Raw genomic sequence first — 144,179 nt, 5'->3', positions numbered from 1 at the left:
CGCTGAGGGTTTTCCTCTTTTTTGCTGACCCTCTACTTTACCAAGCATGATGTCCTTCTTCAGGGACTGGTCCCTTCTGATAAAATGTCCAAAACAGGTGAGATGTAGTCTTGCTATCCTTGCTTCTAAGGAGCATTCTGGATGTGCTTCTTCACGATAGATTTGTTCGTTCTTCTGGCAGTCCATGGTATATTCAGTATTCTTTGTCGTTACCATAATTCAAAGCTGCCGATTCTTCTTTGGTCTTCCTTATTCATTGTCCGATTTTCGCATGCATATGAGGTGCTTGAAAATACCGCGACTTGGGCCAGGTGCACCTTAGTCCTCAAAGTGACATCTTTGGTTTTTAACATTTTGATGAAGTCTATTTAATTAGTACTTTTCCTTTAGGTATGAAGTCTAATTAATTTTTTTACAGCGATGATATTTGCTAAGATTTAACAAAAACTAGCACTTCACTAAAAAGGAATTAAGAAAATGTCCCAGAGCTGGTATGTTTAGATTTTAAAAAGATACATGACAGATCTCTCATATTGGTATAAACGCAACAGAGAAATGTTTATTTTTATAGTGTGTTATTTGTGTTTTTATTTGAAAGGAGTCCTGGTGGTCCAGTGGTTAAGCACTCAGCTGCTAACCAAAAAGTCTTAGGTTTGAACCCACCAGCGGATCCACAGAAGAAAAGACTTGGCAATCTGCTCCTGTAAAGATTACAGCCTAGGAAACCCTATGGGGCAGTTCTACTCTGTACTGTAGGGTTGCTGACTCAGAACTGACTTGCCAACGGTGGGTTTGGTTTTTTATGTATTATGTATGTGTGTTTGTGTGTGTTTCTTTACAGATTAAAAAAATGTAGCATATAAGACTGTACTAAGCCTTAATTTTGTTTAACCTAACAAAATATACCAGGATAATTAGAGATGTTCTCATTTCTTTTCTTAATGCTGTGAGTACTACATATATGTGTATATTCCTAGTTTATTAAAATAGTCCCTATTAAGGACGATTTGCATTGGGATCAGCCTTTTGATTGTACAAGTTGTACTTCAATGAATATTCCTGTGCATGAGTCAGGACCGAATCTTCATGATCATCTGGTGTGGGGAAACATGTTTTAAGCACTGTGAATTATGAGCATGAGGATGGCTATACAATTTTGCTTTCTCTTCAGATTTCCCTGACAATTAAAGTCCACATCCCCTAGAAATTAATGTCATCCCCATGAGGAAATGTTCTGTGGCAGATCATTTGAAGAGAACTTTTAGAAACTGACCCACCTAGAGTCTGACTTTACATCTGCGAATTTATCCAAGAGAGACACAGTGGTTATTGTGCACTTAGGAAAACCTTCAGCCACATCTTTCTCCTTAATTTACAATGCAGAATTATCTCAGGAATATTTTTAAAAAGAAGGAGGAGGTGTAGAAGAGCAAAGAAACAGGGTAACAAATGTCATTCCTTGTCTGGGGAGAGGGGAATGTGGTTTCAGAGGTAAAAGCATCTCATCCTTTATTTGTCTTGTGCTGTCCATTGTCAGGAGAGTTGGACAGTTGAGGACAGAGCTGGAAACATTTATTGAACGCCTCCTTTGTTCCACAACATCATGTTTACCCTGGAGGAGTGTAAGTCTTTATGATTAATATGAGTCGTGAAATACTTTGTCATATTTAAGGATCTAAGGATATATGTGCAAAATGGTAGGATTTACTGTACCACTTAAGTTCTTGAAGTCTTTGATTTTTAAAAAAACAAACCATTTCCTCATGTGTATTTAACCTCCCAATATGCACACGTTTTCTTGATCCCACTCTAATTTTTTTTTTCTCCTTTATTTTCTCTGGAATATGAATATGGTAGGATAGCTATGTGACCTTCCCAGGTGAGTCTTAATTCTTTCCTCTCAGTGGGGTTACTCAGCTTTATTAATCCTGGGTAGAGAGGCTTCTCCATGTCCACCTCAACAGTTTTCACGGTATCGAATTACCACTAAAACAAAATAAAACACAGCTAAATTAAGTTAAAGGATCATGATAAACTCAGGGGAAAAGAAAAAAAACATGGTGAAAGAAGCTTTTTTTTCCCCATTGTGCTTTAGCTGAAAGCTTACAGCTCAAGTTAATTTCTCATACACAAATGTATACACGTTATTATGTGACTCTAGTTGCTATCCCTGTAGTGTGACAGCACACTCCCCCTTTCCACCCCAGGTTTCCCATGTACATTGAACCAGCTCCCATCCCTTCCTGCCTTCTCATCCAGCCTCCTGACAGGAGCTGCCCATTTAGTCTCCTGTATCTACTTTTTTTTTACTAAGATGCACACTCTTCATGAGTATTATTTTATGTTTTATAATCCAGCCTTATCTTTGTCTGAAGAGTTGGCTTCAGGAAAGGTTTTAGTTCTGGGTTAACAGAGAGCCTGGGAGCCATGTCTTTTGGGGTTGCTCTAGTCTCAGTCAAACCATTATGTCTGGTCTTTTTACCTGAATTTGAGTTCTGCACCCCACTTTTTTCCTGCTCCATCAGGGACTCTCTGTTGTGTTCCCTGTCAGGGCGGTCGTTGGTGGTACCCAGGCATCAGCTGGTTCTTCTGATCTCAGGCCGATGGAATCTCTGGTTTATGTGGCCCTTTTGTCTCTTGTAGCGTAGTGGTTAAGAGTTCAGCTGCCAACAAAAAGGTCGGCAGTTCAGATCTACCAGGCGCTCCTTGGAAACCCTGTGGGGCAGTTCTACTCTGTCCTGTAGGGTCGCAATGAGTCGGAATCAACTCGAAGGCAGTGGGTTTGGTTTTTTTTTTTGTCTCTTGGGTTAATATTTTCCTTGTGTCTTTGGTGTTCTTCATTCTCCTTTGCTCCAAATGGGTTGGGACCAATTGACGCATTTTAGATGGCTGCTCATAAGCTTTTAAGACCCCAGATGCCACTAACCAAAGTGGTATGTAGAATATTTTCTTAATAAACTTTGTTATGCCAATTGACCTAGGTGTTCCCTGAAACCATGGCCCCCATACCCCCGCCCCTGCTACTGTGGTCCCTCGAAGTGTTTGGTCATGTTCAGGAAACTTCTTAGCTTTTGGTTTAGTCCAGTTGTGCTGGCTTCCCCTGTATTGTGTGTTGTCCTTCCCTTCACCTAAGATAATTCTTGTTTACTATCTAGCAGTGGTTGGGTTTTTATCCAGTTAGTGAATTCCACTCTCCCTCCCTCCTCACCCTCGTAACCATCAAAGAATGTTTTCTTGTGTGTTTCAACCTTTTCTTGAGTTCTTATAATAGTGGTCTCATACAATATTTGTCCTTTTTTGACTGACTAATTTCACTCAGCATAATGCCTTCCAGATTCCTCCATGTTGAGATGTTCTGCAGATTCATCATTGTTCTATATCTTTGCATAGTATTCCATTGTGTGGATATACCATCATTTGTTTATCCATTCATCTGTCGAAGGGCATCTATTTTGTTTCCACTTTTTGCTATTGTGAACAGTGCTGCAGTGAACATGGGCATGCATGTGTCTATTCGTGTGACGGCTCTTATTTCTCTAGGATATATTCCTAGGAGTGGAATTGCTGGATCATATGGTACTTCTGTTTGTAGAGTGGAATTGCTGGATCATATGGTACTTCTGTTTCTAGCTTTTTAAGGAAGTGCTAAATCGATTTCCAAAGTGGTTGTGCCATTTTTCATTCCCATGAGCAGTGTATAAGTGTTCTAGTCTCTCCACAACCTCTGCAACATCTATTATTTTGTGTTTTTTGGGTTAATGCTAGACTTGTTGGGGTGAGATGGTATCTTATTGTAGTTTTGAGTTACATTTCTCTAATGGCTAATGATAGTGAGCATTTCTTCATGTATCTGTTAGCTGCCTGAATGTCTTCTTTGGGGAATTGCCTGTTCATATCCTTTGCCCATTTTTTAATTTGGTTATTTGTCTTTTCATTGTTGAGGCTTTGCAGTATCTTATAGATTATAGAGATTAAACCCTTATCAGATGTGTCATAGCCAAAATTTTTTCCCAGTCCGTATGTTGTCTTTTTACTCTTTTGATGAAGTCTTTGGATGAGCATAGGTTTAATTTTTAGGAGCTCCCACTTATCTAGTTTCTCTCCTGGTGTTCATGTATTCTTAGTTATGTTTTGTATTTCGCTTATGCCATGTATTAGGGCTCTTTGCATTGTCCCTATTTTTTCTTCCATGATCTTTATCATTTTAGATTTTATATTTAGGTCTTTGAAACATTTTGAGTCCGTTTTTGTACATGGTGTGAACTATGGGTCTTGTTTCATTTTTCTGCAGATGAATATCCAGGTATGCCAGCACCAGTTGTTAAATAGACTGTGTTTTCCCCATTTAACAGACTTTAGGCCTTTGTCAAATATTAGCTGCTCATAGGTGGATCCTGGATTCTCAATTCTCTTCCATTAGTCTATGTATCTGTTGTTGTACCACTACCAGACTGTTTTGACTACTGTGGCTGTAAAATAGGTTCTAAAATCAGGTAGTATAAGGCCTCCCACTTTGTTCTTCTTCTTCGGTAATGCTTTACTTATCTGGAGCCTCTTCCCTTCCCATATGAAGCTGGTAATTTGTTTCTCCATCTCGTTAAAAAATGTCATTGGAATTTGGATCGAGATTGCATTGCATCTTCAGATCACTTTGGGTAGAACTGACATTTTCACAATGTTGAGTCTTCCTATCCATGAGCATGGTATGTTTTTCCACTTAAGTAGGTCTCTTTTGGTTTCATGCAATAGTGTCTTGTAGTTTTCTTCATATAGGCCTTTTATGTCTTTGGTTAGATGTATTCCTAATTTATCTTCTTGCGGGCTGTTGTAAATGGTATTGATTTGGTGATTTCCTCTTTGATGTTCTTTTTGTTGGTGTAGAGGAATCCAACTGATTTTTATATGTTTATCTTGTATCCTGATTCTTTGTTGAAATCTTCTGTTAGTTCCAGTAATTTTCTTGTGGATTCTTTGGGGTTTTCTGTGTAGAAGATCATATCATCTGCAAATAGGGATAATTTACCTTCTTCCTTACCAATCTGGATACCCTTTTTTTCTTTTTCTACCCTGACTGCTCTGGCTAGGACCTCCAGCACAATGTTGAATAAGAGTGGTGATAAAGGGCATCCTTGTCTGGTTCCAGTTCTCAAGGGGAATTCTTTTAGACTCTCTCCATTAAGATGATGTTGGCTCTTGGCTTTGTATAAAAAAAAAAAAATTTTTTTTTCTTTTCTTTTAACACCCTTTATTATGTTGAGGAATTTCTCTTCTATTCCTATTTTGCTGAGTTTTTATCATGAATAAGTGTTGAACTTTGTCAAATGCCTTTTCTGCATCAATTAATAAGATCATGTGGTTCTTTTGTTTTATTTATGTGATGGATTACATTGATTGGTTTTCTAATGTTGAACTATCCTTGCTCACCTGGTATGAATCCCACTTGGTCATGGTGAGTTATTTTTTTTGACATTTTTGAATTCTAAAGGCTGGATTTTGTTGAGGGATATTGTTCATGAGAGATATTGGTGTGTAATTTTCTTTTTTAGTGGTATCTTTACCTGGTTTTAGCATCAGGGGTATGTTGGCTTCATAGAATGAGTTTGGGAGTATTCTATCCCATCCTTTTATATGCTCTGAAATACTTTTAGTAGTAATGGTGTTAACTGCTCTCTGAAAGAATGGTAGAATTCTCCAGTGAAGTCCTAATGGCCAGGGTTTTTTTTTGTTGTTGTCATTGGGAATTTTTTAATTACCTCTTCAATCTCTTCTTTTGCTTTAGGGTTAGTTTTTCTACCTCAGTTTGTGTTAGTTTAGGTAGGTAGTGTATTTCTAGAAATTTGACCATTTCCTCTAGGGTTTCAAATTTGTTGGAGTACAGTTTTTCATAGTCTTCCGTTATGATTCTTTTAATTTTCCTTGGATCTGTTGTGATATCACCCATCTCATTTCTTATTCTGGTTATTTTCTTCCTCTTGAGGTTTTCTTTTGTCAGTTTGGCCAGTGGTTTATCAATTTTTTTCGTCTTTTCAAAGAACCAGCTTTTGGTCTGGTTACCTCGTTCAGTTGTTTTTCTATTCTCTACTTTATTGATTTCTGCTGTAATTTTAGTTTTTCCTTTCTTATGGTGCCCGTGGGCTTCTTTTGCTGCTTGTTTTCTCTTCGAGTTGTAGGGTTAGTGTTTTGAATTTGGCAGTTTCTTCTTTTTGGATATGTGCGTTTATTGCTATAAATTGACTTCTGAGCAGTGGTTTTGCTGTGTCCCAAAGGTTCCAGTAGGATGTGTTTTCATTCTCATTTGATTCTGTGAACTTCTTTATTCCATCCTTGATTTCTTCTATAACTCAGTAGCTTTTCAGCGAGGTGTTGTTCAGTTTCCATGTATTTGATTTTTTTTTTTTCCTTGCTGTTTCTGTTATTGATTTTCTGTTCTTATGGGTTTATTGTTTGGACAAGATGCTTTGTAATATTTTGATATTTTAGATTCTGTTAAGGCTTGCTTTGTGGGCTAATATGTGGTCTATTCTGGAGAATGTTTCATGTGCCTTGGAAAAGAAAGTATACTTGGCTGCTGTGGGTGTTCTGTATATGTCTATGAGACCAAGTTGGTTGATTATAAAATTTAGATCTTCTGCATCTTTATTGACCTTTTTCTGGATGTTCTGTTCTTCACTGAAAGTGATGTGATGAAGTCTCCTACTATTTTAGTGGAGCTATTTTTCTTTTCAGTGCTGTTAGAGTGTTTTATGTATTCTGGATCCCTGTTGTTGGGTGCATATTTATTATGGTTATGTCCTCCGAGTGTACTGACTCTTTAATCATTATATAGTGTCCTTCCTTATTCTTTGTGGTGGATTTTGCTTTAAAGTCTATTTTGTCAGAGATTAATACTGCCACTTGTGCTCATTTTTTTTTTATTGTTGTTTGCTTGATACATTTTTTCCATCTTTTGAGTTTTAGCTTGTTTTTGTCTTTCGGTCTAAGGTGTGTCTCTTGTAGGCATTGTGTAGATGAAGCATTTTTTTTTTAATCCATTCTGCCACTGTCTGTCTCTTTATTGGTCTATTTAGTCCATTTACATTCAGCATAATTATTGATAGGTATGAGTTTAGTGCTGTCGTTTTGATATATTTTTGTGTGTATGTTATTGACCGTTTCTTTGTTCCTCTTAATTTTCTGTTCTGAGTTGTTTTACTTTATGTGCTTTCCATCTTTTTCATTGTTGTTGATTTTGTATTTGCTGAGTCTTTATGGAAGCTTATATTTAATCTTATGAAAGATCGTTGAAGATTTGCTGTAAGTGATGTAAGTTTCCACAGGCAAACCAGCATGTGTACATGCAGGTATGTGTGAGTTTCACAATTATCACCATGCTGTGATCAGTCATTGATCACATTATTTTGCTATTCCTCCTTTCGCATTTTCTTTGAACCTGGGTTTTGAGCTATATGTCATAGTATTACCTTACGTTAAAAAAATATGTTGTACAGATGGATATAAAAATAATCATTTACCCACCGTGAAGCCCCTCAGAGCCTTTTTAAATAACTACATGTGTAGTCTTGCATTAGGATTGTGGTGAGAATCCATATTGTGTTGGCTTTAATGCTTGTCATTTTGTGAATGGAAGTTTTATGTCTTTTTCGTGTAATGTGTGATAATCCTTCACCATGCCCCAGGCCACAAAGTTTGCTTTCTTCTAAATGTTTTATGTTTTACATTTAAATCTCTGATGGTTTTTAATTTTTGCCATTATGCTGCGAGGTTGAAGTTGAATTTGCTTCTTTCTCTCTCTGTTTTTCCTTCTTTCTTTTGTCTAGGGATATTCAGTTGTTCTGACACCATTTGTTGAAAAGACTATCCTGCCTCCATTGTATTGCTGTTGCCCCTTTGTCAGAAATCAGTTGGGCATATTCATGTTGGTGTATTTCTTAGGTCTCTGTACTCTTCCATTGATATATGTGTCTGAACCTCTGTCAGTACCACAGTGTCTTCATTACCTAGTAAATCTTAAAATGGGTAATGTGATTCTCCCCTCTTTATTCTTCTTTTAAGATTGATTTAACTTTCCTAGTTTCCTGGAGAAGGACATCATGCTTGGTAAAGCACAGGGTCAGCAAAAGAGAGTAAGACCCCCAGTGAGATGGATTGACACAGTAGGTGCAATAATGGGCTAAGACATAGCAACAATCGTGAGGATGGCACAGGACAAGGCAGTGTTTCCTTCTGTTGTACGCAGGGTCGTTATGAGTAAGAACTGACTTGACGGCACCCAACAACGACAGGCCCTTTGGCTTTCCATGTATATTCTAGGACATGCTTATCTATATACAAAACGTTTTGGTGGGATTTTGATACAAATTGCATTAAGCCTACCAGAGAGTTGGTGTCTTGCTCATGTAGATACAGTTGACCGTCCTGCTTGGTTATGTTAGTCTCCAGCCCCTCTAGAGGTTCAGCTGATACTGCATGGCCCAAGTCTCGCACCATAAATCACATTGTTAGTATAGGCTGTCTGGCATGGCTAAGGCTTCCAGGTAAACAGAGACACTCTTAACAGGCAGGGGATTCCAAGAGCTTATAGATTACCTCCCAGGAGCTGGGGAGAAAAGCTCAAACTTTTCCTTGGGCAAGGGTAATGCTTTATTGCATAAGCCAGCCCCAGCCCTTTGGCCAAAGCTCATGTAAAGCAAAGCAATCATATTTATGTGAGCATCCACACTTAGTACAGCATTCATATGAGATACAGCAATAGTATCAGTATGAATATGCCTAATATTTGGAGAAGCCAATGTGGGATAGAGTTAGGTGTAAAGAAATTAATTTTTCCTGTGCATTCATCCTAAAGCCATTACATTTCATATTTTTGTACTGATACAATTGTGTGCTTCCTCCACTATTTGTAGCTTATGATAAACCTTTGTAGAGCTATATAGCATAGAAATTAGCTAATGGTTAGCTAAACCCACTTCTTCCTCAGGACAGTCATTTTCCTATGGTATTGTATCCTGACAAGGCTTTAGCTCAGTCTCCCAATACATTTGATCATCAGAATCAGTATTATCATGTGACTTATTTACCTAAGGTAGCTGAATCTTCTGAACAAGGCAAGTGTCGCACCACATTGCAGTATGTAATCTGAAGAAGAGTTAAAAGATACTGGCACATTACTAATTCCAACTCCATCATTAATAATTGGTCCAGTGATCAAATTGATAGATGGTGCTAGGTGCTAACCAAAACTATTTTATTTTTCTGGACACTCAGGAGGACAGCATGGCCCAGCTTTCCTTACATTTCATTTTGGATCATGCAAATGAGTTTTGCCTATGGAATATGGGCAGACATGATTGTGAAAATGTTTCTTCTTTATACCTACTCATTTGGTTCCTTCTGGGATTGTCTGCTTGGAGCTCAGTGGCTCGATTTTCCCCATCTCCCCAGCATTTGGTGCTCCCTTGAAGCTGCAGGATCAGACGATGGGAAGATAGTGGCTTGATGAAGACGGGACCTAGTGATCCTATCTGTCACTAGATGGATATCAGGCTGAGTTGAGCCATCTCCTAATCACATATTTGTACCTGGATCTGCCTGCTTTGAGGGCCAGAGGGGAAGACATGATGGTGTTAAGGCCCTGGTTCCTGTGAATTAGACATGAATTAGTGCTGTGTCATCCTATGTAATAAAGGATGACACGAGACCATGTTAAGTTCACTGTCCATTTAGGCCTGAAGGCAGTTAGTCCTGATACTCCCAAGTTTTGAAGTATGTGGCCTGTAAGACTGCATCCCTTGGGCAATAGAATTACCACTGATTTATGATATCCTGCTGCGTGTGATATTTTTTAAAATACTGAAGAGTATAAAGGTGTGCTTTTAGGCAAAAAAATTAACAACTATGATGCTACTGGCTGAGTCAGGGAGTTATGGTATTTTACGTTTTAAAAAATATCACCAGCAACCTGGCTAAAAGGTGTCTTCTGTGACTTACCCTCCACTGTATGTGAGAATCTTGTGATAAACATGATAATAACAACAATGGCTCTTATGTGTTTTGCAGTATCTATATATATATATTTTTTTATACGCCAGGCCCTGTGCTAAGCACTTTTCATCTCACCTCCCATCAAGTAAGTTACGGTATTTTCCCATTTTAGTTACAGGACCTTTTTTTTTATTTTTTCAGTACTAAACTTTGAAAGAGAGCTCAGTGCCCAAACTTGAGCTAGGGTCCTACCCCTAGGGTGTCTGTGCCACTTGGACTAGGTTGGATCCCAGAACTTGCATTTTCAAGTTCATAGAAGATGCTGATACTGCCAAACCAGGGACCAACATTTGGGAACCACTGAATTAGAAGAACTTACATTACTAGGAGTCCCTGAGTGGCACAAAGGATAAGCACCTACTAGCCAATAGATTTGTGATTCAACCCATCCAGAGGCCCTTGGGAAGACAGCCCTGGCAATCTTCTTCTGATAGGTCATATCCTTGAAAATCCAATGGATCAGGTCTACTCTGCACACATGGGGTCGCTGTGAGTCGGTATCGGTGAGAACATTAAAAAATATGTTGCTGTTGAGCCGATTCCGACTTATAGCTTTCCTATAGGACAGAGTAAAACTGCCCCATAGGGTTTCCAAGGCTGTTATCTTTACCGAAGCAGATTGCCACATCCTCTCGCGGAGCGGATGATGGGTTTTAACCGGCAACCTTTCCGTTAGCAGCTGAGCACCATGCACCACAAGGGCGTCTGAAAACATTGCTACACAAAAAACCCACGGGCAAGGTATACTCACTTTCAATTTGGATCCCGGTCCTCAAAGCTCAGAGAGGTGAAGCAGCTCTCCCAGAGTGTCAGAAGCAGAAGGATTAAAAAAAATGGGGCATCTGCTGGACACCTCTGAGTTCCTGGCCTTGTCCCTGGTGACCATGGAAATCTTGGTGCGTCCCCTGTAAGAGAACTTCGGCGCTTCAGGACATAGTTTCTTGATCCTTTTTCTCCTGCCCCTGGCGCCGTGCCGCTTTGCTGTTGACACGGAGAACGAAAAAGGAGCCAAACGTCTGGTTGGATACAGGATTAAAACTACATTACCCAGAAGTCTGTGCCTAGCAAGTTGGACCAATGACAGTCCAATATGGCGTTTCTGGCTGGCAGGGGCCATAGTTCCGGCGTCACTATCGTTGATGTCATTTGCCTGCGCCTTTCAGTACCCGCGGTGTGGTCAGGGCCAGCGTCGGGTTGTCGAAACCGGGCCAGGAAAGAGGGCTCAAGAGGATAGAGCCTTCCTCTGTGCCTTTGTTAGAAGCCGTGTCCCCGGTCTATGGGACGAGCAGTCTCACGCGGGGTGTCAGTCGGGGCCGCGAGCTTACCAGTTCTCTGCGCGTGTTCTCCGTCTTTACGGCACCCAGAGAGTGGCTGCTTAGTTTGCGACCGTTTTACACGGGGAAGGCGTGGGTTACCTAGCCCAGTGGAGGTGTTGGGGTTCGCCGGATCCAGAGAAAGACGCCCAGTTCGCCCCCCACTCACACCCTATTCTGCCCACAGGATCCGATGGCTGCAGCTAAGTTGACGGACCGGGCTCAGGTGAGTGGAGGGTCTCTCATGTAGAGGACCTTGTATCCTGGGACGCTTCGTTTTCATTTCTTCTTCGCCTGAGTATAAAGGCCATGGAGGGCGGTCACTCTTTTGGAAATTGTATGGAGCCTTTCCAGTTCCCTGAGATCAGTGGGATGAGGTGTGGAAACCTTATCAAAGCAGAGGAACCAGCTTGTACAAATACTTGGAGATGAGAATGAGTTAGTAGTGTGTCTTGGTTATTTAGTACTGTTATAACAGAAATACCACAAGTGGAGGCTTTAACAAAGAGAAATTTGTTTTCTCACAGTCTAGTAGGTTACAAGTCCAAATTCAGGGAGTCGGCTCTAGGGGAAGGCTTTCTCTATCTCTGGGCTCTGGAGGATGGTCTTTGTCCTCAATCTTTCCCTGGTGGAGGAGGTTCTCAGGCACAGGGACCTCATGTCCAAAGGATGCGCTGTGCTCCTGGTGCTGCTATTTTGGTAGTATGTGGTCCCCAACTCTCTGCTTCCTTCCTTTTCCTTTTATCTCTTGAGAGATAAAAGGTGGTGCAGTGCACACCCCAGGGAAACCGCCTTTTCCTTGGATCACAGAGGCAATCTGAGTAAAGGTTGTATTACAGTCCAACCCTAATCTTCTCAACATAAAATTACAATCACAAAATGGAGGACAACCACACAATCCTGGGGCATGGCCTAACCAAGTTGATACACACATTTTGGGGGAACATAATTCAATCCGTGACAGAGTGTTTCAGGAGCCACGGGTCTTAATTCTGTCTCTCGGGAACATAGAGCAGAGGACAGGAGTAAGGCAGAAATGTTGGCCTGAGGAGCTGGGCCTCTGTTTTGAGGGTGGTGGGAGCCAGGGAAGGTTTGGATCAGAGAAGGTGTTCTGTTCCAGTCTTAACAGATACAATCTGATTGCAGAGTGGAGACAAGATTGGGATGAGGGATGTTGTCAGGGAGGCCAGGATGGAGTCTGCTTCAATAGTCCAGGTGAATGCTGATGGTGGATGAACCAGAGTGGTGGTGGTGGTGGTGGTGGTGGTGGTGGTGGTGGTGGTTAGAGGAGTGGCTGGTTTTTATATATGTTTTTTAAGTAGGGGTGACCGGTTTTCTAATGAGAAGTAGTGCTGTAATGGGGCTCTTCATCTGTCCCTATCTCTGCACTTGAGTTTGGGGTCCCTGGCTCCTGAATCTAGGCTACAGGTATAAGCGGAGAGGTTCCCATTTCTGTAAACCAATAGGATGAAGACCAGAGGGTGTGTTAGACCCAGAAACAGGCATGTGCAAATACTTCAAGGTGAGAATTAATTGGGAAGGTTCAAGGAACAGCCGGTCTTAATTATGTTTCTTAGAATAGAGAGCAGGGGACTGGAATCAGGCAGCAATGGCAACCTGAGAAGGCAGGCCTCTGTTCTGAGGGTAGTGAAAGCCAAGGAAGATATGGAGCAGAGGAGGCAGCACATCTGACTCAGCTCTTAAGGAGGAGGCTACTGCAGTAGTCTCCATGAGTGCTAGTAGTGACTGGGTCCAAGGGGTGACTGTGGAAGTGGAAAAAGTGGTTGGCTTTGGGATCTGATTTTTAAATAGGGGGGCTGGATTTTCTAATGTGAAGGGTGAGCAAGAGAAAGGGAGGAATCAGGGAAGGCCCCAAAGTTTTTTTGGTTTTACCTGGTAGAATGATGGATATGCCCTCAATTGAGAAGAGGAAGTTGGTGGTTGGAGTGATTTTCAGTGACTGTATCAGGAGTTAGGTTTACGCCATATTGAGTTTAAAAAGTTCCATAGACCCCTCGGTTCAGGCATCAAGCTGAACATACAGGTTTTGAGTTCTGAGAAGGTGTTCATTTTGAAGAAGTCCAGAGGTGGCCGGTACATGGAGTAGGGTGAAGCCATGAGTGGAATTTAGGAGGGGTAACAGGTCAGTAATCTCTGAGTTTTAAAAATGGTTAAGTGCTTGATTACTAACTGAAAGGTTGGAGATTCACATCCACCCAGAAGAGCCCCGGAAGAAAGGCCTTGTGATCTACTTCTGAAATATCATGCTGTTATTGTTAGGTGCCATCGAGTCACTTCCAACTCATATTGTGTACAACAGAACGAAACACTGCCAGTTCCTGTGCCATCCTCACCATCGTTGCTATATTTGAGCCCATTCCATTGTTGCAGCCACTGTGTCAGTCCACCTCATTGAGGGTCTTCCTTTTTTTCACTGACCCTCTGCTTCACCAAGCATGATGTTCTTCTCCAGGGACTGGTCCCTGCTGATAACATGTCTGAAGTTTGTGAGACAAAGTCTCTCCATCTTCACTTCTAAGGAGCATTCTGACTATTCTTCTTCCAAAACAGATTTGTTTATTCTTCTGGCAGTCTGTGGTATATTCATTACCATTGAAAACCCTATGGAGTACAGTTCTATCTGACACACATGGGGTCACCATCAGTTGGAATCAACAACTGGTTTATCTTCAGGTTGTGGTGGCAATGCCATTAGTGAACAAAAAAGATGAAAGCAGGGACAGGGCCCCTTTCCTGGGCACCTGGGTTGGGCTGGTGAGTGTTAGAGAGACAGATGAGCACTCCCTGGATGCCATGTGTAGAGTGGCATAGGGAATGTCGTGCTGATGCAAATAGTGTGGGCCGGGGGTTGTCAGCGGTGGGGTTCCCAGATGTGAGAAAGGTATATTCCAAATATTGATGTGTATGTTGCGAATGTGAACTGATGGCCTTAAGACCATAGTAATGGAGGCTTCAGAGCTGTGGTGGCACAATGATTAAGCACTCAGCTGCTAACCGAAAGTCAGTTGTTAAAACCCACCAGCCACTCTGTGGGAGAAAAAACCTGATGATCTGCTCCTGTGACGATTACAGCCTAGGAAACCCTACAGGGAGCTTCTCCTGTGTCATAGAGGGTCAGTATGAGTCAGAATCGATTCAGTGGCACACAACAACAACATTGGAGGCTTATGGGAGAACGCTGAGCCCATGCGTGATCGTGTGTGGAAAGCATGATCTGAAGCATGATCAGGATGACACCAGAATTGCCTCGTGGGAGAGTGTTTGGGACCCTGCATTCCAGAGCTTAGATGGTATCAATCTGCACACCTACCTGGTCCTGCTCTGGGCTGGATTCAGTCATCAGTTGAACATGAGGAAGGAGACAATAGTGATGCCAGAGCCTGGTACCTGCTCTGAGTTAGGAGCTGGAGAGGAAAGTGAGCAGGAGGTGGATGTGTGAGTGGATAGACCAGGAGTGCTGGAAGAGATAACTGCCTGTGGGCTCAATTGTCCCTATTATCTCAGGGCTCTGTGACCTTCGAGGACGTGTTTGTGTACTTCTCCTGGGATGAGTGGGGACTCCTTGATGAAGCTCAGAGACTCCTGTACCACAATGTGATATTGGAGAACTTTGCCTTGGTGGCCTCCCTGGGTAAGTCCCTGTTATTTATTGTTATGTGGCAGATTACTCCAAAATTCAGTGGTTAATAACAAGAGAAAATTATTATCTCCCTTCGTTCAGTGAGTCAGGAATCTGGTCACAGCTTACCTGAAAGCTTTTGACTCGGGGTTTCTGATGAGATTGCAGTCAAGCTATTAGACAGAGCTGCAGTCTTCATGTGAAGGCCTGTGTAGGGAAGAATCCACTAATAAGCTCACTCATGTGGTTGCTTGCAAGATTTAGTTTCTTGTGGCCTTTTGGGCTATGAGCATAAGTCCGTTACTGGCTGTTAACCAGAGGCCTCCTGCAGTTCCTTGTCATGTCGGCCTTCTCATAGTGTACCTTATAACATGGAGGCTGGCTTCTCTCTGAGCAAGTGAGCAAGAATGAGTGTCCAGGATAGAAGCCAGTCTTTCTGTAACCTAATCTCAAAAGTGACATCCCATCATTTTTGCCATATTTTGTTCCTAGAAATGAGTTAGGCCACAAGTGAAGAGGTTTACACAAGGCAAAGAATACCAGGAGCTGGCAATCATTGGGACATGTCAGAGGGTACCTTCCCCGGGCACTCACATATACTCCAGCATCTTGGGAGGGTTTTGTTCTTCTTTTCCCTAGGGGCAGCTCTATCTATTCCACAGCCAGATCAGAGACATTTCTCCTTGCCTTCTTAGGCGCTCAAAGTAGGTTCTGTGAGTACCAGGACTGGGCTGTATGTGGCATCCCAAACCTCGCTGAGTGGTTCCAACACCTGCTGCCCCAGAGCATTATGGGAAGGAGTTAGGGGCCCTGGAGTTTTGCAGTCGGCTCAACAAATCCTACACGGCGGATCCTACATAGCAGAACCGCAGTGTCCCAGGGTCTGCCTCCCGTCTCTAGCTGGCATGGCCTGGGGCCCAACCGTGCCAGCAATTGCAGAGACTGACATGGTCACTGCTGGCAGAGGCCTCAGGACTATTCTGCCAGATCCTCCTTGGAGGTTTTCTTTTCTTTTTCCTATTAGGTAATTTATTTTGTTGTTGTTGTTGAGAATATACACAGCAATACGTACACCAGTTCAACCATTTCTGCTTATTACACTTCAGTGATGTTATTTACACTCTTTGAGTTGTGCCGCTGTTCTCACCCTCCTTTTCTGAGTTTGTGTCGCACTGGTAGAACTCACTGCCCCCTGAGATTCTTATGGAGGTTCTTTTGTTTTTTTTAACATTTAGTTTTCTTCTCTGTGGGGTCAGTCGCCCTGGGCCAGTGCTTGCCGCTCATCTGTCATCTTTCCTTTAGGACGTTCACCTTCCAGGTCTCATGTAGTTGCCCGTTTGGAAAGGGGCAGAAAGACCCAGGTGCCTGAAAGGGTGAACAGGACTCCAGGCACACCAGGATCAGCCCCGCGCGGGTTTGGCCCTGCTGTGGGGGTGGCGGGTGTGATGTCAAGCCTGGGCTCACATTGTACTTTCAACCTGTTCTGTGTGCACTGATGTTTTGTTGCCCAGGCCAGTAGTGATACATCATTTCTACCTTCTCCTCCTCCTCTTTTTTATTATTTTTTTTTGATTGTTGTAAAGATATGTATGAGCAACATTTGGTAGTTGAACATTTTTTACGTGTATATTTTGGTGACACCAGTTACATTAATCATATTGCGCGACCATCACCAGTATCTGTTGCCAGATTTTCCATCACCATAAATAGCTACTCAGTGTTTCCTTAGGAGTGACTTCCCCCTTTCCCTCTCCCTCCTGCCCCTGGTTGTTGTTGTTGTTAGGTGCCTCTGAGTTTATTTTAAGACTCACAGTGACCCCATATGGCAGAGAACTGCCCCGTAGGGTTTTCTAGGCTGTATCTGTTGCCAGATTTTCCGTCACCATAAATAGCTACTCAGTGTTTCCTAAGGAGTGAATTCCCCCTTTCCCTCTCCCTCCTGCCCCTGGTTGTTGTTGTTAGGTGCCTTCAAGTTGATTTTAAGACTCATAGTGACCCCATATGATAGGGAAGTGCCCCATAGGGTTTTCTAGGCTGTAATTTTTACAGGAGCAGCTTGCCAGGTCTTTCTCCCACTGAACTACTTTGTGGGATCAAACCAACAACTCTTTGTTTAGTAACCGAGCACTTAACCATTGTGCCACCAGGGCTCCTCCACCTCTGGTAACCACTAATAAACTTTGTTCTCTATGTGCAGTTGTCTATTCTAGGTATTTTCTTAGATCATACAATATTTGTCTTTTTACGATTTACTGACCTCAGCATGATGTTTTCAAGCTTCATCCATGTTCTGTCATGGATCAGCACTTCATTTCTCTTTATGGCTCAATAGCATTCCATTTGGATCCCTAGTGGTGCAGTGCTTAAGAGCTTGGCTGCTAACCAAAAGGTTGGCAGTTCGAATTCACCAGCCATTATATGTCTGTGCCATATTTTGTTTATCCTTTCATCTATTGGTGGACATTTGGGTTGTTTCCGCCTTTGGCTATTGTGAAAAGTGCTTTTAATTCTTTTGAGTATGTCCCTAGGATTGGAATTGCTGAGTCACATGGTAGTTCTGTAAAAGGAACCCTGGTGGCACAATGCTTAAGTGCCCTGCTGCTAACTGGAAGGTCAGCAATTTGAATCCACACAGCAGCTCCATGGGAGAAAAGACCTGGTGATCTGCTTCTTTACAGATTAAAGTCTAGTAAACCCTATTGGGCAGTTCTGCTCTCTCACATGGTATCACTGTGAGTCAAAAATCAACTTGATGGCATCTGATGACAACAACAATATAGTAGTTCTCTATTTTCTTCTTCTTGGTACTCTTAAAAATGTAGGTCTTTTTCATTTAATGGTTGGTAGTAGGAGTAGTAGTGATAGTATTGGGAGAACCTATCTAAGTTCAGGAGGATTAATACAAATCAAGATCAGCTCAAGGTTGATCTGTATGAAGTGAAGGTCAGACTTTTCAAACTTTTTACCAATTCTGACACCACCCCTTCTCCCCATAGCACCCTCTGCTTTTCTACTAGCTACAGGAATCCTTTGAAGTGGTCATAGAGAACTCACAGACCATACTTAGAGTTAAGGGGTTTATTAAGGAAGCAACAAGGAACAACTTTAAATCAGGAGCAACAAGCTATTACTCAGGATCAGAATCAGGAAGCATGTAGGCAAAACTTCCCTTTTTCAGTACTAGGCAGCTCTCTCAGCTCCTCTGGGCCCATGCAGGGCTCCTCCTGGCCTCCTTAGTACAGGTTTCCCTTGGCCCCCATCATCTGTCACCACTGACTCTTCTGCCAGCCCCTTTCGGGGCCTGTTATCACCACCTCTGCCACTGGGCCCCTTCTGGGCCTCTCGCTGTCTTTCACGTTGCAGCCCTTAGCCCGTGTTACAGCTCACTTAGGGGGTTCCTTGCCTACTCTCTTCTGTCTTTCTCTTCCCTCTTCTTCTCTCTTTTTTTCTTTTGCTTCTTCCTACTGTTATTTTTCCTGCTTTTTTCTGTCTGACAAACCTCTGTGGGGTTGGTTGCTTATATACACAACTTCTTATCAATTTTAAGCATGGCCCCTCCCAGTGGGACCAAAAACTGACCAATCCCTTCTTGGTAGGCCACAAAGACTTCATCTGCATAGTAGGGTAAAACTAACTTCATTTGCACAGTCTGTTGACCAATCCCTGCCATGTGCACCATAACAATCACAGGGCAGGCTGAAAACAGGACGAGGACCAGATAAAAAGTATCAAACCAAGTTGTTTACAGCTACCCAGGAAATGTAGGAAACCCTTTGGGGTAGAAAACTAGGACAAAGGTAATTCCTCGGGGCTTCGGGGAAAAATCTCTCAAGCTGTTTTTCCAAAGAGCCAATGCAAAAGGCCAGAAAAAGAAACTCATTTCACCATACTTGTCATTTCTTCTCTGTCTTCCATCTCTTGGCTGTTTCCCCATTTCTCTAGCCTCGATGTCTCATCCATTGTCCTCTGTGTGCTCTGCAACATTGTCTGTGTTTAGTGTGTTTTGAGGTGTGCCCATAACCTTATTCATCCTTAAACACTAGCTATTTCCTTGCAGTCAGATTTCCTGGGCCTGGAAACACACTTCTGGACAGGGCCCACCTGATACCTGTAGCCAAAGCCCTGCTGATACCTGTCTGCAGCGGATTTGGAGAACTTCCTTCTTCTCCACGTACTGTACACTGCCTTATGTTTACCCAGTGTTAGTATTGCCCCATTCTGTGACCTCTAGAGGCCCAGCACGGACAACAGGCTCGTAATCGCCCTGACCCTAGCTCCCCCATCTCACCAACAATCCCATGAACTCATTCCTAGTTATGTCACATATACATTTATGATGGGGCTGCAGCTCTCCACCAGTGTCAGCTTACACTTCACCAACATGTCTCTGCTTTCAGGTTGTTGGCGTGAAACACCTTCTGAGCAGGATGTTTCTCTGGAAAGAGTTTCACAGGTCAGGACTCTGTCCACCCAGAAAGCCTACCCCTGTGAGAGGTGTGACCCAATCTTGGAAAACGTTGTACACCTGGCTCAGCACCAGGGATCACACCCTACCCAGAAACCATGCACATGTGGGCCAAGTGGGAGAGACTTCTTGTCTGGTGCAAACTTTGACCAGCAACAGGAGCCACACAGTGCAGAGAATCCATTCAGAAAAAATGACCATCAAGCTTCATTTGCCAAAAGCTATGCAGTCCACATGCCAGGGTGGCCCTTCATGTACAGAGAGGAAGGAACGGACCTCCTGGACAGCCCTGGCCTCTTCCAGCAACAGGCCATTCACACTGGGGTGAGCCCATCCAAAAAGATTGAGTGCATGGAGTCCTTTCTGCACAGCTCCACTCTTGGCAAGCACCAGGGTGCCCACACTGGACAGGCGGTGTTCAGTTATAACAACTGTGGGGAAGCCTTCCTGAAGACCTTCACTCTCCTCAACAACTGGATCACTCAGACTGAAGACAGACTCTTCAGATGCTTCACATGTGGAAATGCCTTCAAGGAGAAATCAGGTCTTATTAAACACAGAAAAGCTCACAGTGGAGAAACGGCCCATGTGGGTAAGGAGTGTGGAAAGACCTTTACTGACCTGTCCCACCTCAGGACGCACCAGAAATTTCATTCTGGAAAAAGGCATTACACATGCAGTGAATGTGGGAAGGCCTTCAGTTGCAAAGACACCCTTGTTCAGCACCAGAGAGTTCACACTGGAGAAAGATCTTATGACTGCAGCGAATGTGGAAAAGCTTACAGCAGAAACTCCCACCTTGTTCAGCACCAGAGAACTCACACTGGAGAAAGGCCGTATAAGTGTGGTGAATGTGGCAAAGCCTTCAGCCGCAAAGACACCCTTGTTCAGCACCAGAAAATCCACACTGGAGAAAGGCCTTATGAGTGTGGCGAATGTGGGAAATTCTTCACCCATAGCTCCAATCTTATTGTTCACCAAAGAATTCATACTGGAGCAAAGCCTTACGAGTGTAGCGAATGTGGGAAATGCTTTAGCCGCAACTCCAGCCTCAGTCTACACCGGAGAGTCCACACAGGAGCAAGGCCTTTTGTGTGCAGTGAATGTGGGAAAACCTACATCAGTAGCTCCCGCCTTGTCCAACACATAAAAGTCCACACTGGAGCAAGGCCTTATGAGTGCAATGAATGTGGGAAATTCTTTAGCCGCAACTCCAGCCTTATTTTACACCGGAGAGCACACACTGGAGAAAAGCCGTATGTGTGTGGCAAATGTGGGAAAGCCTATAGGAGAAGGTCCCATCTTGTTCGGCACAAGCAAGTGCACTCTAGGGAAAGGTCTCATGAGTACAATAATTTTGGTAACTCTCTAGTTGCATCTCTTTAACTTGTCAACACCAGGGTATTCACAGAGAAAGATTTTATGAGTGCATAAAATATGCTATTTCCTTGTTCAAGCCAGTAGGACTCACACCAGTGAGTACCCATTGTGGGAGAGCCGTCAGCCAGCAGGTGAGCCTTGTCCATTCAGATGCCCATACTGAGGGGATTCCCACTGAGTGCCACATGTATTGGAAGTTGGCACACATTGCATTGCACTTTCTAAAATGTCCTGGGTTCTTGTCCTGGGTTATGTCACTGCCAGTGTGTGTCAGTCACCACAATACATTCAGGGAAGACAGACTTTGTGTTGTCTCTCCTGTTCCCTGGAGAGAATTACGAGTGTTTTGAGCCCTCTTGAGAGTCTTCGTTTCCTCCCGTATGACTGGTTTCTGAGAGGACATGATCTAGCTGTGGCCAGAAGGCTTTGAGCTGGCATCTACTAGAGGCTTTCAAAGAAGTCGCCCCTTTTTCATTGATGCTGTACATGTGATAGCTCTGATGAATTTGTCCTGCTTCCAAGTCACGCAGCCTTGTAACTGCCTGTCTCATGCTGTTCTGGTTCTTGGAGCGATAAAGGTGTTATTGTGTAAGCCTTTACTCTTGGGAGACCTGTTTACCGTGTGCAGTGAATTGAGAAAAGAATAGGGTCTGCCAGCATGAAGGTGGGAACACCTTTTGTGGGTGCCCCCAACTTTGTGTGCCTAGAGGGGACAAGAGGATGGCAGAAAAAAGGTCCGAGTGGAGTTTGCCCATGACCTTTCAGGTAGAACTGAAGACTTTGTGAACCTAATCCTGTGGCCTGGTTATGAGGATTTCCTGTAAGCCCAGAAAACATCCTGAGGAGGAGAATGTTGATAGCACCCTCCAGTGCACTTCATAGCATGCATGAGTTGGGTCTCTTGTACCCAGGAATTGTCCCACATTTCCCACCACTGTGGAGAAATTGCTGTCTCCCAGACTTGTACAGGAGCCAGCCCACTGACATTCAGAGTCCTGTAGGTAGGAGTCACTGACTGTACGAGCCACAGGTCAGGTGGGAATCAACTGGTACAGAGACACTCAGTACAGAAATACTGAGATAGTTGGGAAGACTGTGGCAAATGAGAAGGGGTGTGTTTATTATAAAGTGACATCCACAGATGGCCATGTGATTATGGCTGTGTGGGATGAGGGTGTATGGAAATTTGCAAGACCTGTAGACCTCTATCTCCTTTGGCATGACTGACAATCTAAAGGGTTCTGGAGGCCCGGAGCCTCCCTTGAGTGTGGAACCTTATGGCCATTGCTGCATAGGCAGGAAGTCCAGGCCTGAGAGAATACAAGTCCTTCAGTCCAGGGGTGGGGCTTCTCTGACCTAGCCAGCATTTCCGGTGACTGAAGTGGACATGGTCTTCATTGTGCTCCAGTTTCTGCTGCCATTGACACCAGTTTCACGTGTTGGGAAGAGTGGTATGGTAGAGTCAAAATAGTTGGCAGATCTGATTTTCCAAGAGGCATAGTGGTTGTTGCTGGGTGCTATGTAGTTCAGTTCAACTCATAGCGGCCCCATGTGACAGAGCAGAACTTGCCCATAGGTTTTTCTAGCCCATAATTTTTATGGAAGCAGATCACCAGGTCTTTCCCACAGAGCAGCTGAGTGCTAACCCAGAGGCATGGTAGATAAAGGCGTTTTATGCAGAACATTTTGTTAACAGCTTTATTGAGGTAGGATTTACATGCAATAAACTGCATGTATTTAAAGTGTAAAATTTGTTATGTTTTAGCATGTGCATACACTTTTGAAACCATTATCACAGTCATGATAATAAACACATCGAACACACTCAGAAGATTCCCCACGTCCCTTCCTAATCCGTTCCTCTCAATTGTGTCTAATCTCCTTCCCTGCAGTTCCGAGCAAGTCATTGATTTGCTTTTTGTCACCATCCTTTTTTTAGAATTTTATTTAAATGGAATCATACAGTATATACTCTTTTTTTATCCTTGTGATATACCACTTTTTTTTTTTTAATCCATTCAACTGTTAATAGGTGGTTTCGTTCTTTCCAGTTTTTGGCTATCATGAATAAAGCTGCTGTGAAGACTTGTGTACAAGCTTTTAGGTGTATATATGTTTTATTTCTCTTGGGTAAATATCTAGGAATGGAATGGTGGGGTCATAGGGTTGATGAGTGTATTATTTTTTTAAAAGAAACTACCACAAACTGTGCTGGAAAGTGATTGTACCATTTTACATTCACAGCAGCAGGGTATGACTATTCCAGTTGCCTCACAACCCCTCTGACAGTTGGTATTTTTCTGTTTAGTTATAGTAATCTCAGTTTGTGTTCTAGATTTAAAAACAAAACCCAGTGGCTGTTGACCCTGCTCTGACTCATGGCAACCCCATGAGTGTCAGAATAGAATATGCACCATAGGGTTTTCAGTGGCTCAGTATTTGGGAGTAGATTGCCAGATCTTTCCTGTGAGGCACCTCTGGGTGGGCTCAAGCACCAACTTTTTGGTTAGCATCCAAGCATGTAAAGTTTGCACCACCCAGGGTCTACTGTATATAGCACAAAACCAAACCTGTTGTTGTGAAGTCAATTCTGACTCATGGCAACCCCATATGTTACACAGTAGGACTGTTCCGTAGTGTTTTCTTGGCTATAATCTATGGAAGCAGATCTCTAGGCCTTCCTCGCATGTGCTTCTGGATGGTTTTAAACTGTCAACCTTCAGGTTGGTAGTCAAGCACAAATCATTTGTGCCATCTAGAGACCTTCTATGTAGCATGTTGTTGTTAGGTGCTGCTGAGTCTATTTCAACTCATAGTGACCCCATGCAACAGAGTAGAACTGCCCTAAAGGAGTTTCTAGGCTATAATTTTTATGCCTGTGATCTTTATGCAGATCGTCAGGTCTTTCTCCCATAGAGCCACTGGGTGGGTTCAAACTGCCAACCTTTTGGTCATCAGCTGAGCACTTTTACTGTTTATACCACCAGGTCCCCTCCTGTGTAGCATACCTGTTGCTGATGACATTAATTCCGACTCATAGCAACCATATAGAACAGAGTAGAACTGCCCCATAGGGTTTCCATGGATGCAGTCTTTACTAAAGCAGACTGCCAACTCTTTCTTCCACGGAGTAGCTGGTGGGTTCAAACTGCCAACCTTTCAGTTAGCCGCTGAGTGCTTAACCGATGTGCCACCAGGGTCCTTCATATATAACAAACCCATTGTCATTGAGTTGATTCCGACTCATAGCAACCATATAATATAGTACTCCTCTAATATGTAATAGAAAAAGAATTAGGAAAACATGTACAGATGTGATTTTTGCAATCTCAGTTCAAAAATACCATCACTTTAGGCAGTTCCTTTTTGTCTTAAGAGGTGCATGTACCCAATCCACAGGAATCACAGAAGGATGGAACATTCTTGAACGTGCATCATAATCACCTGGAGATCTTATAAAAACATAGATTCTTTGGCCTGAACTCCAGAGTGTCTGACTCAGTAGGTCTGGGGTTGCAAGTGAGAAATGCACTCCTAATGAGTCTCCAGATGGTGCTTGCAATGTCACTATATTCACAAGTTCTTAGAGAAGGACTGTTTGGAGCAGAGCATGGACCAGACATCGCTAATGGTGTGATCCACAGGCGTTTATAACAGAATAAACAGGACAGGGATGAGAACAGGACACGTCATCATCAGCCTAGGTTCCCCAAAGTTAGGCTCTCGTCTACAAGATGATGTTAGACTGCACTCAAGCATATCCCAGTTCATGTTTTGAGAGAAGAACCCCTAAATTCCTCCCTGGATTAAATACTAATCAGACAGCCAAATTTACATGCCAAATAGCATATATAGAGAACAGGTAGGGAAAGGGGCAGTGAAAGAGGGCAATAAAAGTAGAAGGTCACCTGTAGGCAATGGGCATCAATTATTGCCCCGGTTCAGAGTGGGCTAGATCTACTGGTGCCGGAGAACAGCCCTTCCTCCAGAGGGCAATCATCTCCCCCTGAGGCCACGTACTTTATGTCCATTAGTAGCTATTAATGTGCATTGGCAGATAGGAAGATGGTTACGGGACGGTAATACTATGGCACACCTGCGCACCCAGCACCATTGCTGCATCTTGTGCTGGGATCCAACTCCGATAACCAGTGTTCTGAGAAAGGCAATGCTTCCAAGCCCCAGCTTGTGGGGCTGGAGATTTGCAAACACTGAGGGATGGTGCCAGAGTTGTCACCAACATCCCTTGAAGTGACCAAAGCAGGTGGATGGCCAACTGGGCTAGTGTTCCAGGTTTGCAATTGCAGAGGGACCCCACGAGGTCCTGAGCTGATGTCCACCACTGAAGCTGTTTCTTGATCTCTGCCAGGTTCTTACAGGGAGAGGCTAGAGAAGAGGGGGACCGTTTGTAGGACCTCCGGAGGCCTCCATTGTGTCCAGATCTTTTTAGGAGAACCTCTCCAGACAGTCCTCACTCCTGGCCAGAGGCTAAGTCTGAGCTTCTTGGTGGAGAAACTGAGGCCACGGAGGTCATTTATTCTCCCCACGGAGGTCCCTAAGTGGCACACATGGTTGGCAGTGTGAACTACTAACCCAAAGGTTTGCAGTGTGAACCCACCCAGAGGCTCCACAGAATAAAGACCTGGCAATCTGTTCCGAGAAAGATTTACAGCCTATGAATAGCTATGGGGACAGTTCTACTCTGTAACACGTAGGGTCACCATGAGTCAGAATCAACTCGACACCGAACAACAACATATCTGAATCAGCTCGAGAAATACTGTTTTGTTATGACCCTGAAGGGGCTTTTCAAGCCCCAGATAGAGAAGGAAAGCTCTGCAGGAAAGCTGAAATCCAGACCCTTTGACAGTAAGGACTCTAAAAGAACTGTTTCTAAATGTCCTATTTACCTCTTTATTTTAATGGGTATCACTCAGTGTTTTTAAGGATGAAAAACGCATTTTGGAGGCAAAACCCTCATTATGATCAAGGTTCCAGCACAGCCACCTGCTCAGTTTCATTCTCTTCATTCTCTGACTTTTCAGACATCAGTGCTTCATGCCCAAACTTCATTGAGATCTTAACTTTTGTCACATGTCGCAGATAGGTTTTCCTTGAGCTATTTCCACTACTTTTTTTTCCAGTAATATGGTATTGTGTTTTCGATGAAAGTTTACACAGCAAATTAGGTTCCCGTTTGACAATTTGTGTACCAATTGTTCAGTGACAATTGTTAACATTTTTCACAATGGGATAACATTCTCTTTAATCGCATCTGGTTGTTCTAGTTTCTAGTGCTCTAGTTTCCCTGTCCCCTTCTCATCTTTGCTTTAGAGAAATTGTTGACCTTTTGGTCTCATACAGACGGTTTTTTTTAATGGAGCACGGTACTCAAGGGTAATATCCTTTATTTTGTGTGCCAGTCTGTTATTTCGCTGAAAGGTGACCTCAGAGAATAGCTTCAGTTTGAGGTTTAAAGAATATCTCAAGGCAGTAGTCTGAACGAGTCCTCTAGCCTCAGGCAGTCCAGTGAGCCTGAACTTTTTAAGAATTTGAGGTTCTGTTCTGTGTTTTTCTTCTGTTCTATCTGGGTCCACCTACTGTGGCCCTGATAAGAATGGTCAGTAGTGGAGCCAGGCACAATGTTTCTTCTGGTCTGTTACTAATTTTTAATAATGATGTAATCATTCTTAGTAGCTCTCAGCTACTAAAATTTCCACATTTCACTTAACATTTTCTGAGATCATCGCAGCTCTCTATGGAGACATTGTTACTGCAGCCACATGTCAAACAGTGAATGTTTCTCAGCGAGAAGATGAGATCATGGTGTCCTAGACCCTTACCTTAGGGATAAGATGCCTTCTTTCCACATACTCTCTGACTGGGACTCCCGCGGCCATTTTATTTGCAGAAAATGACATTTGTTAAGTGTTACGGATTGAATTGTGTCCCCCCAAAATACGTGTTGTAAATCCTAACCTTTCGTCTTACTTATCTAGTGCTGCTATAACAGAAATACCCCTTGTGGATGGCTTTAACAAAGAAATACTTATTCTCACAGTCTAGGAGGCTAGAGGTCCAAATTCAGGGTGTCAGCTCCAGGGGAAGGCTTTGTATCTTTGTTGGTTCTGGAGGAGGGTCCTTGTCAGCAATCTTCACCTGGTCCAGGAGCTTGTCCAAGCAGTAACCCTGGGTCCAAAGGACGTGCTCTGCTGCTGGTGCTGCTTTCTTGGTAATATGAGGTTCCCATGTCTCTCTGCACACTTCTCTCTTTCATATCTCAAAAGAGATTGGCTCAAGACACAACCCAGTCTTGTAGATTGAGGCCTGCCTCGTTAACATAACTGCCATTAATCCCATCTCCTCATCAAGATAGTATTTATAACACATAGGAAAATCACATCCGATGACAGGATGGTAGACAATCACACAATACTGAGAATCATGGCCTAACCAAATGGATACACATTTTTGGGGGACACAATTCAATCCATGACACCCCTGTACCCCAGTGAGCAGGGGACACTGCATGGTTTAAAGTCAGGAAAATTGTGCATCAGGGTTGTATCCTTTCACCATACCTTTTCAATCTGTATGCTGAGCAAATGATCCAAGAAGCTGGACTACATGAAGAACAGGGCATCAGGATTGGAGGAAGACTCATTAACATCCTGCGTTATGCAGATGGTGTAACCCTGCTGGCTGAAAGTGAAGAGGACTTGAAGCACTTCCTGATGAAGATCAAGGACCACAGCCTTCAGTATGGATTACACCTCAGCATAAAGAAAACGAACATCCTCACAACTGGACCAATAATAACATCAGTATCAATGAAGAAAAAATTTAAGTTGTCAAGGATTTCATTTTACTTGGATCCACAACCAATACCTATGGAAGCAGCAGTCAAGAAATCAAAAGACGCATTGCATTGGGGAAATCTGCAAAAGACCTCTTTAAAGTGTTAAAAAGCAAAGATGTCACCTTGAAGACTGAGGTGCTCCTGACCCAAGCCATGGTGTTTTTAATTGCCTCATATGCATGCAAAAGCTGGACGATGAATAACGAAGACCAAAGAAGAATTGATGTCTTTGAATTGTGGTGTTGGCAAGGAATATGGAATATACCATGGCCTGGCAAAAAAATGAACAAATCTGTCTTGGAAGAAGTACAACCAGAATGGTCCTCAGAAGCAAAGATGGTAAGATTACGTCTCACATACTTTGAGCATATTATCAGGAGGGATCAGTTCCTCGCCCAGCCCATTGCCTTTGACCCTAGAGAAGGACATTATGCTTGGTAGAGAGCGAAAAAGAGGAAGACCCTCAAGGAGATGGGTTGACACAGTGGCTGCAACAACGGGCTCAAGCATAACAGTGATTGTGAGGATGATGCAGGACCTAGCAGTGTTTAGTTCTGTTGTACATAGGGTCACTATGAGTCAGAATCGACTCGATGACACCTAACAACAACAACAAAATACCTGTGGTTATAATCCCATTTGGGAATGAGTTTTATTTGTTATGTTAATGAGACAGTATTAATGTAGGGTGTATCTTAAATCAATCTCTTTTGATGTACATAAAAGCAAATTAAGCAAGCAAGCAGAGGTGGAGAAAGATATAATCCATGCCATATGAAGATCACCATGGAGCCAAGAAACAGAAGTTGAAAAGAGACAAGGAGCTTCCCTCAGTGTGCACAGGGAGAGAAAGCCTTCCTGTAGAGCTGGGGCCCTGAGTTCAGACTTCTAGCCTCCTAAACTGTGAGAAAATAAATTTCTGTTTGTTAAAACCACTCACTTGTGGTATTTCTATTATAGCAGCCTTAGATAATTAAGACAGTATCTTTTTTTTTTTAATAACTTTTATTAAGCTTCAAGTGAACGTTTACAAATCCAATCAGTCTGTCACATATAAGTTTACATACATCTCACTCCCTACTCCCACTTGCTCTCCCCCTCTTGAGTCAGCCCTTTCAGTCTCTCCTTTCTTGACAATTTTGCCAGCTTCCCGCTCTCTCTATCCTCCCATCCCCCCTCCAGACAAGAGTTGCCAACACAATCTCAAGTGTCCACCTGGTATAATTAGCTCACTCTTCATCAGCGTCTCTCTCCCACCCGCTGACCAGTCCCTTTCATTTCTGATGAGTTGTCTTCGGGGATGGTTCCTGTCCTGTGCCAACAGAAGGTCTGGGGAGCATGGCCGCCTGGATTCCTCCAGTCTCAGTCAGACCATTAAGTTTGGTCTTTTTATGAGAATTTGGGGTCTGTATCCCACTGATCTCCTGCTCCCTCAGGGGTCCTCTGCTGTGCTCCCTGTCAGGGCAGTCATCGATTGTGGCCGGGCACCAACTAGTTCTTCTGGTCTCAGGATAATGTAGGTCTCTGGTTCATGTGGCCCTTTCTGTCTCTTGGGCTCTTAGTTGTCGTGTGGCCTTGGTGTTCTTCATTTTCCTTTGCTCCAGGTGGGTTGAGACCAATTGCTGCATCTTAGATGGCCGCTTGTTAGCATTTAAGACCCCAGACGCCACATTTCAAAGTGGGATGCAGAATGATTTCATAATAGAATTATTTTGCCAATTGACTTAGAAGTCCCCTCAAACCATGTTCCCCAGACCCCCGCCCTTGCTCCGCTGACCTTTGAAGCATTCGTTTTATCCCGGAAACTTCTTTGCTTTTGGTCCAGTCCAACTGAGCTGACCTTCCATGTATTGAGTGTTGTCTTTCCTTTCACCTAAAGCAGTTCTTATCTACTGATTAATCAATAAAAAACCCTCTCCCACCCTCCCTCCCTCCCCGCCTCGTAACCACAAAAGTATGTGTTCTTCTCAGGTTTACTATTTCTCAAGATCTTATAATAGTGGTCTTATACAATATTTGTCCTTTTGCCTCTGACTAATTTCGCTCAGCATAATGCCTTCCAGGTTCCTCCATGTTATGAAATGTTTCAGAGATTTGTCACTGTTCTTTATCGATGCGTAGTATTCCATTGTGTGAATATACCACAATTTATTTACCCATTCATCCGTTGATGGACACCTTGGTTGCTTCCAGCTTTTTGCTATTGTAAACAGAGCTGCAATAAACATGGGTGTGCATATATCTGTTTGTATGAAGGCTCTTGTATCTCTAGGGTATATTCCTATGAGTGGGATTTCTGGGTTGTATGGTAGTTCTATTTCTAACTGTTTAAGATAACGCCAGATAGATTTCCAAAGTGGTTGTACCATTTTACATTCCCACCGGCAGTGTATGAGAGTTCCAATCTCTCCGCAGCCTCTCCAACATTTATTATTTTGTGTTTTTTGGATTAATGCCAGCCTTGCTGGTGTGAGGACAGTAAGTATCTTGTCTTAGTCTGGGTTCATTAGAGGAGCAAAACCTGTGAAGCATATATAGATATATAGAGAAAATTTTAGTTCAAGGAAATAGCTCATGAAATTGTGGTGGCTGGCAGGTCCCAAATCTGTGGATCAGATGGCCAGCTGAAGGCTTCTGTTGGGCTGGTAAATTCAAAATCTGCAGGTCAGGTGACAGGCTGAAGGCATCTTGAATCCCAAGAACCAGAAATCTAGCTACAGTAAGAGTACAGGATCAAAAGAGAGCAAGCTTTACCAGAACATCCATTTATATACTGGTGGCAGGCCCCATCCCCTAGAAAACCCCTCTTTCAACTAATTGGCTGCTCACATCAGATCACAAAATGAAAGATGATTACATAGTGTCTGCCAAACCACTGAGAATCATGCCTAGCCAAGTTGACTCATAGCATTAACCGTCACATACGTCTTATTTTCAGATGGGTCTAAGATTTTAAAATGGATAGTAGGCTGGGTTCTCTAGAGAAACAAAACCAGTAAAGCATGTAAATATATATAGAGAGAGATTTATATCAAGGAAATGGCTCACACGGTTGTAGAGGCTGGAATGTCCCAAGTCCGTGAGTCAGGATAGAGGCTTCAGATTCATGTAGCCACAAAGGCCAGTGAACTCACAGTCAGCTGGTCAGAGAGCAGGGCTCTTGCTCACAGGCTTCAAAGATTGACAAATCCCCCAAGATTGGCAGGCGAGACCACAGGTAAGCTGCTAGCTCAAGCCCCAAGAAGCAGAGGTCAGATGAGCAGGAGCCAGTTGCCAGGTCCAGAACAAGCAAACACCCTTACCAGAATGTCCAGTTATATTTGATGCAGGCCACACGCCCAAGGAAACTCCCTTTGAACTGGTTCGCTACTCACAGCAGATCCCATCATGGAGGTAATCACATTACATCAAATCTCATCATGGAAGTGATCATGACATCATACAACTGCCAACCACAGAGAATCATGGTCCACCCAAGTTGAGACACAACCATACCTACTGAATTGGGGAATTGAGTTAGAAACATATGGAGAAAACAGTGGGCTTGTTGAGGTTTAAAACACTGAGATATATGAGGGTAAGTCAAAGTATTGCTACAAAATCATGCAAACCTTTATTACACAAAAATATCAAAATGTGAAGTGAAGCTATTGTTTCTCGACATGTATCCATCTAGGTCTATACACTTTTGAAGGCAGTAACATCACCAGCTCTATTATAAACCATTTAGTACGTATTCAAATAAAACATGTTTAATAAAAGTCGACACAATACCAAATTTTAATTTTAAATAAAAATAGATTTCTTGCTCCACAAATAATTTCTATTGTGAAATGATCATCTTTTTAAAAAATTTTTATTGTGCTTTAACTGAAAGTTTACAAATCAAGTCAGTCTCTCACACAAAAACTTACATACAGCTTGCTGCGTATTCCCAATTTCTCTCCCCCTAATGAGACAGCCTGCTCCCTCCCTCCACTGTCTCTTTTCGTGTGCATTTTGCCAGCTTCTAACCCCCTCTGCCCTCTCACCTCCCCTCCAGGCAGGAGATGCCAACATAGTCTCAAGTCCACCTGATCTAAGAAGCTCACTCCTCACCAGTATCCCTCTCCAACCCATTGCCCAGTCCAATCCATGCCTGAAGAGTTGGCTTTGGGAATGGCTCCTGTCCTGAGCCAACAGAAGGTCTGGGGGCCATGACCACAGGGGTCCTTCTAATCCCAGTCAGACCATTAAGTCTGGTCCTTATACGAGAATTTGGGGTCTGCGTCCCACCGCCCTCCTGCTCCCTCAGGGGTTCTCTGTTGTGTTCCCTGTCAGGGCAGTCATCGGTTGTAGCCAGACACCATCTAGTTCTTCTGGTCTCAGGCTGATGTAGTTTCTGGTTTATGTGGCCCTTTCTGTCTCTTGAGCTCGTAATTACCTTGTGTCCTTGGTGTTCCTTCATTCTCCTTTGATCCAGGTGGGTTGAGACTAATTGATGCATCTTAGATGGCTGCTTGCTAGCGTTTAAGACCCCAGACGCCACTCTTCAAAGTGGGATGCAGAATGTTAATAGATTTTATTATGCCAATTCACTTATATGTCCCCTGAAACCATGGTCCCCAGACCCCTGCCCCTGCTACACTGGCCTTCAAAGCATTCAGTTTATTCAGGAAACGTCTTTGCTTTTGGTTTAGTCCAGTTGTGCTGACTTCGCCTGTATTGTGTGATGTCTTTTGTGTCACCTGAAGTAGTTCTTATCGCTATCTAATTAGTGAATACTCCTCTCCCTCCCTCCTCCCTCTTGCAACCATCAAAGAATATTTTCTTCTCTGTTTAAACTATTTCTTGAGTTCTCATAATAGTGGTCTTATACAATATTTGTCCTTTTGCAACTGCCTGATTTCACTCAGCATAATGCCTTCCAGATTCCTCCATGTTATAAAATGTTTCACAGATTCATTATAGTTTTTTATCAATGCATAGCATTCCATTGTGTGAATATACCATAACTTATTTATCCATTCATCCACTGATAGGCACCTTGGTTGCTTCCATCGTTTTGCTGTTGCAAACAGTGCTGCAATGAACATGGGTGTGCATATATCTGTTCGTGTAAAGGCTCTTATTTCTCTAGGATATATTCCAAGGAGTGGGATTGCTGGATCCTATGGTAGTTCTATTTCTAGCTTTTTAAGGAAGTGCCAAATCGATTTCCAAAGTGGTTGTACCATTTGACATTCCCACCAGCAGTGTATAAGTGTTCCAGTCTCTCCACAGCCTCTCCAACATTTATTAATTTGTATTTTTTGGATTAATGCCAGCCTTGTTGGAGTGAGATGGAATCTCATTGTAGTTTTGATTTGCATTTCTCTAATGGCTAATGATTATAAGCATTTTCTCACGTATCGGTTAAAATACATGAGAAGTGAAGTGTCTGTTCATATCTTTTATCCATTTTTTAATTGGATTATTTGTCTTTTTGTAGTTGAGTTTTTGCCGTATCATGTAGATTTTAGAGATCAGGCGCTGATCGGAAATGTCACAGCTAAAAACTTTTCCCCAGTCTGTACGTAATCTTTGTACTCTTTTGGTGAAGTCTTTGGATGAGCATAGGTGTTTGATTTTTAGAAGGTCCCAGTTATGTAGTTTTTCTTCTGCATTGCTAGTAATGTTTTGTATACTGTTTATGCCATGTGTTAGGGCTCCTACGTTGTCCCTATTTTTTCTTCCATGATTTTTGTTGTTTTGGATTTTATGTTTAGGTCTTTGATCCATTTTGAGCTTGTTTTTGTGCATGGAACGAGGTATGGGTCTTGTTTCACTTTTTTGCAGATGGATATCCAGTTATGCCAGCACTATTTGTTAAAAAGACTGTCTTTTCCCCATTTAACTGTTTTGGGACCCCTGTCAAATATCAGCTGCTCGTATGTGGATGGATTTGTGTCTGGATTCTCAATTCTGTTCCATTGGTCCATGTACCTGTTGTTGTACCAGTGCCAGGCTGTTTTGACTACTGTGGCGGTATAATAGGTTCTAAAATCAGGTAGGGTAAGGCCTCCCACTTTGTTCTTCTCTTTTAGTAATGCTTTCCTTATCCAGGGCCTCTTTCCCTTCCATATGAAATTGGTGATTTGTTTTTCCATCTCATTAAAGAATGTCATTGGAATTTCGATCAGAATTGCATTAAATCTATAGATTGCTTTTGGTAGAATAGACATTTTTATAATGTTAAGTCTTCAAATCCATGAGCAAGGTATGTTTTTCCACTCCTTTTAGGATTTTAATACAATTTTGTAATTTTCATTATAGATAGATGGACGGATGGATAGGTAGGTAGATAGATAAAGGTAATTGTTGTTAGGTGCCATCAAGTCAGTTCCAATTCACAGTGACCCCATGTACAGCAGAAGAAACACTGCCAGGTCCTGCACCATCTTCACAATTGTTGCTATGCATGAACGTATTGTTGCAGCCACTGCGTCAGTCCACCTCGTTGAAGGTCTTCCTCTTTTTTGCTGACCCTCTACTTTACTAAGCATGATGTCCTTCTCCAGGGATTGGTCCCTTCTGATAACATGTCTGAGGTAAGTGAGATGAACTCTCGCTATCCTTACTTCTAAGGAGCATTCTGGCTGTACTTCTTCCAAAACAGATGCCATTAAGTCACCTCCTACTCATGGATACCTTATGTACAACAGAACAAAATGTTGCTTGATCCTGCATTACCCTTACGATCTCCAGCATGTTAGAGTCCATCATTGTGGCCATCATGCCAAACCATGTCACCTATGGTCTCCCTTGCCCTTGCTGACCCTCTATTTCACCAAGCATGGTGAACACTATTAGTCAGGTCCAGTCCCTCTTCTGTTCAAATTTACTTCATGGCTCCAAATTCACTCAAAGTAAAATGAAAAATCCTTAAATGGCCTGTCCTGCTACACAGGACCTGGCCTGTTTCCTCTCTGACCTTCTCTATGTCCACTCCTCATCCACCTGCTCATATCGCCACCGATGCCCTTGCTTTTCCTGGAGAAGGTAACTCTGCCTAATTTATCTGCTCTCAAGAGGCTTTATTGTCGTTGTTATGTGCTAACAAGTTGATTTTGACTCATAGTGACCCCATGTGACAGAGTAGAATTGCCGCATAGAGTTTCCTAGGCTGTGATCTTTAGAGGAAGAGATCATCAGGTCTTTTTTCTGCAGAGCTGCTGGGTAGGTTCGAACCGCCAGCCTTTCAATTAGCAGCCAAACGCGTAACTGTTGTGCCACTTGGGCTCCTTTGAGAGGCTTACTGAAATGTAACTTATTGCTGGGAAGAGAGGAACAGCCACAATGCTCTTCTGTCTGGGAATCTCCAATATCAGAACTCCTGATTCTCTTCAGTATGCTCATGTCATTTGTAGAGATATTAATGAAATGCGACACTGTCCTGCTGCACATATATTTCTCCCATAACCCACCTTCAGTGCAGTAGGGAAATCCTCTTGGCTCTTTTTTCAAATGATGTCAAGAATCTGACCACATTTCATCACCACCACTGCTGACCTGGTCAGAGCCACCATCATATTCACAAAGATTTTAGCACTAATCTTCTAAATGGTCTTCCTACTTCTAAAAGTTGTCAACATAGTAGTCACAATAATTCATTATGGTATAGATAGATTCTGTTCTTCTGTTCAAATCCCTGTCATGTTTCCCCAGTTCACTTAGAGGAAAATGAAAAATCCTTAGGATGCCCTGCTCTGCTCTAAGCATCTAGTCCCTGATACCTCCCTCAGCTCATCTTTTTCTACTTTCCTGGTTGCATTCATACCAGCCTCCTTGCTTTTTCTGGAAGAGGACAGATATGATCTCAATTTAGAGTTTTTGCTCTGGCTGTTTTCTCTGCCTGGAACAGATTCTCCAAGATCTCCACAAGGCTTTGACCTTCACCTACCTCATCCTTTGCTCAAATGCCCTTACTAATGAGGCCTCCACTCAGTAATCTACTGAAAAAAAATTATAAGAATATCCCCCAAACCAAACCCACTGCTATGGAGTCAACTCCAGCTCACAGTGACCTTATAGGACAGAGTAGAACTGCCCCATATGGCTTCCAAGGCTTTAATCCTTACAGAATGAGACTGCCCCATCTTTCTTCCACAGAGCAGCTAGTGAGTTCAAACCACTGACCTTTCAGTTAGCTGCCAAGTGCATAACCACTGTACCACCAGGGCTTCTTAAGTAGGGACTTAATGAGTATTTGTGAAGGAGGAAATAGATATAATACCACGTGTTCCCTGTTTGTTTTTAGCATTCTGACAATTCTATCTGCATGCCCTCTTTACTTCTCCGTTCAAGTGATCTCTCTCAATATTTTCAAGAATTATAAAAAGAAAATACATCACAAGTCTCAGAGCAGCCATGCTTCGTGTGTAATCATGTGCTCAGCTTCATCCTCTCGCTTCTCAGACTTCACTGAGAACAGAACAACCATAACAGGAATAATGAGAATGTTCATGCATTGTGAAGAATGTTGCTGACCAATTTGTGTAGATATTGGTGAACGGGAACCTAAACTGCTGTGTAAACCACTGAAAACACAGTATTATTAAAAAAAAAAAAAAAACTTCACTGGGATCTTAACCCTTTTCACATGTCCCAGGTGTGTTTCCCTAGATCTATTTTGGCAATTAAATTTGACTAACTATACAATCATTTATTTTTGTTACTTGCACAGACCACAAATGTTTTTTCTGAGATAATCTCAACTCCCCATGCAGAAATTGTAACTGCAATTGCAGGTGAAATTTTCTTTTCACTTCCCAGACAGGAAAGGAGATCATGGCACCCAATCCTTTGTCTCAGGGTTCAGATATCCCCTTTCCAAACATGCTGTCACCACTACAGTCAGTGTCTGGTGGAAAATGGCTTTTCTTTTCAGATAGGTGTTAGATTCTTAAAAGGAATTGAATACATATCCAAATATGTAGTAAGAAATATTAACTGAATAAAATTGTGGTGCTCTCTGAGTTGAACATAATGACTGACAATATGTGTTTTCCGAGGGAATCAAAGACATATCACCTTGTCCACACCCTTCTCTGTCTTCCCACCATCACCCTGTCTGGAATCTTCTCTGTTACCCTATTGGGGTCGGTGCCCTGGAGCAGTCGAGCCCATGAAAGGTACTCCAGGTCAGAAATAGAAAGTTTATTAGGAGATAACACAAATGGAGGGGCCCTGACAGCAATGCAGGCTGTCCTTTATGGAGTTTCCCAAAAGCAATTTTTACATCGGAGCTTATATATAATTTTGGCAAGGATTACCTAATGTTTTTAAGCACATAGCCCACAGATGGTCATATACATCACAAAACAACTACAGGAAACTACTAAACTAAAGGTATGCACGTTGGACATCTAGACCCTAATCTGTATGTTTGTAACAGGCTGAAAAAAAAACTTAAAGTAAGAATCTCTCAATTACTGGAACTGACCTGCCAAATCCACTCTGACTGAGATAAGGAGCAAGAAAGAACGTTGCAGACCAAGAGCACCAGGCAGCCTTCCTAGCTGCCATCTTGCAGGCTGAAGGCCATTTCTCAAAATAACAAAGAAGAGGAGATAGACCAAGGCCGCAGGAGCTGAAAGGGCTCCACACCCCTTCGGAAAGAGACCAGTGCAGCTGGTGCAATAAAAAAAAAATGCTTATAGATTACTTAGAGTATCATTATGGCATTAGTTATGTCAAGCTCTCAATCGACCATTTTGGGCCCTGGTAGCTCAGTGTAAAGAGCTTGGCTGCTAACCAAAAGGTCAGCAGTTCGAATCCACCAGCCACTTCTTGAAAACGCTGTGGGGCAACTCTACGCTGTCCTACAGGGTCACTATGAGTCGAAATCAACTTGATGGCAAGGGGTTTGGTTTTCTTTTTATAACCCCCATATCTTTTTTTTTTTGTGCTCTCTTCCTGCCCCCCCAGCAACCATTGGTTTACTTTTTCTCACATTAGATTAGTTTGCTTTTCTACAATTTTGTAATTGGAATAACACAGTGTTTACTCATGTTTGTCTGGTTTCTTTCATGCTGCATTGTTATTTTGAGAGACATCCTAGTTGCAGATGTGAATTGTTCATTCTTTTTATTGATGAACAGTATTCTATTCTATGGATAAACCACCATTTGTTTATCTGTTAATGGATGAATGGGTTCCCCTACCCCCAATTTTTTGGCTATCACAAATAAATTTGTTACAAACATATGCATATGGTTCTTCATATGAATTTATGTTTAATATCTTCTGTCAATATCTAGGAGCACAATCCCTGAGTCATAAGTTAGGTGAATGTTTAACTATTTAAGACACTGCCGAGCTGTTCCCTAAAATAGCTGTGCCCTTTTGCATTCGCACCAACAGTGTAGAAGAGTTCTGTTTCCTTCACATCCTCACCGATACTTGGTATAGTCAGTGTTTTTACTATTAGCCATTCCAAAATTGTATAGTGGTATCTTACTGTAGTTTAAATTGTATTTCCCTAATTCATGATGTTGGACACTTTTAATGTGTTTATGTGCCACCTCTATTTCTTCTTTGATGAAATGTCTGTTAATTTTGCCTATTTTTTAAATGAATGTTGATTGATATTTCCCTTTTATTAATAACTAAGAAGACAATGAACAACAAAGACATGTTGGAACTTAACTTATTCTTCAATGACTTGAGTGGCTTCTTTTCTTAATGAAATAATTGTTTTTGAATATTGCAAGAGTATTTTTCTAATTTTTTTGCACTATTCACAACGTAAAGGCCACATACACCACTTTAAAGTTTAATCTGCATTGTTAACACATTCTCCATCACTTTCTTAAGTCTAGACAATAAAATAATTAACCAACCTTTGTTTGCAGTGTTTGCTAATTTCCCTGGTGTAAATACTCCCACCATGGCCAATTTCATGCTGCCAAGATGCTATCACTGAACGTGGAGTTGGGAAGAGAGATGCAATAGTACACTATTACATTCTATTTCTTCTATACAGATACAATAGTGATAAATCACATTGAAAACATAGATAACAGTAAAATGTAGTAATATAATTAGGATGCCCTAGTGGCGCAATGGTTAAGTGCTCGGCTGCTAACCGAAAGGTCAGTGGTTCAAAACCACCAGCCGCTCCATGGGGGAAAGCAGTCTGCTTCCGTAAGGATTTTATACCTTGGAAATACTATGGGGCAGTCTACTCTGTCCTATAGGGTTTCTGTGACTCAGAACCAACTCTATGGCAACAGGTTAAGTTTTGAGTATCTGTTACTTTGCAGTGAAGGATTAAGCCAGCAAGTCTGGGTTGTCCAAAACCTGCACATTCCAAGAAAGGATTGGCCTTTGGTTAGCTCCTGGGAAATAACCTCTGAAGCCTCGGATGTTCTTCCTAGTATGAGTGTTTACCTGGGGCTCTGGGCCACGCTAACAATGCGATTTATGGTCGGGGCATTGGGCTGCATGGTGTCAGCTTGATCTCTGTAGAGAATAGAGACTTAGTAACTAAGGTCAGCCACACAAGCACTCTTTGTTTATGTGACTGGCCCCCAAAAACCTGGACACCAAGACTTGTGTGAGCTTCTTTAATTGGCAATACTTTATATGTGTTATTACACATCATTATTGAGAGAATAAAGCACTTTCTGACTCCATTAGGAATGAAAAACAAGAAGCTCCTACCTGATTTCTCCTGGACTCTGCCCTATGTGCTTTTTATTTTGCTCATTTTAATCTATAGCCTTTCACTGTAAATGATAACCATATGTAGAACAGTTTTCCTGGGTTCTGTAAGTTCTTACAGTGAATAATTGTACCCGAGAGTGGTCTTAGATACTCTGACACAATTTTCTTTGTTTTTAAGATATCTTTAATTGAAGTATAATTGATTTACATTAAATTCTACATATTTAAAATGTACATTTTGATAAGTTTTGACACATGCTTATACTTCTGAAATCAAAAGTTTTTTCATTTCATTTGTAATCTATCCCTCTTTTTTTTCTAAGTAATTGTTTTGTTTTCTTTGGTGAAGGTTTACACAGCAATTTAGGTTACCATTCAACAATTTCTATGCAAATTGTTCAGTGACATTGGTTACATTCTTTACAATGTGTGAACATTCTCATTATTTCTGTTCTGGTTATTCCATTTCTATTAATTTAGTTTTCCTGCCCCCTTACATCCTCATCTTTGTTTTAAAGTAACTGTTGACCATTGGGTTTCATATAGGTGAATTTTTAAAGGAGCACAGTACTTACAGGTAATATTCACTATTTTGTGAGCCAATCTGTTGTTTAGCTACAAAGCGACATCAGGGATTAGTTTTGGTTTAAGATTTGAAGAATATCTCAGAGCAATAGTCTCAGGGAGTCCTCCAGTCTTGAATTTGAGGTTCTTTCCCATATTTTTCTCGCTTTCTATCAGAGTCTATCTATTGTGGCCCTGATTAGAATGGTTGGTAGTGATAGCCAGGCAGCATCTAGTTCTTCTGGTCTCAGGGTATATTAGGTGTAATCTATCCCTCTCAACATATAGCATTATTGGTGCAAGAAAATATTATTCCTTTTGTAGTGGATATTTAAAAATGTAAACAAAAATGGAAAAGACTGAAATCCCAGGAAAGCATCTTCAATCTTCCATCATTTTTGGTCATTTCGTGGGTGTTCGTTTCATCTGGAGCCATGGTGGCACAGTGGTTAAGAGCTTGGCAGCTTACCAAGAGGTCGGCAGTTTGAATCCACTGGCTGCTCCTTGGAAACCCCATGGGGCGGTTTTACTCTGTCCTGTAGGGTTGCTATGAGTTGAAATATACTCTATGGCAACAAATTTTTTGTTTGTTTGTTTTTTCTTCTTGTTTCATCTATCCCCACCCATATTACTGGCAACCAATGAGTATGCTTTGTACAATCAAAAAGAGACAATAATGGATAAACAGTAGCCTAAGGGTGGGTGTCCCAATAAAAAGGCATATTTCTTTATTCAGAACCCAGACCTGAGCCTGTTTTCAGACCCAGGATCCACCGAATGTAGAGGTGGCCGGGTCCCCAGGAAGAAGAGCCTACAAAATCAAAACAAGTACGTATTATAGTGATTTCCATTGTCCTTCTTCAAAAAGATCTACAACTTTTTGGTAATTTTACAGTAAGGAAAGGGGTCTATCCTGAAATACTGAAGAGTATTGGACAGAACCTGAATTGACATTGATTCTTGGATACCAGAACTGTCATAATAGTCCCCTGTTAGAGTGATGGTATTTGGAAGTGAAATAATAGATTCTGCGGAAAAAACCCAGGATATAATGGGTTCAGTGTGTCTGTGGAGAATACCAAATACAAGCCTCTGAAATGCTCCATGGTCAACATCACGATATTACTTCCTGAGAGTCACAGAGTAAATGCCACCTTCTAGGACTTCAAGGACTTAACAGTGCTTTTCTCTAACAAATTTCCACTTAGTTTGCCAATCTGACTACTGCAGAAACCAGTTGTATCCTGGAGATAGACTAGAGGTTAACAAAATGTCAACCAATTAACAATCCTAGCAGCTACTCCCATACCAGATGTGGTATATTTGTCAAACCAGATTAATTCAGCTTCAGGTATACGGTGTTCTGCTTTTGACTTGTTGAATGCATTCTCTAGTATTCCAATGAGGATAGAAGTCCAGGAATAGTTTGCATTCATTTGGTTTGTAAATCATTCTGAGAAAGCATATCCTTGAGCAAAAACTTAAAAAGAACCTCAACTCTTTCCTAAAATTATTTAAAAAATAACTTGATACGGATAATAAACCTTAATGTCTGAAATAAAAATCACACAGCCTCTGCAAGATAACAAACAAGAATTTTCTTTGTTCTTGGGGTAGAAAAAGATTTACAAAGAAAACAAAAGAATAAAGTAAATTGATAAGGTAGGACTTAATCAAAATTAAAATTTTGCTGTTCAAAACATACAGATAAGAAAATAAAAAGGCAGGCCACAGCTTAGGAAAAAACATTTGCACGACATATATCTGATTAATGACTGGTATCCAGAATATATAAATAGTCTTTATAACAATAGTAAGATAAACAAGCCAACCCAAAGGTGGGCAAACATTTTGAACACGTATTTCACCAATGAAGATATATGAATGGTAAATAAACACATGAAAATATGCTCAACATCATTAATCATTGGTTAAATACAAATTAAAATTGGAAGGAACACTACACACTCATTTAAATGGCTATAATTCAAAGATTGGCAATACTAAGTTGGTTAATATGTGAAAGACTCTCATACATTCCTGGCAGGAATGCAAAATGGTAAAGCCGCTTTACAAAACACCATGACAGTTTCTTACGAAGCTAAACGTAAGACTCTCAGATGGCACAGCAACTTCACTTATAAGCATATTCCTAAGAGAAATAAAACTACTTATGTTGACACCCAGGGTTCGCAGTCACCAGCAAAAGACCAGACACACGCTCTAATAGTGCATGGAAACACTTTACTCACGTAGATAAGCAACAGAGTAAGATCAGCTTCACTAGTGGGCACTGGTTTCCCAAGGCCAGGAGGGTCGTCCCGCATATGGCCGGTGCAGGGCAGATGTTCTATGTTCACCTCTTTTGTGCCATAGTACAGAGACCCTGTTCCTTCCCTGAGAACAGATATAGAAATGGGGTTGGCCAGGTGCCATACGGTGCCTGTGCATGTGCAAGAGACGGAGAAAGTTACTGTGTGCCCAGAACAGGGGGAAGGCTTCTCTGATAAGGAAAAGGAAATGGGAAAGAGAGAGTGACTCAATTCCCAGCCTCCTTATCAGAGAACGTTCTGGGCCCAATGCCTTTACTTAGGCAGCCTAGATGGGAAACATAGAGGCAGACCATTCCCCCAACAATATATCACAGGAATACTCTTACTGAAATATACACAGCAAGAACAACAGCTTCTTTATTCATAAAAGCCAAAAGCAGCAGGAATAATCCAACTGTCCATCCACAAGTGAATGGTTAATCAGTTGAGGTATATTCATAAAACGGGATATTACTCAACAATATGAAAGCACCTTCAGTTGTTGCTGGAGCTGAGGATGGGAATAATGGGTTAATTGCAAATGGCGCAAGGTAATATGTGGTGATGGGAATATTCTGTATCATAATTGTGATGATGGTTACACAAGAGTATATGCTTGTCAGTACTAATCAAAACGTACAATTAAAATTGGTGATTTTATTGATATAAATTATACCTTATCAAATCTGTTTAAACAAATAAAGTATGCATGGGTCTACAGAGATATAAACGAACGAATGACTAATGAAGTAAAGCAGGGGGAAGAAAATTTCTACCTTGATTTAGAATGTCAAGGGAAATACAGACAGACTGATGTTAGACAGTAATGAATAGGTGCTAAAACTAGAGGAGGGCAAAATTGATGAGAAACAGGATTTTTCATTCTTTCAATAATCTCCCCCACTAATAACTTATGATTGTACAGGAGAAAAAAAAAACATAATTTTTGTGTAGGGAGACCTGAGAGGTGTCACTCTTTCAAGGTGACGAAAATTAACATCACCAATGTTGTGAAAATAGACATGCATCCTAATACAATACACTGAGAAGGAAACAACATCACTTCTGTAGTATTGTTGCCAAGTTATGCATAAACATAATCTAATCCTGAGGATACCTCACTGCACACCAACTGAGGGAAATTTTTCACAATAATTGACCTGTATTTTTAAAAATACATTGCCAGAAAATGAGCCCCTCAGGTTGGAAGACACTCAAAATATGACTGGGGAAGAGCTGCCTCCTCAAAGTAGAGTCCACCTGAATGGCATGCATGGAGTCAAGCTTTCAGAACCTACATTTGCTAATGCGGCATGACTCATAATGAGAAGAAACAGCTGCAAACATCCACTAATAATCAGAATGTGGAATGTACAAAGTATGAATCTAGGAAAATTGGAAGTTGTCAAAAATGAAATGGAACCCACAAACATTGATATCCTAGGCATTAGTGAGCGGAAGTGGACTGGTACTAGCCATTTTGAATTGGACAATCGTGGTCAACTATGCTGGAAATGATAAACTGAAAAGGAATGACATTGCATTCACTGTCAAAAAGAACATTTCAAGATCTATCCTGAAGTACAACGCTGTCAGTGATAGGATAATATCCGTACAACTACAAGGAAGGCCAGTTAATATAACCATTATTCAAATTTACACACAAGCAATAAGGCCAAAGATGAAGAAATTGAAGATTTTTGCCAACTTTTGCAGTCTGAAATTGATCGAACATGCAGTCAGGATGCATTGAAAATTACTGGTGATTGGAATGCAAATGCTGGAAACAAAGTAGTTGGAAAATATGGCCTTGGTGTTGGAAACGATGCCGGAGATCTCATAATAGGATTTTGCAAGACCAATGACTTCTTCATTGTTAATACCTGTTTTTCAACAACATAAACTGTGACTATACCTGTGGACCTCAGCAGATGGAACACACAGGAATCAAATTGACTACAGGACAAAGGAAAAGCTCAATATCATCAGTCAAAACAAAGCCAGGGACCAGCTGTGGAATGCAGGTCGTTAGTGAGTCTTCTGCCAATCCTAATGCCCCATTCTTCTTCGTATAGTCCAGTTTCTCAGATTATTTACTCAGCATTCAGATTGAATAGGTATGGTGAAAATACAACCCTGACACACACATTTCCTGACTTTAAACCACACATGGTTTGATCGTTGTACAGGTTCTTCATGAGCACAATAAGTGTTCTGGAATTCCCATTCTTTGCAATGTTACTCATCATTTGTTATGATCCACACAGTTGAATGCCTTTGCATAGTCAATAAAACACAGGTAAACATCTTTCTGGCATTCTCTGGTTTAGGGATTGCATTGGGTAAATATGCTGCAAAAAATCTCTTTAAAGTGTTGAAAAGCAAATACATCACCTTGAAGACTAAGGTGTGCCTTACCCAAGCTATGGTGTTTTCAGTCGCCTTATTATATGTGTGAAAGCTGGACAATGAATAAGGAAGACTGAAGCAGAATTGATGCCTTTGAATTGTGGTGTTGGAGAAGAATATTGAATTTACCATGGACTGCCAAAAGAATGAACAAATCTGTCTCGGAAGAAGCACAACCAGAATGCTCCTTAGAAGCAAGGATGGCAAGACTACGTCTCACATACTTTGGACATGTTATCAGGAAGGATCAGTCCCTGGAGAAGGACATCATGCTTGGTAAAGTAGAGGGTCAGCGAAAAAGAGGAAGACCCTTAACGAGATGGATTGACACAGTGGCTGCAACAATGGGTTTAAGCATAACAACAATTGTGAGGATGATGCAGTGTTTCGTTCTGCTGTCCATAGTGTAACTATGAGTCAGAACTGACTCAGTGGCACCTAACAACAACAACAACAAATATATCATGGAGAAAACTTGATATAGTTAGTTTTACTATAATGTAACCTATGTGTTCATAAAAACCACCAAGCTGCACAAAATCTGCAATTAAAAAGAAAAAAAAAACACAGAACTTATTGGGACACTTGAAAACAACATCAGTATAAACAACATAGAAGGCTCTGAAATATGGTAGCTGTCTTACTTATCTAATGCTAAAAAAAAAAAAAAATTTTTTTTTTAATAGAAATACCACAGTGGGTAGCTTTAATAAACAGAAATTTATTTTCTCACAGTTTAGGAGGTTAGAAGTCCAAATTCAGGGCATTGGCCTAGGGGAAGGCTTTCTGTCTCTGTCAGCTCAGGAGGGAAGTTCCTCGTTTCTTCAGCTTCTGTTTCCTGGTTGCTTGGAGATCTCCATGTGGATTGGCACCAATCTTCCCCCACCTCTCTTCTTGCTTTTCTATTTAATCTCTATATATCTCAAAAGAGATTGACTCAAAATACACCCTACACTAAACCTGCCTTACTAACATAACAAGGACAACTCATTCCCAAATAAGATTATAACCATAGGCATAGAAGTTAGGATTTACAACATATATTTTGGGGGGACACAATTCAATCCATAACACGTAGATATTGATAGGATGAGTTCTGGAAAATTGGAAATTGAGATCGTCTTCCTTATTCAGACTAGAGTTGGGATCCTGGGGAATTTCTTACTTCTTTGTTTTTATAACTTCAAAGGTCTCAATACCTGATTCTCAACCAACTGGCCTTGGCCAACTCCTTGATCCTCTTCTCCAAAGGAATCCCTCAGACCTGGCAGCTTTGCGGTTGAGATATTTCCTGAATGATGCTTGGTGTAAATGTGGCCTCTTATTATCACAGAGCGGCCACAGGAGTTTCCTTCAGCACTATCTGCCTCCTCAATAGCTTCTAGGCCATTAAACTTAACCTCAGTCTTTGTAGGTATTTAGAGCTCAAGATTAGATTTCCAAATTTCATTGACTTCTGCTGTTTCCTCTGCTGGATCCTGCATCTCTTGATAAATATTTGTGTTCCTCTAGTAGTGAATGGTCCATTGGACAGAAACAACCTGAGTGTGAAAAAACACAGATATTGTTCCTGGAACACGTGAAAGAGATTTAGCTTATTAACTATGCTCTTATATTTTTTCCCTGACGTTATGAGTTTGGGCTTCATAGTCTGGGCCAGTGGCTCCATGGTTCTTGTCTTGCACAGGCATAAACAGCAAGTCTAACACATTCACAACAACAGCCTCTGCCCCAGACCTTCCCACAAGGTCAGAGCCACACTCACCATCCTCATTTTGGTGAGCTCCTTCTTTGCCTTTAATTCAACCTTTATGATTGTGACTGTTTGGATGATGCTGGTTGCAAATCCAGGCCACTGGGTGGTGGACACCCTGTGCTCATGGCCACATGTTTCCCAACATTCAGCCCCTTTATTTCATCATCAGTGACACTCATGTCTCTCAGTTCTGCTTCGCCTGCTTGGCAAAGAACAATTTCTCCTAGTCTAGTTGAAGTGCAATGAATTGGTTCTCTACGTGGAATTTAGTCATTCATTTCACAGTCTGCTAATATTTAGAAAATTATGAAGTGCTAGTAATTTGTGGTGCCATAGCAAATGAAAACAGTAACATCCCTGCTCTCATGGATCTTATAATAGAGCTAAAAGTGAATGTACCGTATACTATGAAACAAAGATGACTCAACCTAACTGTGTTAGGTCCTTCGGAGGAAAAGTTTGGGAAATTTTGAAATAGTGTGGAAAATAAGAGAGTTTAGAGATTTAGGGAGAATCCCTGCCTTTGGATCTTATGGGGATGCATGGACATTTTTGTAAAATACATATTTGAAGCATAGTTGGGTTCAGCTGCTTCTTGCATAAGGCAAACCATCTGGGAAAACCCCACGTAAGAAAGATATGTGGAGCCTTCCTAGACTGGAAATCCTGAGTACTGGTTGTGTAGAGATGAAACAGTGGCAAGATATGATGCTGGAAAGGAAGGTGGTGATGGTTCTGAGCGATCATTTGGACAGGCCAAGGAATATGAACTTTTGTTTCAGGAAAATGATAGGCCAGTGAATGAATTCAACCAGGTGGGTAAAAATGTCAACACTTCTTATAGAAAAACTATTTATTAAATAAATGTATTTTTTATAATTAATGATACTTTAAATATTAATATTGTTTGAATTAAAGTGTTAAGTATTAATTAGTTCTCAAGGAAAATCAATGATTAATTTCTAATGGCCAGCATTAACTGTCTAAGTTATTTACAAAATTTTGCCTCAGCTATTGTCACGTAAGTGAAAAATTTCAAAATAGTCTAAATACCACAGAGTAAAAGCTGTTTAGAAAGATGTATTTACCGCTATAAAATTGAGAATACTCTTTGTTGCTTTAAAAATTCTTTTTTAATTTTTTTACCTGAAATTCTACTTTTTAATGCAATTTCTTTTTATATAGCTACATAAATTCTGTAAATATAATCTGTGTCTGTAATCTGTAATTATAATAATAATAATTATAATAATGTTTGTTTATTTTTAAACAAAAATAATGAGCCGGTAAGTCCTGCCCAATTCCAAAATAGTCACATTTCCTTTCCCTCTTCTGTTTTTTCTCTAAAAAATCCCATATTCAGTGCTTATTTATTGTTAAAACTGTTTATTTTTTAGAGACAATCTTTGAGGAAACTCAACCTTCTTGTTACCTTAATGTTCACCAGATGTAAAATCAATATGTAGTTGAATACCTCCCCCACATGTCTGTCAGTTTGTCGTACTGTGGGGACTTGCCTGTTGCTCTAATGCTGGAAGCTATGCCACTGGCATTCAAATACCAGCAGGGTCATCCTTGGCAAACAGGCTTCAGCTGAGCTTCCAGACTAAGACTGACTAGGAAGAAGGACTCGGCAGTCTACTCCTGAAAAGATTTAGCCAGTAAAAACCATATGAATAGCAGTGAAACACTGATATAGTGCCGAAAGATAAGACCCTCAGGTTGGAAGACACTCCAAAGATGAGTGGGGAAGAGCTGCCTCCTCAAAGTAGAGTCTACCTTAGTGAAGTGGATGGAGTCAAGCTTTCGGGACCTTCATTTGCTGATGTGGCATGACTCAAAATGAGAAGAAACAGGGGCAAAGATCCACTACTAGTCAGAATGTGGAATGTATGAAGTATGAAACTAGGAAAATTGCAAGTCATCAAAAAGGAAATGGAACGCATAGGCATTAGTGAGCTGAAATGGACTGGTATTGGCCATTTTGAATTGGACAATCATATGGTCTACTATGCTGGGAATGACAACTTGAGGAATGGTGTTGCATTCATCGTCAAAAAGAACATTTCAAGATCTTTCCTGAAGTACAATGCTGCCAGTGATAGGATAATATCCATACACCTACAAGGAAGACCAGTTAATGGGACTATTACTCAAATTTACACACCAACCAAAGATAAAGAAATTGAAGATTTTTACCAACTTCTGCAGTCTGAAATTGATCAAAATGCAATCAGGATGCATTTATGATTACTGGAGATTGGAATGCGAAAGTTGGAAGCAAAAAAGGATTGGTAGTTGGAAAATATTGCCTTGATGATAGAAATGATGCCAGAGATCGCATGATAAAATTTTACAAGACCAACAACTTCATCGCAAATACCTTTTTTCATCAGCATAAATGGCAACTATACATGTGGACCTCACCAGATGGAATACATAGGAATCAAATTGACTACATCTTTGGGAAGAGACAATGGCAAAGTCACCAGTCAGAACAAGGCCAGGGGCCGACTACAGAACAGACCATCAATTGCTCATATGCAAGTTCGAGTTGAAACTGAGGAAAATTAGAACAAGTCGACAAGAACCAAAGTATGACCTTGAGTATATCCCACCTGAATTTAGAGACCATTTCAAGGATAGATTTGACACATTGAACAGTAATGACAGAAGACCAGATGAGTTATGGAATGACATCAGGACATACATGAAAAAAGCAAGAGGTCATTAAAAAGACAAGAAAGAAAGAAAAGACCAAAATGGATGTCAGAAGAGCCTCTGAAACTTCCTCTTGAATGTCAAGTAGCTAAAGTGAAAGGAAAACATGACAAACTAAAAGAGTGGACAGAAGAGTTCAAAGGGCAGCTCGAGAAAACAAAGTAAAATATTATAATGACATGCAAAGACCTGGAGATAGAAAACCAAAAGGGAAGAACATGCTCTGCATTTCTCAAACTGAAAAACTGAAGAAAAAATTCAAGCCTTGAGCTGCAATAGTGAAGGATTCTATGGACTGCCAAAAGAGCAAACAAATCTGTCTTGGAAGAAGTGCTGTTTAGAAGCAAGGATGGCAAGACTACGTCTCACATACTATGGACATGTTTTCAGGAGGGATCAGTCCCTGGAGAAAGACATTATGCTTGATAAAGTACAGAGTCAGTGAAAAAGAGGAAGACCCTCAATGGGATGGATTGACACGGTGACTGCAACAACGGGCTTAAGCATAATAATGATTGTGAGGGCAAGGCAGGACCGGGCAGTGTTTCATTCTATTATACACAGGGTCACTATGAGTTGGAACCAACTTGATGGCAGCTAACAACAACAGCTGAATACACTGCATATCACATTTTCAAACATATACAAAGATCTACATTAAATATTAATTTGATAGGAAATTGAAATAGGCTTGTCTTTTTACTTTGACCTTTCCTTTTTTAAAAAAAATTAATATAGATTTTTTTTTTTACTGGAATCAAATTTATTTATTTTTGAAGTCACTGTTTAATTTATTAAGCACCATACAGATTCTTTCCAGATATTTTTTCTTTTCTTTTTTACTTTAATTTTTTTTTATTTTGGTGAAAGTATAACCAAACATACACCATTTCAACAATTTCTACATGTACAGTTCAGTGACATTGGTTACATTCTTCAAGTTGTGCTATCATTCTCGTTTTCCTTTTCCACAGTATTCCACCACCATTATCTTAAAATCAGTATCCCGTAAGCTTCCCATCTAACCTTTCGAGTTGCACTTGCCAGTTTGATATCACGTAGATAATTCTTTAAAAGAGCTCAATGCTCAAAGCATGTGTACGTTACTAATTAACATAAGCTTTTCTTTTTTTGGTTCAAAGAAGACTTCAGGGGATAGTTCTGGTTTAAAGTTTAAAGATTATCTCAGGGCAATTGTTTTGGGGGCTCATCCAGCCTCAACGACTCTGTAAAGTCTGGATTCTAACTTTCTTAAAGCCTGGGTGATAGTACAGAAGGGATAACACCTTTTAGTGAAAAATGGCTTACAGCAAAAACTTCCCAGCTTCAATTATGTACATCACCTTCTTTTGAATATTTAAATGGTTACCTCAAGAATTCCATAACACCTGCCTTTCTATGCAGTCACCAGAAATTTCATAGCAGTCACCAGAAATTTCATAGAATTCATACATGCCTTGACCCAGGTATAATTACTAATACTGGACCTCACTATTTTTCTTCCTCTGGCCCTTGCCATCCTGTAATAGTTTACTGGCACATTCTAGCCTAAACCATAGACTATAGTTCATATCCAACTCAAGCCCTGATGTTACTTGCCCTGAAATTATCTCTATATTCTGGTGCAGTGGCCCCCACCAGAAATTTTGCACTGTCTTGGTCACCAGACTCACTGCTGCTGTCCCGCTCCAGGGGTTCCTTCCTCTGAAGATGAGGAAGGGGAATGCCCCGAGACAACCCACACTGCCCTGCACCTCCTTGCCATTTAGAGCAACAACTAAAATCACTTCTTAACAAATCATTTCCCAAAACTATGTTCTGTATTTGGGGCTGCTCTCCACAGACAGAGTGACAATTCTGTGAGCATCCTAGCCCTCTTCCCAGCACAGAGAGCACAACCACATGTCTCTTATGTGAGGGTGGAACCTTGGTGCCTTTGGAAAATTATTTACTCCAAGATACAACTGGATGTTGTATGATCAAGAATTCCCAAATGAAAGCCTCATATGACTCCTTTTCCATGTAAAGTCAATGATTTTTTTGTCAGTCTTTACCTTGAAATTAACCCCTGGGTGGCATAAACAGTTAAGTGCTTGACATTTACTTCCAAAAAAAAATCAGCCATTGCAAACCCTATGGAGCACAGTTCTACTCTGACACTCATGGGGTCGCTATGAGTCGAAGTCAACTCCATGGCTGCTGGTTTGGTGTTTTTTACCTTGAAATTGGAATATACATGTAGAAACTTCCCTGAGAAGTAAGCCCAGCCCAAGAAACACAAATTAGCAGAACTTTACTTAAGAATCCCTGAGAGTTACTGAAGGATGGTGGGTCATTGTGAAGTATCTTTATCGAGAATTGGATTGTTTATCTGTTTCCTTATATGCATCCATATCTTACTTTAGACCACATATTGCACATACAACTATAAAATCCAGCCTCCATCATCCTGAGGGATTTAAGAAAAAGGAGAAGAGGATGAGGAGGAGGAAGAAGAGGAGGGAGAAGAAGAGAAAGAGGAGAAAGAAGAAAGGGGGAAAAAGAAGGAAATGAGTAGGAAGAAGAGGAAGAGTAGAAGCAGTAGGAGGAGGAGATAGAAGGAGGAGGAGGAGGAGGCAGACTCAAATAAGTACCAAGTGAAAAAATAGGCAAAACCATGTTAGAACACAGATGCTAGAAGTCAGATAGCCCTCCTGGTGGGTTAATAGTTTACTGAGAGCCTGACAGAGATGATGGTATGCTTACACTTTTCTTGACTGGGATCCTGGTTTCAGAGATGTGTTCATTTTGAGAAAAATCATTGACCTGTACAACTAAGGTGTAGCACTTTTTTGAAGGTCATGGGTGAAATACAATTTACAAAAAAAGGTCACGCTAATAAACCTCACAAAACCACTCTGTAGTGTCACATGCATCTGCCATTTCTGCCTACAATGCTTGCTGCCCACTTTCGTTTTCAGATTCTCCTTTTCCTCTAGTCCTGCCTCATAGTCTATGGCTACCTCTTGTTCAGCTAACAATCACATAGCATGCTTTCTTTAGCAATTGGAATAAGTTGAGAAATTCCCACTACATATAAACCAAAACCAAACCCATTGCCATTGAGTTGATTCTGATTCATGGCAACCCCATGTGACAAAGTAGAACTGCTCCATAGGGTTTTCTTGCCTGTAATCTTTATGGGAGAAGATCATCAGGCCTTTGTTCTGTGGCGCTGGTGGGTGGGTTTGAACTGCCAACCTTTAGGTTAGTAGTCAAGGGCAAACAATTTGTGCCACCCAGGGATCTCCTGTATGTACATTGTGATGGTTAAAATTGTATGTCAACTTGGCTGGGCCATGATTCTCAGTGTTTTGGCAGTCGTATGATGTTGGGATCACTTCCCTGTTGAGATTTGATCACCCCCATGATGGGATCTGCTGTGAGTGGTACTGGCAGAGGCAAGGCCTTGGGAGCTCACCACCCCCTCAGCCTTCATCTTTCCACTCTCCGATACCTAGGCCTTCCCCTCTCCTTGCCGGGGCTTTTGTTCTGGATCCTGCAGTTGGCCCCTGTTCGTCTGACCTCCAGTTCTTGGGACTTGAGCCAGCAGCTTACCTGTGGTCTTGCCTGCTGAACTTGAGATTCGTCAGTCTTCACAGCCTGCAACAGTCCTGCTCTCTGGCCTGTTGATCTTGGCTACGTGAATCAGCAGAAGCCTCTTCCCTGCCCCATGGACTTGGAACATTACAGCCTCTAAAATCCACATGAGCCATTTCCTTGATATAAATCTCTCTCTCTATATATATACCCTTTACTGGTTTTGCTTCTCTATACAACCCAGCCTAAGACATATATGTGTGTGTGTATATATATACCAAACTCATTACCACTAGGTCTATTCCAACTCATGGTGACTCCATGTGTTACAAACTAAAACTGCTCCATTTAGCTTAGCCAAAACCCAAAACTTATTGCTGTCGAGTCCAGCTGATTCTGACTGATAGTGAACCTATGGGACAGAGTAGAACTGCCCCATACGGTTTTCAAGGCTGTAGTCTTTATGGAAGCAGACTGCCTTATCTTTCTTCCAAAGAGCTGCTGGGTGGGTGTAAACTGCCAACTTTTCAGTTAACAGTTGAGCACTTAACCACTGTACCACCAGGGCTCCTTTCATGTGGTATAAAAAAAAAAAAATTTTTTTTCATGTGGTTTACTCATACCAAATTGACAAGTGTGGCTATAGGAGCACCCCCATTTCTTTTTTATAACTGTAGAAGAAGGTCCCTTACTGTAGGCAAAGCCCAGTGTAGCAAATGGGCTCTGGATCCTGTCTCTGCTTTCATCAAAATCAGTTTCCCTGTGCTGTTTTCCACTTTCTCTCCCTTCTGTCATGTCTCCTGGGTTACTCCCATAAGTATACAAACATAGTCTTATATCTACTTTTGTGAGGGGAAAACAATTTTGCCTCCATCACCTCCCTCCAGCTCCTTTCCATTTCCTGACCCTTCATGGCTCCTCATCCCCACTCCGCCTACATCAGGCCTGCAGTCCACAGAGTCCCCTGTCCAAGTCAGCACTGACTCTGTGTTAATTCCTGTGGTCGCTCTGCATCCTCATATTGTTCAGTTTCTCAGGAGTTGTCAATACAAGTGGCCAATATTTCCTTCTGCTCAACATTTCCTAGGGTATTTGGATGGTGCAGACAGTTTTGTGCTGGACTGCTCATCTAAAAGTTGGTGGTTTGAACCCACCCAGTGGCACTGTGGAAAAAAGGCCTGCTTTTGTAAAAAGATTATAGCCAAGAAAATCTACTCTGCACACGAGGTCACCATGAGTCAGAATTGACTCAGAAGCAGCTAACAGCAACAAACCTTTCCTGCCAGACTTGTTTCCCTGATGAGGATATTATTTGCCCCAAACTGAGCTGTTTTCCCAAAACTTACCCCCAAACCTCAGGCTCTCTTAGTGCTTTCTATCTGTGTGAATCACATTATCATCTTTTCAGATGCATTTTGCAGAAAATATAACCATCTTTTATCCCGGATTCATTCTTTTTCCCTGCAATTTAGCATATATTTTTCAGCAAGACTCATTGAAAAATGGACTCAAAATGGATCAATGTCCTAAATATAAAACCTAAGGCCATAAAACATCCAGAAGAAAGCATAGGTCAAAATCTCAAAATCTGTGTGACCACGGTTAAGCAAATATTTCTTAGATATAGCACCAAGAAAAGATTGCCACAGACGAAAAGCCTGGCATTCTTTTCCAGGAGGCCTTAGTTAAGTTAGGCCTTAATTAAACCTTAGTTCCCACAATGGCCTACAAATCCCCTCCCCGACCCCCTGTGATAAATAGATTGTTTTGCAATGCTACCATCTCATAGTCCTATTCCTTGATCAGCCCCCAGATCCTCAAACTCATCACGCCTCTATAACCCTATATCTATAGGCCTATACCTTGAAGGAAATTAGTGTGTAATTAGAAACCTTCCAACAAAGGAAACTCCAGCCCAGGTGACTTCGCAGGTTGTCACTGTTGGGTGCCATTGAGTCCATTTTGACTCATAGTGACCTCACGTGTCAGAGTAGAACTGCCCCATAGAGTTTCCTAGGCTGTCATCTTTATGGGAGCAGACTGCCACATCTTTCTCCCTAGGAGCAGCTGGTAAGTTTGAACTGCCAACCTTTCAGTTAGCAGCCAAGTGCTTAACCACTGCACAACCAGGGCTACTTTAACAAAGAAAACCCATTCCCAAATGGAATTATATCCACAGGTGTAGAGGTTAGGATTTACAACACATATTTTAGGGATACACAGTTCAAACCATAACAGAGTTCATTTGTGGCCAGCAGTAGGGGATCCGATTGTCCCCTGGGTATGGGCCAAATGGTGTTGTCCAAACAATAGTGAATGAGTTCCACCTTCTGGGAGTCGAGAGCAGGTCCAAGCTAATTCCACAGTGACTTTAGAAGAGGAAAGTACGCGGGTGGACAGATGAGGATGCCTCTCCCTCTAGATAGTAGTGGATGCTGGATGATGAGTGGGGCAGACTGAAGATGGTTCCAGAGTTGGTGGTCCATGTCAGATTCTCATCAGGATTGAGGCAGAAGTGGCTAGGCTCTGGATTTTCTTTGAGAGAAGGAAATGGTGAAAGTACCAGGTGAATGTTTCTTTGTTGTGGGTGGCAATGTCAGGGCTCCACGTCTGTGAACACTGGTAATAAATTGTGTTGTGTCCGGTAAGTGTTGCAGCATCTCTGTTGGTGGTCTCATCTGTAGTGAATTTAAATATGATATAGTTATGGCATCCACACAGCCAAAAAACCAAACCTGTTGCCATCGAACCAATTTCGACTCATAGTGACCCTATAGAACAGAGTAGAACTGCCCCATAGGGTTTCCAAGGCTGTAATATTTACAGAAGCAGATTGCCAGGTTTTTCTCCTGCGGAGCCACTGGGTGGGTGGAACCGCCAACCCTTCAGTTAGCAGCTGAGTGCTTAACCACTGCGTCACCAGGGCTCCTGGTATGAAAATGTTATTATTAGGCATCGTCAAGTTGGTTCCAGCTCATAGCAACCCTATGTACAGCAGAATGAAACACTACCTGGTCCTAACCCTTCCTCAAAATTGTTGCTGTCTGAGCCCATTGCTGCAGCCACTGTGTCAATCCATCTCATAGGATCTTCCTCTTTTTTGCTGACCCTCTACTTTAGCAAGCATGATGTCTTTCTCTAGGGACTGGTCCTTTCTGATAACATGTCCAAAGTATGTGAGATGAAGTCTTGCCCTCCTTGCTCTGATAGGGTAGGTGAAAAAGTCCAAGCAATGCTATCATGTTTGCTTTGTGGTGAATTGCAGGAGCCTTGATCTGGCTGTAAACTTGTGGAACTCCCAAAGAGGTTTTATTTACTCTTCAGTTTTTTTTTTAAGATTAGCAGAGATTGGTGCCTTATATGAACAAGCCGATAGAAGTCCTATGTAGGTATCTACCAGGGTTAAGGCATAATTACTGGATCCTGCCACTGCAAGGAGAAGCCCACTGAAATCTACTTACCAGTTCTGATGTGGCCTTTTCCTTTGTAAGGTTCTCCTCCCATGTGGTAGACCCAGTAGCTTAGTCTCTTAGTACTGCTGTAACAGAAATTCCACAAATGGATGACTTTAACAAACAAAAATTTATTTTCTTACGTTCAGGAGGCTAGAAGTCTGAATTCAGGGCACCAGCTCTAGAGGAAGGCTCTCTCTCTGTTGGCTCTGGGGGAAGGTCCTTATCTCAGCTTCTCTAGCTGGCCATCCCTGGAGTTCCTCGGTTTTAGACTGGTCTGCCTCCATGTATTCAGATAGTGTTGATCTTTCCTGTATCCACTTTTTATCAGTGCCTAATCTGCTCTTTTATGTCTGAAAAGAGATTGGCTTAAAACACAGCCTACACCGATAATGGCTTGAAAACCCTATTCCCAAATGGGATTATATCCACAGGTATCCAAAACTCACTGCCATCTAGTTGATTCTGACTCATAGTGACCCTATATGACAGAGCAGAACCGTCCCATATGGTTTTCGAGGCTGTAATCTTGCCTATTGAATATACCAGAAGAACGAACAAATCTCTTAGAAGAAGTACAGCCAGAATGCTGCCTTAGAAGAAGACTTGTCTCATGTACTTTGGACATGTTATCGAGAGGGACCAGTCCCTGGAGAAGGTTATCACGCTTAGTAAAATAGAGGGTCAGCGAAAAACAGGAAGACTCTCAATGACTGATAGAGTGGCTGTAACAATGGGCTCAAACATAGCAATGATTGTGAGGATGGCACAGGACCAGGAAGTGTTTCGTTCTGTTGTATATACGGTTGCTATGAGTTGGAACCAACTCAACACCTAACAACATAACAATCTTTGTGGAAGCAGATTGCCACATCTTTCTCCCACGGAGCAACTGGTGGGTTCAAACTGCTGACCTTTCAGTTAGTAGCCAAGCGCTTTAACCACTGTACCACCAGGACTCTTAGTCCATTGTGTCAAAGCTTCAAGGTATAGGGTTAGGATTTACAGCACATATTTTTTGAGGAAACTGCTCAATCTGTAACACTGTGTCTAGATTTGTGTAAGTATTGTCTTCTTTAAATGTGCAAATGTCTTTTTCTGTGTACTGTATTTTTACGCAAATAAAACACACATCCTATGTGTTTGCCATCTGCATCTTCACTGCCAGGAGGTATTTTTGTAAGCACAGCTATGCTATTTTTTGTTACATGTTGCTGTACAAAAATTAGCATAGTGCACTTACAAAAATACTTTGGTGGGGGGAAGGGGAGGGAGTGGTTGGTAAACAAATGTAGAAGGTGCGTGCTATTTGCTTAAAAATACAGTACGTGTGTAAATGTCTTCTTGTTTAAATGTGTAAATGTCTTTTTTGTGTGTAGATGTCTCCCCTTTGAGCTGTCTCCTCTATTAATAGTCCATTTTTTTAACCCATGATGCCCAAATGTCTCGATTCCTCCTGTGTCACTCAAGGGCTACTGAAAAAGGGTAGAGTGGCTCATCCAGAACTTTTAGGGAGTTCCCCTCCTCAGGTTCACTGCTTTGGATATTTGGTTAGTTCGTTGGCATTGGCATTGTATTGTGCCCCCTCCCTGTCTTGGTTGGTATGAGCCAAGTTATGGCTCATCAAGATGGGCAGAGGGAGACCAAAGTGGCGATTTCTTCCCACATCTCTTTATTCCAAATGTCTCCGCCTTGTATCTTCCAGCCCTGATTGTGTCAAAGCTTCGACCAAGTAGTTAGCCCATTAGCCACCAATCAGGTGTTGGTAAAAATATGAACCTTAAGAAAATGTTTATTGAAGGCATATTAGGAGTATTCATGTAGCTTAACCCATTGGGTGCTTTGGTCTTTCTCCCATATGGAAATTACGGTATTTCTCACAGAGAATTTTTATTTCTTTCATAAATGTACTGATTGTTCAGTACTAGATGGTGAGATATGGAGAGATTCCTAAACTGGTTAGGAATAAGACAACTGTGCCAGATACCACCATATTAACTCACTCATTTTCTTCCGGTAAATTCAATGGGCAGGAATAGAACTAACTATGAGATGTAATTACTGTAAATGAAGGTGTTAAATGTTCATACTTGACAGATAAAATGGTCATTTATTAGAGAAACTATAAATCACATAAAGCATTATAATTAATGACAGTTTAGGATACACGTGTATGTTAGAAATGTGTATCAACAGATTTAATGTCTATAGGCAACGTTCTCTTTAAAGCTGTAAAGAAAATGGTTTCTCATAAAATGTAACTAAAATTTCATAAAACAACACTAAAATTAATTATAGGGACGTTGAAGCAAAATTAAGAACTCATTTTAACATATTAATAACAGAACAGATTCACACTTCAGACTGAGACAAATTCTAATACTACAAATAATTCAATTCACAAAAAATAAGAGTCTCGTTTAATGTAACATCAATCGCATGGTGCTTCCAAAATTCCTCTAGTGATTACAGGCTATCAAAAATTCAATAAAAATGAAGAAAATTTGGATGAAGTAAATTGGCCTTGAACAACATAAAGTATATTAACAATAGTTTTTTGCTGATACTGAAATCAACAATTAGGTTAATGGTACAGAATATGGAGCCTACAAAACTGTATGTAGGAAAAGTCAATCAAAATAAGTTGGGAAAAAAGTTTATTATATCACATTTGGAGATTTAGTTGGAAACAGAGGTAAACTTGTATTTCACATCTTAGAGTGCTTTAAATAACATACTGGATCTAAAAATAAAGAATGACAAATTTCCTAGATAGAAATATTAACCTATATACTGATACTATCGAATAGGGCAAATCATTGCTATGCATGGCATAGACCAGAGGCCATTTTATTTCATAAGAGTGAAATAACGAAAGTAGAAGTATATCAGAAATTGAACCCAAAGAAAATGTTTCAATAAATAGAAAGTAAAGGAGGAAATTATCAATAATCACCTCAGTACCGATAAAAGCAAGACAGTTTCCTGTTGTCGGCTTTAATCAATAAAGCTGCTGTTGCTGTGGACGTTCTAGTACAGGTATTTCTGTGGGCATGTTTTGTTTTTAACTAATACTTTATTGTGTTTTTGGTGAAGGTTTACACAGCAGTTTAGGTTTCCATTCAACAATTTTCTACAGAAATTGTTCAGTGACATTGGTTACGCTCTTTACAATGCGGGAACATCCTCATTATTTTCGTTCTGGTTGTTCGGTTTCCATTGATCTAGTTTCCCTGCCCCTTTACCTTCTTATCTTTGTTTTAAAGTATTGTCGACCATCTGCTCTGGCCATGTTTTATTCCTCTTTGGGATATGGCTATAAATGAGACTGCTGTGTAGGATGACAAGTGCATGTTTAGATTTATTACAAATGACTACTGTAATGTCTAGAAGTCTGGGCATGCCAGAGTGGCTGGAGCCCATAGAGAATATAGGAGAGAGAAAACTTCATACAACAGAATTCTCCAATTTTAAGTGTTGAGTTCAATGAGTGCTTGCAAATGCACGGGGATTTTGTTAAAGATCTTCATGTGATTCTGAAGAAGATTATTTTAAAGATAAAGACAAAAATAAGATAAAAGTCATAGGATGGAGCAATAGAAGAATGAACAAATCAGACTTGGAGGAAGTACAGCCAGAATGCTCCTCAGAAATGAGGATGGTGAGACTTCATTTTGCTTATTTTGGACACATTATCAGGAGGGATCAGTCCCTGGAGAAGGACATGATGCTTGGTAAAATAGAGGGTCAGTGAAAACAAGGGAATACCCTCAACGAGATGGACTGAAATAGTGGCTGCAACGATAAGCTCAAGCATAGCAATGATTGTGAGGATGGTGCAGGACCAGGCAACATTTCGTTCTGTTGTACACAGGGTTGCTGTTAGTTAGAGCTGACTTGATGGAACCTAACCACAACAACAACAGTAAGCAAATAAAAGTTCGAGTGTGTATAATATCAGACAAGGTAGACTTTAGAGCCAAAAATATTACCATAGAGAAAGAGGGTCATCGTAATGATAAAGAGGTCAACTAATTAAGTGGACATAACAATGTTGTTGTTAGGTGCTGTTAGTTGATTTTCAATTTATAGCAACCCATGTGACAGAGTAGGGTTTCCTAGGCGCTCATCTTTATGAAAGCAGATTGCCAGGTCTTTCTCCAGTACAGCAGCTAGGTGGGTTCAAACCACAAACCTTTCAGTTAGCAGCCAAGCACTTAACCATTATCAGGGCTCCTTGGACATATCAACTGAAAATGTTTATTCACCTAATAAATGGCTTCAAAATACATGAAGCAAAACTGATAGACCTGCACAGAGAAATAGGCAAATCTACTTTATATCCAGAGATGTAACCAATCCATTCTAAATAATTGATAGAACAAGAAAATAGAATTATCAGTAAGGATGCAGAAAACGTAGACAACATTATCAACCATCCTGATCTAGTTGACATTTGTAGAACCCTCCACCAAACAAGAATACAATACATGTTCATTTCAAGTGAACATGGAACATTTACCAAGATAGCCCATAAAGCAAGTCTCAATAAATGTAAATGGGGTATCAAGATCTCAAGACGGCTGGAGTCTAAGAAACATCCCCAGGTAACAAGGGATTCAATTCATATTGCTTCCAGACATACCAGAGGTTGTCACAAAAGCACACTGCTCAGGGTGACCTCAGTCATACAAGTAATCCTGGTGTACAGCCCACATAGATCAGTATTCTTTCCTATGGGACCTTGGTCAGTATTAGAAATTAGGCTGAAATAAGATTGAGAGCTATTCTCTGCTGTCCTGCAATCATTTTGGAGACACACAAAGTTGGAGCTCCCACAACTTATCCCTCGACGTTGGCAGAATCCAGTGCCATTCTTAACCCAACCCACAAAGTGTGCAGAACCCCCAAGATCAAGGGAAGTTTAAGAATGAAGGCATTTGTTGCAAAACCAGAACATGAGGCAGGCAGTTCTTGGAAGGCTGGAGATATCTATCATGAGTGCCACGTTAGGCCAACAGAAAACCTTCTCTGTAACCCTCCAGAAGAACAAAACGTGCATTCTTTTGCCCAAAACTGGGTCACATCCATATTTAAACCAGTCAGGGAACAGGGGGGAATGGACTCAGACTACTCAGCATGGACTTTAGGGAAGGGAGAAGAGCACAGAGGTCTGCCTTTCAGAGCACACGGGGGTGAACTGTGCACAACGTGGGACACTCCCAGTCGGTAGATGGCTTCTTCCATAGGCACTCGCAGTGACATAACTTTGGGAAGAGCCATGGGCAGGTGGAGAGTGCAACATAGCTCCAGAAAGGCTCTCACACACTTGGCGCTCAGAAGACTCTCCCCTGGGTGGGTGTTCAAGTGTATGAGGTTTAACTTCTGGCTGGCAAATGAACAAGGAGACAGCACATTCCTTACACTCCTAAGGCCTTTCTTCAGTGTGAACTTTCCAGTGACGAATGAGGGAAGGTCTTTGCCTGAAGGCTTTCCCACATTCACTGCACTTAAACGGCTTTTCTCCAGTGTGAATTCTGTGGTGCTGAACAAGTACATGTTTGTGGCTAAAAGCTTTTCCACATTTGTCACACACATAAGGCCTTTCACCATTGTGCACTCTCTGGTGTGCAATAAGGTCAGAGCTTTGGCTAAAGAACTTCCCACATGCAATGCACTCATAAGGCCTTGCTCCAGTGTGAACACTCCAATGTTTAATGAGTCTGTACTTGTGACCAAAGTATTTCCCACATTCACTGCACTCATAAGGCCTCTCTCCAGTGTGGACGCTCTCATGCTGTACAAGTGTGGATTTGTGGCTGTAGGCTTTCCCACACTCGCTGCACTTGTAAGGCCTGGCTCCCGTGTGCACTCTCTGATGAACAATGAGGTTGGAGCTATGATTAAAAACCTTCCCACATATGCCACACTCATATGGCATTTCTCCAGTGTGAATCCGCTGGTGCTGAGCAAGTATGGGTTTGCGGCTGAATGTCTTCCCACATTCGCCACACTCATAAGGCCTTTCTCCAGTGTGGACTCTCTGGTGTTGAACAAGTGAGTCTTTGCGGCTGAAGGCTTTCCCACATTCGCTGCACTGGTAATGCTTTTGTCCGCTGGGAAAGGTCTCCTCACACTTGGTGTTACTGTATGGTTTCCACTCACCCTGAGGGGCCTGGTGCTGGAAAATAGTCGAGCTGGCTGGGAAGTCCTTACAACCATCCTTCCACATAAATGGCATCTCTGATGGGTGGACACTGCAGCTCTTCACAAGAAAGATGCTGCTGTCATTCCTTCTGAAGGGTTTCTCTCCACTGTGCTGCTTCTGGTGCTGGGGAAGGTTTGCACTGATCCAAAATTGTCTCCCACATGCCATACACATGCATGGTTTCTGCCTGGGGTGTGTACTTTGCTGCTCAGCCAGGTGCAAAATGTCTTTCAAGACTGGGCCACACATCTCACAGGAATGGGCCTTCTGGTTGGACAGACCTGCCTGTGGAGTCCTGACCTGCAACGGTCCTTCTACAGAAACACTCTGCTTGGAAGGTTCCTCCTCCTCCTGCACTGCATGCCAACAACCTGAAAGCAGAGAAATGCTGATGAAATTCAAGTTGGCACTGGTGGGAGGAGCAGGCCCATCTCAACTGTGTGTCTCACACAACTAGAATCAAGTTCACAGAACTGCTGACAGGACAAGGGGCCTGAGCTCATGCTGTAACCATTCTGCTACTAACTGAAGGGCTCACAGTTCGAACCTAGCCAGTGGCTCCACGGGAGAAAAGACCTGGTGATCTGCTCCCGTAAAGGTTATTGCCTGGGATACTCTACAGGACAGTTCTACTCTGTCACTTGGGGTCGCTATGAGTGGGAATCAACTTGACGGCACACAACAACAACAACATGCAGTAGTTGGCATATACAAGGTCACAGAATGGAGAAGGCCTCAACTGGGAGAGGATACAAATGTGGGGAACACAAAGGAGAGCCAAGGCCTCCAATGAAGTCAATCACATATGGGTTCTAGTCAGGCCTGGGTGCTGGTTACAGAGCTTTGCAGTTTTGTCCCAGGAAAATACAATTGCAACCAAGTCACTTGTACTTAAGGAGCCTTGGTGATGCAGTAGTTAAGAGCCTGGCTGCTAACTGAAAGGTCAGCGGTTCCAATCCACCCAACAGCTCCATGGGAGAAAGATGTGGCAGTCTTCTCCCATAAAGATTACAGCCTAGGAAACCCTATGAGGCAGTCCTACTCTGTCCTATAGGGTTGCTGTGAGTCGGAATTGGCTCGACGGCACCTAATAGCGACAACAGCTGGTACTAAAGGACTACTTGGAGTATGTATACATCTCGTGACACAGTAATCTAGGTCAGTATCGGAGAGCACTGCAGAGGGAGCCGTGGAAAGAGACAGGCGAGAGATAGAGGCAGGAGGAGGAGAACAGCCAGAGGGCAAAGGTCAGAACAGAAAAGACAAATGTGTAAATGGGAAACCAAAGATAGAAATGAAGTGTGGCCAGTGGCGTTGACACTAAAACAACCGTGGGCACAAGAAAGGTTACCGGTCTGATTTGAGTCTGGCCCTACCCTGGTGGTGCAGTAGTTAAAGCGCCCGGTTGCTCACCAAAAGGTTGCAGTTCGAACCCACCAGCTGCTCTGCAGGAAACAGATGTGGCAGTGTGCTTCCGTAAAAATTTATAGAGCAGTTCTACTCTGTCCTATATGATCACTGTGAGTCGGAATCGACTGTACGGCAATAGTTTTGGTTTGGTGTGGTTCTACTTTGATAATTTGGAAGCCTCTCTTGACTTTATGTACTCTAATGGTAGAAACTGTTCTTGTTCCATTTGATGTAGTCTGGACAACCTGGAAAACTCTTTTGAATTCAAGTACTTCACATCTGCCCCTACTCACCAGGGCCGAAATAGTGCTGAGCCTCTCTTGCCACAGCTGGAGTCCTGTCCACCCAGTCAGGTACCCAGGGCTCCCCACCCAGCTCCAATGGGGCAACCACCTGAGACATGGAAGGTGAATGTCCTAAGAGAGAGACGTGACAGGTGAGTGGCCAGTACTGGTCTGGGTGACCCACCCACAGACAAGAAAACAACCATTATAGCCTCAGAGGAGGGTCTTGCAGGAGTAGTCCAGTGGTCTCAGGAAGTAGTGACCATATTGGTACCTGCAGTTCCAGGCAGGTACCTGACATAGGAAATGTCAGCTAGATGGGGACAGAACCTGGGGCCCAGAAGTGCCTTGGCTCTGGAGAGAGACAGCTAGTCAGGGAGAAGGCAAGCCAGGTATGATCCATTGGGCTGACTGCATGACACCTTACTCTGTCCCGGCAAGTCTTTGGGGCTGCACAGGAACAGGAGATGGCTGTGCTCACAGCTCAGCCCTCATATCCACAATGTCTCCTCCAGGGAGCTGGGGAAGGAAGCAGTGCCCATGGTCCTGATGTAGGAAGATCAGAGCTGGCCTTGGTGCTGGGGAAAGACAGAGCCTAGTCCATGGCACTGGGGTGAGTGTGAGGGCCTTACCCAGTGAGGCCATGAGGGCAAGGTTGTCCAGCATCACATCACGGTACAGGAGTCTCTGAGCCTCATCAAGGAGTCCCCACTCCTCCTGGGAGAAGTACACGAACAGGTCCTCAAAGGTCACCTGCCCCTGCCACAATGCGAAGAGCAGAATGCATAAGCAGCATGTCTCCCAAAGACCCACATCCAGGCTCCATGTATCTGGCTCCTGCTCACTCTCCTTTTCAACTCCTCTACTCTGGGGAGCATCCAGGCCCTGGTGCCACTGGTGCCTGCTCTCTCCTCATGGTCGCACTGATCACTGTGTCACCCCACAGCAAGGACAGGAAGGTGGGCAGACAGACGCCATCTAAGCTCTGGGCCTAGCATGCAAGATCCCACTCATCTCCCACCAGCCAATTTCCTCAGAGTCCCTAAGACTGTACCTCACAAAAAGCCAAAGTTGGGAGGTGGAGCCAAGATGGCGGAATAGACAGATGCTTCCTTCAAGCCCTCCTTACAACAAAGACCCAGAAAAACAACTGAAACTAGTATATTTGTGACAAGCTGGGAGCCCTGAGCATCAAAGGTAAGCTTAGACAATGAACTGAGGGGCAGGGGTAGGAAATGGAGGTTCAGAAGTGGAGAGGAGTTACGGCCCTGAATCGTGGGGAGCACTCAGGCACCATTCCAGGAGCGGCAGTGGCGGGCTGGTACTAGCAGCTGCAGTTTCCTCAGGGAGAAGCAGCCAGCCACACAGCCTACTCACACCTCTGGAACCTGAGGAGAATGGCGCTTTTAGCAAAACCTAAGTACTTGCGTATATTTTACTGCGCCCACCCCAACCACAAACCGGCCTCAGCGGCTGAATCCCTGGGCCTGAGATAGACCCTGGTGAGCACCTACAGCCATCCTCCCGGCCTTGGGGAAGGGAAAAATTTGCAAGTGGGGGGAAAAGATAATTTGCTAGCTCCATTAACCAGGGAAGCTCAGGACAGAAGCGGCTCCTGTCTGGGCATAAACCATCCGTGGACCTTGAGCACCTTTCCCTTCTGCATGGACCTGTGTGGGCCTATTTCGGGAGAATAGGCCCTTGTTGGCAACCTCCAACCATTTTGCTGTGTGGTGGAGAGGTGGGTGTTTCACGTTTGACATTGCTTTGCCTATTAAACAAGGTCCTCATCTACCCACATCAGGGACCTAAGGACTCATAGCTCCACTCAGGTCACCCAGCCACCCATGACAGGGGTCCAAAGATAACTGGTACCTCCTAGTCCTTACAACCAAAAACTTTGGGTGCCCATGGTCCCTCTGCAGAACCCACCCACCAGCACACTCTAGGGAACAGAGACGCGTTTTCCTCAGAGACACTTGGGGGTCAGTTCTCAGCCCCCTGCCTTGTTCAGAGCGTGAGCCCCTGCTGCAATCACATACCAGTATATACGCCAATCACCCCTGCCACTCTAAGACTGTAGGACAGAGCCTGTACCACACACTTGATATCAGCTACCTGGAAACCTGAGCTGAATTCATACAAGAAAACTGAATGGACTCCTAGACTGATAGACCTGATAACAGCTCTAGCCAGCTGGGGACAGGACACCAGAGCTACAAAGGTGAAAATAATCAAGCTGGCTCACTCAAGCAACCCATGGGGGTATACCAAAACAAAACAAAGCAAGCAGCTACAACACAGTAAACAAGCATAAACTAATACAGTAACTTATAGATGGCTCAGAGAAAACAGTCAATATCAAGTCACATAAAGAAACAGACCATGATCACCTCAACAGGCTCTCAAAACAAAGAATCCAGGGATCTTGTAGATGAAAGTGCATTCCTGGAATTACCAGATGCAGAATACAAAAGTTGAATATACAGAACGCTTCAAGACATCAGGAAGGAAATGAGGCAATATGCAGAACAAGCCAAGGAACACACAGATAAAGCAACTGAAGAAATTAGAAAGATTATTCAGGAACATAATGAAAAGTTTAATAAGCTGGAAAAATCCATAGATAGACAGCAATCAGAAATTCAGAAGATTAACAATAAAATTACAGAATTAGATAACTCAGTAGAAAGTCAGAGGAGCAGAAATGAGCAAGTAGAAGCTAGAATTTCTGAACTTGAAGATAAATCACTTGGCACTAATATATTTGAAGAAAAATCAGATAAAACAATTAAAAAAAATGAAGAAACCTTAAGAATCATGTGGGACTCTATCAAGAGAAATAACCTACAAGTGATTGGAGTACCAGAACAGGGAGGGATAACAGAAAATACAGAGAAAATTGTTGCAGATTTGTTGGCAGAAAACTTCCCTGATATTATGAAAGATGAGAAGATATCTATCCAAGATGCTCACCGAACTCTTTTAAGGTAGATCTTAAAAGAAAGTCACCAAGACATATTATAATCAAGCTTGCCAACACCAAAGATAAAGAGAGAATTATAAGAGCAGCGAGGGATAAATGACAAGTCACCTACAAAGGAGAGCCAATAAGAATAAGCTCGGACTATTCGGCAGAAACCATGCAGGCAAGAAGGCAACGGGATGACATATCTGAAAAATGGAAGGAAAAAAATTGTCTGCCAAGAATCATATATCCATCAAAACTGTCTCTTAAATATGAAGGTGAAATTAAGACATTTGCAGATAAACACAAGTTGAGGGAATTCTTAAAACCAAACCAAAACTACAAGAAATACTAAAGGGAGTTCTTTGGTTGGAAAATCAATAATATCAGGTATCAACTCAACACTACAACACTGGGCAGAGCAACCAGAAGTCAACTCAGACAGGGAAATCCAAAAAAACAAAGCAAGATTACAAAAAAAAAAAAAAAGCCCAAAACAGGGTAACAGCGATGTTATTGTATAAAAGAAGACAACACTAAAATAATAAAGAGGGACTAAGAAATGTAATCATATACCTTCCATATGGAGAGGAAGATACGGCGATACAAAGAAATAAAAGTTAGTTTTAAATTTAGAAAAATAGGGGCAAATAATAAGGTAACCACAAAGGAGACAAACTATCCTACTTGTCAAAATAAAATACAAGGGAAAATACAGACTCAGCAGAAACAAAATCAACAACAACAAATATGAGGAAAGGACACTATATAAAGAAAATGTACTCAGCAAATAAAATCAAGTGGGAAAAAGAAACCGTCAGCACACAAAAAAAGACATCAAAATGATAGCACTACTTATCCATAATTACCCTGAATGTAAATGGACTAAATGCACCAATAAAGAGAGAGAGTGGCAGAATGGATTAAAAAAAAAGATCCGTCTATATGCTGCCTACAAGAGACACACCTTAGACTTAAGAGACACAAACAAACTAAAAGTCAAAGGATGGAAAAAAATTTATCAAGCAAACAATCAGAAAAGAGCAGGAGTGGCAATATTAATTTCTGACAAAATAGACTTTGAAGTTAAATCCATCAGACAGGATAAGGAAGGACACTACATAATGATTAAAAGAACAATACACCAAGAATATATAACCTTATTAAATATTTATGACAGGGCTGCAAGATACATAAAACAAACTCTATCAGCATTGAAAAGTGAGATAGACAGCTCCACAATAATAGTAGGAGACTTCAACACACCACTTTCAGTGAAGGACAGGACATCCAGAAAGAAGCTCAATAACGACACGGAAGATCTAAATGCCACCGTCAACTAACTTGACCTCGTAGACATATACAGAACACTCTACCCAACAGCAACCAAGTATACTTTCTTTTCTAGTGCACATGGAACATTCTCTAGAATAGACCACATATTACGTCATAAAGCAAGCCTTAGCAGAATCCAAAACACTGAAATATTACAAAGCATCTTCTCTGACCACAAGGCCATAAAAGTGGAAATCAATAACAGGAACAGCAGAGAAAAGAAATCAAACACTTGGAAACTGAACAATACCCTGCTCAAAAAAGATTGGATTATAGAAGATATTAAGGACGGAATAAAGAAATCCAGAGAATCTAATGAGAATGAAAACACTTCCTATCAGAACCTTTGGGACACAGCAAAAGCGCTGCTTAGAGGCCAATTTATATCAATAAATGCACACATCCAAAAAGAAGAAAGGGCCAAAATCAAAGAATTATCCCTACAACTTGAACAAATAGAAAGAGAGCAACAAAAGAAACCCACAGGCACCAGAAGAAAACAAATAATAAAAATTAGAGCTGAACTAAATGAAATAGAAAACAGAAAAACAATTGAAAGAATTAACAAGACCAAAAACTGGTTTTTTGAAAAAATCAACAAAATTGATAAACCACTGGCCAAACTGACAAAAGAAAAACAGGAGAGGAAGCAAATAACCCGAATAAGAGATGAGATGGGCGATATTACAACAGACCCAACTGAAATTAAAAGAATCCTATCAGATTACCATGAAAAACTATACTCAAACAAATTTGAAAACCTAGAAGAAATGGATGAATTCCTACAAACACACTATCTACCTAAACTAACACAAACAGAGTAGAACAACTAAACAGACCCATAACAAAAGAAGAGATTGAAAAGGTAATAAAAAAAAAAAAAAACTCCCAACAAAAAAAAGCCCTGGTTCGGATTGCTTCACTGCAGAGTTCTACCAAACTTTCAGAGAAGAGTTAACACCACTACTACTAAGGGTATTTCAAAGCATTGAAAAGGGCAGAATACTACCAAGCTCATTCTATGAAGCCACCATATCCCTAATACCAAAACCAGGTAAAGACACCACAAGAAAATTATAGACCTATATCCCTCATGAATGTAGATGCAAAAATTCTCAACAAAATTCTAGCCAATAGAATTCAACAACATATCTAAAAAATAATTCACCATGACCAAGTGGGATTCATACCAGGTATGCAGGGGTGGTTCAACATTAGAAAAACAATTAATGTAATCCACCACATAAATAAAACAAAAGACAAGAATCACATGATTTTATCAACTGATGCAGAAAAGGCATTTGACAAAGTTCAACACTCATTCATGATAAAAACTCTCAGCAAAATAGGAATAGAAGGAAAATTCCTCAACATAATAAAGAGCATTTGAATGGACTTGATGGCACTGGGTTGGGTACAAGAGCCAACATCACCCTAAATGGAGAGAGCCTGAAAACATTCCCATTGAGATCGGGAACCAGACAAGGATGCCCTTTATCACCACTCTTACTCAACATTGTGCTGGAAGTCCTAGCCACAGCAGTTAGGCTAGATAAAGAAATACAGGGCATCCAGAGTGGCAAGGAAGAAGTCAAAGTTTCTCTATTTGCAGATGACATGATCTTATACACAGAAAACCCTAAGGAATCCTCCAGAAAACTACTGAAACTAATAGAAGAGTTCAGCAGAGTATCGGGATACAAAATAAACATACAAAAATCAGCTGGATTCCACTGCACCAACAAAAAGAACACGGAAGAGGAAATCACCAAATCAATGCCATTTACAGTAGCCCCCAAGAAGATAAAATACTTAGGAATAAATCTTACCAGAGATGTAAAAGACTTATACAAAGAAAACTACAGTATACTTTTGCAAGAAACCAAAAGAGACTTACACAAGTGGAAGAACATACCTTGCTTGTGGATAGGAAGACTTAACATTTTAAAAATGTCTATTCTACCAAAAGCGATCTATACATTTAATGCAATTCTGATCCAAATCCCAACGACATTCTTTAATGAGATGGAGAAACAAATTACCAATTTCATATGGAAGGGAAAGAGGCCCCGGATAAATAAGGCATTACTGAAAAAGAACAAAGTGGGGGGCCTTACTCTACCTGATTTTAGAACCTATTATACCACCACAGTAGTCAAAACAGCCTGGTACTGGTACAACAACAGATACATAGACCAATGGAACAGAATTGAGAATCCAGACATAAATCCATCCACATATGAGCAGCTAATATTTGACAAAAGCCCCTAAACAGTTAACTGGGGAAAAGACAGTCTTTTTAACAAATGGTGCTGGCATAACTGGATATCCATCTGCAAAAAAATGAAACAAGACCCATATCTCACTCCATGCACAAAAACTAACTCAAAATGGATCAAAGACCTAAATATAAAATCTAAAACGATAAAGATCATGGAAGAAGAAATAGCGACAACTCTAGAAGCCCTAATACATGGCATAAACAGTATACAAAACATTATAAAGAATGTAGAAAAAAAACTAGATAAGTGGGAGCTGCTAAAAATCAAACACCTATGCTCATCCAAAGACTTCAAAAGAGTAAAAAGACTACCTACAGGCTGGGAAAAAGTTTTTAGCTATAACATTTCTGATCAGCGCCTGATCTCTAAAATCTACATGATACTGCAAAAACTCAACTGCAAAAAGACAAATAATCCAATTAAAAAATGGGCAAAAGATAGGAATAGACACTTCACTAAAGAAGACATTCAGGTAGCTAACAGGTATATGAGGAAATGTTCACGATCATTAGCCATTAGAGAAATGCAGATCAAAACTACAATGAGATTTCATCTCACTCCAACAAGGCTGGCATTAATCCAAAAAACACAAAATAATAAATGCTGGAGAGGCTGTGGAGAGATTGGAACACTTATACACTGCTGGTGGGAATGTCAAATGGTACAGCCACTTTGGAAATCGATTTGGCACTTCCTTAAAAAGCTAGAAATAGAACTACCATAGGATCCAGCAATCCCACTCCTTGGAATATATCCTAGAGAAATAAGAGCCTTTACACGAACAGATATATGCACACCCATGTTTATTGCAGCACTGTTTACAATAGCAAAAAGATGGAAGCAACCAATGTGCCCATTGACGGATGAATGGATAAATAAATTATGGTATATTCACACAATGGAATACTACGCATCGATAAAGAACAGTGAGGAATCTGTGAAACAAAACGGAGGAACCTGGAAGGCATTATGCTGAGTGAAATTAGTCTGTTGCAAAAGGACAAATATTGTATGAGACCACTATTATAAAAACTTGAGAAATAGTTTAAACTGAGAAGAAAACATTTTTTTGTGGTTACAAGAGGGGGGAGGGAGGGGGTGGGAGGGGCTATTCACTACTTAGATAATAGATAAGAACTACTTTAGGTGAAGGGAAAGACAGGACACAGTACAGGGGGAAGTCAGCACAATTGGACTAAACCAAAAGCAAAGAAGTTTCCTGAATGAACTGAATGCTTTGAAGGCCAGCATAGCAGGGGCAGGGATCTGGGGACCATGGTTTCAGGGGACATCTAAGTCAATTGGCATAATAAAATCTATTAAGAAAACATTCTGCATCCCACTTTGAAGAGTGGCGTCTGCGGTCTTAAACGCTAGCAAACAGCCATCTAAAACGCATCAATTGGTCTCAACCCACCTGGATCAAATGAGAATGAAGTACACCTACGACACGAGGCGATTACAAGCCCAAGAGACAGAAAGGGCCACATGAACCAGAGACTACATCATCCTGAGACCAGAAGAACGAGATGGTGCCCGGCTACAACCGATGACTGCCCTGACAGGGAGCACAACAGAGAACCCCTGAGGGAACAGGAGAGCAGTGGGATGCAGACCCCAAATTCTCATAAGACCAGACTTAATGGTCTGACTAAGACTAGAAGGACCCTGGTGGTCATGGCCCCCAGACCTTCTGTTGGCCGAGGACAGGAACCATTCCCGAAGCCAACTCTTCAGACATGGATTGGACTGGACAATGGGTTGGAGAGGGATGCTGGTGAGGAGTGAGCTTCTTGGATCAGGTGGACACTTGAGACTATGTTGGCATCTCCTGCCTGGAAGGGAGATGAGAGGGTGGAGGGGGGTAGAAGCTGGCGAAATGGACACGAAAAGAGAGTCTCATTAGGGGAAGAGTAATTGGGAGTGTGTAGCAAGTTGTATATGGGTTTTTGTGTGAGAGACTGACTTGATTTGTAAACTTTCACTTAAAGCACAATAAAAAAAAAAAAAAAAAGCCAAAGTTGGGCTCCCCTTTCTCCCTGAAGCCCTTAGTATCAGAGCCCTGGGGCTATCAGTTCACACTCCTTTCAATGTGCACCCCACTCTTTGTATGGCACCTGCCTCACATCTCTGGACCCCCACCTGTTTGGTGGCCTCCTTCCTGGGTCACTAGTAGTACTGACCCGACGACATGCAGATTCCCGTTCCTCAACTCCAGTCTACACACCATCTGGTACCTTTTATTTTATTTATAATTTTTGTTGTTGTTGGGAATATACAGAGCAGAACATATACCAATTCAACAATTTCTACAGGTACAATTCAGTGACATTGATTACATTCTTTGGGTTGTGCAACCATTCTTTTCCCAGTTGTTCCTCCTCTAGTAACATGAACTTGCTGCCCTTTAAGGTTCCTCTCTAATCTTTCCAGTTGCTGTTGTCAATTTGTCCTCACATACCCAAAACCAAAACCATTGCCTTCAAGTGGATTCTGACTCATAGTGACCTTATAAGGACGGAGTAGAACTGCCCCATTTGGTTTCCTTGGAGCGGCTAGTGGATTTGAACTGCCGATCTTTTGGTTAGCAGTCTGAGCTCTTGACCACTATGCCACCATGATTTCACATATAGTTCTTAAAAGAGCACAATGCTCAAGGCAGACATTCTTTATTAGTTAACATCTGCTACCTTTTAAACGTCTCCATCCTCAGCCCCTCTGCAGAATGCCGGTCTCGCGTGTTCAGCAGCCCACTAGGCACCTCTGCTTGGCACTCTCTGGAACAAGCCAGGCTCTTCATATGGCCAGAAATGAACTCATGTCCACGTGGAAAGCTACTTCTACAACTGACTGCTCACCTTAGTTGACAGAGTATCTGCCCTTCCAGCAGGTAAGTCTGAGAGCTCTGGGGTTATCCCTGACTCCTCCCCTTTTCTCTCTCACATCAGAAAATCTGGTCAGCCCTACTTAAAAAAAAAAAAACCAGATCCAGGATCCAATTGCTGTTCCTACCTACAAACCCACTCCTCTGATTCATCCATTATCCCCCAAACCAAACTGAACCTACTACCATTGAGTTGATTCTGACTCATAGCAACCCAATAGGACAGAGCAGAACTGCCCCATAGGTTTTCCAAGGCTATAATCTTGGAATTGGGAATCTTGGGATCAGACTGCCACATCTTTCTTCTGCAGAGCAGCTAGTGGGTTTGAGCCACTGACCTTTCAGTTAGCAGCCGAGTGCTTCACCACTGCACCACCAGGGCTCCTTTCTGTTATCACCATGTACCTGGAATATCATAGTGGTCTCCTCCCTGGTCTCCCGGCCTCCACCTTCGCTCCCCCCACCGCACCCTACACTGCCTATTAAGGGAGCCTGTGAAGACCTAAGTCAGATCACCTCCATCCTCTTCTCCACACCTCCCATGGTACCCATGACCCTCAGGATAGAGGCCCAGCTCCTCAGCCTGCCATTTCAGGCCTGCCCTCTCTTCTCCTTTCCTACAGACAAAATAGAGACCTGCAGTTTCTTAAACACTGCCCTCTCAGTCTCACCTCCAAGTCTTTGCACATGCTGGCTTCTGTGCTAGAATAGCCTTCCACACCTTATTCCATTGGTTGGCAGAAATGGGAACCCCTCCATTATTACCCCAGGGCCTGGACTCAGGACCTTGGGCTTAGAGTTTCTCCAGAGTCCCTAGACCCAAGAGCTGGATGAGTAGCAGGAAAGTGTTCCACAACACCACAGTCCTGGAAAATATTTGACTGGGGACTTACAGTCCAGATACCCTCCCCTCACCTGTTTAGGATCCATAGTTATTTCTGAGTTCATGGGGACCTGTGGGAAGACAGAGGCTGTGAGAGGCAAGCAATCCTGGAGGAGGTCTACAGACTCAGCACTATCCCCTACTCCGGCCCTGCCCTGGAGCTAAATGACTTATTTTGGGCTGACTGGACCCCCTGTGCCTCTGTGTTCTGGGGCACCTCTTACCAGCTGTTACCTTGGGCTAGGTATCAATCTTCCTGTTCCTGACTGTCTCGTCTTCACTGCCCCTCCCCTAAAGTCTGTTCTCCCCAGAGCAAACTCTGGGATACTTTCAAAACCCTAACTCCGGTCATGTCGCTCCTCTGTTCACAACTGTCCATGGACCCAACGGCCTCAGGATGAAGGGCCAGCGGCTCAGGCTGCCATTCCAGGCCACACTCTCTTTTCCCTGCAGACCCTAGAAGGACCCCTGGTCTCCGGAATTCTCCCGTTGTGTAGCACCTCCAAGCCTTTGTAAGCGCTGGTCCCTCTGACTGTGACGTTCTTCCCCACCTCAACCCACTGGCTGTCAGAAATGGGGAGCTCACCAACGAGTGTCACACTGTCCTGGACACAGGGGCCTGGGCTGCAGTGACGTGAGCAGGGGCCCCTCATTCGGGGCTTTGGGATTCGGAGGTCTGGGCCGGGACCGGCGGGGACGCAGCACGCACCTGCGCGGGGCTTATCACCGCGGCCGCCGCCATCCGGGTCTGGGAACAAGGATAGAGGTGGGAGTGAGGGGGGGCGGGCGACAAGGGCAAGGATCGCCGAGGCTCAGACCCGCCTCTGTGCAGCGAGGACAACGCCTCCTCTCGTGTCTTCCCCTTCCTGTCACCTCCGGTCGGAAACAGCGATCCGGAGCCTCGGATACACTGGATTAAGCCAAAATTAAACAAAACTTCAAGAAGGGCACCGGAAGTCCAGTTCTAACGTCTATGGAACGAAAGGAAACGCCTCTTTCCTGAGCCTTCATTGGCCCAAAGCCACCTGGTCGCACGACGCAGAGTATTCGGGGTACTGTAGTTCCCCCGGAAACACCGGTGGCATAATGGTTAAGTGCTAAAGCTGCTAACAAAAGAGTGGGCGGTTTGAATCCACCAGGCGCTCCTTGGAAACTCTATGGGGCAGTTCTACTCTGCCCTATAGGGTCGCTATGAGTCGGAATTGACTAGACGGCAACGGGTTTGGGTTTTGACTTTGGTAGTTCCCACAGTGCGTGAAGTGGGGCGCCCCTCCTGAAGTCCAGGGCCACTGCTAAACTGTACAGCCAGAGGCGTTGGGAAATGGCATCCTGTTTCTCTGAGGACAAGGCGAGGCTTTGCTTCCTCTTAAAGGGGTTGTGCCCGTTTCCTGGGAGTGCACTTTACTGTAGTCTGTAGCCAAAACCAAAAACCAAACTTCTTGCAGTGTAGAAGATTCTGACTTATGGTGACCCCAAGAGTTACAGAGTAGAATCACCCAAATATTTGTTGTTATGTGCCGTCAAGTCGATTCCGACTCACAGCGACCCTATATGACAGCCTAGAACTGCCCCATGGGACTTCCTAGGCTATAATCTTTGCAGAAGCAGATCGCCAAGCAGCCGCTGAGTGGGTTCAAATCGCAGACCTTTCGGTTAGCAGCCCAGGACTTAACCACTAAGCCACCAGGACTCCTTCTATTAAGATTAAAGCTAAGAAAACTATGGAGCAGCTCCTGAGCCGGAATGGACTCCACAGCAGTGGCTTTTCCGATCCACCTCAAAGTTTGTCGTTCGTATGGGAACTACATTACCCGAAAGGCGATGCGCTGCGCAGCAGCCGGCTGAACCAATGAAGATTTTTCGTGCGTGCAACAACTGCCAGGGCGGGACTTCCACTGTTGTCATCGGGGCGACGTTTAGACTTATGTCGAGTTCGCGAGCGCCATCTGAAGCTCCGTCGCGCTGCGTTGCGCCTGAGGTAATGGGAGCGGGAGCCGCGAAAGGATGTGTTTTCCCCGTTACAATAGGGGCGGGCCTGAAGGGCGGTGGTGGTGGCGGCGGCGTAGCCCCGAGTGACCGAGGGTCCCGCCCTGGTCGCCCTCCGCTTCAGGCCCAGCTCGGTCCACAGGCTCGTGTGGCGGCCGCCGCGTTGGTGGACCCGCTGCTGGTGGGCGTTCTGCTCCCCCGGCCCTCACCTGCCTGGACCCCCGAACCTAAAGCCACGAAAGAGCTAGGCCCACTCAGGTTCTGTTTGTTCAGCCCCGGTGCCCAGTACAGTGGGGCGCTCGTGGGTGGGGTCCCCCTTCCTGACCGCCAGCGGTATGCAGCATGGGAGAATGTTTTAGGAAGAAGGACCAGCACGTGCGAAGGCTTGGAGATCTCAAAGCTGAAGTCTCCTGTCTGCAAAGAACGGATTTTGAGAGGAAGATTCCCACGTGGAATGGCAGCCTAAGCAGCGGGACCTTCCTTTTGAGGGAGCTAGTGACCTTGGAGGGTTGTGAAAAGAGGAGGGACTTGATCTGTGTTTCCCAAGGTTTCCCAAAGGCTGTTTGGGGGTAACAAAAGGAGAAGGGAAGTCGGGGATGATGAGGGCAGAGGCAGGGAGACCTGTGCAGAGAGATCTGGACTACAGACTAATAAAGAGTCCTGGGGACTGGACCATAGTGGTGGCAATAGAGGGGGAAGGTTGTTGTTGTTGGGTGTCTTCAAGTCGATTGGGACTCATAGCCACCCACGTGACAGAGTAGAACCACCCCATATGGTTTTCTTGGCAGTCATCCTAACAGAGTCCTGGTGGCAAAATGGTTAAGGGCTCAGCTGCAGACCAAAAAATTGGCAATTCAACTTACCCAGCGGCTCTGCAGGAAAGGACCTGGCAATTGCACCATCATGAAGACAAGGACCCCATGTTGTTCTTGTGCCGTGGAATAGATTTTAACTCATAGTGACCCCATGTAACATTGTACAATTGCTGCATAGGCTTTTCTAGGCTGTAATCTTTAAGGATTACAGGAGGGACGAGTCCCTGGAGAAGGACATCATACTGGGTAAAGCCGAGGGTTATCGAAAAAGAAGAAGGCCCTCAAGGAGATGGATTGACACAGTAGCTGCAACAATGGGCTCAAACATATCAACGATTGTGAGGATGGCGCAGGACCAGGCTGCCTTTCTTTCTGCTGTACATAAGGTGGCTATGAGTCAGAGCCGACTCCGTGGCATCTAACAACAACAATCTTTATGGGAGCAGATCACCAGGTCTTTCTCCCGTGGAGCCCCTGGGTAAGTTTGAACCATCAACCTTTTGATTTTCAGCCAAGTGCTTAACCAGTGAGCAACCAGGGCTCCTACAGAGGGGGAGGAGGGGTCAAATCGCCAATGGATATTAAAAACTGAACAGACAGAATTTTCTGCCTCATCAGGTGTGGCTGTGAAAGAAAGTAGGGATTGAGAGACCATCCCGATTTGTTTTGTTTTTCTGAATATATGGGAGGATGCAGATGGGAAAGTTGATGCAGGGAGTAGGTTTCAGGGAGATTCTTAGAAGTTGGGATTTGGACATTGGGATTCAGAGAGTGAAAGTGTCACGTGGACAGCTTACTTACTCATGCCTAGAATTCTGGGGAGGGGTGGGGGGTCTGGGCTGGAAATATCCAAGGAGTGGTGGATGGTGGACTGGACCAGGGCAAAGCCTGGGACTCATATTCAGGAGGAAGTATCTTTAGGTTTGTTATTTCAAATAGACCCTGAGGTGAGGGAGGGGAGAGGTGGACCTGGAGGGAAAGGCTGCCTCCAGAGGAATCTGTGGTGCGGAATAGCTCTGTCTGGTGTCTGCAGGAGTGGAGGCCTACTGGGTATAAGAAACTGGGACTAGGTGGAGACTAGTGTGTGGGGTGGTATAGATTGGCCACTCCAGGATCAGCAGGCAGGAATGGCCACTTCTGTGGAAAAAAGGAGAGATCAGCCAGGCACATGGTGCCTAAGCTCCGCCAGCCCTCAGGGCAGGAGGTGTGACCAGCTGGCCCAATGGAAGAGCCCTCAGCAGGCTGGCCTGCAGGGAAGTAGGTAGCAGGCAGCCAAACTACCAAACGTAGTGTCTACTCATTCTCCCCAGGTCCCCAAAACCAAACCTATTTCCATCGAGTTGATTCAGACTCATAGTCACCCTGTAGGACAGAGTAGAACTGCCCCATAGGGTGTCCAAGGCTGTAATCTTTACAGAAGCAGACTGCCACATCTTTCTCCCATGGAGCAGCTGGTTAGTTTGAACACCCGACCCTTTGGTTAACAGCCGAGCATTTAACTGCTGTGCCACCAGGGATTCTCAGGCCCACATCCTTCATTTAATAACCTGTGAATTTATGAAAACACTTATTTAGACACTCTTGTTGTTGTGGGTGCCATGAAGTTTATCCTGACTCTTAGTGACTCCATGTGACAGAGTAGAACTGCCCGATAGGGTTTTAGAAGCTGTAATCTTTATAGGAGCAGATGGCCAGGTCTTTCTCCCACGGAGCTGCCGGGTAGGTTCAAATACCAACCTTTCAGGTAGTAGCCAAAGGCTTAAGTGCTGCACCAACAGGGCTTCTTTGCTTTGCCCTAGACACTTCTTTATTGCTTCCCACAGTCTAAATAGCTCTCAAGTTAATAAAAATTCTTCTAAATATGTAAATTTAGATAAGCAATTAATAGTGTGTGGATTTAGCAAGTTAAAACTATACAAGCATTTAATAATTGTTTAAAACCATAACATACTGCTAAGCACTTGGATAAAATCAAACATCTTACATATCACAGTTTCTTAAATAGTTAGAATGCGTGTAAAAAACACTCATCTTCCAAACCCATCAGTTCAGTTGCACCGAAACCATTGACAAAAAAATGAATTATGTAGACAGTAAGAGACCATATAGGAGTCCATGGGCAGTGCAAATGGTTAAATGCTCAACTACTAGCTGAAAGGTTGGCAGTTCAAACCCACCAGAGGCACCTAGGAAGACAAGCCTGGTGATCTGCTTCTGAGAGGTCCCAGCCTTGAAAACCCTGTGGAGCGGTTTTACCATGCACACATGGGGTTGCCATGAATTGGAGTCCACCCCATGGCAACTGACTACAACAGAGTCCACATGAACGTTGTTTTTCTCATTTTCCAAGGGGCACAGGGACGTCAAATACTTGTCCAAGGTCAAGTTACCTCTTTGGTAAGAGGCATCACTGAGGGCTAAGGCATACTTGTAGACAGTCAGGCTTATCGTTACTCCAGGGTAGGGCAGGTATGAAAGGCCTTGGATAAGGCTTTGGGACCCTACCTTGGTTGCCTGCTTCTCATGGCCTTGCTTTTCCGTAGGTTCCCATGGCTGCAGAAGCACTTACAGACTGTGCAGAGGTAAGTGGAGGGTGTACCAGGCCATCATCCTCCTGGACTTCTGCTTACATGGTCCCTGGATTAAGGGGTTCTGGGCTTCTGTGCCTGCCACTCTCCCTACCCTTCTCAGTGAACACCCTGGAAGGTGAGGTCACCCAAGGCCCACGGCTCTGAATCCATGTCAGGGCTTATATGTTGTTTTTGTTGTTAGGTGCCATTGAGTCGATTCCGACTCATAGCGACTGCATGTGCAACAGAACGAAACACTGTCTGATCCTGCATCATCCTTAAAATCAGTCATTTCTGCGTTTGAGCCCATTGTTGCAGCTACCGTGTCAGCCCATTTTGTTGAGGGCCTTTCTCTTGTTTGCTGACCCTGTACTTTACCGAGCATGATGTCCTTCTCCAGGGACTTGTCCCACCTGATAACATGTCCAAAGTATGTGAGACGAAGCCTCACCATCCTTGCTTCTAAGGAGCATTCTGGCTGTACTTCCTCTAAAATAAATTTGTTTGTTCTTCCGGTAGTCTATGGAATATTTAATATTCTTCGCCAAGACCATAATTCAAAGGTGTCACTTCTTTGTTCTGCCTTTTTTATTGCCTGCTTTGACATGCATGTGAAGCGATTGAAAAGCGCTTAGATCAGGCGCACCTTAGTCCTCAACATGACATCTTTGCTTTTTTACACTTTAAATAACTCTTTAGCAGCAGATTTGCCCAGTGCAATACATCGTTTGATTTCTTGACTGCCGCTTCTATGGACGTTGCTTGTGGATCCAAGTAAAATGAAAGCCTTGACAACTTCAATTAAAGTTGAAGATTGAAGTTGTCAGGGCATATATGTAGATAGTCCCATTTCCGGCAATAAATGGAATGAAGGGTAGAAGATATCACAGGCACAGTGATCAGCATTGAGAAAATGCTTGGGAGGTGAGGCTGAACTGAGAGTGCTCATGCAACCTCAGTTGCCCATTACATCTTTGGAAACAAGCAGGAGGCAGGCCTGAAGTGGCAACCTGGGGAGCTGAGCCTCTGTTCCGAGGGTGGTGGGAGCCATGGAATATTTGTTTGGAGCACAGTAAGGAGGTAATCTGACCCAGTCTTAACAGCTTCCCCTGCTGCAGAGTAGAGAATGGCCTGTGGGGTTGAGGGTAGAGGCAGGGAGGCCAGGTGAGTGTTAGTGGTGGCTGGAACAGAGCAGTGGCTGTGGAGGTGGGAATCGTGGTTGGGACTCTGCGTCTGATTTTTTGTTGTTGTTGTTTAATTTTGGTGAAAATATACACAGCAGAACATACACCCATTCATTAGTTTCTACACGTACAGTTCAATAACCTTGGTTACATTCTTTACATTGTGTCACCATTCTTGCTGTCTCTACCCGTACTGTTTCACCACCATTGACTTAGACTCATCTGAGTCTATTTTTTTATTTAGTTTTATTTCTGGTGAGAATATACACAGTAAAACCTGCTCCCATTCCGCACTTTCTAGACATAATGATCAATGACATTGGTTACATTCTTCATGTTATGTAAGTATTCTCATTATTTCTGTTCTAGTTGTCACTTCTGTTTACTTTATCTTCCTGCCCCCTGACCTTCTTGTCTATGCTTTAACATAGCTGTTGACCCTTTGGTCTTCTGTAGATAATTTTTTTTTTAAAAACACAATATTCAAGGGTGACAGTATATACTTTTTGACCTAAACTGTTACTTATTTTAAAGGTGACTTCAGGGAGTAGTTTTAATCCAAGGTTTGAAGAGCAACTCAGGACCATCGTCTCGGGGACTCCTCCAGCCTCAATAGGTCCAGTAAGTCTGAAATCTTTAAGAATTTGAAGTTCTGTTCCATATTTTTCTCTCTTTTCGTCAGGATTCATTTATTGTGTTCCTGATCAGAGTCATCTGTATCAGTTTTTAAAGTAGGCCCAGAGCAGACTTTCTGATGTGGTGGGTGGGAGCAAGAAGTGGAAGAGTCAGGGAGGGCCCCGAGGTGGTTGGCATTGGTTGTTGGAAGCAAGGAAGTACCATCTGCTGGGATGGGAAGTCAGTGGTGTTCTAGAGATGCCCAAGTGGGTTTGTTGAGTGGGCACCTGGATACACTAGTGTGGAGTCCAGGTAAAGGGTTCAGATCAGAGACACCCACAGGGTAGCTGGTGCATGGGCCAGGATAGAACTGGGGATTAGAGTTAAAAAGGGAATCTTTAGGTCATGGTGGCAATACCTCTAGGGAACAAGGGAGGGAAGTACTAGGGTTGAGGACTGGGCCTCTTGCTTGGACACCTGGGGTGGGGGAGATGTGCTTCACAAAGATGAGGGAAAGCCGTGATCATGGGGAAGGGGTACAGGAGAGGAGGGTCTCATGCATGGTCAGGGCTCCCAAGGGGAATGGACATGAGGTGGCTGCAGAAGCCAAGCAGTAAGTGAATGTAACAATGAGGTCAGCCCCTTCACTTATTCACACCACAATGGGGCTATCAGGCTTTTATTCTGAGCCTTGGTGGGGCTTGGAGAGTGTCAGTCAGGTGGATTCGCTGAGAGTCCAATGGGGTCACCTGGAAGAATCACTAGGCCTGGTTTGGGAGATGTCTTAGCTAGTGGTGCTATAGCAGAAATACAGGTTGGTGGCTTTAACAAGCAGAAATTTATTTTCTCACAGTTTAGAAGGCTAGACGTCCAAATTCAGAATGCTGGCTCTAGGGGAAGGCTTTCTGTCTCTGTCAGTTCTAGGAGAAAGTGCTTGTCTTTTCAGCCTCTGTTCCTAGGTTTCTTGTGGATCGTGTGGAGTGTACCTTCTCCGTTAGTCCTTGCTTGCGTAATCTGCTCTTTTACATCTCAAAACAGATTGATTTAAGATAGACTGTATATTAATACTGCCTCGTTAACATAACAAAAACCTATTCCTAAACGAGATTATAACCACAGACTTACCCCTTGCAGTAAAGTCAATTCTGACTCCTAGAGACCCTATAGGACAGAGTAGAACTGCCCCATAGGGTTTCCAAGGCTGTAAATCTTTACAGAAGCAGACTGCTGCATCTTTCTCCAGCAGAGCTGCTGGTGGGTTTGAACCACTAACCTTTCTGTTAGCAGCTGAGTGTGTAACCACTGTACCACCAGGTATAGGGATTAGTATTTACAACACATATTTTTGAGGGACACAGTTCAATCCATAACAGGAGACAGGTGGGCCTGGAATCCCAATGAGAGTTAAGTGGTGAGAGAGAAGCTGAGACTGGCAAGGGGAGAGCTCTGCAGCCCCGAAGAGGGAGGGGGCCCATGGCATTTGAAATGTGCTTATGGTTCTAGGTGGCTGAGGATAAAGAAGGAAAAGGGCCAGGCAGGGGTGCCTTTGGAACAGGGCTGGGGCTGCCTCTGACAGTGGGGACCATTGGCAGTCTGGGACAAGTTGGGTTTCTGACTTCATATGCCAAGCACACTCTGGATGCCGTGTGCAGAGGGGCATGTAGGGAGGCCAGGGAAGTGTGTGTGGTTTGGTATTGGGGTGGAGGTAGGAGTGTGGAGTTGGAGATGTCGGGAGATGTGGTGCCAACAGCAATGTGCACCCATGTGACAGAGGAGAACTGCCCCTTGGGGCTTCTCTTCTCACCCGTGGACTACGATAGGATCCCAAGTGAATTGTCTGGCAGGGGAAGGGTAGAGTCCTGATTTTAGATGTCATCTTACCTGCCCACCCACCTATTGCTGTGGGCTGACTGGTCAGTGGGAACTGAGGAGAGAATGGGCAGCAGTGAGCTCTCGTCAAGGGGGCGAGCTGGGCAGGAAGACGAGCAGGGGTGGATGATTGGGGGTGCCTGGGGAAGGAGGCTGAATACCAACTCAACATTAACTCAACTGTCCACATCCCGGCAGGGCTGTGTGACCTTTGAGGACGTGGCTTTGTACTTCTCCCAGGAGGAGTGGGGGCTCCTTGATGTGGCCCAGAGACTCCTGTACCATGATGTGATGCTGGAGACCTTTGCACTCATGGCCTCACTGGGTAAGTCCCTCACACTCCACCCCTGTGTCCTGGACTGGGCTTTGCCCTTCCCATTTTTCTTAGGGGCCATTCTGTCCTTCCCAAAGCTGTTCCATGGGCATGCCTTCCTTCCATAGTTTCCTGGAGAAGGCATTGTGGGTGAAAGGGCTGTGTTCCCTACCCGCTTGGCTCCCCCAAGCTGCCTCAACACCTGCTGCTTCAAAGCATTGCAAGAAAGAATTTGGGGGTCATGAGCCTTAACAACTGACCTCATGGATCTCACCCTGCCTAGTGACACTGTGTGGCTCCATGGCAGTTTCATGTCCCAGGTTCTCCCTCCCTCAAACTAACACACACTGAGGTGTGCCCATGCCAGCAGTTAAGGCACCAACATGGTCACTACTTATCTGACTTACTCCTTTAAAACCCTCCTCCGAGGTTCTTCTTGTAATATTTAGTTTTCAGTCCTGTGGTCTGTCATGGGTGGGTCACTCTGTCCCAGTGCTGCCCACTCACTTGTCCTGTCTCTCCCTTAGGACTGGTATCTTCCAGGACCCATGAAATCACCCAGCTGGAGCGGTGGATGAAGCCCTGGGTGCCTGACCGAGAGGCCACGGCCCCAGACATGCCAAGAGGTATTTGGAGGGGTCCTGGCCCCAATAATTGGGAGCTAGGGGAGGGTGTAAACTCAAGGAGGGGCTCAATTCATACTAGGAATCTTTCTAGTGTGCCTCATTTTTAAGTGCCAAGGCAAGTGGCCATGGCTGATTTCCTTCTTTCCTTCCCCAGTCACACACATATCATTTCTATCCTGAGTTCTGACTCAGGCCTACCCCGCACCTTTCTGTCTTCCATGTCTCACCCGTTCCTCTCCACTGATCCCTCTGTAGTGCTCCCTAGCACTGACCTTCACTTAATGTGTCATGAAATGCGCACATATCCTTAAATAGTCCTGGAACACCACCTACCCAGCTAGAGTGATTTTCTTGGGCATGGACACACTCTTCTGCAAAACCCTCACGTGTCATTTATAGGCAAGTCTGGGCATAAAGCCTCTTGGAGAAAAGTGTGTTGAAGGCCCTATTTCTCCTGAATGTGCTGCCCCCATCCTTGTGTCCTTGCTGTTTGAGAGGCCTCTGTCATCTTGTAAAAATTGCCCAGCCCTTGCTGCACAGCGGGCCCTTCCTCACCCTGGCCTTGGCCCTCTCATTCTGCCAGCAATGCCATGGACTCATTACTGGGTGTGTCAGACATAGGTCTTTGGTGTGGCTTCCCCATCTCACCATCATCAACTTGTGCTTTACCAGCAATTCTCTGCTTTCAGGTTATTGGCATGGAGTGGAGGCTGAAGAGGTACCTTCTAAGGAGAGTGTTTCTGTAGAAGGAGTGTCACAGGTCAGGACTCCCAAGGCAGTTCCATCCACCCAGAAGACCCACCCTGGTGCACCATGTAGTTTCGTCATCAAGGAGAATGTGCAAGTGGTTGTGCATCAGGGAACACGTCCGAGGAAGAAACCGTACACATGTGGAACATGTGGGAAAGGGTTCTGGTTCCGTGCAAACCTTCACCAGCACGAGAAGCTGCATGCTGGAGAGAAAGCTTTCAGTAGAGAAGAGGGCCAGTTATCAGTTTTGGAGGGTGGCAGCATTCACCTGTCAGAGAAGCCCATCCAGTGCAGAGAAGGTGGGAAAAATGTCCTGATCAGCTCAAATCTTCCCAAGCATCAGGGGACACACAGCAGGGGTGAGTCTGTGAGCTCTGAGTGTGGGGAGGCCTTCCACACTGGAAAAAAGCATTACAAATGCCACGAATGTGGGAAAGCCTTCAGTCAGAAATACTTACTTGTTCAGCACCAGAGAATCCATACTGGAGAAAAGCCCTATGAGTGCAGCCAATGTGGGAAATCATTTAGCAATAAATCTAACCTTCATATACACCAGATAGTTCACACTGGAGAAAGGCCTTATGAGTGTAGTGAGTGTGGGAAAGCCTTTAGCCGCAATGCTGACCTGCTTCAACACAGGAGAGTTCACACAGGAGAAAAGCCGTTTACATGTAGTGAATGTGGAAAACCCTTCAGGCATAATTCCACACTTGTTCAGCACCAGAGAATCCACAGTGGAGTAAGGCCTTATGAGTGCAGTGAATGCGGGAAGTTCTTTAGCCACAACTCCAGCCTCATGAAACATCAGCGAGTTCACACTGGAGAAAAGCCTTATGACTGCAGGGAATGTGGGAAAGCCTTTATCCACAAGTCAAGCCTCATTCAACATCAAAAACTTCACAGTGGAGAAAAGCCTTTTAAGTGCAATGAATGTGGAAGATTCTTTAGTGAAAATTCCAGCCTCGTTAAACATTGGAGAGTTCACACTGGGGCAAAGCCTTATGAGTGCAGCGAATGTGGCAAATTTTTTCGCCACAAGTCAAGTCTCGCTAACCATCGGCGAATTCACACTGGAGAAATGCCTTATGAGTGCAGTGACTGTGGGAAATCCTTTAGCCAGAGCTTCAACCTCATTCAACATCAGAGAGTTCATACTGCAGAAAAGCCATTTACGTGCAGTGAATGTGGAAAACCCTTCAGGCATAATTCCACACTTGTTCAGCACCAGAGAATCCACACTGGAGTAAGGCCTTATGAGTGCAATGAATGTGGGAAGTTCTTTAGCAACACCTCCAGTCTCATGAAACATCAGCGAGTTCACACTGGAGTAAGGCCATATGAGTGTAGCGAATGTGGGAAGTTCTTTAGCCACAACTCCAGCCTCATGAAACATCAGCGAGTTCACACTGGAGAAAAGCCTTATGACTGTAGGGAATGTGGGAAGGCCTTTAGCCACAAGTCAAGCCTCATTAATCACTGTAGAGTTCATACTGGAGCAAAGCCTTATGAGTGCAGTGAATGTGGGAAATTTTTTCGCCACAACTCGAGCCTTGCTAAACATCGAAGAATTCACACTGGAGAAATGCCTTATGAGTGCAGTGACTGTGGAAAATCCTTTAGCCAGCGCTTCCACCTCATTCAACACCAGATAGTTCACACTGGAGAAAAGCCTTATGACTGCAGGGAATGTGGGAAAGCCTTTAGCCACAAGTCAAGCCTCATTAATCATTGGAGAGTTCACACTGGAGAAAGGCCTTATGAGTGTAATGAATGTGGGAAATCGTTTAGCCAAAACTCTACCCTCATTCAACACCGAAAAATTCACACTGGAGAAAAGCCTTTTAAGTGCAATGAATGTGGAAGATTCTTTAGTGAAAATTCCAGCCTCGTTAAACATTGGAGAGTTCACACTGGAGCAAAGCCTTACGAGTGCAGTGAATGTGGCAAATTTTTTCGCCACAACTCAAGCCTCGCTAGACATCGGCGAATTCACACTGGAGAAATGCCTATGAGTGCAGCGACTGTGGGAAATCCTTTAGTGAGCAATTCAACCTCGTTCAACGCCACAGAGTTCATACTGGAGAAAAGCCTTTTGAGCATAGCAAATGTGGGAAAGTCTTTAGGCAAAACTCCATGCTTATTGAGCACCAGAGGATTCACACAGGAGAAACGGCTTAATGTGGCAAATGTGGGGAATTCTTTAGCCACACCTCCAACCTCATCAACACTGGAGAGTTCACACTGGAGAAAAGCCTTATGAATGCAGCTAATGTGTGGAAATGGTTTATCAAATGGCCCCACCTCATTCACCACCAACAGATTTACCACTGAGAAAGGTCTAATGAATGCAGCAAATATAGAAGAGCCTTGAACCAAAGGTCTTCTCTGATTCAGCAACTGAAACAGCCCTTATGATTCCTGTGAGTGTGAAGAAAGGCTTTGGCCAAAGCATCACCTCGTTCGGTACCAGAAAGTTCAGACTTGAGAAAGGCCTTAAGAGTGTAGGGAATTTGTTGTCTTGTTCAACATAACCTGACTTAGAACAGAGAAAAGCTCTGAGGGTAGTTTTTATGAGTGAGCCATCAATTGCACTTAATCCAAATATGCACACTGAGAAGATTTACTATGAGTGCTAGGTGTGATGGAAGACTTTTGGAGCTGTACTGCATGTTGTCACCTGCCCAGGGACTTTATCAGAGTATGTAATGGCTAGAGTTTGTGCAGAAGCCATCTCAACTCTCCAGCTGGCTGGTCTCCACAGTGTGCATCATTTGCCAACCGTTATTGACTTGTTGGCAATTGGTGGTGGCAGAATCAACCAATTGGTGGTAGTGGAATTGCCAACAAGTCCATTCTTCTAAAAGTAAGAGGCAGCATTAGGGTTTTTTTTTTTTTTTTATTCTTAAATCCATTTACGTTTAGTGTTATTATTACTATACATATAGTTTTATTAGTATAGTTGGATTTACAATTGCCATCATTTTGTTTTCTATATGTCTCACGTCATTTTGTTCCTTTATTCCTTTTTTTTTTTTTGCATTAAGTATTTCCTAATGTAAAATTTTATTTCACTGTTTATATTTTTAGAGTTATTTTCTTTAATGGTTGCTCTAGGTTGCCATTGTCAAAAGAAAAATCTGACCAATCAGTTGCTCAGGTACAGACCTGGGCCTCCAAGACAGAGTTCCCACCTTCTTCTCTGAGCCCACGTCCCCACCACTTGCTTAGGTGACTGTATCCTGGCTTTCCTCTCTTGACCTTCTGAGGCCAAGTCTCAACTTCATATCACAGAGGGCCAAGTCTCTCAGAGGCCACTAGGAAGTGCTAGATAAGCCCACTGGGACACGGGCCAACCAACTAGTGGCTGTGACCCCAGCCTACTTGCTTCTCGACCTGGTTCTCGGCTCTGGGACGTTGGAGATCAGCAAGATTGGCTGCAGCACTCAGGCTGGGGACTCAGAACATTTTTCCAAAGACACTTCCTGTTCTTGGGCCCCATGTAGGACCCAGTCTGCTCCCAGGAGTTCTCCCTAGGTCATTTTCAATGTCCCTGTCTGTCCCACTGGCAGAGGGGTCCCTGCATGTGAGCCGAGCATTCTTTGTGAAACCAGGACCCCATTGTGGAGCAGATCCGAGAGACAGCCCCTCTTCTACACGCCTGTCGGGACAACCTCAGAGACCAGCTGAGAGGGCAGGACTCTGTCAAGATGATATGGCCCTTGTGCTGGACTCTATGGCAGCCCCCACAGCTGAACCCACCTCAACTTTTGGAACCCAAATGGATCAAGATCCTGTACCCCCGGCACTCTGGCCTCCACCCTGATGCTTCACAACCCAGGTTATAGGCTTTGAAAGATTGCAGGGAGGCAGAACAAGCAGGCAAAGAGCCTCAGAGACCTGGTCTTGGAGGACAGAGGGCCATAGGCAGCCCCAAGCTGGGTACCACCAGCCAGCCATGGTGCATGCAGACAAGGAAACGAGTGCAGCCTCTAAAAGAAGGAGGCAGCATTGATTTTTACCAGATGTCAAGGCAGTATCAGGTGTGCAAAGAGGAAGAGCTGTTTAGGAGTCTGTTTGAACACACAGACACAGTGATGCACACCTGTAAACACAGCCCCAAAAGCACAATACTTTTTTTCGCCAGGAGGCAGAATTAGCAGAGACTTCTTCACTTTCTATTTTATAAATGTATATAGTGTAGTATTTCCTTAATAAATAATAGAAAACTTGATATTCAACATTAATTTCTTTAAAAAGAATTATGAAAATGAACATGCACTGCTGTTTTTGCCAACTTGGTTAAAAAATACCAAACCTTTAGACAATATTCCTGTTAATCACAAGAATCGCAGGTGCCCTCTCCATAGGAATCACAGCAGAGGGATGGACTATACCTGAATGGGCATCAAAATCACCTGGGGCGGTGGCTTATTAAAACAGTGACCCTTTGGGCCTGAACCCTGGTGTGTCTCATTCAGCAGGTCTGGATTCAAGACAGAGTTTGCACACCTAAGTAGTCCCCCAGATGATAAGGATGCTGCAAGCATGCCCTTCCAGAAAAGGGGAAGCTCCGTTGTCTTAGGCCCCAGCACACTGCTGGGTATTTGCAGACTGTAGCTCCCTACGGGCTGAGCCCAGAGTTCTCAACATCACTGGCAAGGTCTCTTACAGTGAGCTGAGCAGACAATAGCTGATGGGGCTGGAGATCCAGGCCCTTCCATGCTGAGACCACATGGGGAGGCCCCAAGGTGTGGGAGTGATCCGAATTCCTGGCCAGGGCTCCCACTAAATAAGCTCTCTACCCATCTAACCTTTACTGGGTGACTTCTGGCAGGGGAAGCCAGAGGACAGTGGGACCAGCTTGCCAGACCCCGGAGTCCTCTATGGAGGCCATTTAGTTTCAGGTGGCATTCTGGAATACTAGTTCCCAGAAATGAATTGGGAGAGGGCATACAATGAGAAAGGACCCACCATGAGCACACTGGGATCTTGTACTATTAGCTGCTGGTGAGAAAAACACCCTTTGAGAGCACCTCACATGATGAGATGTTCAGAAGCATTCTCAGTGGGACAAGAACAGCTGGACATTCTGCATTCATTTGCAGGCTGCTGCACTTCGGGCCCAGGTGAAAGTAGAGGGAGCCTAAGCAAGTCCAGCACATCCCCTGAACTGGACTCAGGAACAGCCGAACATCGAAGGAAGAGACTAATCAGACTTTTCTTCCCTGCTTGTGTCAGGTTTCCTCCATCAATGTCCAGTCCCTTCAATGCCTGGGTTCTTTGAGGTCAGATAAACCACATTTAGCAGAAAGATTTGGAAATGTGATTCTGTCCGACAAGTTTATTTCTCTCACCCACCACATCTAATCTAATGGGAAATCTATTTGATTCTTCTTTCAAGATATATCAAGATTCTGAACATTTCATTGCTGCCACAGCTACCACCTAGTTAGGACCACTTTCGTTCACGCCTGGATCACTTACTTGCCACAGTGGCCTGGCTCATGTTACGGTCCTGACCTCTCTTCCCTTCCGCACTTGCCTGACTCCACCAGCACAAGCCCTTTTGACTTTAGGAGCAGAACAGACAGCTCTGCCCTAAGGGCCTTTGTAATGACTGTTTTCTTCTGCCTATAACTTATCCCTTATGCCTCAGTCCCTTGATTTTTTTGCTCAATTAATCTTATTAAATCCACCACCACCAGTTGCCAACAAGTCAATTCCGACTCATGGCAGCCCCATGTGTGTCAGAGTAGAACTGTGCCCCATATGGTTTTCAATGGCTGACTTTTTTGAAAGCAGATAGCCAGGCCTTTCTTCCAGCGCGACTCTAGGTGGACTCAAACTTCCAAGCTTTTGGTTAGCAGCCAAGTGCTTAATTGTGCCACCCAGGAATGTCCTCTAATTAAATAGGACTTTCTTATTGTGTAATATTACATTCCACTCCCTTTCCTCCTGGCAACCTCAACTTTTCTCTCTTCATCCAGTAGTGGGTGCATGCTACCTCCTCTGTCATATCTATAATTATAAGAATACACAGCAAGAAACAAAATATTTTAGATGATGTAGAAAATATGCTCCATTTGCTGTGATCATCTTCCAATTATGTTACAAAACAACAGTTAAAAGATACCTTAAATTCTTTGGAAGTTTAAAATCACACAAAGGAGCCATAGGTTCGATATCAACAGGCAAAACAGCCGAAGCATATAAATGTATAATCACAAAACACCAATCCTGTATGAAGCAGCTAAAGCAGTTTTCAAACTTTCTCAGGTCACAACGTCCTTAATGTCCCAGTTATTTTTCTACGGCACTGCTAAGAAATCCCAGCAGTTCCATTAATTATGTAGAATGGTCCAAATAATAAGCATTATGTCCTAACATCTCAGTATCCACGAGAATAAAATAATACACAAAACTCAAAATAGTACTATTTATGTTTTTCCTTGAATAATCACAATTGCCTAGTGATGAGATGTGTGCATTCTTGGGCACTGAATGACTCTCAGTGGACGGTGCCACATTCATTTCTCCGTCTACTCCATTACGTACTCTGAGGAGGTTTACACTTCCCGGTCAAGGGCTTCCTACCTTGAAGGAGTGTGGCCTCAAGACCCAAAGGCAGGGCCTGGGCCTCAGGCTGTGTGGTTCTCACCCTTTAAGGGTGTCCAAAATTGGAAATAGAAATTAATTCAAAACGGTTTACGCAAAAATCTTTCATTATAGACCCAGGATGTGTTGTTTTATTCTCAAAACTTTTTGGTGAATTTTATGAGACGTTAAGTTGTTGTTTTAATATATATAGATGATCATTTGACCTAAATGACTATCATTGAACACTCTTACCCCACTGATGAAGATGTTTGATCTCTCATATATACCCATTGCCCTCGAGTCAATTCTGTCTCACCGTGATGCCATGTGTTAACCGAGTAGAACAGAGGTCCACAGAATTTTCTTGGTTGTCATCTTTAAGGAAGCAGAGCACCAGACCTTTCTTCCACAGCACGGCTGGGTGGTTTCAACGCGCCAACCCTGTGGTTAGCAGTTGAGTGCAAACTCTTCGCTCCCCCAGGGGCCTTCTCATATATGAGTCTGTTTTATTCCTTTACACCAGTCTATTTGCTCAATCTTGAGTGTCCTTTTGGTACAGTACTTCATGTGGAATGTTTGCCTTTGGGAACATTGGAAACAATGTTTCCAAACGCTTCTCTTGTTGCAGAATACATTCCCTGGAAGTGGGGGGTGCTATAAAAAGATGCGTAGAATCCCTGAGACATTAGCTAGAGGCCCTCTCCGTGCCCCTGCCCTTTGCCCAGGACTTTTGGAGGGGTGCCCCTTGCAGTGGCTGATGGAACTGTGAGAATTACATTATCCGGTGAGTAGTCTCAGCACCGAGAGAGGCGGTAGCTCTAGACCAATGAGGGACCAGGACTCTAGCAGCTCTTTCGGACCACGTGGAGGCTAGACTTCCGGAGTCAGTCGGGTGCGTATTGGCGCGCTTGGCTCGGTCCACGTGGTCAGAGGTCTATGTGGGCACTTTAAGTGCAGCCTGAGGCCGTGGAAGCGGGAAAGCGCCAGGAGAAGCGAGGTCCCCGTGCGCTGAGGCGGGCTCGAGGGTCAGCGGTGGTGCCGTCCGAGGCGATCCAGTGCCAGGGCGGAGCAGGGTGAGGGCACTCCTGAGCCTTGGGACCCTGCCTGGTCTCCCACCTCCCACAGGGTTTCATGGCGGTGGGGGTAGCACAGATGGACCTGACGCAGGTGAGTGAGGGACTCCTCTCACCCCCACCCCCCGCCACGTTGTTGCGGCGCCTCGATGTAGATCATGGTATTAGTTGTCTTGGGTCCCTGTGACCACCCCTCACTGTGCCTTGGAGTCTAGACCCTTGGAGGATGGTCCAACCCGACTTACATTCCCGAATCCCAGCCAGGATTTATATGACGGGATTTCCATCTCTGTTAGTGGGACGAGACGGGTGGGTGCCCCTAGCTCGGCAACCAGCACGTGCAAATGCTTGGAGGTGAGGCTAAGCTGAGTGGAAGTGTTCAGAAAAAACAGGTCTCCGTTTTGTCTGGTGGGAACAGAGAGCCCAGGATAAGAGCTGGTACTATTTTGAGGATGATGGGAGCCATGGAGGGAGCCCTGGTGGCCCAGCGGTTAAGTCCTCGACTGCTAACTGAACGGTCAGAGGATCGAACCCACCAGCTTTTCCGTGAGAGAAGGATGTGGCCGTCTGCTTTCTGAAAGATTTTTGCAGTCTTTGAAACCTTATGGGGCGGTTCTACTCTTACCTATAGGGTCGATATGAGTCAGAATCGGCTGGATGCAGTGGATTGGGAGCCATGGAGGGTTTGGAGCACAGGGGCAGTGTTCTGACCCTGACCTTTTTTTTTTAATCTGATCATCTATTTTATTTATTTTTTAATTTTATTTTATTTTTGGTGAAAATATACACAGCAAAACCCACTCCCATCCCACAGTTTCTAGACATAATCATCAGTGACATTGGTTACATTCTTCACGTTGTGCCAACATTCTCATTATTTCTGCTCTAGTTTCACTTCCTTTTACTTCATCTCCCTGAGCCCCAACCTTCTCATCTATGCTTTAGAATCCTGTTGACCCTTTGTCTGACCCACATTTTATTAGACTTCCTCTAGATATAGAATGGAGAGTGGACAGTGTACAGGTGGGGATACTCCTGCATCCCCCGTGCAGTACTTGGCACCCCCTGTTCAGCCATCCTCCCAGCCTGTGAGTCTGTCCCAGCAGAGCAGCAGGTTCTGAAGTGACCACCTGGTTTCAGCTCCCCCTTCTGCCTCTTCCCAGTAGCAGGACTGTCTGCTGAGTCCAAAGCCTCTCAGGTCTGTTTCCTCACCTGTGAAATGGGGTTGATCACAGCATCATCTCTTGGGTCCTGGTGAGAGGTGGGGAGGGTGGGACATGGCAAACACTGGCTGCAACTCAGAACCCAGAGAATGCCCCGTGAGTGCCGGGTGTGGTCGTTATTATGATTTATGGGGTCCAAAGAAGCCTTGTGGTGCAACAGTAAGCGCTTGACTGCGAACTGAAAGGTCAGTGTTTGAACCCACCAGTGGTTCTGTGGAAGAAAGGTGTGGAAACCTACTTCTGTACAGATTAGTCTTGGAAACCCTATTGGGCAGTTCTACTTTGTCCTATAGGGCCCCTATGAGTTGAGATAGACTTAACAGCACACAACAACATGGGGTCCAAGGAGACCTGTTCCCTGGCCTTGTCTTCATGGTGCTGTAAGTAAGAGACAAATTGGATTTCTCAGAACCCCCTTGTCCCTGCACCATCTGAGTGCACTGAGCCTCAGGAAAGCGTTTGTCCCACAGTCTGGAAGCTTCAGTGTCCTTTCTGGCCGTGTCTCTTCCCAGGGCTGTGACCTTGGACAAGTCATATCACTCCCCTTGTCCTCCATCGCTTTGCGTCTAGAATGGAAATAGTGCTGCTTTCTCCCCCTGGCTTGGAACGGTGCCCCTCGTAGCAGCGTGGCACTGGAGAGGACACGTGTTTGATGTTTGCCTCTGAGTGCTCAGCACTGCCAGGCAGCATCTCTTAGGATGCTGTTTTTAGGGATGGGCAGCTCTCACCCTGGGATGAGCTCAGGGGCTAAGGGATCAAACACCAGTCCCTGGCTTGTGCAGACAGTTAGGCGTCAGACTACTAGCTAAAAGGGTAGCAGTTCAAACCCACCCAGAGGTGCCTCGGAAGACAGGCCTGGCGATCTGCTTCTGAAAGGTCACAGCCTTGACAACCATATGGAGCAGGTTCTACTCTGCACACATGGGGTCACCATGAGTCAGAATCAACTAACAACAAGAAGGATCATGGGGGACTCTGGCCCTGGGTGTCTCCCCAGCCTCAGGCCTGTATCCAGCTGTGGGCAAAGGGAGAAAGGGGAGCCTGGGAGCAAAGGCAGAGTGGGAGCAGCATATTTGGAATTGTGGCTCTTCTGCTAGAATAAAGGGGGCCCTTGGACAGGCTGGGAGCCAAGAAGGTCACTGGATTCATTTTTGCAATTACTAGCTATTCGTTGAAGGAACCCTGGTGGCATGATAGTTAAGCACTCCACTGCTAACCAAAAGGTCGGCAGTTTGAATCCACTCAGTGGCTCTGTGGGAGAAAGACCTGAGGACCTGCCGCTGTAAAGATTACAGCCTAGGGAGCCCTATGGGGCAGCTCTACTCTGTCACATAGGCTCCCTAGGAGTTGGAATCGACTCGACAGCATACAACAACATCTGTTTATTGCAAGTCAAGCTGGCTTGCCGCTGTCAGCAGTGACTCCGTTTTTCTGTGTAAGGCATTTGCCTGTATTTGAAAAGTGAGTCCGTTAAATATTGGGTGATATATAAATATTCAGTGCCGGAGCGAGGTGTGCCTTTGGATGGAAGCATACAAAGGCTTGGCTTCTCTCTAGCCGTCACCCTGTTACTCTTGTCGGAGCCCCAGTCCCCTCAGGACATGGCCTTAGTCGTTCACTTCTTGTCCTTGTGGCCTCACTCGCTTCATTCCAGTCTCAGTCCCGTGCCTCGACTTCAGAGAGATCTTCCTGAGTTTCCCCTTCTAAAGCTGCCCCCAGTTTCTCTGGCCTCCTCGCTGTTTTGTTGTCTTTGAACATCTTGTGCTGTTTGATATTATCTTGCTCAAAAATTCAGGTTCTTGTTGAGGGTCATGTGAATTCCTGGCTGCTGCCTCCTCCCGCCCTCTTCCCCTCCCCCAGCCTAGAACAGTGCAGATCTGTCACAGATGCTCAATAGGTCCTGAAAGAATGCAGGGTGCCCCCCTGCATGGGGAATGTTACACACTCGGGAGAAGTTCAAACCTTCCCGCATGGCCTATAAGGAGCCCTGGTGGCGCGATGGTTAAGCACTGGGCTCTTGTGCTACCAGGGCTGCTAACCAAAAGCTTGGCAGTTCAGACCCACCCAGTGGCTCCATGGGAGAAAGGTCTGGTGATCTGCTCCTGTGAAGATTACAGTCAAGAAACCCATATGGGGCAGTTCTGCCGCCAAACGGGGTTGCTATGAGTCAGAATCAACTTGGCACCTAACAATAATAACCTTCATGGAAGCAAATTGCTAGACCTTTCTTTTGTGGCACCGCTGCATGGGTTTGAACTGTCAACCTTTTGATTAGTAGCTAAATGCAAACCCTTTGCACCACCCAGGGACCTTCAAAAGATGGGCAAGGGGAGCAATTCCTGGCAGAGGGGCCCTTGTAGACAAAGGCAGGGAGTAATTTTTTTTTCAAGGAGGCACAGGAGGGCCTTCTGGTTCCCAAAGACTCGCCAGCCTTCAGAGGGTGAGAGTGTGAGCCGGCTGTCCGCCCCACCCTCTCCCAGGACAGATGTTGCAGCTGGTCAGAGGCTGCTGCCCGTGTTGTCATGGTCACATCTGCATAATCCTTGTGCTTTCATGTCCCCTGGCCCTGAAAGTACCAGTGCTGCTGGGCCACGTGTTGGCAGGACGCAGGAAGGGAAAAGATGCCTCGTTGCGGCATCTCCCAGAGGAGTCTGCTGGTGACAGAGGAGTTCAGGAGACACAGGACCTGGGCCAGGCCCTGCTGGTCCCCAGATCAGCGGCACCTCACCTCTTAGGTGAGTGGTGATGGTTCTGCCCCTCTGCCCACATCCATGGAAATATTTGCAGGGGTGGCTGAAAAGGATTTCACAGCAAGAATAATTAGAAATGGTTCCCATATGTCTTAGTTTCCTAGTGCTGCTGTAAGAGAAATATCATAAGAGGGTGGCTTTAACAAATTTATTTTCTCACAGTTTAGGAGGTTAGAAGTCTGAATGGCTCCAGAGGAAAGCTCTATCTCTCTCTGTCGGCTCTGGGGAAGGTCCTTGTCTCTTTTCAGCTTCTGTTCCTTGATTCCTTGGGCATCTTCATGTGGCATGGCATCTGTCTTCCTCCATGTCTGCTCACTTCTGTGTGCCTAATCTGCTCGTTTTATATGTCAAAAGTGATTGACTTAAGACACACCTGACACTGACATGGCCACATTAACATAACAAAGAAAGCCTTATTTATAAATAGGATTATATCCACAGGTATAACCAAAAAACCATTTGCAAATTCCAACTCGTAGTGACCCCATGGGACAGAGCAGAACTGCCCCATAGGGTTCCCAAGGCTGTAATCTTTACAGAAGCAGATCACCAAGTCTTTCTCCCATGGAGCGGCTGGTAGGTTGAACGTCTGACCTTTCGGTTAGCAGCTGAGTGTTTAACCATTGTGCCACCAGGGCTCCTTTCCACAGGTGAGAGGGTTAGGATTTACAACATGTAGTTTTTGGGGACACAGGTCAGTTGATAACACCATCCTTGTCATGGCTAATTCATTGCAGGGATGGAGGGCTATGAATGTTCCCGTAGATCCCAGACCACAGAGACCTAGATTGAAGTCCCAATGCTGCTTTCTAGACAGGAACTCTGGGTGACTTGCTGGAGCCACTGAACCTTCAATCGCTGTCTGTGACACTGTAAAAATGGCAGGGTGGCATCCAACTTCCTCTAACTCCACAAGGGGGAAGGAGAATCAAGATCAGCAGTCCAAGGCTGATTCCTACGAGGCGGAGGTCAGACATTTCTTCGCTCTCTGCCATCTTTACCAGTTCTGACACCAACCACCCCTCCCACACACTCTCTACTTCTGTACTATGTTCGATAATTCATTACAATGGCCACACAGAACTCACAGACAATACTCACAATTATGGGGTGTATTAGGGAAGTAACAGGTTACAATTCAGGCTCAGGAACACTCAGGATACAGTTCTTCCATCAGGACAGCCTCTTCCCATCTGTGCCACAGGCACACCTCTCTCTGGACCTTTGGCCTCTGGCCCACTTAGGTGAGTGTTACAGAGCTCTTTTAGTTCTGCCAATAAGTGTCCAGAGGCACTCTATTCCGACAGTAAGCCTCAGCCCAAAGGCACTCAGCTTTCTTATTCTGTGGGCTGGGAACCCACTGCGCTGTATCCTGCTGGTCTCTCCTGCTGTCATTTCTTGCCATCTTCAGTGTTTTCAGTGTTACAGCTCTTCTGTCTACTGGTTCCAGGAGCATCTCAATGCAGAGATCTCAGGTCCAAAGGATGTGCTCTGCTCTGGCTGTTCTTCCTTGGTGGTGATGGTGGGATCCTCTCTTTTCCAACTCCGGGGGGCTCATTTCAAACCCAGCGGGATGGCAAAACTGACCAATCCCCTTGGTGGGCCACAATTACCCTATTTTCACAGTCCCACCCAATCACTTGGGTGGGAGTTACAAGACCATGGCAAGAAAGGCCATATAAAAGCGATCCATTGCACTGCAGGCCACCCCTTGGCTTTTCTAGCCATGGTTCTTTCATACTTAGAGGATAACTTCCCCCTCCCAATCATTTTAACAGTCCAAAAACAGTCATTAACAATTAGTCCTTCAGTAGGGGAGAGTCCTCAGGGTGAGGTTACTCAGACATCAGCCATTCAGTTCTGCTGCGGGTATCCACCTGATCTAGTCAGGTTCTGCAAAAGTCATCTCAGCTTCGCCCTTCCTGGTGTCCGTATTAAATTTAACTGAGAGATTATTCCCTTGCTGTGAGCCTTACAAGGTATCAGCATAACAAAACCTTTAAGGGACTTTAGGTTTGACCACTGTGCTCCAGTCCATCAGTGCCCAGCCCTCAGTCCACTCTATCACAGTTAACACCTTCTACAATTTTTACAATCATAATTAACCCTGTTAACGGTCAACACTCACAGCTGAATTATACAACCTATTTATCAGCACCTCTCCCTCCCCCCACCCCACACCTCTCCTCCCTCAGACTCATGAGGAAAAGAGGAATCTATTCAGTGGGGATCTTCCCTTGTCTCCCTCATTTGTGTGTAAGCACACCCACAAAAGCATGTAAGCAGACCACTTGATGCTTTCATCTCCCCCTGTTTTACATAGTCAATGTTTAAATTGCCTGTCCCGATCGAACCAGTACTCTGAGGAGATAAGCATGTTCCTTGGTCTTGAAGAATCTTCTATTCCTGTTGGAATTTTGAGGATCTGCATTCATAAGCAAAGCCCAGTCAGAGCAAGCCATCAAATTGCAGCAGCCTACACCAACTCACAGTGTCATATATCCTTCTCTTCATTTAGTCATGTTCTGGTCAGTTCACCCCTAGCCATCCAACTAGGTCACAATGGGTAGCAGCTTTAGGCTTCAGAGTTCACACACACCTCCCAGCACTTCAGACAGCCCCCTTCCCACTTTTTCATACCTAGCCCCCTTGGGCTAGGTCAATGGGCTCTACCCATAAACTCGGGAGTCCACATAACTGCTTTTACTTCTGACCAGCCATCCCTTCCTCCCTCTCTCTCATCCCTAGCCCCCGTGAACTGGGTCAGTGGGTGTCAATGGAACATGTCCAAACTCTGCTCATCCCTTCATTGCTGCACTTCCCGCACTTCCACTCATTGAGTGGACCCAGGTGGTCACCACAAGTGAGCATACCAAGCTGTCTACTCGCTGGCTTCCTTTAGTTTCCAGCCCTGGAGGGGGCTTCTTCAGATGGACGGTGACTTTTTCTGCCTCAGTTCATCCAACAGCAAACCGCTGGCTGGAAATTCAAAACGCAAACCGGTCGCTTTTTTTCCTGCAGGTCCTGCCTTCAAATGCAGATTTTCTATTCTCTCAGCAGTTCTGCATATCTTTTCAAGTGCAAATTTTCTGACTCCGGAGAAGAGTTCCAGTGGGGTTCAGATATACACAGGGCTACAGGGGCTACCGCATTCAAACAGTCTGTGTTTCTTTTGGCAAATTCTAGTTCCCCTTTTAGCATAGCCAGTCAAGCATTGGCTGAAGGTGGAGTTACATGCTCTCCGTAGTCCATAATACCCAATCTTCATTTCTATCATACATTTAGGTCTGCTTTACAACACAAGGTCAATATCCACAGTATATTCAGATAAAAACAACCCTTTTTAAAAAAATTCCAGTTTCATTTTCCCCATACTTTAACTTTCTTTCCATTCATATGCATATGGCGTTGGGCCTCTGGCTGGGTGAAACCAGTAGACCCTTCCCCCTGCTTATCTGACCTGGCTTTTGCCCCAGGCCATCCCAGATGTGACTTTTCCCCCCTCAACAACCAAAGACAACCAGCTCAGAATCAAAAGTTTCACTTCCAAAGTGCCTTCGTTCTCTCCGTTACAAAGTCCCATGCTTGTGTGAGTTTGGAGCCATTGCAGTGAACCCCGCTTCTGATGCCAGTTGTAAAAACGGCATAGGGACAGTGTCTGATCTCTAATTCCACAAGGGGGAAGAAGAATCAAGATCAGCAGTCCAAGGCTGATTCCTATGAGGCTGAAGTCAGATGTGCCTCCTCTCTGCCATCTTTACCAATTCTGACGCCAACCATCCCTCCCACGGCACTCTCTACTTCTGTGCTGGGTTTGATAATTCACCGCAGTGGCCACACAGAACTCAGACCATACTCACGGTTATGGGGTTTATTAGAGAGGTAACGGGTTACAATTCAGGCTCAGGAACACTCAAGAGAATACTGTTCTTCCATCAGGAGAGCCTCTCCCCATCTGTGCCACAGGCACACCTCTCTCTGGTCCCTCGGCCTCTGCCCTGCTCAGACAAGTGTTATAAAGCTCTTTCAACTCTGCCAATAATTGCCCAGAGGCTCCCCACTCTGCCAGTAAGCCTCCACCCAAAGGCACTCAGCTTTCTTGCTGCATAGGCTGGGAAGCCCACCACACTGTCTCCTGCTGGTCTTTCCTGCCACTGTTTCTTTGCCATCACTTCTTGCCGTCTTCAGTGTTACAGCTCTTTCTCTCTGTCTCCTGGTTCTAGGACCATCTCAGTGCAGAGATCCCAGGTCCAAAGGATACCCTCCACTCCTGGCTGTTCTTCCTTGGTGGTGGAGGGATCCTCTCTGGCCTCTGAGATGGCTCATTTCAAGCCCAGCAGGATGGCAAAACTGGTCATTTCCCTTGGTGGGCCACAATTACCCTATTTGCACAGTCCTACCCAATCACTTGGGTAGGAGTTAGAAGAGCATGTTGAGAAAGGTCACATAAAAGCGATCCATCATACTGCAGACAAGGAGCTGATGGTGGCATTCATCTCACGGATGGAGAAGGATTGGGAGTCCCTGATGGCACATTTGGTTATGTGCTGGACTACTAACTGAAAGAATGGTGGTTCAAAACCACTCAGAGATGCCTAGGAAGAAAGGCCTAGCAGTCTGCTTCTCAGCAGTCCCAGCCCTGAAAATTCTATGGAGCAGTTCTACTCTGCAATCGTGGGGTCGCCATGAGTTGGAATCAACTCAAAGGCAACTAGTTTTATATAGAGAAAACTTAGTGTATGAATTTCCAAACATATAGAACAGGTGGAAATTAAGGGGCAATGCTTTGGTTAATGGAAGGAAGTGTGATTCACAAAGCCAGGTCCCTCAGTTAAGAACCTTACATGCCATACAGAAAGCTGGGGTTATATTTTGGGAGGAGGTCTGGAGAATGGAGCTCCAGAACTGTTGAGTGCCAGAATAAAGCGTCTCCACTACTACATAAGGAGCCCTGGTGTCACAGTAGTTAAGCACTCGGCTGCTAACTGAAAGGTCAGCAGTTTGAAACAGCTACTCTGTGGGAGAAAAATGTGGCAGCCTGCTTCCGTAAACATTTACAGCCTTGAAAACCCTGTGGGGCAGTTCTACCCTGCACATAGGGGGTCACTATGAGTTGGAATTGACTCACCAGCAACTGGTTTGGTTTATGTTGTTTGTTGTTCTGACTCATAGTGACCCTGTGGGCCAAAGCAGAACTTCCCTATAGAGTTTCCAAGGCTGTAATCTTTATAGGAGCAGACTGCCACATCTTTTCTCCCATGGAGCAGCTGCTGTGTGCAAGTCGCTGGCCTTTTAGTTAGCAACTGAGTGATTAACCATGGCACCACCAGGGCTCCTTGGTTTGGTCCTTGGAAGGATGAATAAAAGGAGCAAAGCACATTCATCACCGACAGGAGCGGGGCACTCCCGTGTTTGCTCTGTAGACGTGTTTACTTTAACTCTTACAGCCATCTGGTGAAGTGAGGACTGTTTGTTAGTGTATTGATGCAGAAATTGAGGCTCAGAGAAGTGAGGTGGCTTCCCCAAGGTCACACAGCTGCCCAGTCCCTGATTCGAGAGGCTAGAGTCAAAGCCGGGAGTCTGGTTCCTGACTGGGAAAGCCCTCAGCTCGGGGCAGACACACACAGAGGACCAGTGAAACCCAGCTCCTGCTGCTGTCATTGTTGAAATCATCATTTCCTAGATATGAACATCTCGATAACATGAAAGATTTTCTACACAATATAAATTACTTTATATCCCTCAACAACAACATAAAAACCTAAAGCATCAGATAACCATGGTATAACTTGAAAAGTCTACAAATGTGACTGGGTAAAACATCAATAGCTTTCTTACCTATAACTCTACCTTTCCTTCTGGGCTGTAAGTCTGAGGTTCTAGGGTCAAATGTCTGGCATGATGGGACTGGTTCTTGCCTGTGGTTGTGGAAAAATTGGAAAACAGTAGAGTCTGACATCCCAGGACACTTAATGTCTACCCCTCACAGCCCACATGGGGCTGTCCTACCTTCTTGTCGTTCCCCAGAGGCTTCCATCAGGGGCAGTGTCTGCCTCCTCTCTGAGCCCAGTGCACAGCTCGGCATCGAGAGGTGCTCTGTGACCTGGGCCTTGGGTCTCTCTACACCTTGTCCAGTAACTGAGTGTCAGTGACTGTTACCATCTAGGAGCCCCAAGCCCACCGTGCTGCCTCTGTTTGACTTTCCAGGAATCATCTGTGACCTTCGAGGATGTGGTGTTGACCTTCACCAAGGAGGAGTGGGGGCTGTTGAGCCCGGCACAGAGGAGCCTATACCAGAAGGTGATGCTCAAGACCTGGGGGCTCTTCACCTCACTGGGTAAGACCTCACCTCTCTCCCGGGTGGGAGGTGCACAGCCTTCCTTCTTTATTTGCGTTTCTGTCTGCCTGCCTACCTGCCTACCTATCTCCCTGTCATCTATCTACTATCTATGTATCTATTATTTATTTATCTATCTATCCACCTACTTATTTATTGGTGGAAATATACTCAACAAAACATACACCAGTTCAACAGGTTCTACAAGTACAATTTAGTGACATTGGTGACATTCTTCAAGCTGTGCCACCTTTCTTGACAACCTTTTCCAAACTATTTCACCATCGTTAACACAAACTCACTGCCCCCCCAAGCTTCTCCTCTGACCTTTCAAGTTGCTGTTGTCAGTCTGATCACATATAGATAATTATTTAAAAGAATGTGATGATGAAGGTTGTTTGTCAACTTGGCTGGGACTTTCTGGCAAAGCTTGTCAGCTTTTGCTCTGCTCTGGATCCTGCATTTGGCTCATCATTAGCTGACTTCTGGTTCCTGGGACTTGAGCCAGCAGTCTGCTGTCTTACCTGCCGATCTTGGACTCGTTAGCCTTTGCAGCCCACGAGCCAGCAGCCTGTTGTCTTACCAGCTGATCTTGGGTTCATCAGCCCCTGCAGCTACATGAGTCAGGAGAAGCCTCCAGCCTGATACCCGAGCCACAGACTTGGGATTTTCCAGCCTCTAAAACTGTGTGAGCCATTTCCTTGATATAAATCTCTCTCTCCCTCCCCACGCCGCTCCCTTCCTCTCTCTCTCCCCTTCATCCCCCCTCCTTCCCCCCTCCCCCATATGCTTCACTGGTGTTGCTTCTGTAGAGAACCCAGCCTAAGACAAAGAATATAGTGTGCTTAATGCAGACATTCTTTTCTAATCAGGCTAAACTATTTTTTGGTTCAAAGATGACTTCATGAGACAGTTTGAGCTCAAGGTTTCAGCTCAAGATTTCCTCAGGGTAATAGTTTCAGGGGATCATCTGGCCTCCATGGCTCTAGAAAGTCTGAATTCTGTAACAATTTGAAATTCTGTGCAGTATTTTACCCCCTTTTGATCAGGATTCTTCTATAGAATCCTTGACCTAAATATTCAGTATTGGTAGCTGGGCACCATCCAGTTCTTCTGGTCTCATTATAGCCTCTCTTCTTGGTTCCGCCCTCCTCATCCAGGCCTGGCTGGTGGAGCAGACCTCTGGAGTTCCACCCTCATCTGCACAGTCTCCACCATATCTAGTCTCACCTCCTACAACTGCTGTCCCTTTGTCTCCCTCAGAGACCATTGATCAAGAAACATGGTCCCCTCATGGAAGGATCTGGATGTGTCTCACAGAACCCAAGGGCAGAATGTTCATGTCTGGGTCCCTCATGGGAACACCAGATGCTCAGCAGTGACTGGGGTAGGAGACCCCCTCGCTCACCCTTTTCTTCCACCTCAGAGTTAAGACTTCCTCTTCCATTGTTTTTTGTTGTTGTTGAGTTTATTATTGATTTGTGACTTAGGAGACACCATGTATTATGTATTACAGAGTAGAACTGCTCCATGGAGTTTTCTTGACGTAATCTTTGCAGAAGCAAATTGCCAGGTCTTTCTTCTGTGGAGCTGCTGTGTGGGTTCTAACCACCAACCTCTTGGCTAGCAGCCGAGCACATTAACTGTTTGCATCACTGTCTTAGTTATCTAGTGCTGCTATAACAGAAATACTACAAGTGGATGGCTTTAATTAACAGAAATTTATTATTTCAGAGTCTAGGAGGCTAGAAGTCTGAATTCATGGTGCTGGGTCCAGGGAAAGGGTTTCTTTCTCTACTGGTTATGAGGGAAGGTCCTTGTCATCATTTTTCCCTGGTCTAGGAGCTTCTCAGCACAGGGACCCCAGGTCCAAAGGACGTACTCCCTTCTGGTTCTTCAATCTCAGTGGTAGGAGGTGTCCTTGTCTCTCTGCTTGCGTCTCTGTTTTATGCCTGCAGTGTGATGGATCACTTTTGTGTGGCATTTCTAGCCATGGTTTGTAACTCCCACCCAGGTGATTGGGCAGGACTGTGTAATAGTATAATTGTGGTTCACCAGAGGGCCTGGTCAGTTTTACCATCTCGCTGGGCTTGAAATGAGCCACCCCAGAAGCGAGAAAGAGAAGATCCTACCACCACCAAGGAAGAACAGCCAGGAGCCAGCATGTCCTTTGGATCCAGGATCCCTACACTGAGAAGTTCCTGGAAGCAGGAGACAGAGAAAGAGCAAGCTACAACCCTGAAGACGGTGAGAAGCAGTGGTAGCGGGGAGACCTAGCAGCAGAAACTCTGCAGCCGGAGATGGTGCATTGGGATTACTGACCCATGGAGCGAGAAAGCTGAGTGCCTTTGGGTAGAGGCTTCAGACCAGGAGAGGCGTGCCTGTGAGCATGGCTGAGAAGAGGCTATCTGGATGGAAGAACTGTATTCTTGAGTCTTCCTGAGCCTGAATTGTAACTATTACTTCCCTAATAAATGCCATGATCCTGAGTATTGTCTGTGAGTTCTGTCTGGCTATTGCAATGAATTATCGAACCCCGCAGAGAAGTAGAGAGTGCCGTGGGAGGGATGGTTGGTGTCAGAATGGGTAAAGATGGCGGAGAAAGGAGGCATGCCTGACCTCTACCTCATAGGAATCAGCCTTGGGCTGTTGATCGTGATTCTTCTTTCCCCTTGTGAAGTTAGAAGAGGTCAGACACTGCCCCCATGCCGTTTTTACAATATCTCAAAAGAGACTGACTCAAGATACAACCTAATCTTGTAGATTGAGTCCTGCCTTATTAACTTAACTCTCTCTAACTCTGCTTCATTAACATCATAAAAAATAGAGGTTAGAAATTACAACAATAGGACAATCTCATCAGATCACAAAATGGTGGACAACCACACAATACTGGTAATCATGGTCTAACCAAGTTGACACACATTTTTAGGGGAAACAATTCAATCCATGACAGCTACCCAAGGACAAACAGAGACAACATCCATCTTTCAGACAAAGAGTCTTCCACGAGGCCAGCATTTACATTTTCTTCTTTCTTTCAGATGTTACTGAGTAGTCTTTCCTCACAAAAGTGTTGCTCACAGTTTTGTTCCTAGGATACCCAAGAGTGACTAGTCCATACTAAGATCACTAATCAATATTTGCATAATGAATGGAGGAATAAAGCTGAAAATCAATTACTGTTGAGTTGACCCTGACTCATGGCACCCCCATGTATGTCAGAGCAGAACTTCTCTATAGGGTTTTCTAGGATGCAGTCTTTACAGGAGAATATAGCTAGCCCTTTTTTCCATGGTGCTGATGGGTTCAAACCACTGGTTACCAGCTGAACACAAAAACCATTTGCACCACCAGGGACCTTAAGTCTTTCTCTTCCAAATGACTGGCTCACTGAGGATACCTGCCAACCTCCGACTACTGGTGACTGGGCGATGCCATTTGCAAGTTATGGAGACTGGTGCTTTTCACCCTCCCTGGGCCCCAGGATCACCCACGGAGCTTTCAAAACTATGGCTGTCTTGGCCTCACCCCCAGAGATTTGGTTTCCATTGTTCTGTGGGCAGAGCCATACCTCCCCAGGTGATTCTGATGCATAGGATGGTGGAGACCCACTGACTTAGATCATAGGTCCCTGGGTGTTGCGAACGCTTTGCACTTGATTACTAACCTAATCAAGGTTAGTACTTCATTTATTGTACCATGGTACCTTGTGTGTTGCTGGGATAATGGAAGCTATGCCACTGGTATTTCAAATACTAGCAGGGTTACCCATGGTGGACTGGGTTCAGCTGAGCTTCCAGATTAAGACAGACTAGGAAGAAGGATCTGGTGGTCAACATCTGAAAAAATTGGCCAGTGAAAGCCTTATGAATAGCAGTGGAACATTGTCTGATATAGTGCCAGAAAATGAGCCCCTCAGGTTGGAAGGCACTCAGAATATGACCGAGAAGAGCTGCCTCTTCAAAGCAGAGTCGACCTTAATGGTGTGGATGGAGTCAAGCTTTCAGGGCCTTCACTTCCTGATGTGGCATGACTCAAAATGAGAAGAAACAGCTGCAAACATCCGTTAATAATCGGAACTCGGGATGTACAAAACAGGAATCTAGGAAAATTGGAAATCATCAGGAATGAAATAGAACATGTAAATATCGATATTCTAGGCATTCATGAGCTGAAATGGACTGGTATTGGCCATTGTGAATCAGACAATCATATGGGTTACTATGCTGAGAATGACAAATTGAAAAGGAATGGCATTGAATTCATCATCAAAAGGAACATTTCAAGATCCATCCTGAAATAGAATACTGTCAGTGATAGGATAATATCCACACATCTACAAGGATGCCAGTTAATGGAACTACTATTCAAATTGACGCACCAACCACTAAGGCCAAAGATGAAAAAAATTGAAGATTTTTACCAACTTTTGCAGTCTGAAATCGATCCGACATGCAATCAAGATGCATTGATAATTACTAGTGATTGTAGTGCAAAAGTTGGAAACAAAGACGAAGGAACAGTAGTTGGAAAATATGACCTTGGTGATAGAAGCAATGCCAGAGACCATATGATAGAATTTTGCAAGACCAATGACTTCTTCATTGTAAATACCTTTTTCCAACAATATAAATGGCGACTATATACTTGAACCTCACTGGATGGAATACTCAGACATCAAATTGACTACATCTGTGGAAAGAGACAATGGAAAGCTCAATATCATAGTCAGAACAAGGCCAGGGGCTGACTGCAGAACAGACCATCAGTTGCCCATATGCAAGTTCAAACTGAAGTTGAAGAAAATTAGAACAAGTGCAGGAGAGTAAAAGTATGACCTTGAATATATCCCACCTGAATTTAGACACCAGCTCAAGAATAGATTTGACAAATTGAACACTAATGACCAAAGGCCAAACGAGTTGTGGAATGACATCAAGGACATCATACATGAAGAAAGCAAGAGGTCATTAAAGAGACAGGAAAGAAAGACAAAATGGATGTCAGAAGAGACTCTGAAACTTGCTGTTGAATGTAGAATACCTAAAGCAAAAAGAAGAAATGATGAAGTAAAAGAGCTGAACAGAAGACTTCAAAAGGCAGCTCGAGAAAACTAAGTATTAGAATGAAATGTGCAAAGACCTGGCGTTAGAGAACTAAAAGGCAAGAACACGCTCAGCATTTCTCAAGCTGAAAGAACTGAAACCTTGAGTTGCAACATTGAAGGATTCTACAGGGAAAATGTTAAACAACGCAGGAAGCATCAAAAGAAGATGGGAGGAATACACAGAGTCACTGTACCAAAAAGAATTGCTCATCGGTCGATGTCCAGACATTTCAGGACATAGCATATAATCAAGAACCTATGGTACTGAAGGAAGAAGTCCAAGCTGCACTAAACGCATTGGCGAAAGACAAGACTCTGGGAATTGACAGAATATCAATTAAGATGTTTCAATATCTGATGCAGCACTGGAAGTGCTCACCCATCTATGCCAAGAAATTTGGAAGATAGCTATCTGGCCAACCAACTGGAAGAGATCCATATTTGTGTCCATTCCAAAGAAAAGTGATCCAACAGAATGCAGAGAATATCAAACAATATCATTAACATTACACACAAGTAAAATTTTGCTGAAGATCATTCAAAAGTGACTGCAGCAGTATATTGACAGGAAACTGCCAGAAATTCAATCTGGATTTAAAAGAGGACGTGAAATGAGGGATATCGTAGCTGATGTCAGATAGATCTTGGCTGAACGCAAAGGATACCAGAAAGATGTTTACTTGTGTTTTATTGAGAATGCAAAGGTATTCAACTGTGTGGATCATAACAAATTATGGATAACATTGCCAAGAATGGGAATTCCAGAACACTTAATTGTGTTCATGAGGAACCTATACATAGGCCAAGAGGCAGTCATTCGAAAAACAAGGGGATACTGCATGTTTTAAAGTCAGAAAAGGGTTGTATCCTTTCACCATATTTATTCAATCTGTATGCTGAGCAAGTAATCTGAGAAGCTGGACTATATGAAGAGGAACAGGACACCAGGATTGGAAGAAGGCTCATTAACAACCTGCAGTATGCAGATGACACGGCTTTGCTTGCTGAAAGTGAAGAGAACTTGAAGCCCTTACTGATGAACATCAAAGACCACAGCCTTCAGTATGGATTACACCTCAACGTAAAGAAAACAGAAATCCTCACAACTGGATTAATAAGCAACATCAAAAGATTGAAATCAAGGATTTTATTTTCAGTGTCTGTGAAGCAGCAGTCAAGAAACCAAGCATTGTATTGCATTGGGCAAATCTGCTGCAAAAGACCTCTTTAAGTGTTCAAAAGCAAAGATGTCACTTTGAGGACTAAGGTGGACCTGACCCAAGCCATGGTGTTTTCAGTCGCCTCGTATGCATATGAAAAGATGGACAGTGAATAAGGAAGACCCAAGAAGAATTGATGCCTTTGAATTATGATGTTGGTGAAGAATATTGAATGTACCATGGATTTCCAGAAGAACAAACAAGTCTGTCTTGGAAGAAGTACAGCAGAATGCTCCTTAGAAGTAAGGATGGTAAGACTTTGTCTTATATACATGTTACTCATGCTTTGTAAAGTAGTGGGCCACCATAAAAGAGGAAGACCCTCAGTGAGTTGGATTGACCCACTGACCCCAACAGTGGGCTCAAGCATAACAGCGATTGTGAGGATGGTGCAGGACGGGGAGTGTTTTCATTCTGTTTTACATAGGGTCGCTATGAGTCAGAACCAACTTGACAGCACCTAACAACAAATAACCTAAAGTTTGACTGTTCAAACACACCCAGTGGCACCATGGAAGAAATGACCTGGAAATCTGCTTCCCTAAAGATTACAGCCAGTACATTATTGAACATTTTGATCAAATATTCTGTGGAAGAATCCTGATCAAAAGGGGCAAAATGCAGAACAGTACTTCAAATTCTCATGGAATCCAGACTTTCTGGATCCATGGAGGCTAGATGAATGCCCGAAGCTATTGCCCTGAGACAATCGTTAAACCTTAAATCAAAAATATCCCCTGAAGTCTTCTTAAAACCAAACAATAGTTTAGCTTAACTTGTAAAAAATGTCAGCTTTGAGCATTATGCATTATCTCTTAAAAGATGTTAAACACTAGCAACTTGAAGGATTAGATAGGAAACTTAAGGGCAGTGAGTTTATGTTAATGGGGAAGGAACAACTCAGAAACGGAGGGTGAGAATGGTTGCACAACTTAAGAAATGTAATCAGTGTCACTGAATTGTACATGTCGAAACTTGTTTTGGTCTATGTTTTGCTGTGTATATTCTCAACAACAAAATAAGTAAAATTTAAGCAATGAAACTATTTGGTATAAAAAATTTTTTAAATCTCAAATTCTAAAAAGGAAAAAAAAAAAAAAGATTACAGCCAAGGAAACCCACGGAGTAACACGTTTGGCTTTTAGTGTTGGACTTATTAGAAAACAGCTCTTGAAAGAGATGCACCTTCCCAGTGTCCCATGGGTGTGTTAAGGCTGTGCACCTGGCCAGTGTGTAGGATAGAGAGCAAGGAGAAGGGGTGTCACGTAGACAGGCAGCACTATCCTCTTTACCTCTGCGGCCCGAGGAGTGTGCTGATTCCCTTAACTTCCAGGTCATAGGTCATCATTTTCTTTGCATTGCTGTTAGGTGCCATCAAGTCAATTTCGACTCATAGCAATCCCATGTGACAGAGTAGAACTGCTCTGTAGGGTTTTCTTGGCTGTAATCTTTATGTAAGCAGATCACCAAGTCTTTCTCCCACGGAGCTGCTGGTGGGTTCCACTCCCAGCCTTGTGGTTAGCAGCCGAGCACTTAACCGCTGCACTACCAGGGCTTCTTTGAGAACATGAGAGCAACATCAGTCGGAAAGTGCCCCTGTCCTGAACACCATGTTCTATTGTTGGTTGCTGTCAAATCGATTCCGATTCATGGCGACTTCATGTGTGCAGAGTAGTATTGTGCTCCTGAGGATTTTCAAGGCTGTGATGTCTCAGAAGCACATCTCCAGGCCTTTCTTCCAAGGCAGCTCTGGTTGGGTTTGAACCACCAGGCTTTCAGCTAGTAGTTGAGTGCTTAACTCTTTGCACCACCCAGGGACTTTTCCGTAGAGAGGTTCTTTTTTGTCTTTACCAAAACATGTATGTCCTATTTCTCCACAAACAGGGTGTCCTGTGTCCAAACCAGAATTCATTGACCTACTGGAGCACGGGCAGGAGCTATGGGTGGCGGAGAGAGGTCTTTCCCAAGGCATCTGTCCAGGTGAGTGGCTGAGAGCCAAGCAGGTGAGGGTCGTTGCTGACTGGGATGGAGGCACAACCTCTGGAATTCTACGGGAATCTTCATGTTGTGACCTTCCCAGGGACCCCAATTTTAATAAATGGCCTTGATACGCAACAGATGAAAGCCGATAATGACCTGCGCAACAATGATCGTTCTAGACGTTGTCCTCTGTCAGACCTCACATCCAGCTACCTCCAGGTCCTGTACATTTCTCATCAGAATGTCTCCTAAACCTGTGTCTCCACCCCCTCTCTCAGCTCCACCGCTACTACCCAGTCCAGGCTCTCCTCAGCTCTTGGCTCTGTGATGCTGACACGATCCCGACACGTCTGCCCACATCTGTTTTGTGCCTCTGGTCACCTCGGCCTCCCACACCTGCTTCCCCAGCCACTCAGCCCTTATGCCAAACCTCCACGCCCCAAGCACTGATGTCTCAGTCTTGGACCAAATTCCTGCTGAAAAGAAAGACCCTGCACTTCTGTTTCTTGTTCCTAGGAAGGAGTGCAGGATTTTGGGGTCCAAATTTATGTACTTGTGTATGTATGAGGTGGCACAGTGGTGAAGCACTCCACTGCTAAAGGAAAGATCGGCAGTTCAAACCCACCAGCTGCTCTGCGGAAGAAAGATGTGGCAGTCTGCTTCTGTAAAGATTTACAGCCTCGGAAACCCTATAGGGTCCCTGTGAGTCGGAAGCATCTCAACAGCAGCGGGTTTTTATGAGTCATAAATGGACTTGATGGCACCTGACAACAACAACAGTGAACGTGTAGATCGATTTGGGAGAGAATTGACAGATTTATGTTAGTAATTTCTCCATTTGTATAGGTTTTCTTTAATATCTCCAATGACGTATTTGTAATTCCTCTGTCTAGATCTTGGAAGCCCTAGTGGTGTAGTGGTTAAGAGCTATGGCTGCTAACCAATAGGTCAGCAGTTCGGATCCACCAGTTGCTCCTTGGAAACCCTATGGGGTAATTCTACTGTCCTATAGGGTTGCTATGAGTCAGAGTCGATTCATTGGCAACTTCTTTTTTTTTTAAACCTGATCTATATCTCGCCTGATTTGGTGTCCATTCTCCTAGTGTTCCCTTATGCACAGTAGATGTAATACATCCCTCTAGATCCTCCTCCCCCTCTGCCATGTTGCCTGTCCTGGGCGTGGCAGTGGCCATCCTCACTGTCACCTGCATCAGAGCCCTGGGACTCAGTGCTCCATCGTTCCCTGCCTGCCTTGTCTCCTTGCCTTCACCATCCTCTTTTGCTCCTGCAATTCCCTGGGCATCCAGGGTTCTCTCTGGATAGTCTGTCTCCTTTGCCTGCAGTGTCCACCTCTTACCTCTTACCTGGTAACACCTACTTCTCGTTTAGGACTCAGCTTACGAGGCAACTCCTCTGGGAGGCCTCCCTGACATGTCTCTTTAACTCTCTCATCTGCCTGGTTAGGTGTCCCCTTCCCTGGGCTCTTGTAGCACCATGGGACTGACTGACTTCCTTTCTTCCCTTCCTTCCTCCCTTCCTTCTTCTCTTCCTCCCTCCCTCCTTCCCTGCTTTCCTTCCATCCTTTTCCTTCCTCCCTTCCTTTCTCTCTCCCTCTCTCCCTTCCTATATTTCTTATTTTTGGTGAAAACATACACAACAAAACATGCACCCCTCAACAATTTTTACATGTACAGTTCATTGGCAGTGGTTACAATCTTCACAGTGTGTCACCATTCTCCCCTATCGTTTCACCACTGTTAACCCAGGCTGTCTGCCCCTTAAAGTTCTTGTCTGTGTTTTAGAGTTACCCTTGTTTATTTAATCCCATATAAATAATTCTTTAAAAGAGTGCAATAATCAAAGCAAACATTCTTATTAAATGAGCTAAATTGTTGTTTACTTTAAAGGCGACTTCATGGGTTAGTCTTGGTTCAAGGTCTAAAAGTTGTTTCCAGGTAATAGATTTGGAGGTTCCTCCAGTTTCAATGTATCTGGTAAGGTTTGGTTTCTGGTAAGAATTTGAAATTCTGTTCCACATTTTTCCCACCTTTTGATCAAGATTCAACTATTGGATCTTTGGTCAAAACGTTCAGTAATGGTGGTTGGGCACCATCCATTTCTTCTGGTCTCATGGTAAAGGAGGTAGTAGTTCATGGAGGCAATTAGACCTGCAGTCCCTTTCCTTCTCCAATTCCCAGGTCTCCTTCCCCCTGTTGCTCCAGGCGATTAGAGACTGATTGTTGTATCTTGGAGGGACATCCTTTCTTAGAGCAAACCCAGCACACACAATGTCATTGTTGCTCTCTCTACCCAGCCCTCTCTGGACAGTGAGGAGGGGGCTGCACTCCACCCCTCTGTCCCCTGCCTCCTGAACACTTCCCCTTTAAAGGTGTCAAGAATCCAAGGACCAGCAAAGAAAGAAACTGTAAAACTGAGTTTCAGAGATGGCAAAACCCAGCAGAGACAAGAGGCACTGCATCCATTTTTTTTTCACCCTGAGGTACTTTGTTTTGTATACGTTGACATCACTAACAGGCCCTTTTACTGGATTCCCTTCAGGTAAAAGAGCAAAGCCCAACACCACTGAGCCAACACATTCTTACCTGCCTTTGTCTCAGGGACCTTCACACCATGGACGAACAACCAAGGGAGATGCTGGTGATTCCAGATTGAGACTATCCAGGGGACAGGAAAGATCATCAGAAATACAGAGAGGCCACTTGAGGACAAGGAGAGCCCCCCATGAGGAGACTTCCGCTAGGGAGATGAACCCTGACTGTGACAACATGGAGACAAGCAACATTCCGCACTCTGAGGGTTCACAGGAACGAGTCCCTCCAGAAGATACTCTCCATGAGTGCGACTCACAGGGGACAGGCAAAGACCTCTTGATTCGTGGAGCGAAAAAGCCAGACAGGTGCAAGGAATGGGACATGTTTGACAAGAATTGTCAAAGGACTCAAGCTGGTACGAAGCCACCGGAATACAGCAAGTGTGGCAAAACCTTTCTTGAGGGGGCAGGTGTCACACAACACTGCAGCAGCCACACCAGGGAAAAGCCCTATGAGTGCATTGAGTGCAGGAAGGCCTTCAGCCGCAAGTCCCACCTCACAGAGCACCAGCGGATTCACAGTGGTGTGAAGCCCTATGAGTGTGACGAGTGCAGGAGGTCCTTCACCCGCCGGTCCCATCTCACGGACCACCAGCGAACCCACACTGGGGAGAAGCCCTACGTGTGCAATGAGTGCAGGAAGGCCTTCAGCCACCAGTCTGATTTCATTCGGCACAGCAGGACCCACACTGGAGAGAAACCCTTTGAGTGCAGAGAGTGTGGGAAAGCCTTCTGCGACAGCTCTTCCCTCAGCCGACACAGGACAGCCCACTCGCAGGTGAAGTCCTACCAGTGCAGTGAATGCGGGAAGTCCTTCAGCTACAGCTCATCCCTCAGCACCCACCGGAAGATTCATGGTGGGGTGAAGCCCTATGAGTGTATGCAATGTGGGAAGGCCTTTCACCAGAAGGCAGACCTGGGTCGGCATCAGAGAATTCACGTCGGGAAAAGACCTTTTTAAAGTAAGGAGGACTGTGAAGATCCTTGGCTGGCACAAATAGTTCATGTTCGGCTGCTAGCCAAAAGGTTGGTGGTCTAAACCCACCCAGCAGCACCTTGGAAGAAAGGCTGGCACTCTGCTTCCATAAAGATCACAACCAAGTAAACCCTATAGGGTAGTTCTACTCTGTCACAAGGGTCACTGTGAGTCAAAACCGACTTGACAGCACCCAACGACAATATATATAAAAAAATATACTACATGTAAATACATATTTACATAAAGTACATATATGTTTATACATATTCTATATATACATGTGTATATATGTATGTACGTGTGTGTTGTTGCCATCAAGTCAGTTCCTCTGACTATGACAAACTTACGAATAACAGAATGAAAAGTTGCCTGGCATATATGTATGTATGTGTGTGTGTGTGTGTATGTATATAGATATGTATGTATATGGACATATATATACATGTTTAGGAGCCCTGGTGGTACAGTGGTTAAGTGCTCAGCTGCTAACCTAAAGGTCAGAGATTCGAACCCACCCGGCAGCATCTTAGAAGAAAGGCCTGGCAATCTGCTTCTGTAAAGATCACAGCCAAGTAAACTCTATGGGGCAGTTCTCTGTCACACATTGGGTCTCCTAAGTCACAAATCAACAACAAAAACAAAATAACAATAAAGTATCAACTGTGGCAAGTCATCTGGTTGGGAAAAAAAAATTACACATCTGAAAATTCATGTGGAAGAGAAACCCCTTCTTCCTCCAGGTGCCCACGGTGCTGTCGGTGTGATTTTACCTGCATTGCAGGGATTGGAGGCTGCTCTCTCCCCAAATACTCTGTGGTTCTCAGAAGAGAGCCTTTCTTTCCACAGCCAAAGGCATTTTGGTATAACATGGCCCACATGGAGACCTGGGCCTCTGTTTGTCCCAAAGCAAAAGTGACAGGCAGTCCAGTGGAGGAAGGAACCCCTGGGCTTTGTTCCCTCACCATCCAGTCTTCTGTGTTCAAGAGCAAGGGGTCAGCTCTCTGTTGCTGGTATGGTGGGTCAGAGTTATGAGAGCCCAGCCCTCATCCACACAACGACACACAGTGTTCTAGAAAGGGGACACGTGGGTGACTGAGACATGGGCCTTGGCTTTGAGCCGGGCAGGAACTTACCATCTAGGATGGGAAACACACATGAAAACATACAGGTGCGGTCAGGCAGCTCACCTGTGCCATGACAATAATGTCCCCGTAGTCCTCACAGGACAAAATGAAGAACAGGGTCAAAACGGGGGTGGAAGAGGCCCGGAGATTATTGTCCTGAGATGCTCTTCAAACCTTGAGTATAAACTATCTCTTGAAGTCACCTTTTAACTAAATCCAGGTAGTCCCCAGCGGACACTGTATTCGAGTTACGACCAACCGCACTTACAACGACCCTTTTTTTGTCTTTGTAAACCTTACCATTAGTAATATGTGGTGCATACAGCACTGCAGCACATAACCTGCTGATGTTATTGTTCTCAGACGTTCACTTGCAGATGTTCAAAGATCAGATTTATAAAGATACTGATAATAAAAGAAACAACAATAAAAACTAAAAAACAATGAGAAAGTAGGCTTATGTCAGACCCGACTTACGATGGAGTCATCAGAACAGAACCCCATCACAAGTAGGGGACTACCGTTAACACATTAGCTCTGAAACTATTTCATTCTTGAGAACAGCGCTTTTTAAAAATTAAATGAGACCACATGGGCAACAGTTACTCTAAAGCATAGATGAGAAGTTTGGCAGGGGGTTGGGGGGAAGGCAGTGAGACTAAATTAATGGGAGTGGGACAACTAGAACAGAAATAATGAGAATGTTGACAAACTGTAGACTGTAACCAATGTCATGGAATGTTATTTAAAGAAACTGTTGAATGGGGAACTGTTTTGCTGTGTATGTTTTCATCAAAAATATAATAAAATATTAAAAGAAGAAGCAAAACTTGGGAGTGGGAGGGCAGATGTGCCTTGGGAAGCTTGGTCTGGTGCCTAAGTGCTTGGACACTGGGCTATACCGGGATTCCAGCCCTTCGGAACTGTGCCTGTCATGAACAAGGTGACCTTGGTTCTGTCACTTCTCCTGGGCCTCTCTTCTGTCAATACAGGAAGATGGATATTCAGGCATGGGAAGAGGAGAAGATATAGGAGAGATGTCATACACCCCATGAAGGATGAAAGGGCCCCAGCCGGGTTCCAAGGTGGGGAAGGGCATTACTGGCAAAGGGAACATCACATGTATCTGAAGGAAGGCAGGACAAGACAGGGCTTCATAGGTTGTGATAAGAAATTTGGGTTTTATTCTAACTGCTCTGGGAGGCTGATGTTCTGACCAGGACATCACTAGGAGCCGTGGCGGCATAGTGGTTAAGCACTCAGCTGCTAACCAAAAGGTCAGCGGTTCAAACCCACCCAATGGCTCGGTGGGACAAGATTACAGCCTTGGAAACTCTATGGGGCAGTTCCACTCTCCTATAGGGTCACTGTAAGTCTGAATTGACTCCACAGCAATGGGCTTAGTCAATAGGTTGGGAATGATCTTTGTTTTTATATCTCTGGCGTTGTTAGTTGCCATCCAGTTGATTCTGACTCATAGAAGCTACAGGTGACAGGGTTTTCTTTGTTGTAATCTTTACAGGCGCAACTCACTAGGTCCTACTCCCACAGAGCCACTGGGTGGGTTCAAACCGCTGACCTTTCAGTTAGTGTGCGGATGATGGCCTCCATGGATTCCAAGATTGCATTGATGGCAGGCCGTCCTAGCATGGTGACATTGGTGGTGTGCAAGAGGGTGGCCTGGAACATGTTAAGAGTCAGAGGTGACAGGTTTTGTGAATGGTTGGGATGAGGAGGTGAGGCTTCAGCTCAGGAATGACCCTCCTTCCCCTTCCTTAGTACTCAAGAGACAACCCTTTTTACAAAGGCAAAGTACGGCCTAGACTCCTGTTCAGATTTCTTTGCATGAGAGGAGCCAGAATGCCGTTTTCTAGGACACAGAAAAGTTAGGTCTCCTCCTTGGCCATGTAATGGTTAAAATGGGCAGTTGAGTTGTCCATGGCCTTGTTTAGCTGACAGAAGGGGCTCTGGCTCTGCCCGTGTTCAGTGACACTGGGCAAGAGGCCTGTAGGGTGGAGGTTGAGGTGCAGGTCTGTGGGCTCCATTCCCAGATATGCTACATCCCAGCCATAACTCAAGGCAAGTTGGGGGGTCTTTGGGGGCCTTGGTTTCCTCCCCTATAAAGTGGTCAAAAGGAGCCCTGGTTGCACAGTGGTTAAGCACTTGGCTGCTAACCGAAAGGAACCAGCCGCTCTGCAGGAGAAAGATGTGGTTGTCGGCTTCCATGAAGTTTACCCATTGCCATCGACTCTGACTCAGTGATCTTAAAAGGACAGAGTAGAACTGCCCCATAAGGTTTCCAAGTCTGTAACCTTCATGGACGCAGGCTGCCACATCTTTCTTCCATGGAGGGGCAGGTAGGTTCGAACCACAGACCTTTCAATTAGCAGGTGATAGCTTAACCACTGTGCAACCAGCGCCCCTTTCTGTAAAGATTATGGCCTAAAAAACCCTATGGGGCAGTTCTCTGTCCTACAGGGTTGTTACTAATTGGAATCCATTCGATGACAATGGGTAAACTGGGGAAGAAGTTCCTGGGTGGCACAAGTGGTTAAGCGCTGTACTACTAACTCAAAGGTTGGTGATTCAAACCCACCCAAAGGCGTCTCAAAGGAAAGGCCTGGTGATCTGCTTCTGAAAGTTCACAGCCTTGAAAACCCTACTCTGCGCACATGGGGTCACCCTGAGTCGGAAATGACTCAGTGGCAACTAACAACAATAAAGTGGGCAACCTAATAACAATTGGAAGCCTGGGCTCCTTGGTCTGTGAAAGGAGAGAGTGTGGACAGAACTACCTTCCCGGGCTGGTATGCCCATCAGAGGACACGGTGTTGTCAAGTCCCTGTTGGTATGTAGACATGCTCAAATGTCAGCTCTTCTTATCATCACTCATCCGTCACCCCTTTGTAACATCCTTTCTCCTCCCACCCACCTTCCTGAGACTTACCAGGTTTTCAGGGTACAAAATTAATATACAAAACTTTGTAATTCTATGTAATAACAGTGCACAAATGGAAATTAAAGTAAAACATTATATATCTCATATATAAAATATTTGTAGATAAAGAAGATATGTAAGACTAGCCCAATGAGTGTGGGTACTGCCCAGCATGACCCCTTGAGTCAACTGAGACACACCAGGCCTTTGAGAAAGAGACAGTAGACTTGTTAGATCCCGTTGAGTTGGTTCCGACTCAGCGACCCTGTGTACGACAGAACAAAACACTGACTATCCTCACAATTGCTGTTATGCTTGACCCCGTTGTTGCAGCCACTGTGTCAATCCATCACATTAAGGGTCTTCTTTTCTGCTGTCTACTTTATCAAGCATGTGTCCTTCTCCAGGGACTGGTCCCAACTGATAACATGTCCAAAGTATGTGAGATGAAGTCTCGCCATCTTTGCTTCTAATGAGCATTCTGGCTGTACTTCCTCAAAAACATATTTGTTCGTTCTTCTGGCAGTATATATTCAATACTCTTCACCAGCATCATAATTCAAAGGCATTAATTCTTCCTCAGTCTTCCTTATTCATTGTCCAGCTTTCACATGCATGAGGCAATTGAAAACACCATGGCTTGTGTCAGGCACACCTTAGTCTTCAAAGTGACATCTTTGCTTTTTAACAGTTTAAAGAAGTCTTTTGCAGCAGATTTGCCCAATGCAATATGTCGTGTGATTTCTTGACTTCTGCTTCAGTGGGTGCTGACTGTGGGTCTGAGTAAAATGAAATCCTTTACAACCTCTATATTTTCTCTGTTTATCCTGACATTGCTTATTGGTCCAGTTGTGAGGATTTTTGCTTTCTTTATGTTGAGGTGCAATCCACACTGAAGGCTGTGGTCACAGATCTTCATCAGCAAGTGATTCAAGTTCTCTTCACTTTAAGCAAGAAAGATTGTGTCATCTGCATATTGCAGGCTGTTAATGAGTCTTCCTCTGATCCTGATGCCACATTCTTCTTCATGTAGTCCAGCTTCTTGGATTATTTGCTCAGCATACAGATTAAATAAGTATGGTGAAAGGATACAGCCCTGTCACACACCTTTCTTGACTTTACGCAGTATCCCCTTGTTCTGTTTGAACGACTGCCTCTTGGTCTAAGTACAGGTTCCTCATGAGCACAAGTAAGCGTTCCGGAATTCCCATTCTTGGCAATGTTATCCATAGTTTGTTATGATCCACACAGTCGAATGCTTTTGCATACTCAGTAAAAACAGGTCAACATCTTTCTGGTGTTCTCTGCTTTCAGCCAAATTCCATCTGACATCAGCAATGATATCCCTTGTTCCATGACCTCTTCTGAATCTGGCTTGAATCTCTGGCAGTTCTCTGTTGATATACTGCTGCAACCTCTTTTTTGAATGATTTTCAGCAAAATTTTACTTATGTGTGATATTAATGATATTGTTTGATAATTTCCGCTTTCTGTTGGATCACCTTTCTTTGGAATGGCACAAATAGATCTCTTCCAGTCGGTTGGCCAGGTAGCTCTCTTCCAAATTTCTTGGCATAGACAAGTGAGCACCTCCAGTGCTGCATCCATTTGTTGAAACATCTCAATTGGTCTTCCATTATTTCCTGGAGCCTTGTTTTTCGCCAGTGCCGTCAGTGAAACTTGGACTTCTTCCTTCCGTACCATCAGCTCTTGATCGTATGCTACCTCCTGAAATGGTTGAACATTGACTGATTCTTTTTGGGACACTGACTCTCTGTATTCCTTCCATCTTCTTTGATGCTTCCTGCGTCATTCAATATTTTGCCCATAGAATCCCTCAATATTGCAACTCGAGACTTGAATTTTTTCTTCAGTTCTTTCAGCTTGAGAAATGCTGAGCATGTCTGTCCCTTCTGGCTTTCTAACTGCAGGTCTTTGTGTATTTCATTATAATATTTTACTTTGTCTTCTCAAGCTGCCCTTTGAAATCTTCTGTTTAGCTCTTTTACTTCGTCGTTTTTTCCATTCATTTTAGTTACTCTACATTCAAGAGCAAATTTCAGAGTCTCTTCTGACATCCATTTTGGTCTTTTCTTTCTTTCCTGTCTTTTTAGTGATCCTTTGCTTTCTTCATGTATAATGTCCTTGGTGTCTTCCCACAACTCATCTGGTCTTCAGTCATCAGTGTTCAAGGCATCAAATCTGTTCTTGAGATGGTCTCCAAATTCAGGTGGGATATACTCAAGGTCGTATTTCGGCTCTTGTGGATTTGTTTTAATTTTCCTCAACTCAATTTGAACTTGCATATGAGTATTTGATGGTCTGTTCTGCAGTTGGTCCTCGGCCTTGTTCTGACTGATAATGTTGAGCTTTTCCATCGTCTCTTTCCACAGATATAGTTGATTTGATTCCTGTGTTCTTCATCAGTGAGGTCCACATGTATAGTCACCATTTATATCGTTGAAAAAAGGTATTTACAACGAAGAAGTTGTTGGTCTTGCAAAATGCTATCATTCGATCTCTGGTATCATTTCTATCACCAAAGCCATATTTTCCAACTATTGTTCCTTTTTCTTTGTTTCCAACTTCTGTATTCCAATCACCAGTAATTATCAATGGATCTTGATTGCATGTTTGATCAATTTCAGACTGCAGAAGTTGGTAAAAACCTTCTATTTCCTCTTCTTTGGCCTTATTGATTAATGTGTAAATTCTGAATAATAGTCATATTAACTGTTCTTCCTTGTAGGCGGATGGATATTATCCTATCACTGACAGTGTTGTACTTCAGGATAGATCTTGAAATGTTCTTTTTGATGATGAATGCAACGCCATTCCTCTTCAATTTGTCATTCCTGACATAGTAGACCATATGATTGTCTGATTTTAAATGGCCAATATCAGTCCATTTCAGCTCACTAATGCCTAGGATATCAATGTTTATGCATTCCGTTTCATTTTTGATGACTTCCAATGGTACCTTCCAAGGTGCAATTACTAATGCATGTTTACAGCTGTTTCATTTTGAGTTGTGCCACATCAGCAAATGAAGGTCCCAAAAGGTTGACTCCGTCCATGTCATTAAGATCGACTCTACTTTGAGGAGGCAGCTCTTCCCAGTCGTCTTTGGAGTGCCTTCCACCCCGAGTTGCTCATCTTCCGGTACTACATCAGACAGTGTTACACTGCTACTCATAAGGTTTTCACTGGCTGTTTTTTTCACAGGTAGACTTCCAGGTCCTTTTTCCTAGTCTGTCTTAGTCTTGAAACCCTGCTGAAACCTTTCCACCAAGCGTGACCCTGCTGATATTTGAAATTCCGGTGGCAAAACTTCCAGTACCATAGCAACACGCAAGCCACCACCATAGTACAACAAACTGACAGATGCGTGGTAGGTGTGTATGCAACTTTGGTGAGAATCAGTTTTATCACATAATTGATTTTCAACAAAGTTGTAAAAGCAACTTCACTGAGAAAAGATAGCCTGTTAAGTCAGTGTTGCTGAAGAAGTTGTGTATCTGTATCTTAAAATTTCAAAAAAGAAAAAATTTTGATACACATCACACACCAAAACAAAAAGTAAAGTGGATCATAGAACAAAAAATATAAAACCTAACAGTATAAAACTTATAGGACAAAATATGGTAAAAACTGTATTTGAATGAGGCATCTATTTCTTACATGTAACAGTCCATAAAAGTGCAAATGGATAAATTAGATTTTACAAAAATTAAGAACTTCTCAATTTTCTTCTCTGCATTTCTTCTGGGAAAGACACCATGAAAATAATGAAACAACAAGCCACGGACTGGGAAAATATACTGGTAAGTATATCTAATACAAGATTTTAATTGAGACTATATTAAAAACTATCAAAACGCAATAATAAGGAACAAACATATAACAGATATTTCACCAAAGAAGATCTGTGGATAGCAAGTAAATAAATGAAAACTTCTAAACATCATGAGTCTGTAGAGAAATGTGAGTTATAGTAAAAATAAGGTACACAGCTATTAGAATGATTGAAACTAAAAAAACAGAACACTGTACTAAGTATGGAAGAGGACATGGAGAAACTGGAACTCTAATACATTGTTGTTGGTAGTTTAAATCAGTGCACATTAGAAGTCAGTTTGTCAGTTCCTTAAAAGATTAAACATTCACCTACACTGACAGAGGTACTGAACTCCTAGGTATTAACCCAAGTGAAATGAAAGCACATGTCCAGAAAACAATGTGTGTATAAATGTTCCTTGAAACTTGCTATGGATTTAATTGTGTCTTCCAAAAGTGCTGTAAATCCTAACCACCATAGTTATGTTCATTATGTTATGTTCAGCAGTATTAGTGTAGGGTGTGTCAAAGTCAATCTCTGTTGAGATATAAAAGAGCAGATGAAGCAAGCAGGGGCAGTTGGAGAAAGATAGATGCCACACTACATGAGTTTTCCAAGACACCAAGAAAGAGAAGCTGAAGAGACATGAACCTTCCCCCAGAACCAACAGAGAAAGAAAGGCTTCTCCTAGAGCCAGCATCCTGGATTTGGACTTCTAGCTTCTTAATCTGTGAGAAAATAAATTTTCTGTTTGTTAAAGCCACCCATTTGTGGTATTTTTTATTACAGCAACACTAGATAACTAAGACGCAGCTTTATTTGTAATAGCAAAAAAGTTGTAAAGAATTTGAATGCCCATTAAGAGATGATTGGATAATCACAATGTGGTATAGCCATGCAATAGAATACTATTCAGTAATAAAAAGAACTATTCATACATGCCACAGGGATGAATCTCAAATAATTATGCTCCCTAAAAGAAACCAGAAAAAAAAAGAGTAAAGACCTGATTCCATTTATATGAAACTTGAATGGGGCCTGAGTCAGAATCAACTCGATGGCACCCAACAACAAATCTATAAAGAAAGAAAATAAATCAATGGTTTCATTTAGATGACAGGCGGGGAGAGCAGGGATAGAAGGATTATAGTGGTGCACAAAGGAGTGATGTCAGCGAAAATGGCAGAGTAGGGAAGATAAAGGGCCCTTCCATCCATAGAAACACCGGAAACTGGCAAAAATAGTCAGAATTGACTTTATTACAGGTCTGGAAAACAGTGAAATGTTTACAGCAGCTATGCGTACACTTGTTATTAGGTGCCATTGAGTCGGTTCTGACTCATAGCAACGCAATGTACAACAGAATGAAACACCACCCTGTCCTGTGCCATCCTCACAATCATTGTTGTATTTGAGCCCATTGTTGCAGCCACTGTGTCAATCCATCTTGTTTAGGGTCTTCCTCTTTTTCACTGCCCCTCTACTTTACCAATCATGATCTTCTTCTCCAGGGGCTGGTCCCTCCTGATAACATGTCTAAAGTACTTGAAATGAAGTCTCACCATCTTTGCTTCTAAGGAGCATTCTGGTTGTACTTCTTCCAAGACGGATTTGTTCATTCTTCTGGTGGTCCATGGTATATTCTGTATTCTTCACCAACATCATAATTCAAAGGCATCGATTCTTCTTCAGTCTTCCTTGTTCATTGCCCAGCTTTTAATGCATTTGTACACTTAGTCAAGAAAAAGGCAACTGAAACCTGGTATGAGAGCTTTGTGGTATCTTCACTTAACCAAATCCACTGCTGTCGAGTGGATTCCAACTCACAGTGACCCTGCAGGACAGAGTAGAACTGCCCATACAGTTTCCAGGGCTGTATTCTTTATGGAAGCTGACTGCCCCATCTCTCTCTGAGGAGCAGGTGGTAGGTTTGAATCGCTGACCTTTCAGTTAGCAGCCAAGCGCTTTTAACCACTACACCACCACAGCTCCTGTTTTCACTTACCCTTGCTCAATTCCCCCATTCTGCTCAGTGTCCGTTTGAAGACAGCTGCTTGAGTTCCTGGTGTGGGTTCCTTGTTCTGGAGGGAGTAGCGATCTTATCCTAAGAGAAATGTGTTTGTCCGTTTGACCTGTCTGGGGTCCACCTGAAGAAAATGCTTTCTGGGCGGGGAAGTGGCTATGTTCAGGGCCTTTCACCAAAACATGGAAATGCAAATTAAGTGACCACTGTTGCCTGGAAGAAAGGATATCAGTCAGAAGAAACAATAAAAAAACCCCAAAACTACTACCTTTGAGTGGATATTGACTCATAGCGACCCTATGGGAGAGAATAGAACTGGCCCATAGGGCTTCCAAGACTGTAATCTTTAAGGAAGCATATTGCCGTATCTTTCTCCCGTGGAGTAGCTGATGGGTTCAAATCTGCAACCTTCTGGTTAGCAGCTGAGCACTTAGCCATTGCACCACCAGAGGTCCTTGCAGAGACAGTAGACACAATGAAAACGTTGACAGGAAAAGTTATGGAGTAAGATATTCTGCAGGAGCCCTGGTGGTCCAAAGGTTAAGCGCTTAGCTGCTAACTGAAAGGCCAGCGATTCAAACCCACCCAGTGGCTGCGTGAGAGAAAAGACCTGGCAATCTGGTGTTCCAAAGATCACAGCCAAGAAAGCCTTATGGGGAATTTCTACTCTGTCACATGGGGTCACATGAGTCAGAATCACTTGAGGGCACACAGTAACAACAAAAATACTCTAAGGAGTCCCTAGGTGGAACAAAGTGTTAAGCACTTGATTGCTAACCTAAATCTGCAGAAGAAAGACCTGGCAATCTACTTCCCTAAAGATTAAAAAAAAAAAAACCGTCGCTGTGGAGTCAATTCCGACTCATAGCTACCTTATCAGACAGAGTAGAACTGCGCCAAACAGTTTCCAAACAGCAGCTGGTGGGTTCAAACCACCGATCTCTTGGTTAGCAGCCTTAGCTCTTAACCACTGCACCAAAAGAGATTACAGTGAAAGAAAAACCTAGGGAACAGTTCTGTAACACACGGGGTCGCCATGAGTCAGAATCTACTGCAATGGTTTTTCAGGTTGGAGGAGGGCGTGTGGGAGATGAAGCGCCTTTGGCTATACCTGCAGAACAGTGGGAATGCCAGTACCCAGAGTGCTCTGCTCTGTGGAGCTGTGGGAACTACACTACCCAGAATGTGCAGGCCCGGTGGAGAAGTGTATACCGCAAGTGCATCACGTGGAGGCGGGAGTTCCGGCCTCACTTTTGTGGCGGTCATTTTGGCTTTTTTGTGCTCATCCACCGTTTCAGTCTCAGGTCACTGGGTCGGTACTTAGGTGACGGGGTCGAGAAGGCACGAGAGAAGGCGAGGAAGAATTGCCCTCACTGCCCAGAGGCGAGTCTGGGGCTGGGCGGTGGCGCTGGGCCAGGTGAGCCCCCCATTCTGGACTGGGCTGGGGACCGCAGTGCCTGGGTCCCTCCGCTCCCGTCTCCGCTCCACCCACAAGCTCCATGGCAGCCGCTGCGCTGAGGGACCCGGCTCAGGTAAGTGCTGTATCCTTCAGACCATCCCGTCCTGACCCGAATCTCCCAATCCTGGAGCCCCGAATGGGGCGCCTGCTCAAGTCTTTGCAGCCTAGACCCTGGTCCTGCACAAGGCGGCGCTCCTGGTGGAGACCCCTTTTCCTGAGAACTAGTGTGATGAGTTGACTGGAGCCCAGGTGGCGCAGTGATTAAGAGCTCGGCTGCTAACCAAAAGGTCGGCAGTTCGAATCCACCAGTCACTCCTTGGAAACCCTATGAGGCACTTCTACTCTGCCCTATAGGGTTGCTATGAGTCAGAATTGACTCGAAGGCACTTAACAAGAACAGTGTGATGAAGGGCGGGAGAGAGTCCCCCGGCAGAGGGGCCGGCAGGGTAAAGGCTGGAGGTGCAGGTGAGTTGGAGCAACAGGGAAACCTGGGGTCTGTCATGTGTCAGCAGGGAATAGTCTTAGGAATCGCGCCTGGAGTTGAATCTTCATTCTGAGGAGGGTTGTGAACGAGAGATGATTAAAAAAAAATGCTCAGGGAAAAAAACAACCTGTCAGGGGGATGATGACAGTGAGGCCCAGGGAAGTTGAGTCTTCTGCAAAGGTCATACAGCTGGTAAGAACAGCCCTGAGGACCAAAGATAATCTGTTCATCTCAAATTCACCTGGTTCCAGAGCCCACCATGGTCACCAGCCTCTCACGTCTCCCTCTTCACACAGGTTTCCACATTTGAAAAACCTGTTATGGATCCTACACAGGTGAGTGGCAGGTGTCTCAGAGTCTCAGCTGCTCCTGACGCCTCCCATATGTTCTCTGTGATTGTGGGGCTTTGGGACATGCCATTCTCCTAGCCCATGGGTCTATCTGGGTAATATCCCAAGTCCAGGGTCTTGAGTGAAGGCTGGGGTTATTTGCCAGGGTTCCCATTTCTGGCAACAATGGAAAGAGGTGTGGAAAGTTTTGGTAAGAAAAGGCACCAATATGTGCAGATACTAGAAGGTGAAGCTGAGCTAGGAGTTTTCAGTGAACTGCAGGTCTCTTTCTGGTGGGTACAAAGAGGAAGGGGCAGGCATCAGGCCTGGAATGGCTGTCTAAGGAAGTGGGCATTTATTCTGGAGGTGATGGGAGCAATGGGAAGTTTGGATCAGAGGAGGGAGGTGATCTGACCCATGTCTTAGGAGGCTCCATCTGGCTCCATAGTGGAGAACAGAATCTAGGGTTAGGAAGTTTACTGCAATAGTCCAGGTAATTGCGGTAGAGGTGGGAGATGTGGTTGGATCCTGGACCTGTGCCTTAAGGTGGGCCAACTGGATTTTCAGACGTGTAGGGTGAGGGAAAGAAAGGGAGGAGTCAAGGATGACTTTAGCTTTTTAAGTCTTTACGGTTGGAAGAATGGAATCTCCATCAACTGAGATAGGGAAGTTGGTAGTAGAAGTGGTTTTCAGTGGGGAAATCAGGAGGTTTGTTTTGACCATGTTAAGAGTCTGAATGTTTCAGAAACGACTGAGTGGAGGCATCAAGTGGGTAGCTGGACACATAGCCCTGGAGCTCTGGGGAGAGACGAATGGAGACATCAAAAAGGTAGCGGCCAGTGTGTGGGCCACGGTGAGACTATGGGTCACATTTCAGAAGGCCAGTCTCGGGTCATGGTAGTATTGCTGTCAGCAGGCCAGGGAGATGAGGGTGGGACCTAAGAACTAGACTTCTTGCTTGGGCATCTGGCTAGGGGTGGTGGCCATCACAAACACAGCCGAAGGAGACAAATGGCCTTGAAGGGGTGATGTGAAAGGGAAGATGGTTTGGCAGGTTTCCAAGGAAGAGTGGACATGAGATAGATGCAGGGACTGATATAGGAGTAATTGAGGCAAGATGACACTGAGGCTGGGCTTGGTGCCCAGTCACCACTCTACGGACTCACCTGGACATTGTGGTGACTTTTGGTGTAGCCTAGGGTCTTTCATTCAGGCTGGTGGATAAACTCAGGGGCAAATGTGGCCATCTGTGAGAGTCACTAGGCTTGGGGTGCGGGGTGTGGTGAGCGGGCTCTGAATGAGGGTTGGATGGAGAGAGGAAGCCTGTGGCTACTGATAGGACAGCAAGTGCAGCACAAGTGGAAGTGGACTGGGGGTGACTGACATCCACAGGTGGTTCTGGGTGCCTGAGGTTGAAGCCAGGAACAGAGTCAGGGAGAGAGGCCTTCACAGCAGGACTTGGAGCTGCTCCTGGCAGTGGTCACCATCGGAGGTCTAGAGTAGTATCAGATCCTGTTTGGACTTAAACTAAGAGCTCATTTGAGGTCATGTGCTGAATATGTTGGACGGCCAGGGAGATGCCTTTAATGTGGGGCAGGGAGGTGGTGGTGGCAAAGAGGGTGCAACTGTGGGGTCCAGAGATATAAGAGTAGAGCAGTCTAAAGAATGATGTCACATGGGTAGGGAATGTGAACTTATGGCCCCAGGGCCTTGGTGTTAGAGACTTCAGGGTGAAGCATTAGGGACATATAGGAACTTAAGGTCCTTGGGTGGTACAAACGGTTTGCAGTTCAACTACTAACTGAAAGGTTGGTGGTTTGAACCCACCCAGCAGCACCACAGAAGAAAGGTTTGGTGATCTGCTTCCATAAAGATTGTAACCAGGAAAACCCAGTGGAGCAACTTGCTGTGAGTTGGACTTGATGGCAACTGGGTTTTTTTTTTGGTATTGGGGACTTAGGCCAGTGGTGGTTCAGTGGTACAATTCTTCTTGCCTTCTATGATCTTGTGTGTCTGTGGAACCTTGTGTATTGCTGTGATGCTAAACAGCCTTCAGTGGAGCTTCCACATTAAGACAGACTAGGAAGAAAGGCCTGATGATCTACTTCTGAAAATCAGCCCATGGGAATCCTATGGATCACAAATGTCTGATCTCATTGTGCATGGGGTTGTGATGAGTTGGGGGCCAACTAGACAGCAGTTAACACTGACACCAACATTGGGTCTTAAGGGAAAGCCCAAACTTGGTTGTGTCTGGGCAGCAGGACCTGGAGATGCCCGGGGAAATTGCAGGAGGAGTGGAGCCCAGCAGATGCCCACCGGCCTGTAGTTGCTCAGGGCTGGACACAGTGGTTAATAGAAACATGAAGAAAGAACAGTACCACTGGCACCAGGCCTGGTATCTCCTCTGAATTGGGGAGCTGGGAAAAGGGGATGGCTGTAGGTGGCTATGTAGGGAGATGGGTTGGGGTCCTTAGAAGAGAGGCTGTTTATAGTTTCATCTGTCCCCATTCCGGCAGGGCCGTGTGATCTTTGAGGACTTGGCCGTGTACTTCTCCCAGGAGGAGTGGGGGCTCCTTGATGAGGCTCAGAAACTCCTGTACCATGATGTGATGCTGGAGATCTTTGTACTCATAGCCTCGCTGGGTAAGACCCTCACACCCACCCCAGTGCCCTGGGCTGGGCTCTGCCTTTCCCCTCCCCCCGGGGCCGTCTCTGTCCTTCCCATGCAGGACCGTGGGCACTGCTTTCTTCCCCACTTCACTGGTTAGGCACTGTGGATTCTAGGGCTGGACTAGTGTACTGCCTAATTCTCTTCCCCTTTAGCCCCAACACATGCTGCCTGAAGCCTTGCAGGGAAGGATTCAAGCTCCGGAGTCTTCCGTTCAGCCCAGTGGATCCCACCCTGCTTGTCCTCTCCCTGCCTGGGTGACGTGTCCACATCCACAACACCTCTGTGCCCCAGGCTCTGCCTTTCCTCTAGCTGACATTTCCTCCTGTCTGACTGCCAGGAATTGCAAGCATTGTCATAGTCACTGCTGATGTGGACCATGGATTGTTCTTATGAGACCCTCTGAGGTTTTAATATGTGATACTAATTTCCTGCCCTGTGGTTTGTTGTGTGCTGAGTTGCTCTGAGCCAGTGCTGGCCACTCATCTGTTCTGTCTTTCACTTGGGACTTGCCTCGTTGAGGTCCCATGTAGCTGCAGATTTGGGTCTGGAGGTACAGCCCTGGTTATTTCTCAGGGTGGACATGGCCAGATGGTCTCAGAGAAGCCCTGGCCCTGCTGAGTCACAGCTGCGAGAGGGCACAACAACGGGGCTGTGTTTAAATCATACCAGAAATTTGTCTTGAGTCTGTCAGTATTTAGGGGCAAATGCCAGTGGCCACACCTCATATCTACCTTTTCTTCCCCAATCTTGACACTTTGCCGACTTGTCATTTCTACTCTTACTTCTGGCTAATCCCCACCTCTGTGGACTCCACGTGTCTCCAGTTTTTCTCACTACTCCCTTTGCAGGGCTTTCCAACATTGGGCCACATTTATTATATTATATAGTTATTAACTGCTGTCAAGTTGGCCCCTGACTCATGGCAACCCCATGTGTAACAGAGTAGAACTGCTCCATAGACATAGAGTTTTCTAGGCTGTTATCTTTACAGACACAGATCACCAGACCTTTCTTCCACAGAGCCACTGGGTGGGTTCAAATCGCCAACCTTTTGATTAGCAGCTAATTGCAAATGGCTTGGGCCACCTGGGCTCCTTTTGTATTGTGAGATGTGCACATATGCCTAAATAGTCCTTGAACACAAACTATTCTTTTGCAATTAAATTTTCTTGGGCTGGAACACATCCTTCTGCACAGGGTTCATGGGTTTTCAGCAACAAGGATTTACTGAAACCCATTATCAGAGGAGTCAGTTGGACACCCTGATTCTCCTCCCTGAGCCACATTCCATGTCTCTGTTCTTCACTTGGCAAGGCCTCCCTCATTCTCTGGTCTTTAGAAGCTCAGTACTGCACAGCAGCTCCTTCCTCAACCTGCCCCCAACTCCCTCATCCTGAAAACAACCCCATGCACTTGTTCTGTGGTGTGTAAATGATTTGTGTTTGATCTTTTCCTTACCACCAAAGTGTATATGACCTTCTCTAGAATTTCTCTACTTTCAGGTTGTTGGCATGGAGTGAAGGATAAGGAGGCACCTTCTCAAGATAGTGTTCTTGTAGATGGAGTGTCACGGATCAGGATCCTCAATGTAGGTTTGTATCCCCAGAAGGCCAGTTCCTGTGAGACGTGTGGCCTAGTCTTAAAAGCTATTTTGGACTTGACTGAGTACTGGGGAATAGATCCTGGACAGAGACTCTACATGTGTGGGCCAGCTAGGAAGCAAATCTGTTTCAATGCAAACCTTTTCCAGCGCTGGAAGCAGCACAGCGGAGAGAAATCCTTTAGAAGGGATATAGGCAAGGACTCGTTTGTGAAGAGCTGCAGATTCCAAGTGTCAGGGCAGCCCTTCGCTGGTGGAGAAGTTGGGAAGAACTTCCTGGCCAGCTTGGTCCTTCTCCAGCACCAGGTTACTCATAATAAGCACAAGCCGCACATTGGCACCAAGTGTGGGGCTGCCTTTCACAGCGAGAAAAGTCATTACAGTTGGTGTGAAGACAAGACAGGCTTCAGCCTCAAACACACACTTATTCAGCGCCAGAGTGTCCACACTGGAGAAAGGTCTTATAAGTGCAACAAATGCAGAAAAGCCTTCAGCCAAAAGTTTAACCTCTTTCAACACCAGGAAGGCCATACTGGAGAAAGGCCCTATGAATGCAGCAAATGTGGGAAATTCTTCACTCACATCTCTAGTGTCACTCAACATCAGAGAATTCACACTGGGGCAAGGCCTTATAAGTGCAACAAATGTGGGAAATTCTTCAGCCAAAGCTCCAGCCTTACTGTACACCAGAGAATTCACACTGGGGCAAGGCCTTATAAGTGTAACAAATGTGGGAAATTCTTCAGCCAAAGCTCCAGCCTTATTGTACACCAGAGAATTCACACTGGAGAAAGGCCTTATGAGTGCAGTGAATGTGAGAAATCCTTCTCCCAAAGCTCTAGCCTCATTAAACATCAAAGAGTTCACACTGGAGCAAAACCTTATAAGTGTGGGAAATGTGGAAAATTCTTTAGTGACACCTCCAACCTCACTAAACATCACAGAATTCACACTGGAGAAAGGCCTTTTGAGTGCAATGAATGTGGGAAGCTTTTTAGCCAAAGCTCTGGCCTCTTTCAACATAAGAGAGTTCATACTGGAGAAAGGCCTTACAAGTGCAACACATGTGGAAAATACTATAGCCGTAAATCTGATCTCATTCAACACAAGAGAGGTCACACTGGAGAAGTGCCTCGTGAGTACAGAGAACATGGAGAATTCCTTAGTGAAAACACTTGCCCAACTTGGCACCAAAAGCTTCACATCAGAAAAACACCTCATAAGTGCAGCGAATGTGAGAGAGCCTTCAGCCGAAAGTTTAACCTCATTCGACACCAGAAAGTTCACTGCGCAGAAAGGCCTTATGTGTGCAGCAGATGTGGGCAAACGTTCAGTGACAGGACTGCTCTGATTCAGCACTGGAAAATTCACAACCCAGATAAGCTTGATGATGAGTGCAGTGAATGTGGGAAAACCTTCAGCCAAAGGGGTAACCTCACCCGGCACCAGAAAGTCCACACTAGAGAGGCCTTATGAGTGCACTGAGTGTGGGAAGGCCTTCAACCGAAGTACTCATCTCATTGGCACCAGAAAGTTCACAGAGAAGAAGGTCTTTAGTTGTGCAAGGAATGTGCTGTTTCATTGTTCAGAATAGCAACACTAGAGAGGCGCCTTTGTGAGGGACTGATCTACCTGAATTGACTTGTCTACATTTGAACTTCCACAGCGGGGAAATTCCAGGTATACTATACGAGAAGCCTTCAGGAGCTGCACTGCACTTTTTTTTTTTTTTTAATGTGAAGAGGACCATATATTTATTATCACTACATGTCAGAAACCATCTGGACCATTTTCTGGTAGCAGATGTTTACCAAATTGCTTTGGGAACAGAGAATTCATGTAGGGTTAGCAAAATGAATGCAACTAGGGCAGATGCAGATAAGTTTTTGAAAAACAGTAAACCATACTACAGTTAGGTCAGAAACCATGGTGACTACATACATTCTGATAATTTGCTACAGAGCGCTCAGGAAATGTCAACAAACTATGTCTTAATTTCAGAGAAATTTTTCCAGAAATGATCTGAAATTAAAGATCTTTAAAGACTTGACTACAAACACTTAAAAGCCTCTAACTTATGTTGTTCACGGTAATGGTAATTATTAAGAGGTAGAGCCCTTAAAATTATTGCCCTGACACAATCTTTAAACCTTAAACCAAAAATATCTCCTGAAGTCTTCTTAAAACCAAACAATAATTTAGCGTAACTAGTAAAAAATATCTGCCTTGAGAATTATACTCTTTTAAGAACTTTCTAAATAGGATCAAAGTGACAACAGCAACTTGAAAGATTCAGATAGGAACCTTAGGGGGCACTGAATTTATGTTAATGGGGGAGGAACAACTCAGAAAAGGAGGTTGAGAATGGTACAACTCAAAGAATGTAATCACTGTCACTGAATTGTACATGTAGAAATGAATAGGTGTATGTTTTACTATGTGTATTCTCAACAACAAAATAAAAACAAAAAGAGGTGCTTTTTTTGTTAAATCATCAGGATTGTCTGATTCGCTTTCCTTCACAAACACACTGCTAGGCTCTGATTGCACTTTTAACCTGCCTAGGGCTCTTATCAAAATTATGTCACTGCCAGTTTCTGTGGCACAAGCCATCTCACCTCTACCACCTGGTGGTCCCCACAGTATGCATCCGGCATCCCAGCCTGCTCAGGGAAGAAGGCCTCTGTGCTTTCCCATTCTCTGAAGGAAATAATGACAGCCTGAGCCTGTAGGGGGACCTCCTTCTCTTCTATCTAGCTTTAGAAAGAGCACGGACTTAACCCATAAGGCCTGATCGGGGTTCTGCTGGCAGCTTGTTGGTTTCGTGTGATGCTTGTGGTGGATTTTTCCAGCCTGGTAACTGGAATGTCATCATTGTGGGAACTGCCTGCATCAATATCTCTGGTTTGTGCCGTAATAAAGGCCTGATTGTTGTTGTTAGCTTTGAACTAGCCCCCACTCATGGCAACCCCATGCACAACAGAATGAAACACTGCATGGTATTGCACCATCCCTATGATTGCCTAATTGTTTAAGGCACCTTTAGTATTGAGGGAGCCCTGCTGGCACAGTGGTTACATACTCAGCTGCAAAACAAAAGATGGGTGGTTCGAACGCACCCACAGTTCCATGGGAGAAAGTCATGGTGCACTCCCGTAAAGTTTATGCCTAGAAAACCCTACGGGGCAGTTCTGTCATGTGGCCGTAATGAGGCAGAATCAACTCGACAGCAATGGGTTTGGTTTGGTTTTAATCTTGAGGTTTCTATTTACTGTGTGGGGTTGCTTTGAAAAAAATTATGAAGGGGTGAACAGCTTGTGGGGGGTCCCCAACTTTGAGTACCTCAAAATGGACACGGTATGATAGCAGATATTAACTTTCCTCTCCAGATCTGGGTGTCATGTAGTCGAGGCCGTTGCCAGAAAATAAGCTAAAGCTTTTATGCATTCCCATGGCCTCCCTGGACTATTAAAAAAAAAAAAAAACCTATTGCCATCAAGTTGATTCAGACTCAGTGCAGCCCCATGTCTTAAGAGTAGAGCTGCTCCATGGGGTTTTCTTGGCTTTGATTTTTATGGAAGCAGATCACTAGGCCTTTCTCCTGCAGTACTGCTGGGTGGATTAGAACCACCATCCTTTGGGTTAGCAGATACATGCAGAGCACTTGAGGATATAGAGAAGGGAGATTCTGTAGCCCAGGGATGTGGCTCTTATGACCCAGCCAGCATTCCTTTTGACTCAGGTGGCAGTGGCTTTCATTGCTTGCCAATATTTGCTGCCTCTCCCAGGGCATGGGAGAGATGGTGGAGTCATAGAGTTGCCAAACCTGATTTTCTGAAAAGAGCTATATTTTTACTGTGAACTATACTTAAAGCTTTGTTAAGATATAATTGGCATGCAGTAAACTGCACGTATTTATACACTATCCTAAATTTTGACACACATATAAACTCATGACGCCACCATCATCATCATGATAATGAACATATTGGTCCCCACATTTACCTCTTGCTTTTTAATAGTCTTTCCCTGCCCTCTCTGGCCCTCCAAGGAACTTTTGATTCACTTTCCTTTACAGTAAATTAGCATTTTCTATAATTTTATAGATTGGATTCATAAAGTGTTTACTCTTTTTAATGATTTCCTTAATGCTGCATAATTATTTGGAGATTGATCAATGTTACGTAAGTAGTTCATTTTTTTAATTGCAGAGTAGTATTCTGTTGTATGAATATATCATTGTTTGCTGATCAGTTTGTCTTGTTGATGGACATTGTTTCCAGTTGGGAGCTATTACAAATAAAGCTCTTTGAACATCTGTGTACAATTCTTTATATGGATGTATGTTTCATTTCTTGTGATAATATCTCCAAGTCAATGCCTGAGTCACAGGGTAGATGAATGTCTAACTTTTTAAGAAACTGTCAAGCTGTGATCTAAAATGGATCTGCTTTTCCTACCAACAGCGTATGAGGGTTCTGCTTCCTCTGTGCCCTTGCCACTACTTGGTTGTTGTTGTTAGTTGCCATTGAATTAGCCTCTCGTGGCAACCTTATGTATAAGGGAATAAAACGTTGCACTTTTCTTCGTGATCATTAGTATGTTTGAGCCCATTGTTGCAGCCATTGTGTCAATCTATGTCATTGAGGGTTTCCCTCGTTTTCACTGACCCTCTACCAACTCTGATGCCCTTTTCTAGCGATTGGTCTTGATGACATGTCCAAAGTAAGCAAGCTGAAGTCTCACCATCCTTGCTTCTAAAAAGCATACTTATTTAGTTCTTCTGAGACCAATCACTCAGGGTTTGAGGGCCAAAGGGTGCACCCCACTGCCATCTCTTTTTGTTGGTTGTAGTCAAGTCCCTCCCTCTCTGTAGTTTCTCTCTTTTATCTCTTGTAAAAGATGTGACTCAAGTAAAGGTATGACTTGAATAGGGATAGGAAGGTTGGTGTCTGGGGTAAGGGTGGTAACTTGAGTCACACCCTCTAGTAAGGCTATGACTCAGAATACATCGCACCCTAATCCTGCCTCATTAACATAATGGGCAACTTCCAAATGGGACCATAACCACAGGCATTTGTTATTGGTAGGTGCCGTTTAGGCAGCTCCAACTATAGTGACCCTCTGTACCATAGGTATAGAGGCGAGCATTTACAACACATCACAAAATGGGGGATTACATCACTAGATAACTGCCAAACTACTGAAAATCATGGCCCAAACAAGTTGACACATAAACTTAACCTTCCTAGGTTCCATATACCTCATTGACATAGCCCCACCCAGTCATTGTGTGAGAGTCACAAAGAACTATGCCTAAAAAAAATGCCTAGAAGGGCCATATTAAATATTTTAGCGCACTGCAGCTTTCGACATCACTAGACCCTTTTTACAGATGTTGACACCCCTCCACACAGCCAGGGCCCATAAACACATATCCCACGTCCATAACACAAAAGGTGAGTGATGAACGTTAGACAACTGGGAAATGCAAAACACACCAGGGACCTGAGAGAGAGACTTCAGATACCAACACAACGTGTCTTAGTTATCTAGTGCTGGCATAACAGAAATACCACAAGTGGATGGCTTTAACAAAGAGAAATTTACTTCTTCACAGTAAAGTAGGCTAAAAGTCCAAATTCAAGGTGTCAGCTCCAGGGGAAGGCTTTCTGTTGGCCTGCTCACCAATCTTCCCCCGGACTAGGAGCTTCTCCACACAGGGACCCTGGTCCAAAGGACCTGCTCTGCTCCTGGCACTGCATTCTTGGTGGTATGAGGTCCTCAATTTTCTGCTTGCTTCCCTTTTATCTCTTGTAAGATAAAAGGTGGTACAGGCCACACGCCAGGGGAACTCCCTTTACATTGGATCAGGATGTGACCTGAGCAAGGGTAATACATCCCACCCTAATCCTCTTTAACCACAGGGAGAGATTATGATTTATAATGCATAGGAAAACCACAAAATGGAGGACAGCCACACAATACTGTGAATCATGGCCGAACCAAGTTGTCACATATTTTTGAAGGACACAATTCAATCCATGGTACGATGGCAGCTGGAGAAAAAGAAACCACATTTGCAGTCGAGTCAATTCTGACTAATAATGACCCTATAGGACAGAGTAGACCTGCCCTATAAGGTTTCCAAGGAGCACCTGGTGGATTCGGACTGCTGACCTTTTGGTTAGCAGCCCAGCTCTTGACCACTACACCACGAGGGATCCATGCCTGGTGAGGAGACACAAGTACTGCACTGCATAGAGACTTCTGGATTGTTAGTGCTGTCAAGTAGGTTCTGACTCAGCAACCTTGTGTACAACAGAACAAAATGTTGCTCAATCCTGTGCCATCCTCACAATTGTTGCTTTGTTTGCACCCATTGTTGCAGCCATCTCAATCCTCTTCAGTGGCCCTCTACCAAGCATGGTATCTTTTCCAGGGAATGGTCCCTTCGGATAATGTGGCCAAAGTACACGAGACGAAGTCTCGTCATCCTCACTCCCAAGGAACACACTGGCTGTACTTCTTCCAAGGCAGACTTGTTCATTCTCGCAGTCCATGGTATTTTTAATGTTCTTTGCCAACAGCATAATTATTCTTTAGTCTTCCTTATTCATTTTCCAGCTTTTGCATGCATATGAGGCAATTGAAAATGCCATTGCTTGGGTCAGGTGCACCTCAAAGTGACAACTTTGCTTTTTAACACTTTAAAGAGGTCTTTTGCAGCAGACTTGCCCAAAGCGATACATCATCTGATTTCTTGACTGCTGCTTCCATGGGCAATGGTTGTGGATCCAAGTAAAATGAAACTCTTGACAACTTCAATCTTTTCCCCGTTTATCATGATGTTACTTATTGGTCCAGTTGTGAAGATTTTTGTTTTCCTTATGTTGAGATGTAATCCATACTGAAGGCTATAGTCTTTGATCTTCAAGTCCTCTTCACTTTCAGCAAGCAAGATTGTGTCATCTGCATAATGTAGGTTATTAATGAGTTTTCCTCCAATCCTGATTCCATGTTCTTCATATAATCCAGCTTCTTGGATTATTTGCTCAGCATATATGTTAAATAAGTATGGTGAAAGGATACAACCCTGCTGCACACCTTTCCTGACTTTAAACCACGCAATTTCCCCTTGTTCTGCTGAAAAGACTGCCTCTAGGTCTATGTACAGGTTCCTCATGAGTACAATTAAGTGCTCTGGAATTCGCCTTCTTTACAATGTTATCCATAATTTGTTATGATCCACACAGTTGAATGCCTGTGCATAGTCAGTCAATAAAACAGGTAAACATCTTTGCGGTATTCTTGCCTTTCAGCCAGTATCCACCTGACACCAGCAATGACATTCCTCGTTTCACATCCTCTTTTGAATTTTGGGCAGTTCCCTGTCGATGTACTGCTGCAGCATGCATAAATATACTTATTTCCTTAATAGCTCATAAGGTGACATATCAGTCAGGCCAGTCAAGAGAGAGAAACCATACCATAATTTGTATAGTGAGAGTTTAATATAAAAGACCATTAAAAATAACAGGGTACTGGTGTAATGAAACTGGTTAATAAAAATAAAGACAATGCTAAAATGAAAAAAAAAAAAAAAAGTCAATTCTGACTCACGGCAACCCTATGTGTGCACAGTAGAACTGTGCTCTATAGGACGCTATTGGTTGTAATCTTAAGGGAAGCAGATTGACCAGCCTTTACTTCCACAGTACCACTGAGTTGGAACTGCCAACCTTTGGCTTAGTAGTTGAGTGGAAACCATTTACGCAACCCAGGGACCTAATGTTTGTATATCATATCAATATAATCTCTTATTTTGGATCCACTATGAGCTGACAGACTAAGACAGACTAGGAAGAAGGACCTGGCAGTCTACTACTGAAAAGAATTAGTCAGTGAAAACCTTATGAATAGCAGCAGAACACTGTCTGATATAGCCGAAGATGAGCCCCTCAGGTTGGAAGGCACTCCAAAGACAACTGGGGAAGAGCTGCCTCCTCAAAGTAGAGTCGACCTTAATGACATGTATGGAGTCAAGCTTTCAGGATTTCATTTGCTGATGTTGCGCGACTCAAAAGGAGAAGAAACAGCTGCAAATATCCATTAATAATTGGAATGTGGAATGTACAAAGTATGAATCTAGGAAAATTGGAAGTCGTCAAAAATGAAATGGAACACATATACATCGATATCCTAGGCATCAGTGAGCTGAAATGGACTGGTATTGGCCATTTTGAATCAGACAATCATATGGTCTACTATGCCAGGAATGACAGCTTGTGGGGGAATGACGTCGCATTCCTCATCAAAGAGAACACTTCAAGATCTATCCTGAAGTTCAACGCTTGTCAGTAATAGGATAATATCCATATGCCTCCAAGGAAGACCAGTTAATACAAATGTTATTAAAATTTACGAACCAACCGCTAAGGCCAAAGATGAAGAAACTGAAGATTTTTACCAACTTCTGCAGCCTGAAATTCATCAAACATGCAATCAAGGTGCATTGATAATTACTGAAGATTGGAGTGTGAAAGAAACAAAGAAGAAGGAACATTAGTTGGAAAATATGGCCTTGGTGATAGAAATGATGCCAGAGATAGCACGATAGAATTCTGCAAGACCAACAACTTCTTCATTGCAAATACCTTTTTTCAACAACCTAAATGGCGACTATACACAAACCTTGCCAGGTGGAATACACAGGAGTCAAACTGACTACATCTGTGGACGGAGACTATGGAAAAGGTCAATATCATCAGTCAGAACAAGGCCAGGGGCTGACTGTGGAGCAGACCATCAATTGCTCATATGCAAGTTCAAGTTGAAACTGAAGAAAATTAGAACAAGTTCATGAGAGCCAAAGTACAACCTTAGTATATACCACCTGAATTTAGAGGCCATCTCAAGAACAGATTTGACACATCGAACACTAATGACCGAAAACCAGACAAGTTGTGGAATGACATCAAGGACATCATACATGAAGAAAGCAAGAGATCATTAAAAAGACAGGAAAGACCAAAATAGATGTCAGAAGAGACTCTGAAACTTGCTCTTGAATGTCGAGTAGCTAAAGCGAAAGGAAGAAATAAAGAACTGAAGATTTCAAAGGGTGGCTCAAAAAGACAGAGTAAAGTATCGTAATGACATGTGCAAAGACTTGGAGTTAGAAAACCAAAAGGGAAGAACACGCTTGGCATTTCTCAAGCCGAAAGAACTGAAAGAAAAAAAATCAAGCCTTGAGTTGCAGTATCGAAAGATTCTACAGAGAAAATATTAAATGACACAGGAAGATGGAAGGAATACACAGTCACTATACCAAAATAACAACTCGACCGCACTGGGTTGGGTATACCAAAAGAGTTGGTCGACGTTTGGCCATTTCAGGAGGTAGCATATGATCAGGAACCAATGGTACTGAAGGAAGCAGTCCAAGCTGCACTGAAGGCATTTGGGGAAAAAAAGTCTCCAGGAATTGATGTAATACCAATTGAGATGTTTTAACAAATGGATGCAGTGCTGGAAATTTTCATTTATCTATGTCAAGAAACTTGGAAGACAGCTACCTGGCCAACCTACTGTAAGAGATCCGTATTTATGGTTATTCCCAACAAAGTGATCTAACTGAATGCAGAAATTATCAAACAATATCATTAATACTACATGGAAGTAAAATTTTGCTGAAGATCATTCAAAAGCAGCTGCAACAATGTATCAACAGGAAACGGCCAGAAATTCAAGATGGATTCAGAAGAGGACGTGGAACCAGCAATCTCATAGCTGATGTCAGACTGATCCTGGGTGGCAGCAGACAATACCAGAAAGATGTCGTCTTAGTCATCTAGTGCTGCTATAACAGCAATACCGCAAGTAGATGGCTTTAACAAAGAGAAATTTATTTTCTCACAATCTAGTAGGCTAGAAGTTCAAATTCAGGGCATCAGCTCCAGGGGAAGGCTTTCTCTGTCAGCTCTGGAGAAAGGTCCTTGTCATCAATCTTTCCCTGGACTAGAAGCTTCTCTGTGCAGGAAACCCGGGTCCAAAGGATGCGCTCTGCTCCCAGTGCTCCTTTCTTGGTGGTCTGAGGTCCACCTGTCTCTCTGCTTGCTTTTCTCTTTTATATCTCAAGAGATTGCCTCAAGACACAATCAAATCTTGTAGATTGAGTCCTGCCTTACTGACACAACTGCCACCTGTCCTCCCTCATTAACATCATAGAGGCAGGATTTACAACATATATGAAAATCATACGACACCCGGAATCATGGCCCAGCCAAATTGATACATACATTTTTGGGGAGACATAATTCAATCCATGACAGACGTTTACCTGTATTTTATTGACTATGCAAAGGCATTCAACTGTCATAACAAATTATAGATAACATTGAGAAGAATGGGAATTCCAGAAAACTTAATTGTGCTCATAAGGAGCCTGTACATAGATCAAGAGGCAGTTGTCCAAACAGAACAAGGGGATACTGCATAGCTTAAAGTCAGGAAAGGTGTGCATCAGGGTTGTATCCTTTCACTATACCTATTCAATACACTGGAAACCCTGGAGGCGTGATGGTTAAAAGCTATGGCTGCTAACCAAAAGGCCAGCGGTTTGAATCCACCATGTGCTCCTTGGAAACTCTATGGGGCAGCTCTACTCTGTCCTATAGGGTCGCTATGAGTCAGAATCAAATCGACAGCAAAAGGTTTGATTTTTTTTTTATCCAATATGCATGCTGAGCAAATAATCTGAGAAGCTGGACTATATGAAGAAGAACGGGGCATCAGGATTGAAGGAAGACTCATTCCTGCGTTACGTAGATGACACAACCTTGCTTGCTGAAAGTGAAGAGGACTTGAAGCAATTACTGATGAAGATCAAAGACCACAGACTTCAGTATGGATTACACCGCAACACAAAGAAAAATCCTTACAACTGGACCAGTAAGCAACATTATGATTAACGGAGAAAAGACTGAAGTTGTCAAGGATTTCATTTTGCTTGGATCCACAATCAACACCCATGGAATCAGCAGTCAAGAAATCAGAAGACGCATTGCATTGGGCAAATCTGTTGCGAAATACCTCTTCGAAGTGTTGAAAAGCAAAGATGTCCCTTGAAGACTAAGGTGCACGTGACCCAAGCCATGGTGTTTTAAAGCTGGTCAATGAATAAGGAAGACTGAAGAAGAATTGACGCCTCTGAAATGTGGTGTTGGTGAACAATACTGAATATATCACGGACTGCCAAAAGAATGAACAAATCTGTCTTGGAAGAAGTACAACCAGAACGCTCCTTAGAAGCAAGGATGGCAAGACTATGTCTCACATAATTTCGACGTGTTATCTGAAGGTATCAGTCCCTGAAGAAGGACATCATGCTTGTTAAAGTAGGGGGTCAGCGAAAAAGAGGAAGACCCTCACGAGATGAATTGACATGGTGGCTGCAACAATGGCCTCAAGCATAACGCTTCTGAGGATGGCACAGGATTGTGCAATGTTTCGTTCTGCTGTAGATAGGGTCATTATGAGTCAGAACTGACTTGATGGCACCTAAGAAAAACAGCATAAGCTGTATAAGGAGCCCTCATGGCACAATTGTTAAGCACTTGGCTGTGAACCAAAGGGTTGGTGATTTTAACCTGCCCAGCAGCTCCACAGGAGAAAAATATCTGGCAACCTGCTCCAGTACATATTACACCCTAGAAACTCTATAGGGAAGTTCTAGTCTAACCTATAGGATCATTGTCTTAGTTATCTAGTGCTGGTGTAACAGAAATACCACAAGTGTGTGGCTTTAACAAACAGAAATTTACTCTCTCACAGTTTAGGAGGCCAGAAGTCCAAATTCAGGGCACAGGCTCTAGGGAAAGGCTGACAGCTCTGGAGGAGGGTCCATGTCTCTCTGAGCTTCTGCTCCTGGTTGATCTTCACGTGGCTTGGCATCTCACTTCCCCCATCTCTTCTCTTTAGTAACTTGTTTTATCTCCTTCCTATCTCAAGAGATTAACTCAATACACCCTATACTAATCCTGCCTCATTAACATAACAGAGACAACCCATGCCCAGATGGAATTATAATGACAGGCACAGAGGCTAGTATTTACAACAGATATTTTTGGGGGGACATAACTTCAATCCATAACATTCCACCTTTTGGCCCCCCACAATTCATGTCCTTGCCACATGCAAAACACATTCACCCTATCACATCATCTCAAAAGACTTAAATCAACTCCAAGTCCAAAATCTCACCTTCTGAATCATCAAAATAAAATACAAGTGAGACTTTAGACATCCTGGGGCAAAATTCTTCTTCATCTGTGAACCTATGTAGCCTAGAATACAAATTATCTATTTCTAAGGTACAGTAGTGGAACAGGTACAAAGTAGGTATTTCTTTTACAAATGAGAGAAACTGGAGGAAAAAATGGCATAACAGGCACCAAGCAAGTACAACACCCAGCTGAACAAATTACAGGCAGACCTCATTTTATTGCACTTTATCGTGTTTTGCAGATACCGGGTTTTTTACAAATTGAAGGTTTGTGGTAACCGTGTGTCCAGCAAGTCTATCAGTGCCATTTTTCCAACAGGATGTGCTTGCTTCATGTTTCTGTCACATTTTGGGAATTCTCACAATATTTCAAACTCTTTCAT

At 43.9% G+C, this 144,179-nt stretch overlaps 5 protein-coding genes and 1 pseudogene across 6 annotated transcripts; 5 read left to right on the top strand and 1 right to left on the bottom strand.

Moving 5' to 3' along the window:
- Positions 1-11,021: 11,021 nt before the first annotated feature.
- On the top strand, positions 11,022-21,438 carry LOC126084997 (zinc finger protein 304-like). Its single transcript, XM_049899871.1, has 3 exons — positions 11,022-11,580; positions 14,880-15,006; positions 19,392-21,438. Exons 1-3 carry the CDS (start codon positions 11,548-11,550, stop codon positions 20,843-20,845), a joined length of 1,614 nt encoding a protein of 537 aa, XP_049755828.1. The 5' UTR covers positions 11,022-11,547; the 3' UTR covers positions 20,846-21,438.
- A 23,918-nt stretch (positions 21,439-45,356) lies between these two features.
- Positions 45,357-47,254, top strand: LOC126085006 (vomeronasal type-1 receptor 1-like; annotated as a pseudogene).
- Positions 47,255-58,269: 11,015 nt separating this feature from the next.
- On the bottom strand, positions 58,270-75,383 carry ZNF772 (zinc finger protein 772). Its single transcript, XM_049899873.1, has 5 exons — positions 75,143-75,383; positions 74,466-74,504; positions 64,714-64,840; positions 64,091-64,213; positions 58,270-62,758 (listed from the first exon to the last, which is right to left on the bottom strand). Exons 1-5 carry the CDS (start codon positions 75,173-75,175, stop codon positions 61,608-61,610), a joined length of 1,473 nt encoding a protein of 490 aa, XP_049755830.1. The 5' UTR covers positions 75,176-75,383; the 3' UTR covers positions 58,270-61,607.
- Positions 75,384-75,395: 12 nt separating this feature from the next.
- LOC126084986 (zinc finger protein 17-like) lies at positions 75,396-87,432 on the top strand. Its single transcript, XM_049899835.1, is given in 7 exon segments — positions 75,396-76,411; positions 79,778-79,816; positions 81,523-81,609; positions 83,671-83,797; positions 84,313-84,411; positions 85,101-87,161; positions 87,164-87,432. Coding segments are annotated over 7 exon segments (2,772 nt in total). The 5' UTR covers positions 75,396-76,228; the 3' UTR covers positions 87,340-87,432.
- Positions 87,433-114,216: 26,784 nt separating this feature from the next.
- Positions 114,217-115,023, top strand: LOC126086161 (oocyte zinc finger protein XlCOF15-like). Its single transcript, XM_049902348.1, has one exon. It carries the CDS (start codon positions 114,217-114,219, stop codon positions 115,021-115,023), a length of 807 nt encoding a protein of 268 aa, XP_049758305.1.
- An 11,193-nt stretch (positions 115,024-126,216) lies between these two features.
- On the top strand, positions 126,217-135,599 carry LOC126085059 (zinc finger protein interacting with ribonucleoprotein K-like). Of its 2 annotated transcripts, XM_049900008.1 has the most exons (4): positions 126,217-126,496; positions 127,204-127,242; positions 129,756-129,882; positions 131,413-135,599. In XM_049900008.1, the coding sequence occupies exons 1-4, from the start codon at positions 126,464-126,466 to the stop codon at positions 132,984-132,986; spliced, it is 1,773 nt and encodes a 590-aa protein (XP_049755965.1). In that variant the 5' UTR covers positions 126,217-126,463; the 3' UTR covers positions 132,987-135,599. The 2 variants fall into 2 exon arrangements, with proteins under 2 accessions (XP_049755965.1, XP_049755966.1); XM_049900009.1 differs by lacking the exons at positions 126,217-126,496; positions 127,204-127,242 and having other exon boundaries at positions 129,800-129,882; positions 130,063-135,599.
- Positions 135,600-144,179: the final 8,580 nt, after the last annotated feature.

The sequence above is a fragment of the Elephas maximus genome, chromosome 11 (genome assembly GCF_024166365.1).
Source record: "Elephas maximus indicus isolate mEleMax1 chromosome 11, mEleMax1 primary haplotype, whole genome shotgun sequence".
Lineage (NCBI taxonomy): Eukaryota > Metazoa > Chordata > Mammalia > Proboscidea > Elephantidae > Elephas > Elephas maximus.
Note: the sequence above shows the minus strand (reverse complement) of the source record. Positions and strands in the feature narration are given on the sequence as shown.

What these genes read in the sequence shown, in the direction of transcription:
- LOC126084997 (XM_049899871.1), top strand. Translation starts at nt 11,548, where the DNA reads ATGGCTGCAGCTAAGTTGACGGACCGGGCTCAG. An exon ending in AGTTGACGGACCGGGCTCAG is followed by an intron (nt 11,581 to 14,879) that starts GTGAGTGGAGGG and finishes CTATTATCTCAG; the next exon opens with GGCTCTGTGACCTTCGAGGA. An exon ending in TGCCTTGGTGGCCTCCCTGG is followed by an intron (nt 15,007 to 19,391) that starts GTAAGTCCCTGT and finishes CTCTGCTTTCAG; the next exon opens with GTTGTTGGCGTGAAACACCT.
- ZNF772 (XM_049899873.1), bottom strand. Translation starts at nt 75,175, where the DNA reads ATGGCGGCGGCCGCGGTGATAAGCCCCGCGCAG. An exon ending in TAACTATGGATCCTAAACAG is followed by an intron (nt 64,841 to 74,465) that starts GTGAGGGGAGGG and finishes GCATTGTGGCAG; the next exon opens with GGGCAGGTGACCTTTGAGGA. An exon ending in TGCCCTCATGGCCTCACTGG is followed by an intron (nt 64,214 to 64,713) that starts GTAAGGCCCTCA and finishes TCTCTCTCTTAG; the next exon opens with GACATTCACCTTCCATGTCT.
- LOC126086161 (XM_049902348.1), top strand. Translation starts at nt 114,217, where the DNA reads ATGAACCCTGACTGTGACAACATGGAGACAAGCAACATTCCGCACTCT.
- LOC126085059 (XM_049900008.1), top strand. Translation starts at nt 126,464, where the DNA reads ATGGCAGCCGCTGCGCTGAGGGACCCGGCTCAG. An exon ending in CGCTGAGGGACCCGGCTCAG is followed by an intron (nt 126,497 to 127,203) that starts GTAAGTGCTGTA and finishes CTCTTCACACAG; the next exon opens with GTTTCCACATTTGAAAAACC. An exon ending in CTGTTATGGATCCTACACAG is followed by an intron (nt 127,243 to 129,755) that starts GTGAGTGGCAGG and finishes CCATTCCGGCAG; the next exon opens with GGCCGTGTGATCTTTGAGGA.